Source organism: Ranitomeya imitator, chromosome 7 (assembly GCF_032444005.1).
Source record: "Ranitomeya imitator isolate aRanImi1 chromosome 7, aRanImi1.pri, whole genome shotgun sequence".
Classification (NCBI taxonomy): Eukaryota; Metazoa; Chordata; class Amphibia; order Anura; family Dendrobatidae; genus Ranitomeya; species Ranitomeya imitator.
The window spans coordinates 183102845-183227261 of record NC_091288.1 but is presented as its reverse complement, the minus strand read 5'-3'; the positions used below and the strand labels follow the sequence as shown (position 1 = coordinate 183227261).

Sequence of the window (124417 nt, the reverse complement as noted above, 5' to 3'; positions counted from 1 at the left end):
TCCTGTCCTGGCAATGTGTGAAAGCGAGGCGACAGGCGAAGTACGGGGTGACGCTGGGAAGGAAATGTAGCCATATAGTAACGATAAAAATGAGACGCCTCCCTTCAGCTGCCTCACCAGCCCTCCCCTGACTGCACCTAACTGGGGGTCATGCTGCCCCCTCTATTACCCCAGACCCATGTGCAGCTGCTCAGCCAGGACCACCATAGAATGGGTCCGCTTTCTGAAGATAATACTGCCATAGTGTCCTCACATAATACAGCCATGTGGATCACACATAATACCGCCATATAGATCACACATAATACCGCCATATAGATCACACACAATACTATCAAATAGATCACACAATACTGTCATACAGTTCTCACATAATACCACCATATAGATCACACATAATACCGCCAGTGTTCTGACATACTGCCATATAAATCACACATAATACCGCCATATAGATCACACAATACTGCCACATACTTCTCACAATGCCGCCACATAGATCTCACATAATACCGCCATATAGATCACACAATACCACCATATAATTCTCACAATACTGATCAAGCATAATACCACCATACATATAGATCTCACATAATGCCATAATACAGCATGACCCCTGCAGCTCCTGTTATTGCACGCATTGAGTTGTGTGTGCAGTGAGGAAAGACATGCAGGGGGGGAGAGGAGTGCATTGGAGAGGATTAGATACACGGTTCACCAGACAATATCACACAGGATAGGATTAGATACACGGCTCAGCAGTCAGTATCACACAGGAGAGGATTATTAGATACACGTCTCAGCAGACAGTATCACACAGGAGTGGATTAGATACACGGCTCAGCAGACAATATCACACAGAAGAGGAATAGATACATGGCTCAGCACAGTATCACACAGGATAGGATTAGATACACAGCTCAGCACAGTATCACACAGGATAGGATTAGATACACGGCTCAGCACAGTTTCACACAGGATAGGATTAGATACACAGCTCAGCACAGTATCACACAGGATAGGATTAGATACACAGCTCAGTACAGTATCACACAGGAGAGGATTAGATACACGGCTCAACAGACAATATCACACAGAAGAGGAATAGATACATGGCTCAGCACAGTATCACACAGGATAGGATTAGATACACGGCTCAGCAGTTTCACACAGGAGAGGATTAGATACACGGCTCAGCACAGTATAGTGATAGATACACGGTCTGATGTCCTGATGAGGAGCTGCAGTGAGATGCAGGGTCGGAGCAGCACTGAGAGCCTCCCCCACCCCCCCTCTGTTACCTCTCTGCAGCTCCTGATAAGAGGACATCAGACCACAGCACTTCATCCTCTCTAGCGATTCTAGAGACTAGAGCCAGGGCACCAGACAGCATAGAAGAGGACAGGGAATGGCCGCTGCTGACAATGTGAAAAGGGAGACAGATCGAGCTGCCCCTCCTATAACAGCGCAGCTCTCAAGTCATAGTGGAGCTCACAGATACACTGTGGGCTGAAGAAAGATGGCGCCGACCTCCTGCTTCTGCTGTGATGTGGAGACAGCCCAGGGGGCGTGGCCAGATCACAGCAGGGAGCAGCTCAATGATAGGTATGGGGTCGGACGCCGACTGCAGTCTCTTATGCCCCGGTCTGCCGTATTTGCAGAGTGTAAGTGCTGGGACTCTTACACTCCTGCAAAGGAAAATGGCAGCGCCCAGTGGCTGCAAAAATAATTAATAATAAAAAAAATATTAAAGTTAAAAAAATAAATTTCTATTAAAAATGATTGTTTATATAAACAATCATTTTTAATACAAAAACAAAATTGCGGCACCTTCCCTTTAAATCTGAAATGATATAAAATGTTAAAGATGAAAAAACATATTTTTCCTTAAAAACAAAGGAAATGTGTTATCTGTGTACCCTGTATGTACATGTCTGCTTGTGTGTGCATGTCTGTGGAGCGCCCCCACATAAGGGCAATGGGGTACTCGGTACCGCGTCCTTCGGTTCTCAGCGGGGATGTCACGGTGGCCTGACCCGGTCCATGGCCCTAGAAGCATCCGTTAATAATTGGGGGAAAGGTCTTTAAAGGGATAATGTTCGTGACCCCCACCTGTGGTATTCGGTCAGGGTGACACGCTGCTTAGGGGTCCGCTGGGGTGATGTTATGGCAGCTAGATGGTATACCTTCCCACAGGTGAAGTGTATCCCCAGCAGAGGCGTAGCTAGGGGTTTGATCCAGGGGGGGCGAAGCTTCTGAGTGGGCCCCTAACCAGGTAACCTTGATTACAACTGGGTGACGCCCCCTAATAGTGTAGGAGAACCTCAGCAGATGACCGCGCTGTTACTGAAGATAATCTCTATATAACGACCAACAAGGATATTACCGCCATATGGTCAGTGGTAGATACCAGCCCTACAGAACATATAACAAATCACAGCACAATTACATATAATGTCTAACCGCTGACGTTCTTTATGATGGAATCGTCACTTTTCCCGTCTTTTCCATCTGGCCCAGACCGACATGACGACTTCTTCCAGCTACAACTTGTCTGCAGAGAAAACAACAAAGACACATTTCACTTCTCACATTCCAGCCACATCAGCATCTATTCCCAACCTGCACAAACCCCTAATCCTGCTGATACCCCAATACTGAGCCGCTGCTGCCGTATGTGTCCCTATTACTGCCCCTGATACCCTATTACTGAGCCGCTGCTGCCGTATGTGTCCCTATTACTGCACCTGATACCCCAATACTGAGCCACTGCTGCCGTATGTGTCCCTATTACTGCACCTGATACCCCATTACTGAGCCGCTGCTGCCATATGTGTCCCTATTACTGCACCTGATACCCCAATACTGAGCCACTGCTGCCGTATGTGTCCCTATTACTGCACCTGATACCCCAATACTGAGCCACTGCTGCCGTATGTGTCCCTATTACTGCACCTGATACCCCAATACTGAGCCTCTGCTGCCGTATGTGTCCCTATTACTGCCCCTGATACCCCATTACTGAGCCTCTGCTGCCGTATGTGTCCCTATTACTGCACCTGATACCCCAATACTGAGCCACTGCTGCCGTATGTGTCCCTATTACTGCCCCTGATACCCCATTACTGAGCCTCTGCTGCCGTATGTGTCCCTATTACTGCCCCTGACACCCCATTACTGAGCCACTGCTGCTGTATGTGTCCCTATTACTGCACCTGATACCCCAATACTGAGCCGCTGCTGCCGTATGTGTCCCTATTACTGCCCCTGATACCCCATTACTGAGCCACTGCTGCCGTATGTGTCCCTATTACTGCACCTGATACCCCAATACTGAGCCGCTGCTGCTGTATGTGACAGAGCCCACATTTTGCCCCCTAGAAATAATGCCCTCTGTGTGCCCCTTTGATAGTCACAGTAACCTGATTTCCCCTATTTCAATAAGTGCCCACTTTACACTTAATAATGTCCCGAGTCTCCACCCCGTACAGCTCCCCTGTACACAGTATAATGCCCCCTAACTGTATAGTACCACCCACACAGTATACTGACCCCTTAGTAGCCTTCAAACTGTTTGATGGCTCCAACACTGTAATCCCCATACTGTATAATGGCCCCATAGATAAACGCCATATAGTATAATGTGCCAGATAGTCCTCAATATAGCACAAGGCAGCACCCCTATAGGCAGACCCTGTAGTATAAGGCAGCACCACCCCATAGGCAGATCCTGTAGAATAAGGCAGCACACCCCCCTAATAGGCAGATCCTGTAAATAAGGCAGCACACACCCCCGCCCCCCAATAGACAGATCCTGTAAATAAGGCAGCACCCCCCCCCAATAGGCAGATCAGATCTTATAAATAAAGCAGCACCCCCCCAATAGGCAGATCATGTAAATAATGCAGCACCCCCCCCCAATAGGCAGATCATGTAAATAATGCAGCACCCCCCCCCAATAGGCAGATCATGTAAATAATGCAGCACCCCCCCCCCAATAGGCAGATCATGTAAATAATGCAGCACCCCCCCCAATAGGCAGATCATGTAAATAATGCAGCACCCCCCCAATAGGCAGTTCATGTAAATAATGCAGAACACCCCCCCCCCTCCCAATAGGCAGATCATGTAAATAATGCAGCACCCCCCCTCCCAATAGGCAGATCATGTAAATAATGCAGCACCCCCCCCCAATAGGCAGATCATGTAAATAATGCAGCACCCCCCCCCAATAGGCAGATCATGTAAATAATGCAGCCCGCCCCCCCCAATAGGCAGATCATGTAAATAATGCAGCACCCCCCCAATAGGCAGATCATGTAAATAATGCAGAACCCCCCAATAGGCAGATCATGTAAATAATGCAGCACCCCCCCCCCCAATAGGCAGATCATGTAAATAATGCAGCACCCCCCCAATAGGCAGATCATGTAAATAATGCAGCACCCCCCCAATAGGCAGATCGTATAAATAAACTAAACAAATACTCACCTCTCTTCCTCCCTGTTCCAGCGGCGCTCCCTGCTCCCGCTCATCTACACTGACTGCGGGCGCCGGACAGTGACGTCATCGCGCCCGCTGTCAGTGTGGGGGATGATGGGAGAAGGAGCGCAGCGCAGCGCTCCTTCCCTCATCACTGCGGTGAGCTGTATCGGCTAGATGCCGGTACAGCTCACCTTGCGATAACGGGCGGGGGGGGCCCACTGCTGGCACCGGCCCCCCCCCAGCCTGCAGTGCTCAGGGGCCCTATAGCGGCAGAGCAGGGAGATCGATTCTCCCTGCCCTGTCGCAGAATGTAACTGCATCGGCGCGCTGCGCGCGCCGATGCAGTTACAGTAGCGTAGCTCCGGGTGGGCCCCCTCAGAGCACGGGGCCCGGGGCGATGGCCCCCTCTGCCCCCCCGGTAGCTACGCTACTGATCCCCAGGGCTTCCCAGAGTGAAGATGGTGAGTGGTGTGAGGCACAGTGAATACACCAGGTTGCAGTCTCTTTACCTTTACTGAAGTCTTCAGCATCCACAGTCCATGGTACAGACCACAGGGTAGGCAGAGTCCGGCCGGTCTGAAGGCAAAACCAGAGTCCCCCTTATCCAGGTGGAATTCAATAGCCTTCCTCTAGCGCCTGTGTGTTGTAGTACCTCCCTGCTGAGCTTCTTGGTAAGGTTCTCACAACTATTCTGGATGTTAAGTCTCTTTCTCTCTGTCCCCCTGATGGAGAGGATAGGACAAAATCCATATGACTGGTGGCCTGAGGCTTTTTACAGGGACACTACCACGCCCGGCCCCCAAAAGTTGCCACCATGCCTCCTGGGTATAAGGTCGGGCAGCTAACGTTGAATTAACTGTCCTGCCAGTCTCTGAAGTAAAGCGTAGAGATCCTTACTCCCTCGGTATTCTGGCTACCGGATTACCGCGCCTCAGAAGGAGGCAGCCTTTCACAGGGCAGAACTCCTTCTGGTTTCCTCTCCTTTTGCTATGACTTCGTTTCTCACTCACTGCAACACAAATCCCTTCAATGTCTCTTTCTTTAGATGCTGCCGCACGTGGGGCAGGCGCAGCTCCGTGGACCCTTGTCTTCCTCAGACCGCAGTCTGGATCTGACTGGAGCTCACTCCAACCAGCTTCTCTCTGCTGGTGACTTCTGACTCTGAGAGAAGTATAGCTGATAACCCAAATTAGTATTAAACAAGAAAAACCAAAAAACTAATTATTCATATAACTTTATTTCAAACTGCTAGGATTAAAAACTAACACAACGCCCAAACCCCATGTGGTGGGAGTGGGTCAATAAAAACCTGGCCCGATAAATAAATGAAGGGCAACGGGTGGGAGTAAATAAAGTATAAATCCTACGCATCCCTAAGATCCTCCCTGTCTATCTGCGGAGGTTGGCACCCTCTTGGACGCAATATGGCGCCCCCGCTCCTCGACGGCTGACCCTGACCAAAAAACAAATAAAAGACCCGATACACTTATCTGTGTTCAGATTTCGCCTCTACGAGTTTCCCCCCCATGATGTGGTTCCTCAGGAGGCATATGGGAAAATAGGATTCCGTGTGTCTAAATCACATCGGAAATGCGTGCTGTGCCTGGTTGTAGGTACAAGGGATCTGCTGGCCAAAACACCATTAAATAGCCCCCCCTTGACTTCTGACTCTGACTAACTTCCTATCCAAACCACGAGTTTTACCCAACTGTGAGGAGTGCCCTAATATATAGGAGCATAGCTCCCCCTGGCGGCCTGGAGTGTGAAGTGCCTTCAGACGTAATATCACTCCCCCTGGTGGAAGAATAACATTACTGCAACGACCAGGACTCTGGGGTGCTGCATCTGCATACCACATGAGAGCAGTATCTAGAGTATGTCTGGATATGCGTACATGTCTGCATATTGTGTGTGCATGTCTGTGAGTGCATGTTTGTGTGTACATATCTGCATATTTAATGTGTACATGTCTGTTTTCTGTGTGTGTGCAAGTCTGCGAGCCATGTGTTGCGTATGTCAGCGTACTTTATGTGTATATGTCTGCGTACTGTATGTGCATATGTCTGTGGACTTTATATATTCATGTGTGCTGTGAGACAGCGACTGGTGTGATTTGCGAGGGCCGCTATGTGTCTCTGCAGGATGCGCTCAGAAGCGTATTAGATCCGCTGGAGGGCCTTGTGGTCACAGCAGGTTGACTGTGAGTCACAGGGCAGAATAAAAGTGTGAACTTGGTCAAGTTATTTGATCAAGGAATTGTTCAGGAAAATCAGGTATTGGCTTTTATTTTTGAAGTGGAAGTTGGTGGGGGCCAGCCCAGATCTTATAAGCGACTCATAGCCACAGAGTCGGGTGATGAGAAAAAAAAACCTGCAGGAAAAGTTTGGGTGTGTCAGTTTTGGTCTTGCAAGCAGACAGAGCAGTCGGTCTGTAGAGCGCTCCCTGTGTGAGGAAACACAAGGCCAAGTGGAGCCAAAAGGTCTGGCACCCCCTGCATACAAGGCGGTGCAGTTTCTCACAGCAACCGATCCTGGACTGTCTTTGATTTCCCGGCTGCAATCCGGAGGATACAGCGTGCTGTGCACTGTGTGAGTTTTTTTAGACACTAAAAACGTTTTGCTTTGAACTTGCTTGGGTCACTGCCTTATCACTGCACAGCGTGGCATATATACAGTTACAGTACGTCCATATATATTTGGACAGAGACAACATTTTTCTAATTTTGGTTATAGACATTACCACAATGAATTTTAAACAAAACAATTCAGATGCAGTTGAAGTACAGACTTTCAGCTTTCATTTGAGGGTATCCACATTAAAATTGGATGAAGGGTTTAGGAGTTTCAGCTCCTTAACATGTGCCACCCATGTTTTTAAAGGGACCAAAAGTAATTGGACAGATTCAATAATTTTAAATAAAATGTTCATTTTTAGTACTTGGTTGAAAACCCTTTGTTGGCAATGACTGCCTGAAGTCTTGAACTCATGGACATCACCAGACGCTGTGTTTCCTCCTTTTTGATGTTCTGCCCGGCCTACACTACAGTGGTTTTCAGTTGCTGTTTGTTTGTGGGCCTTTCTGGCTGAAGTTTAGTCTTTAACAAGTGAAATGCATGCTCAATTGGGTTGAGATCAGATGACTAACTTGGCCATTCAAGAATATTCCACTTCTTTGCTTTAATAAACTCCTGGGTTGCTTTGGCTTTATGTTTTGGGTCATTGTCCATCTGTAGTATGAAGCGACGACCGATCAGTTTGGCTGCATTTGGCTGGATCTGAGCACACAGTATGTCTCTGAATACCTCAGAATTCATTTGGCTGCTTCTGTCCTGTGTCACATCATCAATAAACACTAGTGACCCAGTGCCACTGGCAGCCATGCATGCCCAAGCCATCACACTGCCTCCGCCGTGTTTTACAGATGATGTGGTATGCTATGGATCATGAGCTGTACCACGCCTTCGCCATACTTTTCTCTTTCCATCATTCTGGTACAGGTTGATCTTGGTTTCATCTGGCCAAAAAATGTTATTCCAGAACTGCGCTGGCTTTTTTAGATGTTTTTTAGCAAAGTCCAGTCTAGAGTTTTTATTCTTGATGCTTATGAGTGGCCTTGCACCATGCAGTGAACCCTCTGTATTTACTTTCATGCAGTCTTCTTTTATGGTAGATTTGGATATTGATACGCCGACCTCCTGGAGAGTGTTGTTCACTTGGTTGGCTGTTGTGAAGGGGTTTCTCTTCACCATGGAGATTATTCTGCGATCATCCACCACTGTTGTCTTCCGTGGGCGCCCAGGTCTTTTTGCATTGATGAGTTCACCAGTGCTTTCTTTCTTTCTCAGGATGTACCAAATTGTAGATTTTGCCACTCCTAATATTGTAGCAATTTCTCGGATGGGTTTTTTCTGTTTTCAAAGCTTAAGGATGGCTTGTTTCACCTGCATGGAGAGCTCCTTTGACCGCATGTTTACTAAACAGCAAAACCTTCCAAATGCAAGCACCACACCTCAAATCAACTCCAAACCTTTTATCTGCTTAATTGAGAATGACATAACGAAGGGATGGCCCACACCTTTCCATGAAATAGCCTTGGAGTCAATTGTCCAATTACTTGTGGTCCCTTTAAAGACAGGGTGGCACATGTTAAGGAGCTGAAACTCCTAAACCCCTCATCCAATTTTAATGTGGATACCCTTAAATGAAAGCTAAAAGTCTCAACTTCAACTGCATCTAAATTGTTTTGTTTAAAATTCATTGTGGTAATGTCTATAACCAAAATTTGAAAAATGTTGTCTCTGTCCAAATATATATGGACCTAACTGTATGCGTACTGTGTATGTCTGACTATGTATGTGCATGTCTGCATGTGTCTATGTCTGTGTATCTGGAAGTATTTGTATTTTTGTAAGATGTGTGTATGTAATTGTCTATTGTAATGTATAAAACATTCATATGTTTGGTGGACACTTACTACATTTATAAGGACTCGTTCACATCTGGACGAGGAAGTTCCATTTGTCTTTTATGAACAGACGAGTGAATTTAACCTCATCATTCACCTTGATGTAACTATCTCACTAGAAGGATGTGCTTGTATGGAGCAAGTTCAGGAGATGAGCCCAGGGGTGTACATATAAATCATGGACCCCATGGCAGAACTTCTCATTGGACCTCTCTCAAAAAAAGGGAAAAATGTTTTAAAAGCCTCAAAATAAGCACATGATTTAGAGCAGCCTATAAGAATTCAACATAATCCGGGATGTATTGGCAGGAGGCAGAATACAGAGTCAACATTCACCTATGCCAATAAAGCACCCTGACCCGCCTGCTGGACCAGTTTTACTGCCTCAACAAGTGATGTGTAAGAAACACTTGACAAGGATTCATCAGTATAATCATTTATCGATACCCCTTTATGATATGACAAATAGTGGATCAAATAAAATTTTCTGACCTCCTGACTTCCTTTTTGGGTACCAAATCTAGTGGCGAGACCCTCAAATTATCCATTTATAATAATATGGGCCCAACATTCTACCCAAGGTAACCTCTTTAATAATTTTTTTCTAAGCTAATTTCATATGATCTACTGAAAAAGTTTCTTAGGTCCCTTTTGTTGCAGAGTGCGTCTTCTTGCAGTCACCGCTGTACTTGGGAAAGCTTCAATCAGCAAGATATCTTGAGTAAACAGTATTTACTTCATACTGGATAAACATGAGATACAATTCAGTGTCACACAGTCCGTGCACTGAAGACAACACATTCATGAAGAAAAGCAAAACCAAAAGTAAGAAAACAACCAACCACTGAGAGCTTCCCTCCCCACATTACAGCAAGTATATGACTTTACACACTATCGCCATCTGCTGTCTGGTTAGTATAAAGTCCTCCTTTCACTTATAATAAGTCCTAATCTGTTGCATATGCCAACACCCTTTCTCAACAGTAAGGACTTATTCACTCAAACCCAACTTTTTTATTAGTCTCTGATGTTTATCAGCATTCAACGCCTTCGTGAAAATGTCTGCTGTCATTTCTTCAGTAGGACAGTACTCTAACTTCAAGACTCCTTGTTCCTGATGATCTCTCAAGAAATGATATTTCACATCAATATGTTTGGTTCTTGGATTGACTCTTTCCATCTGAGCAAGAACAAGACATCCTTGATTGTCCTCTTTTAGTTTTGTTGGTGCCAACTGTGGTTGTCCTAATTCTGTCAACAATTGTCTTAACCACAGTACTTCTTGACTCGCGTGTGCTGCGGCAACATATTCTGCTTCTGTTGAAGATAGTGTCACAATTGACTGTTTCTTACTTGTCCAACTTATTGGTCCACCTGAGAGGAAAAAAATATGTCCACTGGTAGATCTTCTGTCAGTTGGATCTCCAGCCCAATCTGCATCAACATATCCTGTTAAAATGCAATCATCGCTTGTGGGTAATTTCAGCTTAACATTGCTAGTTCCTTTCAAATAACGTATTACTCTCTTCACGGCATTCCAATCAGCTTTATATGGTTTTGATACCTTTCTACTCAGGATTCCTACTGCTGCTGCGATGTCTGGTCTTGTAACGGTCGCTAGATACAGTAGTTTTCCTATTGCTGTTCTGTATTCTTCATTATTTGGTAGCATATTTTGTTCACTGTTCATCTCTTTGAGATAATTAGTTTCCATTGGAGACTTCACTGTTTTTGCATCTTTTAATCCAAATTTTTCTGTTATGTCTTGAATCATGTGATTTTGATTCAGTAGGAAACTTCCATCTTCTTCTCTTTCTACTTGTATTCCTAGATATTGTTTTACATTTCCCAAGTCTTTGATTTCGAAATGTTGCTTCAGGATTTTTAGAATGTTTTCGTTATCCCTTTCTTGTTCAAAACAAATCAAAATGTCGTCTACATATATGAGTATATAAATCCATCTATTAATCAGCCTTTTTGTGTATAAGCATGGATCAGCTTTGCTTCTTTGAAATTTTTCATTTGTAAGTACTTCCGTGATTTTGTCATTCCACGCTTTAGCTGCTTGCTTTAAACCATATATGCTTTTCTGTAGTTTACAAACTTTGTTTGGATTTCTTTCATCTTTGAATCCTGGAGGTTGTTCCATATAAATGTCTTCTGTTAAATCTCCATTCAGAAAAGCTGTCTTTACATCCAGATGTCTCAGTTGCATCTGTTTCCTTGCTGCAACTGTAAGTAAAGTTCTTATTGTAGTGTGTTTGACAACTGGAGCAAATGTCTCATCATAGTCTTCTCCATATTTTTGAGAATACCCTTTAGCTACGAGTCTTGCTCGGTATCTTTCAGCTGTGCCATCTGTTTGGTATTTAACTTTAAAAATCCATTTACATCCTATGGTTTTTCTTCCTTCTGGTAAATCTGTCAGTGTCCATGTATTTGAATCTTGCATGGATTTAATTTCTGTTTCTGTTGCTTCTATCCATTTATTAGCTTCTTCCACTGGAAGTTTAGATATTTCCTCCCAAGAAGTAGGCTCATAGATTTTTCTTGTGCTTGTCTTGTATGAGAGATGTTTTGGTGGTTTTCCTTTGTTCTCTCTCATTGAACGTCTTGGTTATGTGTCTGTTTGTAGTTGTGATTCTTCACTTTCAGTATTTTGTTCTTCATTAATTTCTACTTCTTTCTCATCAGATATTTCTTCAGTTGTGTCATTATTGGTTTTCTCATTTTTTGTTTCAACTGAAATCATAATGTCTTCATTTAAATCTTCAATGAATGTCACACTCTTACTCACTGTAACTCTGTCTGTTTTTGGATCTAGGATTCTGTATCCTTTGCAATTTTCACTATATCCAACAAATATTCCTTCCATGGATCTGTTTTGAAGTTTGGAACGTTTTTCTGTTGGAATGAATATGAAAACTTTACATCCAAAAACTTTTAAATGATTGACACTTGGTTTCATACCTTGCCACAGTTCATATGGAGTTTTCGTCAGTTTTCTAGAAAAAAATCTGTTCTGTAGATAAGTAGCTGTCATTGCTGCCTCACCCCAATATTTCTCTGGTAGTTTGGAATCCGTCAGCATACATCTTATCATCTCTGTTAGAGTTCTGTTTTTCCTTTCTGCTACTCCATTTTGTTCAGGTGTGTATGGAACCGTTTTTTGGTGTTCTATCCCATTTTGTCTTAAGTAGTCTTCTATTCTGTGACTTGTAAATTCACCTCCATTATCACTTCTGATGACAATTGGCTTCCTTTGAAATTTGTTATTTGATCTTGTTACATAGTCTACAAGTTTATCAAAAACTTCACTTTTGTTTTTAATTAAGTATGTGACTGTGTATCTTGAGTAATCGTCTATAAAAGTCAACATGTATCTATTGCCTCCTGATGTAGTCACTTTGATGGGTCCACATACGTCAGTATGCACCAAATCAAGTGGTCTTTCGCTTTTCATCTCACTTTCTTTTGGAATAGATATCCTTGTGGCTTTGGATTTTATACAACAATCACATCTTATGGTAATTGAGCAATCTGATATCTTTAAATCTTTTGTCAATTCTTTTCTCTGTAGTTCCCTTATACTGTCAGGGTGTCTATGTCCTAGACGTCTATGCCACATGTGAATACAGTTTTTGTGATCATGTGTACATACCTTCATCTGTTCCTTTGGTGTGTCAAAATGATATAATTGTTCATCTGCCTTGACTTTGGTTATCACCTTGTTTCCTGCAATAATTGCACACTCATTGTCTTTGAATATCACTGTAAGTCCTTTTGCTGTTAAACGTTTCACAGATAATAATCCGCCTTCCAATTTTGGAACATACAACACATCTTGTACAAGTATCTTTGAATCTTGTCCGAACTTGTTTGAACAATTTAGCATACCTTGTCCGATACCTTCTGCGGTTATTTTGCTTCCATCTGCGAGATAAATGGCTTCTTTCTTATCTAAATCAAGATCAGTAAAGAAATTCTTGACACTTGTCATATGACTCGTTGCTCCTGAATCAATAAACCAACCAAGTGATGATTTCTTGTCTGTTACTTTAAATGTGCCATTCCAATTATTCTCACATGAATCGGAAATTATGTTTTTTACTTTCTCTGTATGCTTTTTATGTTGTAATTTTTGTTGTTCTGCTTTCCATATGGTACAGTCTTTCTTTAAATGACCTTTTTTCTTACATCTGAAGCATTCTCTTGTCTCTTTATTATAGGGTTTTTGGAATTCTGTAGCTTTAAGAGCGTTTTCACTGTCCTTTTCAGTAGAAGAATCATTTCTTTGTTCTTTTCTTCTCTGATATTCATCTATTAGTCTTGTTTTCACAAAATCTAATGTAATGTCAGTTTCTGGTCTCGTCTCAAGGGCATTTATCAAGGCTGTATATGAATCTGGTAAACTGCACAACAATATAGCTGCTACATGACTTTCTTTAATATCTTCACCAATAGATCTTAGCTGTGATATCACTTCCATCATTGAGAATATGTGCTTCTGCATATCGTCATTTGCACTCAATCTCATACTGTACAGCTTTCTTAATAAAAACAACTTGTGATTCAAGCTAGGTCTTTCATACAGTTTTCTTAATGTTTCCAACATTCCCTTAGCTGTTTCTTCATTTCTTATATGTATTAATTGAGCATCATCCACTAATAAGCTAATGGTGGGTCTAGCTTTTATATCCTTCTTATCCCATGTCTGATTATCTTGATCTGGTCTTGCTGTAACAATTACTTCCCATAGATCATACTTAGATAACAACATCTCTACTTTGAATTTCCATAACTGATAATTTTCACTATTCAGTTTAGCTACTGTAAATTTCAGTTCTGTGGTACTCATCATCTTTATATAGTCTTACTTGTTTAGAGAGTTGTACTGAAGATATTCTCCCGTATGTCCTGTGAATTCTCTGCAATTATATCCAGCTCCAGGGATGCTGAATTCCTCTGTCACTCTGTATCTGGATTTAGTTCCTTCTGTTTACAGAGCTTATCTGTGTGCTCCGTCAGGGCCGGCTCCAGGTTTTTGAGGGCCCCGGGCGAAAGAGTCTCAGTGGGCCCTCCCCCCCCCCCCTTTAACACATACCCGATTTATGATGCACAGATATGGCAGAGAAATGTATAGTACAATGCCAGATTTCACTTCTTACATGAGTGACAGCTATTGTAAATTCTGCAGTGTATATATACAGGACAGGAGGAGTGGTACTGTGCAGTGTATATATACAGGAGGAAAGGTGCTGTGCAGTGTATATATACAGGAGAGGTGCTGTGCAATGTATACATACAGGAGGAAAGGTGCTGTGCAGTGTATATATACAGGAGAGGTGCTGTGCAGTGTCGTGAGCAGGGCGTTGTTGTATCAGAAAATCTTTTCTGTTTTGAGTTTTTCTATGAAACAAAGACTTTTCTACATAAACAACGTTGTTTGGTTTTGCGGCCCTAACAGATCTGTGCTACAAAGTAACATCGCTCGGGCATTAATGAGGGACCTGATGCTGAATCCTTTCCACAAACCCTAATGACCCAATTAGTGCCCCGTCATTAGAAGCTCATTAAACCCCTCCCTGTCCCGAGCAATCATGTACAGTATGGGGGGATCCTGCAGCCCACCCCCTGACTGCTCCATACCATACACTGCCCTCTGTCACGCTCACTATTATCCTGTGCATTTCTCCTTCATCGTTACCCCATGTTACACTTGTCACCCCCCACTACAGAGTAGCAGGGCAGCCAATGTCACCCCCTCCCGGACCCTAATGGCAGCAGGAAATGTCTGCTCCTCTATTGGGTTGGAACCTGATTTAATCAAGGAATAATGTGGATTTGTTGCCGGTGGCTGCAGGGGAAGGGTTAAGTGATGCCATGTCCTTGGTGGGAGCAGTGACAGCACAGTGTGACCTGGAGGAGAGAAGCTGAGATGCAGAAATCACCCACATGCCAGCACTGGGCAGAGTCCCTCCAGTCACCAGCCTGGGGCCACGGGGCCCCAACCTACAGCCCACAGCTCAGATTTATCCATGGCAGCAGCTCCCCTTCCTCCTGGCATCTGGTTAACCCCATTTATGCGGGTCGGATTGTTATCTTTAAGGTTTAGCAATAACCTTCATACAGATGGGAAGGGGTTAAGCTTCTTCCTACCCCACTGGTGCAGGTTTGGTGCAGCATGCATGTATTCTGGGAGAGCTGGGCGGCTACAGGCTGCACCCCACCAGCTGCTCCTCCAGACATCACCCACATTTTTAGGCAGCAGAGACAGACAGCAGCAAACTGAGCCACAGGACCAACTGCAATTATTGCTGGATACCTTTGCACTCTGGTAGGACTGAGCTCCTCCGGAATCTTCCTGATAAGTATGATGCTGAAGTTGGTTTCTTATTCAGCAGTTTCTTATTCGGCTATTTTTATTTTCTGTTTTTTTCAGGTTTTGGTATAAAAATAAACCATTCTGAGTATATAATAATATGCGGTCATGTGTCCTTTTGTGAATACACTTAAAAACAGATAGAAAATGTAGAAGGCTGGCACAAAAATGGGCATCAAAGTGGGCACTGAGGTATGGTATTGAAGGGGTTAAATGCCTTTGTGCCACTGATTTAACACCTGATTTACATATTTACTGATGCCCTACATGAAATGCATGTCACTCCAGCCTGGCACAAATGGGTTCTGGGCATCAAAACTGGCATCAAAGTGGGCAGAGAACCAATTTTCACACATGCGAATAAGTAACAGCTATTTTTAAGGGGTTAAATAGCTTTGTGCCACTGATCTAACACCTGATTTACATACCTACTGATGCCCCACATGAAATACATGTCACTGCAGCCTGGCACAAATGGGTTCTGGGCATCAGAACTGGCATCAAAATGGTCAAATCGCCCATTTTCACAGATTTGAATAAGTAACAGCTATTTTTGAGGGGTTAAATGCCTTTGTGCCACGGATCTAACACCTGATTTACATACCTACTGATGCCCCACATGAAATCCATGTCACTCCAGCCTGGCACAAATGGGTTCTGGGCATCAGAACTGGCATCAAAGTGGGCAAATTGCACATTTTCACAGATTTGAATAAGTAACAGCTATTTTTAAGGGGTTAAATGCCTTTGTGCCACTAATCTAACACCTGATTTACATACCTACTGATGCCCCACATGAAATCCATGTCACTCCAGCCTGGCACAAATGGGTTCTGGGCATCAGAACTGGCATCAAAGGGGGCAAATTGCACATTTTCACAGATTTGAATAAGTAACAGCTATTTTGAGGGGGTTAGATGCCTTTGTGCCACTGATATAACACCTGATTTACATACCTACTGATGCCCCACATGAAATCCATGTCACTCCAGCCTGGCACAAATGGGTTCTGGGCATCAAAACTGGCATCAAAGTACTCAAATCACCAATTTTCATAGATTTGAATAAGTAACAGCTATTTTTGAGGGGTTAAATGCCTTTGTGCCACTGATATAACACCTGATTTACATACCTACTGATGCCCCACATGAAATCCATGTCACTGCAGCCTGGCACAAATGGGTTCTGGGCATCAGAACTGGCATCAAAGGGGGCAATTTGCACATTTTCACAGATTTGAATAAGTAACAGCTATTGTAGGTATGTAAATCAGGTGTTAAATCAGTGGCACAAAGGCATTTAACCCCTTAAAAATAGCTGTTACTTATTCAAATCTGTGAAAATGGGTGATTTGCCCACTTTGATGCCAGTTCTGATGCCCAGAACCCATTTGTGCCAGGCTGGAGTGACATGGATTTCATGTGGGGCATCAGTAGGTATGTAAATCAGGTGTTAGATCCGTGGCACAAAGGCATTTAACCCCTCAAAAATAGCTGTTACTTATTCAAATCTGTGAAAATGGGCGATTTGACCATTTTGATGCCAGTTCTGATGCCCAGAACCCATTTGTGCCAGGCTGGAGTGACATGGATTTCATGTGGGGCATCAGTAGGTATGTAAGTCAGGTGTTATATCAGTGGCACAAAAGCATTTAACCCCTCAAAATAGCTGTTACTTATTCAAATCTGTGAAAATGTGCAATTTGCCCCCTTTGATGCCAGTTCTGTTGCCCAGAACCCATTTGTGCCAGGCTGGAGTGACATGGATTTCATGTGGGGCATCAGTAGGTATGTAAATCAGGTGTTAGATCCGTGGCACAAAGGCATTTAACCCCTTAAAAATAGCTGTTACTTATTCGCATGTGTGAAAATTGGTTCTCTGCCCACTTTGATGCCAGTTTTGATGCCCAGAACCCATTTGTGCCAGGCTGGAGTGACATGGATTTCATGTGGGGCATCAGTAGGTATGTAAATCAGGTGTTATATCAGTGGCACAAAGGCATTTAACCCCTTAAAAATAGCTGTTACTTATTCAAATCTGTGAAAATGGGTGATTTGCCCACTTTGATGCCAGTTCTGATGTCCAGAACCCATTTGTGCCAGGCTGGAGTGACATGGAATTCATGTGGGGCATCAGTAGGTATGTAAATCAGGTGTTAGATTAGTGGCACAAAGGCATTTAACCCCTTAAAAATAGCTGTTACTTATTCAAATCTGTGAAAATGTGCAATTTGCCCACTTTGATGCCAGTTCTGATGCCCAGAACCCATTTGTGCCAGGCTGGAGTGACATGGATTTCATGTGGGGCATCAGTAGGTATGTAAATCAGGTGTTATATCAGTGGCACAAAGGCATTTAACCCCTTAAAAATAGCTGTTACTTATTCAAATCTGTGAAAATGGGCGATTTGCCCCCTTTGATGCCAGTTCTGATGCCCAGAACCCATTTGTGCCAGGCTGGAGTGACATGGATTTCATGTGGGGCATCAGTAGGTATGTAAATCAGGTGTTAGATTAGTGGCACAAAGCTATTTATCCCCTTAAAAATAGCTGTTACTTATTCGCATGTGTGAAAATTGGTTCTCTGCCCACTTTGATGCCAGTTTTGATGCCCAGAACCCATTTGTGCCAGGCTGGAGTGACATGGATTTCATGTGGGGCATCAGTAGGTATGTAAATCAGGTGTTAGATTAGTGGCACAAAGGCATTTAACCCCTTAAAAATAGCTGTTACTTATTCAAATCTGTGAAAATGTGCAATTTGCCCACTTTGATGCCAGTTCTGTTGCCCAGAACCCATTTGTGCCAGGCTGGAGTGACATGGATTTCATGTGGGGTATCAGTAGGTATGTAAATCAGGTGTTATATCAGTGGCACAAAGGCATTTAACCCCTTAAAAATAGCTGTTACTTATTCAAATCTGTGAAAATGTGCAATTTGCCCACTTTGATGCCAGTTCTGATGCCCAGAACCCATTTGTGCCAGGCTGGAGTGACATGGATTTCATGTGGGGCATTAGTAGGTATGTTAATCAGGTGTTAGATCCGTGGCACAAAGGCATTTAACCCCTCAAAAATAGCTGTTACTTATTCAAATCTGTGAAAATGGGCGATTTGACCATTTTGATGCCAGTTCTGATGCCCAGAACCCATTTGTGCCAGGCTGGAGTGACATGGATTTCATGTGGGGCATCAGTAGGTATGTAAATCAGGTGTTATATCAGTGGCACAAAGGCATCTAACCCCCTCAAAATAGCTGTTACTTATTCAAATCTGTGAAAATGTGCAATTTGCCCCCTTTGATGCCAGTTCTGATGCCCAGAACCCATTTGTGCCAGGCTGGAGTGACATGGATTTCATGTGGGGCATCAGTAGGTATGTAAATCAGGTGTTAGATTAGTGGCACAAAGGCATTTAACCCCTTAAAAATAGCTGTTACTTATTCAAATCTGTGAAAATGTGCAATTTGCCCACTTTGATGCCAGTTCTGATGCCCAGAACCCATTTGTGCCAGGCTGGAGGGACATGGATTTCATGTGGGGCATCAGTAGGTATGTAAATCAGGTGTTATATCAGTGGCACAAAGGCATTTAACCCCTTAAAAATAGCTGTTACTTATTCAAATCTGTGAAAATGGGCGATTTGCCCCCTTTGATGCCAGTTTTGATGCCCAGAACCCATTTGTGCCAGGCTGCAGTGACATGGATTTCATGTGGGGCATCAGTAGGTATGTAAATCAGGTGTTATATCAGTGGCACAAAGGCATTTAACCCCTCAAAAATAGCTGTTACTTATTCAAATCTATGAAAATTGGTGATTTGAGTACTTTGATGCCAGTTTTGATGCCCAGAACCCATTTGTGCCAGGCTGCAGTGACATGGATTTCATGTGGGGCATCAGTAGGTATGTAAATCAGGTGTTATATCAGTGGCACAAAGGCATTTAACCCCTCAAAAATAGCTGTTACTTATTCAAATCTATGAAAATTGGTGATTTGAGTACTTTGATGCCAGTTTTGATGCCCAGAACCCATTTGTGCCAGGCTGGAGTGACATGGATTTCATGTGGGGCATCAGTAGGTATGTAAATCAGGTGTTAGATTAGTGGCACAAAGGCATTTAACCCCTTAAAAATAGCTGTTGCTTATTCAAATCTGTGAAAATGTGCAATTTGCCCACTTTGATGCCAGTTCTGTTGCCCAGAACCCATTTGTGCCAGGCTGGAGTGACATGGATTTCATGTGGGGCATCAGTAGGTATGTAAATCAGGTGTTATATCAGTGGCACAAAGGCATCTAACCCCCTCAAAATAGCTGTTACTTATTCAAATCTGTGAAAATGTGCAATTTGCCCCCTTTGATGCCAGTTCTGATGCCCAGAACCCATTTGTGCCAGGCTGGAGTGACATGGATTTCATGTGGGGCATCAGTAGGTATGTAAATCAGGTGTTAGATTAGTGGCACAAAGGCATTTAACCCCTTAAAAATAGCTGTTACTTATTCGCATGTGTGAAAATTGGTTCTCTGCCCACTTTGATGCCAGTTTTGATGCCCAGAACCCATTTGTGCCAGGCTGGAGTGACATGGATTTCATGTGGGGCATCAGTAGGTATGTAAATCAGGTGTTATATCAGTGGCACAAAGGCATTTAACCCCTTAAAAATAGCTGTTACTTATTCAAATCTGTGAAAATGGGTGATTTGCCCACTTTGATGCCAGTTCTGATGTCCAGAACCCATTTGTGCCAGGCTGGAGTGACATGGATTTCATGTGGGGCATCAGTAGGTATGTAAATCAGGTGTTAGATTAGTGGCACAAAGGCATTTAACCCCTTAAAAATAGCTGTTACTTATTCAAATCTGTGAAAATGTGCAATTTGCCCACTTTGATGCCAGTTCTGATGCCCAGAACCCATTTGTGCCAGGCTGGAGTGACATGGATTTCATGTGGGGCATCAGTAGGTATGTAAATCAGGTGTTATATCAGTGGCACAAAGGCATTTAACCCCTTAAAAATAGCTGTTACTTATTCAAATCTGTGAAAATGGGCGATTTGCCCACTTTGATGCCAGTTCTGATGCCCAGAACCCATTTGTGCCAGGCTGGAGTGACATGGATTTCATGTGGGGCATCAGTAGGTATGTAAATCAGGTGTTATATCAGTGGCACAAAGGCATTTAACCCCTTAAAAATAGCTGTTACTTATTCAAATCTGTGAAAATGGGTGATTTGCCCACTTTGATGCCAGTTCTGTTGCCCAGAACCCATTTGTGCCAGGCTGGAGTGACATGGATTTCATGTGGGGCATCAGTAGGTATGTAAATCAGGTGTTATATCAGTGGCACAAAGGCATTTAACCCCTTAAAAATAGCTGTTACTTATTCAAATCTGTGAAAATGTGCAATTTGCCCACTTTGATGCCAGTTCTGTTGCCCAGAACCCATTTGTGCCAGGCTGGAGTGACATGGATTTCATGTGGGGCATCAGTAGGTATGTAAATCAGGTGTTATATCAGTGGCACAAAGGCATTTAACCCCTTAAAAATAGCTGTTACTTATTCGCATGTGTGAAAATTGGTTCTCTGCCCACTTTGATGCCAGTTTTGATGCCCAGAACCCATTTGTGCCAGGCTGGAGTGACATGCATTTCATGTGGGGCATCAGTAAATATGTAAATCAGGTGTTAAATCAGTGGCACAAAGGCATTTAACCCCTTCAATACCATACCTCAGTGCCCACTTTGATGCCCATTTTTGTGCCAGCCTTCTACATTTTCTATCTGTTTTTAAGTGTATTCACAAAAGGACACATGACCGCATATTATTATATACTCAGAATGGTTTATTTTTATACCAAAACCTGAAAAAAACAGAAAATAAAAAATAGCCGAATAAGAAACTGCTGAATAAGAAACCAACTTCAGCCCGAATAAGAAACTGAACGAATAAGAAACCAACTTCAGCATCGCCTGATAAGTTCAGTTCAGCAGCACAGCAGCCAGCCAGGGGCCAGAGCAGAGAACGTGCTCTCTCCGCCCACAAACAGTCACACTGGCTGCCTTCTGTTAACCCCTATGTGTGCCTGCCTGGCTGCACTGACTGAGTGAGAAGATGCTTGTGTCAGAGCTGGCACATAGGGGTTAAGAGAACGCAGCCAGCAGTGACTTTGTGGGCGGAGTGAGCATGTTATCTCCTGCTCTGCTCTCCCAGCTGCTAGTGGGCCCCCCTTTCTTCCCAAGGCCCCGGCATTTGCCCGCTGTGCCGGGTGCTGACGCCGGCCCTGCCAGAGGGGCCCGCAGATCCGGGGCCCCACTGTTATGCTTCTACTGATCGGGCCCCATCATGCACTAAAATACTGTGCACTGCTGCGCACACATCGGCGCTGGGACCCGGGAGCCGTTTTGGAGCTGTGCACGGCCGTCCTAGTCAGCTGCGCAGCTCCTGCTCGGCTGTAGCTAGAATGTATGGGCTCCTTGCAGGTCCTGACTACAGCCCATACATTCTAGCCGTCTCAGTAGTGCATGTGCTAGAATGTGTGGGTTCCTGTCAGGTCCTCTCAGCAGCCCATACATTCTAGCTGCTGCTGGAAACACTAGACGGCTCGGAACAACTGAGGTAAGTATATAAAACATTTTTATTTTTGTTTTTTTAAATGGGTGAGGTGGGGGGAGTGAGACTGCAGATGATGAAGTGTGTTTGAGGGGGCACTGCACATGATGAAATGATAGGGGGCTGCAGATGATGAAGTGTGTTTGAGGGGGCACTGCACATGATGAAATGATAGGGGGCTGCAGATGATGAAGTGTGAGGGGGCACTGCACATGATGAAATGATAGGGGGCTGCAGATGATGAAGTGTGAGGGGGCACTGCACATGATGAAATGATAGGGGGCTGCAGATGATGAAGTGTGTTTGAGGGGGCACTGCGCATGATGAAATGATAGGGGGCTGCAGATGATGAAGTGTGAGGGGGCACTGCGCATGATGAAATGATAGGGGGCTGCAGATGATGAAGTGTGAGGGGGCACTGCGCATGATGAAATGATAGGGGGCTGCAGATGATGAAGTGTGTTTGAGGGGGCACTGCACATGATGAAATGATAGGGGGCTGCAGATGATGAAGTGTGTTTGAGGGGGCACTGCGCATGATGAAATGATAGGGGGCTGCAGATGATGAAGTGTGTTTGAGGGGGCACTGCGCATGATGAAATGATAGGGGGCTGCAGATGATGAAGTGTGTTTGAGGGGGCACTGCGCATGATGAAATGATAGGGGGCTGCAGATGATGAAGTGTGTTTGAGGGGGCACTGCGCATGATGGAATGATAGGGGGCTGCAGATGATGAAGTGTGTTTGAGGGGGCACTGCGCATGATGAAATGATAGGGGGCTGCAGATGATGAAGTGTGTTTGAGGGGGCACTGCGCATGATGAAATGATAGGGGGCTGCAGATGATGAAGTGTGTTTGAGGGGGCACTGCGCATGATGAAATGATAGGGGGCTGCAGATGATGAAGTGTGTTTGAGGGGGCACTGCGCATGATGAAATGATAGGGGGCTGCAGATGATGAAGTGTGTTTGAGGGGGCACTGCGCATGATGAAATGATAGGAGGCTGCAGATGATGAAGTGTGTTTGAGGGGGCACTGCGCATGATGAAATGATAGGGGGCTGCAGATGATGAAGTGTGTTTGAGGGGGCACTGCGCATGATGAAATGATAGGGGGCTGCAGATGATGAAGTGTGTTTGAGGGGGCACTGCACATGATGAAATGATAGGGGGCTGCAGATGATGAAGTGTGTTTGAGGGGGGACTGCACATGATGAAATGATAGGGGACTGCAAATGATGAAGTGGGGGTGATGGGGACTGCAAATGATTATGTGGGAGTGATGGAGACTTCAAATGATGAATTGTGTTTGAGGGGGTACTGCACATGATGAAATGATAGGGGGCTGCAAAAGATAAAGTAAGGGGGACTGAAGATAAAGTGAAGGGGGATAGGTGATTAAATGATGAAGTAAGGTGGACTGCAAATGACGAAGTGGGGGTGATGGGGACTGCACATCAAGTGAGTGTGAGGGACAGTGGACAGCAATTGAATTGAAGGTGGGGAGAGCCAATGGTGTATTGAAGGTAGGGAGAGCAAATAATGAATTTTGAGGGTGGGGAAGAGCAGTTGATAAAGAATAGAGAGTGGGAGAGAGAGAAGACATGACAATGAAATGAGGCAGAAGGGACATGTAACTATAATGAATCGGAGTTAGGGTTAGAGCGGGAGGTACATAGTAGGATCGTTGAGGATAAAGTGACTGGAAATAAATTGGGGGAAAGAATACAGGTGCTAATTAATTTATATATTAAATGGGGAAAGTGGCTATGTATGGCTAGAAGGGGCTCAGTGGCGTATTATAATTTATATTTGGAATGGTGGGTTGCATAATAACCAATTACAGTATATATTAATGGTGGGTGAATGTCTGTATTCAGATATGTAGTGTAGAAGAAATGGAAAAAGTGGGGAATGTGCTCTGGAAGCGGTGCTCTAGATAACTGTGTTATTTTATGTAGAGACGAGTCCTGGCTGAAAGAAGTGATGGCGGTCTGCACCGGATTAAAAAGAAACGCAAAGATGAAGGACTTCAGCTAGAGACGTCACTGGTGAATCAGTGTGTTACCTGTACACTGACACCATGCACTGTATACTGTATACAGAGCTCCTGTGTATAATGTCACTGGTGATCACTGTATTACCTGTAAACTGACACTATACACAGAGCTCCTGTGTATAATGTCACTAGTAATCACTGTATTACATGTACACTGACACTATACATAGAGCTCCTGTGTATAATGTCACTGGTGATCCCTGTATTACCTGTACACTGACACTATATATAGAGCTCCTGTGTATAATGGCACCGGTGACCACTGTATTACCTGTACACAGACACTGCATACTAAGTACAGATCTCCTATGTATAATGGCACTTATGGTGATAGTATTTTTTTTTTTATTAATGATCAGTATTGTACTATTCAGTCACAATGTGGTGGTAACATGTTGTCCAGCCATGGTGTGGCGGTATTTGTTCCTTGTATGTGCTATTATTTGGTCACTATGTGGTAGTAATACGTGGTCTGGTCATGGTGTGGTGGTATTTGTTCCTTGTACGTGCTATTATTCGGTCACCGTGTGGTGGTAATATGTGGTCTGGTCATGTTGTGTTGATATTTGTTCCTTGTATGTAGTTGGTCACCATGTGGTGGTAATATGTGGTCTGTACATGCTGCGGTGGTATTTGTCCCTTGTATGCGATATTGTTCAGTCACTGTGGTGGTAATATGTGGTCTGCACATGGTGTGGCAGTATTTATTCCATGTAGATTTTATTACAGGTCACTATGTGATGATAATGTGATGTGTGGTCATGGTGTTGTGGTATTTGTCCCTTGTATGTGGTATTATTGGTCATTTGAAAAATTGAAAAATAAATAAACATATACCTAAATTGTATTGCATATTTTAACAAATGTTTAATAAGTTAGAGTAGAGTAGGGCCTGGCCAAAAGAGTCTACCTTGTCATCATGGCAGATTAAAAAAACCTTTTGGCCAAAACAAAATCTGCTGGCTATGTGTGTGATCTGCTGATGGGAACTGTTAATGTGTGATTGGTGAGAAGTGGAGTTTTTCCAAGAGACAATGGTGGTGCTGTGGACAGTTGGAGGCGGGGCTGGGGTGGAGCCTGGGCGGAGTCTTAAGGGGGCCGGGACATGTCAGCTGTTTTGAACAGCTGACATGTGCCCGCAATAGCGGCGTGTGAAATCGCGATTCACCCGCCGCTATTAACTAGTTAAATGCCGCTGTCAAACGCAGACAGCGGCATTTAACTACCGCATCCGGCCGGGCGGCCGGATATGAGCGCATCGCCGACCCCCGTCACATGATCGGAGGTCGGCGATGCTTCTCCATTGTAACCATAGAGGTCCTTGAGACCTCTAAGGTTACTGATCCCCGGCAGCTGTGAGCGCCACCCTGTGGTCGGCGCTCACAGCACACCTGATTTTCTACTACATAGCAGCGAACAGCAGATCGCTGCTATGTAGCAGAGGTGATCGTGCTGTGCCTGCTTCTAGCCTCCCATGGAGGCTATTGAAGCATGGAAAAAGTAAAAAAAATGTGAAAAAAATATAAAAGTTTAAATCACCCCCCTTTCGCCCCAATCAAAATAAATCAATAAAAAAAAATCAAACCTACACATATTTGGTATTGCCACGTTCAGAATCGCCCGATCTATCAATAAAAAAAAGCATTAACCTGATCGCTAAACGGCGTAATGAGAAAAAAATCAAAATGCCAGAATTACGTTTTTTTGGTCGCCGCGACATTGCATTAAAATGCAATAACGGGCGATCAAAAGAACGTATCTGCACCGAATCGGAATCGTTAAAAACGCCAGCTCAGCATGCAAAAAATAAGCCCTCAACCAACCCCAGATCAGGAAAAATGGAAACGCTGCGAGTATCGGAAAATGGCGCAATTTTTTTTTTTTTAGCAAAGTTTGGAATTTTTTTTCACCACTTAGGTAAAAAATAACCTAGACATGTTAGGTGTCTATGAACTCGTACTGACCTGGAGAATATTGGCAGGTCAGTTTTAGCATGTAGTGAAGCTAGCAAAAAAGCCAAACAAAAAACAAGTGTGGGACTGCACTTTTTTTGCAATTTCACCGCACTTGGAATTTTTTCCCCGTTTTCTAGTACAAGACATGCTAAGACCAATGATGTAGTTCAAAAGTACAACTCGTCCCACAAAAAATAAGCCCTCACATGGCCAAATTGACGGAGAAATAAAAAAGTTATGGCTCTGGGAAGGGGGGGGGGAGCGAAAAACGAACACGGAAAAATGGAAAATCCCAAGGTCATGAAGGGGTTCTAGGTCAATTTTTTGTAACAGACGGCGTTGCTTAATTGCCGGTAGGCCTCTTTCTCATGCATTACTTTGGGCCAAATGACCACATTACCTCCCTTGTCGGCTGGTTTCAGAACAATGTCTTGGATATTTTTCAAATACTGGAGACTCGACCTTTCCTCTCGACTGAGATTATCCCTCCCAAAATGTTGTGGTATCTTAAGGAGATCCTGGGTAACCACCTGAACAAACAGATCAATATTGGTACTTGTGGAAAGGGGAGGAAACTTTCTTGAACGTGGTCTGATTGAAGGTGGAATCTTACCTCCATCAGGAATATTTTCACTGGAGAGCTCCTCAAGGGTCCTCAGCGCATCCTGTTCTTCCTCTGTGGGGAATAATTGATAAAGGTTATCGTCAAAAAAATGACGTTTAAACAGTAGGGATTGTGCGAAGAGATGTAAATCCTTGATCACTAAAAAGGCATCAAAGCCCGCCATAGGGGAAAAAGACAAACCTCTACTTAAAAGAGAAATATCCGCTGTAGAGAGAACATGATTACTTAAGTTGATCACCTTATTATCTTTCCCTGGATGGTCTGGTGAACGAGAAGTGTGCCTCTTATACGGATGGTAACCACGTTCTATTCATGGTTGCACCAGATCTAGTTGTCATCGATCGAGAGGAAACGTCAGATTGTCCGCTCAGGGAAGAGATAGATGTCACTGATGCTGCATGTTTAAGATGTTGATATACTGGTTTACTCTTCCTCCAATGGTATACCGCATGCTGTTGATAGTCCCTCTGGTCCCTATTGAATTTACTGGTTTGTGATTCATGAATCTTCTTATCTAGTGAGTCAAGTACTTTCTCTAAATTGGAGTCAAATGTCTGTATTGTTTCAGGAGGGCAGTTCAACCGTAGCTCATTTTGAGCTGTATCAATCAATATGTCAAGTTCACTAATATTGGTTGTATTAAAACCAATTACGGTAGTAATTCCATCATTGATGATGAACAGGTGTTACAAACTTCCTCCCAATTAGAAATAAATTGAGTATCCTCGATTGGAAAGGTGTGGACCACACGGACTCTCAGCCCCCTCGAGATCATACTGCATGTAACATATTTCTCCAGGAACACTCTGTTCCACCATAACTTAGTTCACTTCACCAATAAATCCTGTATAGAGGAACAAAGCTCATCCCACTTGTGATCGTCTGACCGTGAGACACCAACACCACCTCCAAACACCTGGTCCACTTGGCCTAGCCAGGCCTTTTCTTTGGCTCTAAAGTCCATAGGGTCACCAACCGGATCTGTGCAAAACACAGCAAACATACAGAAATAAATAACTAGAGTGGTGACATGAGGCAACAAAGTATAAATCATGATCAGGACAATTGTATTAAAAATTAAAAAAAAGAAATGTTAATAATTAATTGTCCAGTAAGGATTCTTGCCATGAATTCCAGAAAATAAGACCAGTTATCAAATAACTAACATAACAGGGGGGGGGGGGGGGGGAGAGAAACACTCCAAAAGATAACCAAAAGGTCTATAAAAATGCTTTATTGTGCAGGGCATAAAGGTGGTGACAGCAACAGATCATCACCAAACATAGTAAAAGCAGGGGCACTGAGAGCCCACACGTGCCATAAAAGTATAACAGCGTAACAATTGTATACATTACCGGGCGAAAAATGCATAACAGCGTCTATACAGTGCACCTATGTACATGTCATGTAGAGTTACATACAAATGAATATCGTCCCAGTTCCATGAAAAATGCCTGGACACATCTGAAGACACAGTCAGCATATACAGTACATATAGGAAAAATGGTCAATACATCACCTAGAACGTGGCAGCAAGTGCAGGCAGATAGGGGATCCCAGCGCCCGCCCCAACGCGCGTTTCGGGAAACCTTCGTCAGGGGGCACATTACACAATGAACAAACAGGGGTTTAAAAGGCCGCGCACCGGAAGTGCTCTGAGTGGATGCACCGGAAGTATTACGGTAATTCTACTAGAGCATCCCCTTATGTCATTTAGAAGGGCGAGAAACTTGAAAGATCATTTGACGCGGAGCCACTATGAAGGAATACTGAGAACCACTTTCCTGGATGGCTTTACTCCGCGTTGTGGTTCTTTCCCGTGTGGCCACTGTGTGGCGTGCCCTAATATGGACCGTATCGATACGTTCTCTGACTCTGGTGGGAGTAAGATCTTTATAATCAAAAAAGAGATTACCTGTAATACACGCTACGTAATCTACTATGCCACATGCCCATGTGGCCTTATTTACGTCGGTCTTACAACCCGCCAATTCAAAGTTCGTATACGTGAACACGTATTGGGAATTGAATCTGCAGCGGGCTGTACGGATCCTTCCACTTTAAAAACACTCCCAAGACATTTTAGGTCTTTTCATGGGAGTAATGGGAGACTTATTCGGTTTCGTGGGATAGATGCATTAAATGTGGGTATACGGGGCGGTAAACTAACTTCCAAATTAGCAAGCCTCGAGTCGAGGTGGATTTGGACGCTGCGGACTGTACACCCCCTTGGGCTCAACGAGAATCTTAGTTTCGCTCCTTTCTTGTGATCCCCTGACCGTGCGGTTCCCTCAGCTATGAGGTATTACCCGACATGTTTTAATACATTTTTTATACTTTTAGGTTTCTATTCCCTGCTTTTTTGGCCGCGTTAATGGAGCTCTGCTTCCCTTATGGATCAAGAATTGGAAATACTGGATTACGTGCTATCTGTTGGGACATGACATCTTGGAGCAAGACCTATTAATAAATTATGCATTATGATGTAACCATGTATTTACGTGTTTTATCTCTATATAACTAATAATGACTACAGATTGATGTTTATATCTGGTTATTTTTTATTTTGGCTTAATATGCCGGAGGGTCATTATGATTGCGGATTATCTTGCTTGAAGCTTTGTAATATTATTAGTTCGCTCCTGTTTGCAGAAACACCTTGTATCCACTTATACATTAATGTTTGTTCTTGTATCCGTATATGTTTATTTTTCTGCCGTATGTTGCTTTATGGGTGATATTTGCCCTTACATTACCATGCCACTGCCCTTAGAATACATGGCGGCTTTTGTCATCTTCTTAATTACTGCACATGTGTCCACTTACCATCCTTGGCAGACGGCGCCGCCCATGGTTTTGTTGTGCGCGGATCACGTGGGGCCCCGTGTGGTTTCCGTACACACATCCTGGATTGCGCTGTTGTGGCTATGCGTATGGTTGCTAGGGAGCGCCACAATACTTCCGATGCATCCACTCAGAGCACTTCCGGTGCGCGGCCCTTTAAACCCCTGTTTGTTCATTGTCTAATGTGCCCCCTGACAAAGGTTTCCCGAAACGCGCGTTGGGGCGGGCGCTGGGATCCCCTATCTGCCTGCACTTGCTGCCACGTTCTGGGTGATGTATTGACCATTTTTCCTATATGTACTGTATATGCTGACTGTATCTTCAGATGTGTCCAGGCTCTTTTCATGGAACTGGGACGATATTCATTTGTATGTAACTCTACATGGGACACCAGTCTGGAGGAGGTTTTAAATACATTTACTAGCTCAGGAGAGGGAGGCCACACCCTGGTTTGCAAGAATGCAAAATATAAAGAAAAAACATAAAAATTGAGCTTGGTCTAGTTGGTATGCATGTAGTACATAAACACATGTTCATATTGGCCATAAGACATGCAAAACCTAAAGGTTAAACATGTTATCCTGTTGTAAAATAGGCTGAACCCCAGCAACCCCATAACTTCTGCCAGGTATTGTTAAATGTGCATGTGTTGGTCTGAAAGCTGATGACTCATTGAAAGGGCACTGGCTGAAAGACAATGGTGGAGCCATTTCTTTAGCATCCCCTGAAGAAACAACAAATTCCACCACTTTTGACCGCAGCACCTAGTCCACCACCAATAACTTGATTGGACTATCTTCTGATTGTCCTAGTGTCTGCCATAAATCCTCTTCTGGCTACGTACCTCTAGAACAGGCACCTGTAAAGAAAAGAAAACAGAATACTAGTATGTTGCTCAACTCCACTAGCAGGTGGCGCATTCACATCTCCTGGAAGGCTGATATTCTCAAATAGACCAGCAGATGGTGGTGGAACCTCACTTCTGCCACTACTAACAGCTGGAGGTCCCTCTTTTGAAGACCCAGCCTCTAAAGAGGGAAAACTTTTCAATCCAACAGCTGCAGCAGCTTGAAATAGCTGTGTCCACCATTACTTGTCTCCTAGCTGAATGGTTCAACATCTTTTGACTGTTGTACTGAAAGTGCTGACCAGCATTCAGTAAAGGGCTCCTGCTCGTTCTGCTTGGAGAATCTGCCTCAACTCCTGTCTGTCCGGACTTTGGCTCCTGCAGACTTCTTTCTCCCTTCGCTCTGCTGTGCCCTGGAAACAGGTAGGTAAGGAAGCACTGTGCCTGTTCTGACAAAAGATAGGTGAGGCCAGGGGTTGGCTGGCAAATATTAGCCTGGGGGGCAAGCACACAGCAGTGGCCCATGAGTAGAGGCTCATCCTTAACATGTTTTCCTCCCACTGCTGCATAGGCTGTATTCACATAAGTACCGGATACTGTTTGTCTGAGTGCTGCCTATGAAAAAAATTGGCAACCCTGACAAGTTCTGACACACAGACAGCTTGGGGCTCCTGTGCAGGAAATGTGTCTGTGCCCCCCTCCCTTTAAGGCGACAAAGCTACATATATTCATATGTGTGTGTGTATATATATATATATACATATATATATATATATACACACATATATATATATAGCCACACACACATACATGTATATATTACATGGTCTCCTTTATTATGTATATTGCTGTCCCTGATATAGTGCCCCCTCTTGTTATGTACAGCACTGTCCCTTACATATTGGATTTTATAGAGCCGTGTTTTTTATTACATACTGTCCTGTCTTGTTAGCTGTATAATGCAATGACGGCTGATGGAGCATGGGAAAGCTTCTTTTCTAAAGGAGTAGCTGATGGACTGGTCGTCTGGTCACCGGCTCCTCCATCAGCAGTCATTCTATATAAAAAAAGAGAGGGGACTATGTAATAAAAGAGGGTATTGTGAATAACAAAATTAACAAGAATACACTATGTAAGAGACAGCACTGTACATAACAGCAGAAGAAGTTATATAATAAGGGATGGCACAATATAACTAGAGAGGATGGTATGCAATAAGGGAGAATGTTATACATGATAAAAAAGGAAACTATGTAACTAAGGATGGTGTTATACATAATAAATGAGTACACTATACACTAAGAAACTGTTCTATACATAAGTGAGTACACTATATACTAAGGGACTATATACTAAGGGACTGTGCTATACATAATAAGTGAGTACACTTTATACTAAGGGGACTGTGTTAGACATAATAATCGATAATAACATCTTCCTCCACCTCCCCCTGTTCCTAAATCCATTAAAAATTCCCCTTCCTCCCATTCCAATCCTCCGCACCCCTCATTGTCCTCCTCCCCCGCATCCCATTATTGCCCTCTCCCCCACTCCCATGATTGCCCTCTTCATCCTCCTCCCCCGCATCCCATTATTGCCCTCTCCCCCACTCCCATGATTGCCCTCTTCACCACCTCCATCATTGCTTTCTCCCCACCACCCCATCATTGTCCTTTCCACTGCCATCATCATTGCCTTCTCCCCCACCACCCCATCATTACTCATTCCACCACCTCCATCATTTCCTCCTTTCCCACCACCCCCATTATTGTCCTTTCCACTGCCATCATCGTCTTCTCCCCCCATCTTCCCCCACCATTACCCATTCCACAACCTCCATCATTTCCTTGATAATTAAACATGTCACTCCGTAGTCCACAATCGGGGTGCACAAAAAAAAGGCTACCAATCCTACCAATATGTAGAAGAAAAATCTGGCACTCCCATTCAGCTTCAAAAATAAATATGTATTCAGAAAATAAATGCCCAAAAGGTTATATGTAACATTTTGGTCTTTACTCAGACCTTCTTCAGACAATATATAAACCTTTGGAGGGACCTCGTATGCTTGCATTAAGGGAGATGAGGAAAAGGTTGCTTATTAAAGCAGTGCATGTATTAAAAGTGGTGTGGGGTTTCAGTGGTAATAGTGCTATACACCTAGCAATGCAGTCTGTGCAGTCTGTGCTCAGAGAAAAGAGCACTCTTTAATACAAACATACGGGGTCCCTCCAAAGGTTTATATATTGGACCACACTCAAACCTTCACTCTGTATCATTGACTGCATACAGTATAATGGCCCCTACATAGCCTACGAGTGAGTCACTCTGCAGAACAACACCACTTCACCACCAATGAGTAGGCCTCCATGCGGGATGTGTGTGCCATGTTGCGCTGCTTTGAATATTCCACCAATTTGGCCAGCGATGATGACATCATCATCAGCGTTGCTATATCACTTATATGCTTGCTGGAAAAAACAATTCAGGTGATGATGGATGAGGTGGTGGAAGAGGAGCAGGGCCAATTCACACTGTTATCAGGCCTGTTCACACATGGATCGGAGGGTGGGTTACTGTCCAAACATTGGGCAGGCACCAGAGGTGTAGCTAGGGTTTTTGTTCAGGGGGCGTAACTTCTGAGTGGGCCCCTAACAAGGTAACATTGATTATAACTCGGTGACATACCCTAATAGTGGAGGAGAACCTCAGCAGATGACCGCACTGTTGCTGAAAATAATCTCTATGTAAAGTCCGATATTGATATTACCGCCATATGGTCAGTGGTAGATACCAGTCCTACAGAACATATAAGATAACAACACAGTTACAGATAGTGACTTAATGCCGACATTCTTTCTCATGGAATCCTTTACTTTTCCCGTGGATCCCCACTACAAGAACGTTGTACCATCAATACGTCCGTCACTAGAACAGGATGAAAAAATATGTGACTACAAGAACACATTGGTAGAGAAACTACTGATGGCTTTCCCACCTGACAGCAGGGGCTCGGGAAGAACAAGGCAGAGGTGGAGGAAGAAGTCGCAACGCAGCTAGGGCACCGCTAGCACCTCAAAGGCAGAGTTAGCATGGCCAAAATGTGGCAAATCTTTGAGTGCGCCACAACATACGGCACAGCATTTGATACGGTCCGTATTAGCGTGGGGCAGCGTTATAACAACATGATGGAAGAGTACCTGTCCACACATCTCCACAAACTAAAAGATGGGTCTGCCCCATTTACCTTCTGGGTGTCCAATTTTGACACATGGCCTGAGCTTGCCCTTTATGCCTTCATGGTGCTGTCCTGCCCTGCGGCAAGTGTACTATCAGAAAATGTGTTTAGCACTGCAGGGGGTGTAATCACAGACAGGCGCATCCACTTGTCCACTTCCAGCGTGGGTAAGCTAAAATTTCTTAAAATGAACCAGGCGTGGATCTCAAAGGATTTGTCCATACCTTTGGATATCTAGACAACTATACTAGCTGCACCCAGCCAGTTTTCAACTCTATTTGCCATTGGTATGATTTACGTACCCCCTCCCTAACTAAAAAAACCCAAAAAACTATGTTGGCTTCCTGTTATGGCTGGCAATCAGGCAACACAGCATGCAGTAATCAGCGCACATACAGAGATCTGGCAATAACCCAAAACAATAGGATGAGCTCTGAGACGTGGAATCTCTGTAGACTGCAGTACCTGATCTATCCTCACACAACTGGAAGCAGCAGTGGATTGCGCCTATCAACTACCTATGCAACTCGGCACTGCCTGAGGAGCTGACTAGCCTGAAGATAGAAATACAAGCCTGACTTACCTCAGAGAAATACCCCAAAGGAATAGGCAGCCCCCACATATAATGACTGTTAGCAAGATGAAAAGACAAACGTAGGAATGAAATAGATTCAGCAAAGTGAGGCCCGATATTCTAGACAGAGCGAGGATAGCAAAGAGAACTATGCAGTCTACAAAAAACCCTAAAACGAAAACCACGCAAAGGGGCAAAAAAGACCCACCGTGCCGAACTAACAGCACGGCGGTGCACCCCTTTGCTTCTCAGAGCTTCCAGCAAAAGTTAATAGCAAGCTGGACAGAAAAAACAGAAAACAAACTAGAAGCACTTATCTAGCAGAGCAGCAGGCCCAAGGAAAGATGCAGTAGCTCAGATCCAACACTGGAACATTGACAAGGAGCAAGGAAGACAGACTCAGGTGGAGCTAAATAGCAAGGCAGCCAACGAGCTCACCAAAACACCTGAGGGAGGAAGCCCAGAGACTGCAATACCACTTGTGACCACAGAAGTGAACTCAGCCACAGAATTCACAACAGTACCCCCCCCTTGAGGAGGGGTCACCGAACCCTCACCAGAACCCCCAGGCCGACCAGGATGAGCCACATGAAAGGCACGAACAAGATCTGGGGCATGGACATCAGAGGCAAAAACCCAGGAATTATCTTCCTGAGCATAACCCTTCCATTTGACCAGATACTGGAGTTTCCGTCTAGAGACACGAGAATCCAAAATCTTCTCCACAATATACTCCAATTCCCCCTCCACCAAAACAGGGGCAGGAGGCTCCACAGATGGAACCATAGGTGCCACGTATCTCCTCAACAACGACCTATGGAATACATTATGTATGGAAAAGGAGTCTGGGAGGGTCAGACGAAAAGACACCGGATTGAGAATCTCAGAAATCCTATACGGACCAATAAAACGAGGTTTAAATTTAGGAGAGGAAACCTTCATAGGTATATGACGAGAAGATAACCAAACCAGATCCCCAACACGAAGTCGGGGTCCCACACGGCGTCTGCGATTAGCGAAAAGCTGAGCCTTCTCCTGGGACAAGGTCAAATTGTCCACTACCTGAGTCCAGATCTGCTGCAACCTGTCCACCACAGAATCCACACCAGGACAGTCCGAAGACTCAACCTGTCCTGAAGAGAAACGAGGATGGAACCCAGAATTGCAGAAAAATGGAGAGACCAAGGTAGCCGAGCTGGCCCGATTATTAAGGGCGAACTCAGCCAACGGCAAAAATGACACCCAATCATCCTGGTCAGCGGAAACAAAACATCTCAGATATGTTTCCAAGGTCTGATTGGTTCGTTCGGTCTGGCCATTAGTCTGAGGATGGAAGGCCGAGGAAAAAGATAGGTCAATGCCCATCCTACCACAAAAGGCTCGCCAGAACCTCGAGACAAACTGGGAACCTCTGTCAGAAACAATATTCTCAGGAATGCCATGTAAACGAACCACATGCTGGAAGAACAAAGGCACCAAATCAGAGGAGGAAGGCAATTTAACCAAGGGCACCAGATGGACCATTTTAGAAAAGCGATCACAGACCACCCAAATGACAGACATCTTTTGAGAAACGGGAAGGTCAGAAATGAAATCCATCGAAATATGTGTCCAAGGCCTCTTCGGGACCGGCAAGGGCAAAAGCAACCCACTGGCACGTGAACAGCAGGGCTTAGCCCTAGCACAAATTCCACAGGACTGCACAAAAGCACGCACATCCCGTGACAGAGATGGCCACCAGAAGGATCTAGCAACCAACTCCCTGGTACCAAAGATTCCTGGATGACCGGCCAGCACCGAACAATGAAGTTCAGAGATAACTTTACTAGTCCACCTATCAGGGACGAACAGTTTCTCGGCCGGACAATGATCAGGTTTATTAGCCTGAAATTTCTGCAACTCTCTCCGCAAATCAGGGGAGATGGCAGACACAATGACTCCTTCCTTGAGGATACTCGCCGGCTCAGATAACCCCGGAGAGTCGGGCACAAAACTCCTAGACAGAGCATCCGCCTTCACATTTTTAGAGCCCGGAAGGTATGAAATCACAAAATCAAAACGAGCAAAAAATAACGACCAACGGGCCTGTCTAGGATTCAAGCGCTTGGCAGACTCAAGATAAGTAAGGTTCTTATGATCAGTCAAAACCACCACGCGATGCTTAGCACCCTCAAGCCAATGACGCCACTCCTCGAATGCCCACTTCATGGCCAGCAACTCTCGGTTGCCCACATCATAATTACGCTCAGCAGCAGAAAATTTCCTGGAAAAGAAAGCACATGGTTTGAACACTGAGCAACCAGAACCTCTCTGTGACAAAACCGCCCCTGCACCAATCTCAGAAGCATCAACCTCGACCTGGAACGGAAGAGAAACATCAGGTTGACACAACACAGGGGCACAGCAAAAACGACGCTTCAACTCCTGAAAAGCTTCCACGGCAGCAGAAGACCAATTAACCAAATCAGCACCCTTCTTGGTCAAATCGGTCAATGGTCTGGCAATGCTAGAAAAATTACAGATGAAGCGACGATAAAAATTAGCAAAGCCCAGGAATTTCTGCAAACTTTTTAGAGATGTCGGCTGAGTCCAATCCTGGATGGCCTGAACCTTAACCGGATCCATCTCGATAGTAGAAGGGGAAAAGATGAACCCCAAAAATGAAACTTTCTGCACACCGAAGAGACACTTTGATCCCTTCACGAACAAGGAATTAGCACGCAGTACCTGGAAAACCATTCTGACTTGCTTCACATGAGACTCCCAATCATCTGAGAAGATCAAAATGTCATCCAAGTAAACAATCAAGAATTTATCCAGATACTCACGGAAAATGTCATGCATAAAAGACTGAAAAACAGATGGAGCATTGGCAAGTCCGAACGGCATCACCAGATACTCAAAATGACCCTCGGGCGTATTAAATGCCGTTTTCCATTCATCTCCCTGCCTGATTCTCACCAGATTATACGCACCACGAAGATCAATCTTAGTAAACCAACTAGCCCCCTTAATCCGAGCAAACAAGTCAGAAATCAATGGCAAGGGATACTGAAACTTAACAGTGATCTTATTAAGAAGGCGGTAATCAATACACGGTCTTAGCGAACCATCCTTCTTGGCTACAAAAAAGAACCCTGCTCCCAATGGTGACGACGATGGGCGAATATGTCCCTTCTCCAGGGACTCCTTCACATAACTGCGCATAGCGGTGTGTTCAGGTACGGACAAATTAAATAAACGACCCTTAGGGAATTTACTACCAGGAATCAAATCGATAGCACAATCACAATTCCTATGCGGAGGAAGGGCATCAGACTTGGACTCTTCAAATACATCCTGAAAGTCCGACAAGAACTCTGGGATGTCAGAAGGAATGGATGACGAAATAGACAAAAATGGAACATCACCATGTACTCCCTGACAACCCCAGCTGGTTACCGACATAGAGTTCCAATCCAATACTGGATTATGGGTTTGTAGCCATGGCAACCCCAACACGACCACATCATGCAAATTATGCAGTACCAAAAAGCGAATAACTTCCTGATGTGCAGGAGCCATGCACATGGTCAGCTGGGCCCAGTACTGAGGCTTATTCTTGGCCAGAGGTGTAGCATCAATTCCTCTCAACGGAATAGGACACCGCAAAGGCTCCAAGAAAAATCCACAACGTTTAGCATAATCCAAATCCATCAGATTCAGGGCAGCGCCTGAATCCACAAACGCCATGACAGAATATGATGACAAAGAGCACATTAAGGTAATGGACAAAAGGAATTTGGACTGTACAGTACCAATAACGGCAGAGCTATCGAACCGCCTAGTGCGTTTAGGACAATTAGAAATAGCATGAGTAGAATCACCACAATAGAAACACAGTCTGTTCAGACGTCTGTGTTTGTGCCGCTCTACTTTAGTCATAGTCCTGTCGCACTGCATAGGCTCAGGCTTACTCTCAGACAATACCGCCAGATGGTGCACAGATTTACGCTCGCGCAAGCGACGACCGATCTGAATGGCCAAGGACATAGACTCATTCAAACCAGCAGGCATAGGAAATCCCACCATTACATCCTTAAGAGCTTCAGAGAGACCCTTTCTGAACAAAGCCGCTAGTGCAGATTCATTCCACAGAGTGAGTACTGACCATTTTCTAAATTTCTGACAATATACTTCTACATCATCCTGACCCTGGCATAAAGCCAGCAGATTTTTCTCAGCTTGATCCACTGAATTAGGCTCATCGTAAAGCAATCCCAGCGCCTGGAAAAATGCATCAACATTACTCAATGCAGAATCTCCTGGTGCAAGAGAAAACGCCCAGTCCTGTGGGTCGCCGCGCAAAAAAGAAATAATAATCAAAACCTGTTGAATAGGATTACCAGAAGAATGAGGTTTCAAGGCCAAAAATAGCTTACAATTATTTCTGAAGCTCAGGAACTTAGTTCTGTCACCAAAAAACAAATCAGGAATCGGAATTCTTGGTTCTAGCATCGATTTCTGATCAATAGTATCTTGAATCTTTTGTACATTTACAACGAGATTATCCATTGAGGAGCACAGAGCCTGAATATCCATGTCCACAGCTGTGTCCTGAAGCACTCTAATGTCTAGGGGAAAAAAAAGACTGAAGACAGAGCTAAGAAAAAAAAATGATGTCAGGATTTCTTTTTTCCCTCTATTGGAAATCATTGAAAGGCTCCTTGTACTGTTATGGCTGGCAATCAGGCAACACAGCGTGCAGTAATCAGCGCACATACAGAGATCTGGCAATAACCCAAAACAATAGGATGAGCTCTGAGACGTGGAATCTCTGTAGACTGCAGTACCTGATCTATCCTCACACAACTGGAAGCAGCAGTGGATTGCGCCTATCAACTACCTATGCAACTCGGCACTGCCTGAGGAGCTGACTAGCCTGAAGATAGAAATACAAGCCTGACTTACCTCAGAGAAATACCCCAAAGGAATAGGCAGCCCCCACATATAATGACTGTTAGCAAGATGAAAAGACAAACGTAGGAATGAAATAGATTCAGCAAAGTGAGGCCCGATATTCTAGACAGAGCGAGGATAGCAAAGAGAACTATGCAGTCTACAAAAAACCCTAAAACGAAAACCACGCAAAGGGGCAAAAAAGACCCACCGTGCCGAACTAACAGCACGGCGGTGCACCCCTTTGCTTCTCAGAGCTTCCAGCAAAAGTTAATAGCAAGCTGGACAGAAAAAACAGAAAACAAACTAGAAGCACTTATCTAGCAGAGCAGCAGGCCCAAGGAAAGATGCAGTAGCTCAGATCCAACACTGGAACATTGACAAGGAGCAAGGAAGACAGACTCAGGTGGAGCTAAATAGCAAGGCAGCCAACGAGCTCACCAAAACACCTGAGGGAGGAAGCCCAGAGACTGCAATACCACTTGTGACCACAGAAGTGAACTCAGCCACAGAATTCACAACAGCTTCCTCCTCCTCCACCTCTTCCACCTACACCGACACATCCACCTCATCCTCCAGTGGGGATCTCTCCTCACTCAGGTACAATGAATCAGCTTAGACACCTTTAACCCCTAAAGGACTACGCCACTTTGTAGGTTAATAACCGGGCCTCATTTTTTAAATCTGACCACTGTCACTTTGAGGTAATAACTCTGGAACTCTTCAGCGGAGCCTGCTGATTCTGATCCTGTTTTTGTGACACATTGTCCTTCATGGTAGTGCTAACATTTCTTCAAAATGACTTGCGTTTATTTGTGAAAAAATGTGAAATTTGGCAAAAATTTTGAAAATTTCACAATTTGACGAAGGATTAAGATCCGAAACGCGCGTCGGGGTGCGCTCTTTCGGGACGTCGCTGACCCTGACATTAAGGTAGATTGCGCGTATCTCTCTATTATTTGCACTGTGCACTTTAGTTTGGTGGTTTTTTGTGGGACTCCTACTGTATTCTTACGGCGGGCAGCACTCTGCACTTTGCACTTCACATTGTTGCATATGTGGACACACAGATATGCTGTGCTGAACTACACATAGGCTGACATATAAGGCATTTCTCGGCACTTGCCACTTTGCACATTATATATTGCAGTTTGCACACATACCATTGCACTTTATATCCATACGAGGGTTATGATTATTATCAATTATTCTTATTGATTATAGCAATAAACACTAATATATGTTACACTGCATATGTGATAAAAATATCATCTCATGGTTATTATTTATTATTTTGATATTTTTTTTGTGGTTGTTTTATTTTTACACCCTATGAGAGGGACGCACTACCTTTGTGTAGATATATATAAACATAAACTGGGCCAGCCTCTACCATTTATTTTTAATATTTATTTCAATCAATTGGAAAAAATTATTTTTGTCCTGTTGTGCGCACAATTTGTTATACTTAATTTGCCAATCATATATAATAAAGGCATTTGATATCTATTTCTTGCTTGGTGGTTTTCCTGGATATTTCTGTATATTGGTTGTGGTTGCCCTTTTCCCCTTATACAAGTGGTCTTCCCACACCTTTTCTCCATAGAGCACCAATCACTGGCATATGATATTTAATACAATTACTCCAATATTGTTGGTTCTACTGAGTTATCACTGGTGAAAGTGGTTGGTACATCTGTGGTTGCGTTTAAAGCTCAAAAGGGAAGGAGCGCCATATTATTGTGCAGATTTTATTGTTATGGTTTGAGGGTGCCATGACCCACTGGGAAAGCCGATGAGGTGCAGGAACAGCAGAACCCCATCATAAGTGACGCCATTTTACAAATGAAACTTCTCGATTAATTCATTTAAAGGTGAAGAGATCATATTAAACCAATAGGTGGGTCACATAGTTTTATACCATTGGGCAATGAAGAAAAAATAATTACATTTTTACCACAAAAAATTTGTTATAGCCCTAGATTTTACATTTTCACATGGGTAAAAGGGTACAAATATCACCAAAATGCGTCCCACGATTTCTGCGAAATGTAGAAATACCCCATATGTGGCTGTGCAGTACTGCTTAGACACATTGCGAGACTCGAGAGGGACAGAGCACTATTTGCCTCCTGGAACGCAGATTTCCCTAAATAGTTTGCTGACTCCATATACAGATCTCTTAAGTTCTAGAGGGGCAGAATTCCCCCCTCAAGTGATCCCATTTTGAAAATTATATTCCTGCCAAACATCTGGATACTAAGGCTATGTGCAGACGTTACGAATTTTGCTACGGATCCGCAGCGAATCGGCCGCTGCGGATTTGCAGCAGTTTTCCATGTGTTGCACAGTATCATGGAAACCTATGGAAAACCAAATCTGCAGTGTCCATGCTGCGGAAAATATTGCACGGAAACACTGTAATGTATTTTCCGCAGCATGTCAATTCTTTGTGCGGATTCCGCAGCATTTTACACCTGCTCCTCAATAGGAATCCACAGGTGTAAAACCGCAGGTGAAATCGGCACAAAAACCGCAGGAAATCCGCAGTAAATCCGTGGGTAATCCGCAGGTAAAACGCAGTACGTTTTCAAAAACGGTGCGAAAATTTCTTCGCACACGAATCCGCAACGCGGGCACATAGCCTAAATGTGGTTTACGCACAATGTAGGGCTCATTTGGATTCGAAAGCACAGAATTCGCCAAATTTCTTATGGGGGAGTGAGGAGCCATTTTGCTTTCCCAGAACCTTTGTGCTACTGGTAACGTGGAAGCCCCCTATAATTCCATTGACAGATGACGGACCTGAGTGGTGACTTGCTTTTTTTGTGGATTGAGTTGAAACTTTATTGGGAACATTTTACATAACTTTTGGGATCACATTTATCCGGGGCTCTACGCTGAGTTCTTTTTTGCACGCCTAAAAAGATGGACACTGCCAGATCATAGGCCAAACAGCGTCCACAATGTCTCCATCTGCCTCATTATAGAGAACTAGATGGTGCCCCAATACGCATCAGGTATTCTAGAATATATAAAGTAGTATATAGCACAGCCCACGCAGTATATAACACAGCCCACGTAGTATATAACACAGCCACGTAGTATATAGCACAGCCATGTAGTATATTGCCCAGCAACGTAGTATATAGCACAGCCACGTAGTATATAGCACAGCCACATAGTATATAACACAGCCACGTAGTATATAACACAGCCACATAGTATATAACACAGCCCACGTAGTATATAATACAGGCCACGCAGTATATAACACAGCCACGTAGTATATAGCACAGCCCATGCAGTATATTGCACAGCCACGTAGTATATTGCACAGCCACGTAGTATATAGCACAGCCATGTAGTATATAGCACAGTGACGAAGTATATAGCACAGCCCACGCAGGATATAACACAGCCCACGCAGTATATAACACAGCCCACACAGTACATAACACAGCCCATGCAGTATATAACACAGCCCACGTAGTATATAGCAATGTGGGCAACATATCTCTGTTAAATAAAGAATTAAAATAAAAAATAGTTATATACTCACCTTCCAGCGGCTCCCGGATCCAGCCCAGGTGTTTAGCGATGCTCCTCACGACGCTCCGGTCCCAAGAATGCATTGCGGCAATAACACGTGATGATATAGTGGTCTTACGAGACCGCTACGTCATTGCCGCAATGCATTCTTGGGACCTGAGTGTCGCGAGGAGCGGCAAAGGCGTCGGAAGGTGAGAATATAATGATTTTTTTAAAATCATTTTTAACATTAGATCTGTTTACTATTGATGCTGCATAGGCAGCATCAATAGTAAAAAGTTGGTCACACAGGGTTAATAGCAGCATTGATAGACTGCGTTACACCGCGTTATGCCGTGGTGTAATGCAGTCCGTTTAACGGACTGCTAAACCGCTATGGGGGCACTGACTGGGGAGTAGGGAGGAGGCAGTGACTGGAGGGGAGTAGGGAAGGGCGAATTTGTGCCCAGACTGTGCCCGTCGCTGATTGGTCGCGGCCATCTGGCCGCAACCAATCAGCAACACTGGATTTCCGTTACAGACAGACAGACAAACAGACGGAAGTACCCTTTAGACAATTATGCATATAGATCTTCTGTTGGGGATTCCAACTTAATTGCATATTTCAGAGGATAAACACGGAAACCCTGGTGTATGCGCTCAGCGCAGAGGATAAATATGAGCCGAGCCTTACTGTGATCTTTGGGAGGCAGAATAAACAAATCATCAACAGGTGAAGAACTGGTTTTATTTATTTTTAACGCCATTCCTCATGCAGTATAAGTGATAAGAAGACTTTATTCTTTAGGTCGGTGTGATTATTATTATTGTTATTAATATTATTTATATAGCACCATTTATTTCATGGTGTTGTACATGAGAAGGGGTTACATACAAATTACAGATATCACTTGCAGTAAACAAACTAACAATAACAGACTGATACAGAGGGAAGAGGACCCTGCCCTTAAGGGCTTACATTCTACAGGATGATGATGTGATGACAGCTATGCCAGATTTATATCAGGTTTTTATGTTTGGCTGATGTCATGCACTAAAAGGTGCTTTTTATTGCAAAAACTATGCATCGCCATATTTTGATAGCTATTTTTTTTCCACATTTCAGCAGACAACAATCATGTGGGGGTTTGTTTTTTACAGGATGAATTGACATTTTTATTGGTATTTTCAGTCAAATTATAGTTTTTGATCGCTTTCTATTCTGATTTTTGTGGAGGCAGAATGAACAAATCTCAGCAATTCAAGAATAGTTTTTTGGCCTTTTTTATGCAATTTACAATATGGTAAAATTGCTAAGTCAACTGTATTATTTGGGTCAGTACAATTACAGCTGTTAAGGATATGAAATCGATATTTAGTTATGAAGATATACTAATCATAGATTCATAGACGCTTACATATATTCATATGTAAGCATCTATGCATCTATGATTTGTATATCTTCATAACTTGGACACTGACATACAATATGGACGCTTTTAGTATGTATTAAAATGGAATGCTGATGTGTCTCTTAAATTATGTCTGCCAAAGCAGTAATCTTCAGTAGACTTTGCTGTGCCTGTCAATGCATTAACCTTTGTTAACACAACTAATCTAAGCTTATCAAGAACAAATGGAAAACTTTCCTATGCCAGAAAGTTATCAACACCCACACCTAGAATCAATCTCTGGCTATAAGGGTATGTGCACACGTATCTGTGAGGGCTGCGGATTTTTCCGCAGCGGATTTTGGAAAACGGCAGTGCAAAACTGCTGCGGTTTTAATGCGGATTTATCGCGGTTTCTATTGCGGATTCCGCTGCGGGTTTACACCTGCAGTTTTCTATTGGAGCAGGTGTAAACCCGCAGCGGAATCCGCACAAAGAATTGACATGCTGCGGAATGTAAACCGCTGCGTTTCCACAAGTTTTTTTCCGCAGCATGTGCACTGCGGATTTCGTTTCCCATAGGTTTACATTATACTGTAAACGCATGGGAAACTTCTGCGGATCCGCAGCTGCGGAAACGCTGCGTATCCGAAAGCAAAATCCGCAGCGTGTGCACATAAACTAAGGCTATGAAATAATATGCTGAAATGCACCTTGCTTTCTCTAGAAGTACCCTGTATTTCCAGCAATAAAGCAGAAATCCTTTTAAACACAACCTAGCTGTCTGGTGTATTTCTCCTTGCACGTAAAACCTCTCCCTAAAATTTGCCCTCAGACAATTAAGAGTCATACCTTAGGCTAGTTTCACATTTGCGTTAGAATGCGCAGCGTTTAATCTGCAACCGCAAATGCAGGAAAAAGCGCATGGAAACGCGTACAAGCGCAGCGGTTTTTTAGACGCATACGTTAATGCATGCGTTTAAAAAACGCGGCGTTTTCACACTTTTCCATGCGTTTTGCATGCGTTTGCGTTTTCTGTACGCATGGTGGAAAATTTAACAGGAGAAAAATCTAGATAAACAGACACCACCAATGGGACTACAGTGGGCGTGTATTATGGGATATCTTTATATAGACCCATGGACTTCTGAAATCTTCACAGTTTGCTACTGTATCCTGTGTCATGATGGATCTTCGCATGGAGAGCTTTTATTTCAACCTGGATTTAAGCATCAAGCTGTTTCTTGCCTGTGCGTTTGCTTGGGAGCAACAAAGAAATAGAGAACGACAAAGAAGGACACGGCCTAGGTGTTTTTGGAGACACCCCATTATTGAACTCCTGGAGAGCCGTCGAGCCTATCACATTCTATATGGCGAGCTTAATATCAACCCGGACAAATTCCCGGAATATACCAGGATGTCTCAAGACTCTTTTCGGGATTTGCTTGGTCATGTACAAGTAGCTATCTGGATACAGGACACCCAGCTCCATAGAGCGATTCCTGCAGAGGAACGTCTCCTGGTTACATTAAGGTACGTAATAATTCTAAACAAATGCCATTCATAATTATTGTTGGTCTGCCATGTATTCTTTGTATTTTCCTTTACAGGTCCTTCTCAAAAAATTAGCATATAGTGTTAAATTTCATTATTTACCATAATGTAATGATTACAATTAAACTTTCATATATTATAGATTCATTATCCACCAACTGAAATTTGTCAGGTCTTTTATTGTTTTAATACTGATGATTTTGGCATACAACTCCTGATAACCCAAAAAACCTGTCTCAATAAATTAGCATATTTCACCCATCCAATCAAATAAAAGTGTTTTTTAATAACAAACAAAAAAACCATCAAACAATAATGTTCAGTTATGCACTCAATACTTGGTCGGGAATCCTTTGGCAGAAATGACTGCTTCAATGCGGCGTGGCATGGAGGCAATCAGCCTGTGACACTGCTGAGATGTTATGGAGGCCCAGGATGCTTCAATAGCGGCCTTAAGCTCAACCAGAGTGTTGGGTCTTGCGTCTCTCAACTTTCTCTTCACAATAGCCCACAGATTCTCTATGGGGTTCAGGTCAGGAGAGTTGGCAGGCCAATTGAGCACAGTAATACCATGGTCAGTAAACCATTTACCAGTGGTTTTGGCACTGTGAGCAGGTGCCAGGTCGTGCTGAAAAAATGAAATCTTCATCACCATAAAGCATTGACCCTGCCCTTGATGAAACACAGTGGGCCAACACCAGCAGCTGACATGGAACCCCACACCATCACTGACTGTGGGTACTTGACACTGGACTTCAGGCATTTTGGCATTTCCTTCTCCCCAGTCTTCCTCCAGACTCTGGCACCTTGATTTCCGAATGACATGCAAAATTTGCTTTAATCAGAAAAAAGTACTTGGGACCACTTAGCAACAGTCCAGTGCTGCTTCTCTGTAGCCCAGGTCAGGCGCTTCTGCCGCTGTTTATGGTTCAAAAGTGGCTTTACCTGGGGAATGTGGCACCTGTAGCCCATTTCCTGCACACGCCTGTGCACGGTGGCTCTGGATGTTTCCACACCAGACTCAGTCCACTGCTTCCTCAGGTTCCCCAAGGTCTGGAATCGGTCCTTCTCCACAATCTTCCTCAGGGTCCGGTCTCCTCTTCTCGTTGTACAGCGTTTTCTGCCACATTGTTTCCTTCCAACAGACTTACCATTGAGGTGCCTTGATACAGCACTCTGGGAACAGCCTATTTGTTGAGAAATTTCTTTCTGGGTCTTACCCTCTTGCTTGAGGGTGTCAATGATGGCCTTCTTGACATCTGTCAGGTCGCTAGTCTTACCCATGATGGAGGTTTTGAGTAATGAACCCGGCAGGGAGTTTATATAAGCCTCAGGTATCTTTTGCATGTGTTTAGAGTTAATTAGTTGATTCAGAAGATTAGGGTAATAGGTCGTTTAGAGAACCTTTTCTTGATATGCTAATTTATTGAGACAGGTTTTTTGGGTTATCAGGAGTTGTATGCCAAAATCATCAGTATTAAAACAATAAAAGACCTGACAAATTTCAGTTGGTGGATAATGAATCTATAATATATGAAAGTTTAATTGTAATCATTACATTATGGTAAATAATGAAATTTAACACTATATGCTAATTTTTTGAGAAGGACCTGTATGTATTTAGCAGAACACCACCATAAATAGAATTGATTGTAATTTTATTTTTTTATTTTATTTCAGATTTCTGGCAACCGGAGAGAGCTTATCATCCCTCCACTTCCGGTACCAGCTTGAAATTTCCACCCTGTCTGGAATAGTTTTGGACACCTGCCGGCTTTGTTGAACATTCTCCGGGATGAATTTATACCCCTACCCACCAAGGACATGTGGATGGAAATTGCAGAGAAATTCTGGAGTGTGTGTGAGTTCCCTAACTGTTTGGCCGGCGTCACACACAGCGTAAAACAATACGGTCCGTATATTACGGCCGTAATACGCTGAAAAGTCCCGAAAATAGTGGTCCGTAGCTCCTCCGTAGGCAGGGTGTGTCAGCGTTTTTTGCGCATGGCATCCTCCGTATGTAATCCGTATGGCATCCGTACTGCGTGGTTTTCTCGCAGGCTTGCAAAACCAACATACCGCTATAGAAGTGATCCATGTGTCCCAAAAAGAAAAGAAAATATATATATACTGTCTATATATATATATAAAGTCTGGGAGCTTTCTAGGTAAGTTCCCACGATCTATGAACATCCAGCAGAGGGCGCCTCACCGCAAATGAAGCTAAATATAGATCATTGATCTATATTTAGACTCATTCCCCGGGGTTTTGCAGCGAGGAGTAGCATTGCATTAGCAAAGCTCCTTGCGGCAAAATGTTTTAACCCCTTCAGAAGGATTTACATCGTTGGACGTTACAGATCTGCGGAGGGTAAGTATATTGTTGGTTTATTATGTTTTTTCTTTCACAGAACGAGGGTCTTCAGTGACTGGATTGGGCGTAGAATAAAATACTCCAACAACCATTGTTTTTATTTCATTAAAATAATTTTAAATAATGTGTTTGTGTTTTATTTAACCCTTTACTACAATTGGATTAATAATGGATAGGTGTCATAATTGACGCCTCTCCATTATTAATTAGGCTTAATGTCACCTTACAATAGCAAGGTGGCATTAACCCTTCATTACCCCATATCCCACTGCTACACGGGAATGGGAAGAGAGTGGCCAAGTGCCAGAATAGGCGCATCTTCCAGATGTGCCTGTTCTGGGGTGGCTGGGGGCAGATATTTTTAGCCAGGGGGGGCCAATAACCGTGGACCCTCTCCAGGCTATTAATATCTGCCCTCAGTCACTGGCTTTACTACTCTGGCGGAGAAAATTGCGCGGGAGCCCACGCCAATTTTTTCCGCCATTTAACCCTTTATTTTAAGAGCTAGAACGGCCAAATTTTGCAGATACACACTACTGACATTAGTAGTGTGGAATCTGCAAAAAAATGGAGAGAAGACATGGTTTACTGTATGTAAACCATGTCTCAAATCATGTCGGGTTTTAGGAAGGAGAAAGAAAAAGCCGGTAATTGAATTACCGGCTTTCAAGCTGTATAGCGCTGGAATAAATATTAATATATATACATATATGTGTCTCACTGACATATATATATATATATATATATATATATACCTATTCTATGTGTACACATTTATTCTACCTATTCTACTGTAAGCTGTCAGTGTGATTTTACTGTACACCGCACTGAATTACCGGCTTTTCTCTCTAACAGCGCTGCGTATTTCTCGCAAGTCACACTGCTTGTCCGTGTGTAATCCGTATTTTTCACGCTTCCATAGACTTTCATTGGTGTATTTCTTGCGCAGTACGGTGACAAACGCAGCATGCTGCGATTTTGTACGGCCGTAGAAAGCCGTATAATACTGATCAGTAAAATACGGCAGATAGGAGCAGGGGCATAGAGAATAATTGTGCCGTATTTTTTGCGAGTTTTACGGATGTAGTTTCTGCGCTCTTACGTCCGTAAAACTCGCAAGTGTGACGCCGGCCTTTGGGTGCGGTGGATGGAAAGCACATACAAATTATCAAACCTGCCAGAACGGGATCAGAGTACTTTAACTACAAAAAATATTTTTCTGTTGTGCTTATGGCAATAGCAGATGCGGACTGTCGCTTCATCGCCTTGGACATTGGAGCTTTTTTGGCCGTGGCAATGACTCCCAGACTTACAAGAACTCTGATATCGGCCGACGTGTATGGCAAAAATGTTAATTTTCCACTGCCATGACCTCTCCCCAATACTCAATGGTTGGGGATGAGGCCTTTCAGATGTGTGAAAACCTACTGAAGCCATATTCCAGTCGGGACTTGAACCACATTAAAAGGATTTATAACTACAGACTGACCAGAGCCCGAAAAACAGTAGAGTGTACCTTTGGGATTCTTGTCTCAAAATGACGCATACTTGGGACAGCAATTAATCTAAAAAATGGAGACAGTCGATGAGGTGGTCAAAGCCTGTGTGGTTCTCCATAATTTCATAATGGCTAAGGAGTGACCCAACATTGAACTTGATGAACCAGTTGCAAACCCATTGCCAGATTACCAGCATCACCCGCTGCGGTCAACTGTTGAAGTTGGCGACATGTGGGACCAATTTGCTGCCCAGTTTGATTCTGATATTGGACGTGTGGCATGGCAAGACAATATTGTGTAAAATGTGCTGTTGGGTTTGGGTCTGTAGAGGTTATGTTTTAAATGTTCCTAATATTTTTGTTAATAAACTACGTGTTTTGATATCTTTACCTAGTCTCCTATGTATTTCCTCAAAAAAACCACTTAGGTTGCTAGTGGAACCTCATTACATCCTGATTCTGTTCTGCAGTATCTATTGGACGCAGACTGAAGACACGATGGAGGTATAATACAAAGCAGATCTATACTTATCAAGTCATGTGTAAAAAATAATGACTTCATGAGCACAAAACCCAGCCTCATGAATTCACAATTTCTGACACCTGTCCAGGTGAGTATATATATTCATTGTATGACCTCCATTGTCTATTCAGTTTGTTTGAAAAAATTACGTAGACTGAAGCGAAAATGGAGATTATACTAGGCACCAGGTCAGGTGTCATAACTAATGAGTTTTTTGACACATGACCTGTTGAGTATTGTTCTGCTTTGTATTACCGCCATTGTTTGTTCAGTCTGCGACACAGATTAAGCAGACTGAATAGATTATGGAGAAAATACAAGTAGTAATATTTTTTGACAACTCATAGCTCCATACCAAACACACAAAGATGCAGTTTTGTACTTAATAATTACTGGAGCTATGAGGTGGCAAAAAAAACAAAGTGTACGGCACAGTGTGTTTATTAAGCGCACGATGTGTGCTGCTGGCGGCAAAATACACAAATAATCAAACATTTTTGGGGGCAAAAAACATTAACATTTATTTTTAACAAAAAATTAACTGCACCTGCTTGGGGTAGAGTGACGGAACTGTGGGGTTTGTAGCTGTGAGGCCTGACTAAGGCCAGTTTCACACGTCCAGATAATTCTGGTACCGGAGAAAACGGTACTGGAGTTATCCGTGTCCATTTTTTTTTGTTTAAAATAAAGTTTGGGAGGTCACCTCCCGCCTCCCATTCCCCGTGCGCCCTCCCGCTTGCCGAGAAATACTCACCCAGCTCCTGCGATGTCTCCTATGCGCATATTCAGCACTGTAATGAGTGGTACCACGTGACCGCTCACACAGGACAGGCTGCCAGTGCCGGCGCTGAGAGGAGACATCGCAGGAGCTGGGTGAGTATTTCTCGGCAAGCTGGCGGGCGCACGGGGGATGGGAGGCAGGAGGTGACCCCCCAAACTTTATTTTTTTTTAAAAAAAAACTTGATTTTTCATCCCTTCTCTCCAGCATGCAGCGCTGCAGGGAGAAGGGATGAATGCCGCCTTCAGCACCACACGCAGGGGGGACAGCGCTTACTGTAGCACTGTCTCTGCTGCGGGCGGTACGTGAACATGGAGGAGAGTGCACACTATTCTCCGTGTGCACGTGTGCGGGACGTATTGCAGTACGTGCTGCCAGAGATAAGCGGACATGTCTCCGTGTTTTCAACACGGACACACGGTCCGTGAAAACACGGAGACCTGTACATAGACCCATTCATTTGAATGAGTCTACGTGTGTCAGTGTCTCCGGTACGTGAGAAAACTGTCAGTACACATACCGGAGACACTGACATGTGAAAGAGGCCTAACTTGGTGGGCTCATTTGTTGCGACATGGTCGTGGTGGCTGACCTGTCAGGGTCCATGTGCCACTGCATGGTTGTGGTGGTGGGGAAGGCCATGCCAGGGTCCGAGTGCTGCAGCTGCATCCTGCTGGTGGTGAAAGCCATTCCAGGGTCCGGGTGCTGCTGCATGCTGGTTCTGAAAAGCATACCAGGATCTGGGTGCTGCTGCTGCAGGTGGGACCTGGTGATGGTGATCGACCTGTCCTGATCCGTGTGCTGCTGCTGCTGCATGGTGGTGGCAGTGGAGGATGTCTAAGCAGGAGCAGCTGTTGTCATGGTGGTGGCGGTGGCTGTTCAACAGCACTTGGCATGGTGGTGGTGCTGTAGTGTTGTCCGGCAGTGCTTGGAATGGAGGTGGCCATTAAGTGGTATGCAGCAGAGCTCGGCATTGAGGTCAAGCGTGACATTGTAGGCACAGGTGGATATGCCGCCACTGTCTGCTGAAAATACTGACTCTGCTGCATAGCCTGCACGTAAGCAGCATTGCAGGCCTGCATGACACTAAGCTGGAGAACAGGAGTAAGGTGTTCCGACATGCCCTTTTCTATTTGATTACAAAAAAATGATGTGCTGGCCTCTGGAGGTCGGCTTTCACTTGGTCAAGGCTTTTGGTACCCTCCTGGATAAGTGTATTCATATGGTTTATGGCACTATCCAGTCGGTCACCCATTGCCTTGAGTCCTTCATGAAAGACCAAGCTCAAGTGCAAAAACTCGGGCATGAGTGCCGTGTCTGAGGCCCTCTGCCGCTGCCGGGAAGACTGGGAAAGGGGAACACCTGATGGACCAGCTTCCTGGTCTCCAGTCTGTGTGGCAGGCCCATTTGCTGCAGCGCTGCTGGATGGCTGGAACGGGTCCGTGGCTGTCTGATGAAGGACCGCTCCAGAACCAGGTTCAAGAGTGCTGCTCCACGTGCTGTGAAAAAAGAAGAAAAAAAAACATTAGTACCAAACATTTACAATAGTAAAGCGCCAACTCCTGTGGAAAAATACAGATTAGGCAATACAAGACAACCCAATACACCACAAAAAATACTTCCGTTCTCTGGGCAAGGACCGGTGTCAAAAATGCAAGGATGCGGTGGTATTTATATTTGCAGATCTTTGCTCCAGAACCACTGGGAACTCGGCTCTCTTGACGAAGGTCCTTGTTGAAGCGATCCTTCATCGAATGCGAACGTGTTTTGACTTTGAGCACTGTTGAAAAAACAAAAAAGAATGGTTAGACAATGGACTTTTGGCTGGGATCACACAACTGTGTGTGATGAGAGAAACTCCTGAGAGTTATGTGATCCCGGCCAAGGTCACTGCTGCAGCACACTGCATTGCAATACTTACAAAATGCATTTCGGACCTGAGTCGGGGCATTCTCCCAGCCATCCCACATCGCTTTGGCCACCTCATTCCATAGCCGCCGGATTGTCACGTTGTCCGAGTTCTGCGGAACCCGGGTGTCCCACAACGGGACCCGCTCATGGACCAGGGAGATTAGGAGGTCATTTTCAATGAGGTCCTCATCCCGTTCTGGAACCTTAAAAATAAGTAAAGACATTAATGTAGGAGACATTAACATAAGGAAAAGAAAGAAAACAGAGACAGAAAACTGGCATGAATATTGAAAGTCAAGAAAAAAAGGTAAAGAAGGCGGAAAGTAAAGAAAGGAACATTCAAGAATAGTAAAGTGAGGATACAATAAACAGTCAGCCACGTATACGTACATGCTGCCACCTTGCCACCCGACCGTGAACCCGCTGCTCCTGCTCAGCCTCTGCCGCAGTGGAAGAAGTGCTCTAAAAAAAGGGGGGAAAAAATTGTCATATGTGTGTAGATGTGACAGTGAATACTTGCCAATCAGAGGAGGTGAGTACTCACTTCACTGACATGTTCGGCTTGTGCAGGCCCAGGACGTTGCTCCTCCTCAGAAGAAGATGACATTCTGATGCATGCAGAAAGAAATATTCTCGAAATTAGGACATATAGAGACAGAAAATAGAAAATAAAGACATTGGCTAGGATATACTCACATTGTTCAGTGTCTTGTTTCCTCCAAGGTTCTTGCCTGCGTCTGCTCTGCTTCTCTGTCTGCTGGGTAGTGATCTGCAAATGCCCACTCCTTCCTTTTATCAGTTTGTATGTGGGGGATGGCTAAACAGTGTCTAGACATGTTTTCCTGTGGTGCAACGCATGCGTTCGCAAACGCATGTGCTTGAGAAAGCATGCGTTCACATAGACTGTAATGTGTTTTTTTGCCGCATTCCTGCCGCTAACAACCGCATACGTTTCTAGGCGGCAAATTGACACCTCTAAAATTACTACATGTAGCGTTTACCGTGCCAAACCGCAGACGACGAAACGACGCATGCATCGTCTAACGCGGCAAAATGCGCAGACACATGCGTCCCTAATGTTTAAGATAGGAATACATGACGCATGCGGAAAATTGCGGCACAAATGCAAATGTAAAACCAGCCTTAGTGGAACAATATCAACACAGCGATACCACATTTACATAGATTTTTTTAATGTTTTGACACTTTTACACACTTTTATAGAGAAAATTATTATTTTTGCATCGCTTTATTCTGAGAGCTATAACTTTTTTCTTTATCTGCTGATGAAGCTGTTGATGGCTTGTTTTTAGCAGTACCAGTTGACATTTTGAGCTATACCATTTTTATTTATATTTCTCTTTCTGATCACGTTTTATTCAACTTTTTTCCTGCAGTATGATTATAAGGCCGGCGTCACACTCAGCGTATGTAAATACGGTCCGTTTTTTTTACGGCCGTAATACGCAGAAAAGTTCCCAAAATAGTGATCCGTATGTCATCCGTAGGCAGGGTGTGTCAGCGTATTTTGCGCATGGCATCCTCCGTATGTAATCCGTATGGCATGCGTACTGCAATATTTTCTCGCAGGCTTGCAGCTCCTATCAGCCGTATTTAACGGATCCATATTATACGGTCTTCTACGGCCTTAGAAAATCGCAGCATGCTGCGTTTGTCACTGTATTGCGCAAAAAAATCGCCAATGAAAGTCTATGGGGGCGAGAAAAATATGGATTACACACGGACCAGCAGTGTGACTTGCGAGAAATACGCAGCGGTGTTAGAGAGAAAAGCCGGTAATTCAATTGCCGACTTTTTATTTTTCCTTCACAAACCCGACAGGATATGAAACATGGTTTACATACAGTAAACCATCTCATATCCCCCTTTTTTTTGCATATTCCACACTACTAATGTTAGTAGTGTGTATGTGCAAAATTTGGCCGCTGTAGCTGCTAAAATTAAGGGTTAAATCGCGGAAAAAATTGGCGTGGACTCCCGCGCAATTTTCTCCGCCAGAGCGGTAAAGCCAGTGACTGAGAGCAGATATTAATAGCCTAGAGAGGGTCCATGGTTATTTTTGTTTTTTTATTTTTCCTTTGTTACAGAACGAGGGTCTTCAGGTGGATTGCCAGTATAATAAAATATTACAACAACCTGTGTATTTATTTCATTAAAGGACTTTGTAATAATGTGTGTGTGTGTGTGTGTGTGTGTTTTCTTAACCATTTCGTACTATTGGATTAATAATGGATAGTTGTCATAATTGACGCCTCTCCATTATTAACCTGGCTTAATGTCATCTAACAATAGCAAAGTGACATTAACCCTTCATTACCCCATATCCCACCGCTACAGGGGAATGGGAAGAGAGAGGGCAAGTGCCAGAATAGGCGCATCTTCCAGATGTGCCTTTTCTGGGGTGGCTGGGGGCAGATGTTTGTAGCCAGGGGGGCCAATAACCATGGAGCCTCTCCAGGCTATTAACCCCTTTCTGCCATTAGACGTACTATTCCGTCCATGTGGGGTGGGCTTTACTTCCCAAGGACGGAATAGTACGTCATAGGCGATCGGCCGCGCTCACGGGGGGAGCGGGGCCGATCGCGGCCGGGTGTCAGCTGCTTATCGCAGCTGACATCCGGCACTATGTGCCAGGAGCGGTTACAGACCGCCCCCGGCACATTAACCCCCGGCACACCGCGATCAAACATGATCGCGATGTGCCGGCGGTGCAGGGAAGCATCACGCAGGGAGGGGGCTCCCTGCGTGCTTCCCTGAGACCCCCGCAGCAACGCGATGTGATTGCGTTGCTCCGGGGGTCTCCTACCTTCCTCCCTGCAGCAAATCCCGGATCCAAGATGGCCGCGGATCCGGGTCCTGCAGGGAGGGAGGTGGCTTACCAAGTGCCTGCTTAGAGCAGGCACTTGGTAACGCTGCAGCGCTGTTTGACAGATCGGTGATCTGTCAGAGTGCTGTGCAAACTGGCAGATCACCGATCTGTATTGTCCCCCCCTGGGACAAAGTAAAAAAGTCATAAAATTTTTTTACAAGTGTGTAAAAAAAAAAAAAAAAAAAATCCTAAATAATGAAAAAATATATATATTATTCCCATAAATACATTTCTTTATCTAAATAATAAAAAAAAAACAATAAAAGTACACATATTTAGTATCGCCGTGTCCGTAACGACCCGACCTATAAAACTGGCCCACTAGTTAACCCCTTCAGTAAACACCGTAAGAAAAAAAAAAAAAACGAGGCAAAAAACAACGCTTTATTATCATACCGCCGAACAAAAAGTGGAATAACACGCGATCAAAAAGACAGATATAAATAACCATGGTACCGCTGAAAGCGTCATCTTGTCCCGCAAAAAACGAGCCGCCATACAGCAACATCAGCAAAAAAATAAAACAGTTATAGTCCTCAGAATAAAGCGATGCAAAAATAATTATTTTTTCTATAAAATAGTTTTTATCGTATAAAAGCGGCAAAACATAAAAAAAATATAAATGAGGTGTCGCTGTAATCGTACTGACCCGAAGAATAAAACTGCTTTATCAATTTTACCAAACGCGGAACGGTATAAACGCCTCCCCCAAAAGAAATTCATGAATAGCTGGTTTTTGCTAATTCTGCCTCACAAAAATCGGAATAAAAAGCGATCAAAAAATGTCACGTGCCGAAAGTGTTACCAATAAAAACGTCAACTCGTCCCGCAAAAAACAAGACCTCACATGACTCTGTGGACTCAAATGTGGAAAAATTATAGCTCTCAAAATGTGGTAACGCAAAAAATATTTTTTGCAATAAAAAGCGTCTTTCAGTGAGTGACGGCTGCCAATCCTAAAAATCCGCTAAAAAACCCGCTATAAAAGTAAATCAAACCCCCCTTCATTACCCCCTTCGTTATGGAAAAATAAAAAAAATTAAAAAATGTATTTATTTCCATTTTCCCATTAGGGTTAGGGCTAGGGTTAGGGCTAGGGTTATGATTAGGGCTAGGGTTAAGGCTACAGTTAGGATAAAGGCTACAGTTAGGGTTAAGGCTACAGTTAGGGTTAAGGCTACAGTTAGGGTTGGGGCTAAAGTTAGGGTTAGGGTTTGGATTACATTTGCGGTTGGGAATAGGGTTGGGATTAGGGTTAGGGGTGTGTCTGGGTTAGAGGTGTGGTTAGGGTTACCGTTGGAATTAGGGTTAGGGGTGTGTTTGGATTAGGGTTTCAATTATAATTGGGGGGTTTCCACTGTTTAGACCAGTGATGGGCAACCTTTTGAGCTTGGTGTGTCAAAATTCGCCAAAAAACCGAACATAACTTGGGTGGTGTGTCACCTTGAGAAAAAAAAACCATAATTTTGCGACATGTATAGTTTAAATAACAAATATGTATAATTATTTAACTTACCTGCTTAGTGACTTTGTTCATCTGTCAGTTGGTTTCTTTTGTTGGTCTTGCTATTATTTAACTTGTGTGGGGTGCCGTGAACTAAGATAAGTGAGGGGGAGGGGGAATTCTTCCAGTGATGGCGAACCTGTGGCACTCCAGCTGTTGCAAAACTACAATTCCCATCATGTCTTCACAGCCAAAGCTTTTGCTTTGAATGGCCAGGCATGATGGGAATTGTAGTTGTGCAACAGCTGGACTGCCACAGGTTCGCCATCACTGATTTTTAGTGACTTTTTTGTTGCTGAATTTCATTAGCTAAATGTTCAATTGAAGGTTGGTATTTTGTACACTTCAAGCCCAAGCAAGCGCTACTAAGTTCATCTGTCAATCTGTTTCTTTTGTTGGTTTTGATATTATTTAATGCTGAGAATAAGGTCTCACAAAAGTAGGTAGAGGGAAAAATAGTGAGTAAAGCCATTGCTATATTTTTCAGGGTGATAAAAGTGTCTGGTAACCTATTCCAGGCGCTCCAAATTTCCTGTTCATAGTGGCACTCCTCTTGATTCTCCAAGCGGCACCTTTCTAGATTCTCAAGCTTTGACCTCAAGTCAACAAACACCTGAGCCCAGATGCTGTCCTGAAATTCTGCAAGTTGCATCTCCAAATCATCAATTTGTATCCAGAGGAAACCATTTAATTCCAAACTACTGTAGACTACTACATCAGGATACTTAATTATTTTCATGGTCTGTTCTAGGCTTCTAAATTGATTAAATCTATCACTGAACTGGTCAAGTAACGAGTCTAAAACATGCTGGTACTTTATATGCAAGGGTTCCATTTTATTTTGTACAGCTGCACTGGCCTTCTCAAAATACTTTGTTACTCGAGGAAAATACTTATAAGTTTTAGTTTCTACATCTCGCTTGAAAATTTTAAGTTTACTTTCAAAAGCTTTTATGTATCCAAACATAACGTCAATACTTTTGCCAAAACCTTGTAGCTTTAAGTTCAGTTCATTAATATGAACAGAGAGATCTGTAAAAAACATCAGGTTGTTGACCCACTTAGAATCATAGAGCTGAGGAAAGTTTCCCAGATCCTTATCCTCAAGAAATACCTTAATTTCTTCAAAGCACTCCACAAAGCGCTCAAGAACTTTGCCTCGGCTCAGCCATCTTACATTATTGTACATCAGCAGTCCACTGTAGGTGGAATCAACCTCCAGTAAAAGTGCAGAAAATTCTCGCTTGTGAAGGGGGCGAGCAGCTATTAAATTAACTATTTTTGTAACAACTGACATTAAGTCGTTTAAGTCAGTGAATCCTGCTTTGGCACATAAAGCCTCCTGATGGATAATGCAATGAAAAGGCACAATCGGATGTCCAATACCTTCCGTAAACAATTTAACAAATCCGACTTTTTTCCCCACCATGTTTGGTGCCCCATCTGTCGTCACTGACACAACTTTAGAGATATCAATGCTTAGGTCACAGAATGTTTGCATAACAACCTTACATATTTCACTTCCTGATGTACTTGTTGGCACTGATACTAACTTTATCAACTCTTCTCTCATTGTGAGACCATCAGAATATCGACCAATAATGGCCAACTGAGCATGTGATGTGACATCAGTAGTTTCATCAAGAGAGATCGAAAAATATTTACAATTACTTATGTCTCTCTTTAATTGATGTTGTACGCTTGTGTTCAGCCTCATTATTCGGTCTTTTATGATATTTCTACTGAGTGGTAACTCAGATATTCTCTTAATAATTGCATCTTTATTCTGCATATCATGAAATAGAACTGGTGCACATCTTAAGAGAGTTTCTTTAATAAATTCTCCCTCACTGAGTGCTTTTCCATGCTGAGCTATGGAGTGAGCAATGCTCAGACTTGCAGACGTTAAATTTGTAGAGCTTTTTACAAATTTAAGGATGGAATTAGATTGGCTCTTATGAAGGTGTAGCTGCCTGGAAATGTATTCCTTCCTTTCATCCTCACTTTTTTTCAAGAGCTGGGAATGATTAGTTTCAAAATGTCTATTTACATTCCACGTTCTGCTTACTACCGTTTCACTACATAGAACGCAAAATGATCTGCCATTTTTTTCTATAATGCCATACATCTCAGTCCATGTCTCTTGAAAGGGTCGGCTACTGCTACTACCACTCCCTTTACTTAACTTTGTTTTTTTATTTTGTGGCTTCTCCATGAGAGGGGCAGTGAGAGAAGATTTATAGTTAGCCCTGCAGGTAATTAGGGGTTAACTAACCTAACTGACCATATGATGGCACATGTAACTGTCTTTTAGGAAAGGGCAGAGTTAATAAGCAGAAATAGGGGTTAATAAGGATGCACAACAGTAATGGTGGTGAAATGGAGTCTGTACTATGCTGCAAGATGGCGTTCCTAATGGCGGGAAACGGCACCCATAGCACAGGCCTCTTCCAGCCTCCCCCTCACTTATCTCAATAATGGCCAATGACACCCCACAGTTCACTGGATGATGGTTGCTGTAGTAGTCACAGGGCCTGCAGACAGCAATCACAGGGCCTCAAGACAGCGATCACCTCAGACCTCAAAAGTGCGTCCCCCGCGGCATTGCACAGAGCGTTTAGGCCTGTCACAACAGAGCTCCGGCACAGAGCGTCTAGGCCTGGGACTTCCGGTAGGCCCGAACTTCCGGCCGGCGAAGCAGGGAGCAGTGCAATGCCGCCCAAACAACAGAGCTCCGGCGCAGAGCGTCTAGGCCTGGGACTTCCGGGAGCTGCGCCGGCCTACCGGAAGTCCCAGGCCTAGACGCTCTGTGCCGGAGCTCTGTTGTTTGGGCCTACAGACCTCCTGCATGGCATCCGATCCGAATCGGAACGGCTTGCCATGCAATTTAAGGATGCAATTTCTATGGGGCTGCGGCCGGCGGCCGCGTGTCACTGAAAATGGCTACGCGTGTCAGCACTGACACGCGTGTCATAGGTTCGCCATCACTGTCATAGATGTTTTATATAAATATCTACTTTATTGAGATAAAAGAGGTTAAAAAAAATTACAGGACAACACATTTCGACTCCTACACCCTGGAGTCTTCTTCAGGTCATTAAAAAATAAATATGAAAAGATCAGCCACACTCTCTTTTTATACATTCAGCTTCCAAAGGATCAAATAGAGCGGAGTACTGGAGGAGCTCTAAAGCCCCATCCAGATAAATGAAAATAACCACACTATACCAAAGGGACAGATCCTCCCAGGACATGTTCTCATTAATGTACTAATTTGTTTGCTGTGAATAAGGAAATGCCAAATAAAATACCATAATAAAAAGCCAAAAAAAGTTTAACCCCTTTCTAATTGGATGTACTATTCCGTCCATGTGGGGTGGGCTCTACTTCCCAAGGACGGAATAGTACGTCCAACGTGATCAGCCGCGCTCATGGGGGGACTATCGCAGCTGACATCTGGCACTATGTGCCAGGAGCAGTCACGGACCGCCCCCGGCACATTAACCCCCGGCACACTGCGATCAAACATGATTGCAGTATTCCGGCGGTATAAGGAAGCATCGCGCAGGGAGGGGGCTCCCTGCGTGCTTCCCTGAGACCCTGGGAGCAACGTGATGTGATCGTGTTGCTCCAAGGGTCTCTTACCTCCTCCTCCCTGCAGGCCCGGATCCAAAATGGCCGTGGGGCTGCATCCGGGTCCTGCAGGGAGGTGACTTACCAGAGCCTGCTCAGAGCAGGCGTCGGGAAGCCTCCTGTTGTGAATTCTGTGGCTGAATTCACTCCTGTGGTCACAAGTGGTACTGCAGCTTCTGAGCTTCCTCCCTCAGGTGTTCTGGTGAGCTCGTTAACTGCTTCATTACTTAACTCCGCCTGATGCTGCTATCCTGGCTCCTTGTCAATGTTCCAGTGTTGGATCTGAGCTTCTCCTGACTGTTCCTGTGACCTGCTGCTCTGTATAGCTAAGTGCTTTTTTGATATTTTGTTGCTTTTTTTCTGTCCAGCTTGTCTTTTGTTTTGCTGGAAGCTCTGAGAAGCAAAGGGTGTACCGCCGTGCCGTTAGTTCGGCACGGTGGGTCTTTTTTGCCCCCTTTGCGTGGTTTTTGCTTTAGGGTTTTTTGTAGACTGCAAAGTTCGCTTTACTGTCCTCGCTCTGTCTAGAATATCGGGCCCCACTTTGCTGAATCTATTTCATCCCTACGTTTTGTCTTTTCACCTTACTCACAGTCATTATATGTGGGGGGCTGCCTTTTCCTTTGGGGTATTTCTCTGGGGGCAAGTCAGGCCTATTTTTCTATCTTCAGGCTAGCTAGTTTCTTAGGCTGTGCCGAGTTGCATAGGTAGTTGTTAGGCGCAATCCACAGCCGCTTTTAGTTGTGCTTAGGATAGGATCAGGTGTGCAGTCTACAGAGTTTCCACGTCTCAGAGCTCGTTCTTTTGTTTTTGGGTATTTGTCAGATCACTGTGTGCGCTCTGATCGCTAGGCACACTGTGTCTCTGGATTGCCTTCATAACACCTCTCATTAGCAGACATAACAGCCTCCCTGCTGTGCATGTCAGATCACTGATCTGACACAATGCACACCAAAGTGTCAGATCAGCGATCTGTCACTTTACTGTGAAGTTGTCCTGCCCTCCCCCCGGGGCAAAGTAAAAAAGTAAAAAAAAATGTGTGTGAAAAAAAAACTCCTAAATTAATAATAATAAAAAAATACTGTTCCAATAAATACATTCCTTTATCTAAATAAAAAAAAACAATAAAAGAACACATATTTAGTATCGCCGCGTCCGTAACTATCCGACCTATAAAACTGTCAACGGGGTCACCCTGGGTCTGATTTGGTGGGCGGGGTCACTCTGGGTCAGATTTGGTGGGCGGGGTCACTCTGGGTCTGATTTGGTGGGCGGGGTCACTCTGGGTCCGATTTGGTGGGCAGAGCCACTCTGGGTCCGATTTGGTGGGTGGGGCACCTCAGGGTCCGATTTGGTGGGAGGGGTCCCTCTGGGTCCGATTTGGTGGATGGGGTCACTCTGGTTCCTATTTGGTGGGCGGGACACCTCAGGGACCGATTTGGTGGGCGGGGTCACTCAGGGTCCGATTTGGTGGGCGGGGCCACTCTGGGTCATAATTTGGTGGGCGGGGCCACTCTGGGTCATAATTGGTGGGCGGGGCCACTCGGGGTCCGAATTAGTGGGCGGGGTCACCCGGGGTCCGATTTGGTGGATGGGGTCACTCTGGTTCCTATTTGGTGGGCGGGGCACCTCAGGGACCGATTTGGTGGGCGGGGTCACTCAGGGTCCGATTTGGTGGGCGGGGTCACTTGTTAGGGCACACGGGATGCGTGTGTTCTCATCTTAGTTGTCTGCTGCCAAATTGGATGTGAGGTATTACGGCCGGAGAAATCAGGACACAAATGCAAGCAATTGTCTCTCAAAGACTTCTGGATCTTTATTCGTCGGACCGCTATTTTTATGGAAAAATTGGGCAGTCTCAGCACATTACATCATGGGTAGTGTTGAGCGATACCGTCCGATACTTGAAAGTATCGGTATCGGATAGTATCGGCCGATACCCGAAAAATATCGGATATCGCCGATACCGATATCCGATACCAATACAAGTCAATGGGACATCAAGTATCGGAAGGTATTCTCATGGTTCCCAGGGTCTGAAGGAGAGGAAACTCTCCTTCAGGCCCTGGGATCCATAGGGAGGTGTAAAATAAAGAATAAAAATAAAAAATATTGATATATTTACCTCTCCGGCGGCCCCTGAACTCAGCGCGGGTAACCGGCAGGCTTCGTTGTTCAAAATCAGCGCTTTTAGGACCTGAGAATCACGTCCCGGCTTCTGATTGGTCGCGGGCCGCCCATGTGACCGCCACGCGACCAATCACAAGCCGCGACGTCACCGCAAGCTATTGACGCGCTCATTTTAAAAAAAAAAGCTTGCGGTGACGTCGGGGCTTGTGATTGGTCGCGGCCACGCGACCAATCACAAGCCGCTATGTCTTTCAAAGCCATTAACGCGCTCATTTTTAAAAATGAGCGCGTCACTAGCTTGCGGGGACGTCGCGGCTTGTGATTGGTCGCAGCCACGCGACCAATCACAAGCCGCTATGTCTTTCAAAGCCATTAACGCGCTCATTTTTAAAAATGAGCGCGTCACTAGCTTGCGGTGACGTCGCGGCTTGTGATTGGTCGCGGCCACGCGACCAATCACAAGCCGCTATGTCTTTCAAAGCCATTAACGCGCTCATTTTTAAAAATGAGCGCGTCAATAGCTTGCGGTGACGTCGCGGCTTGTGATTGGTCGCGGCCACGCGACCAATCACAAGCCGCTATGTCTTTCAAAGCCATTAACGCGCTCATTTTTTAAAATGAGCGCGTCAATAGCTTGCGGTGACGTCGCGGCTTGTGATTGGTCGCGTGGCGGTCACATGGGCGGCCCGCGACCAATCAGAAGCCGGGACGTGATTCTCAGGTCCTAAAAGCGCTGATTTTGAACAACGAAGCCTGCCGGTTACCCGCGCTGAGTCCAGGGGCCGCCGGAGAGGTAAATATATCAATATTTTTTATTTTAATTCTTTATTTTACAGATCCCTATGTATCCGATACCGATACCCGATACCACAAAAGTATCGGATCTCGGTATCGGAATTCCGATACCGCAAGTATCGGCCGATACCCGATACTTGCGGTATCGGAATGCTCAACACTAATCATGGGTTTTTCCAACTTAACACTTATCAGAAAACTCTTTTGATCTTCATGTTCTATGTTATTATCTTTATTATTATTGGACCATTATTCTAATGATTATTGCTTTTAATCCATTTCTGTACCGTTATTGCCCTAATGGTGCCTTTGGGTCAAGCTGACATCTGTCTATGCACATATTCTCCTTATCTTTGGTTTATTGGGGATCAATTCACCTTCGTGCAGATACATTTACTCTCGATAAGACTAGGGGATTTACACGGATCTTGGTACATCCTGGTACAGAGCAATCAACAGAGTTTAGTCTTATGACAGTGAATCAGAAAACCTTAAAGCTACACGAGTCTAATGTTAAGCAAAGCGTCCATCTTGGTTTGATTTAAGTATATCTTCATATGCCATATATTCTCCCATTAACAGTCCCCCCTTTGGAGATATGCAAAATCAAACTCTGATCTCGTCGAACCTATCGATCTGTCCTCCTGGGCCTAATCTGGAGCCTATCTAACTAACTAACCTTCACCGTATAAACAAGACGGTCCATCTCTAGTAGATGGACCCCCTCCAAACGGACTTTGCACAGGAGGAAGTCAGATCCTGGTCTTTCCCTATTGGTGTGCTTCAGGCAGACATATTCCGGGGAATGTGGATCCTCTCATGGTTTTCACAGCAGCTTCTTTCATCTAGGGGATCTTTGAAATCAACATGTATGGTCGTCATCACTTTGGTTTCCATGGTCCTCATCATCATTTTCTTAAGGCATGAAGCTATGCAGGTAGAGAATTAAGGCTTAATACAGTTAAAACAGATAGAATAGCTATTGCAAACTTAATGGGTCAATAAGTGCCTTTATGGTATCCCTAGTGTATTTTATAAACCGTTGTTGATTATAGTATAGGTAGTTTATCTACTGTATGTTCTTATTTATGGGAATGGTGGGTTTAAGCCCAACTGCTGTCTTGTTCCTGGCTTTGAATCTATCAGGTACCCCCTGTGTGCCCCCACTGGTAACTATGCTTCTTAGCCAAAATTTACCTTTTGTGCCACCATTCTGCCTCCCAAGTTTAGTACTGGAGCCTAGTACATATAACCCTTGGTCATTCTCTGAGGGGCTGTCAATGGTAAGGTACTGGCTATGCATCCCTCCTTGGGGCAATGAGTGGCAGAGATGTGGAGTATTGAATCTGGAAGGCCCCTCTGGCCCTTAAATGGGGCTTTGGACAGGGTAATGCGGGTTAATAGGCTGATTCCCCATTAGTCTCTGCTTTGCAGGGCCTGGACTGGTTGATGTCCCCAGTCACTTTCACCAGTGTGCCACCCAACAAGTGACCAATCCTCACAGTTTGAACCTTCCCCTGTTTCAGCAGTGGTGACACAGATGAATTGTGTGTTTAGCCAGATGTCAAACTGTGCCATGGGGCCTGGGCATTCTACTATGAGGCAATAGTCAAATTGATATGTTACTCTTGGGGTGGAGATATTATACCAAAATGTCACTATACCCTCCTCATGAGTGACTACCCCTTGGTGACTGGATACCCCTTGGACTAGGTGAAGGATAAGTGTCAGACGGATGAAGAGTGGCAGCCGCCACTGGATTCTGGATCTGGCATCTCCTTGCAGTGGGAAGCGTGGACCCATGGACTGCTGTGGTAGTAGACAGGACTTGGAACAGGCTGTCATCTCTAGGTTTGAACCTCTTGATGATGAGGAGTCAGTCATCGGGCAGGATCTGGTGGGCACCTTCTAGGTCCTCAGGATCTGGGATGGATGGAACTTGAGAACAAATTTAGTCACATGCCTTATTTTACAATAAACTTAGTCTGCATATAGACAACTGTAGTTAGAAAAGGTATAACCCTAAACTTGGAATATTAGTAGGATCCTATAGTGCTGAGTTTGTAGGACCTGCTAGTGTGTGTTTGTGTGTGCATGCATATGTGAGACCTAAGGGAAAGACTAAAACTCCTTATGCTATAGCTCCACTGTTTCATGTCTAGCATTAAGTATGTAGGGTCATTTGTTCGAGGCCTTCAATTTCCCTTGTTCATCCTTAGGCGTGTTTCATCGGTGTGGCTCCATCTCGGTTCCTCTTCTTCACTTCTTTGGATGCTTGCTTCTGGGATGTTAAGACATCTTTTTCCAGGGATAGCCATTTTCCCTCCGTTTCTGGATCCATATTAGAGTACAGATGAGATGTTTCTGTGTCAAGTAGTATCATTGCTGCTTCTTTTGCTGTTGCTTCAGTTAGTGTGCTGCCCACTGCTTCCCTTGAGGTGTCTCCAGTGTGTGTGCGTCTTCACCTTTTACCACCGCAACTCTTCCAGGCATCAATGAGGACTCCATTCATTCTTGTATGGCTTTGGCTGTCTCTGATCGGTGTTCCATTAGCCATGATGAAGTCTCTTTCCCTCCAGATTGGTCGTGGCTGTGTGTTGAATGGACCTGTTGCATGCTTCTATCAAGGCCCGCGGTCCTGCCTTTGGGTGGAGGCAGCAATTTTGCTGGCAGCAGGTATCTTCTGTAACTACTGCTATACCAGTGTGCAAACGGCCTTCTTGGTCTGCATACCTTGGTCAAACCACAAAGAGCATCAGTCTTCCAGAGGTCTTGTCTCATGACAGCGAGACAATCGCGTTGAGCCATTTCAGAGTCGACTACCTCTTCCACTGATGTGTCAGAGATGTGATCTTCACCCTCTCCCCCCTTGGCAGAGGTAAGAGAGTAGCTGGGTTATGGACAGCACATCTGGAGATGGTGACATTGACGGAAGCAGAATAGGGCATTGCAGACATAGGACAGCAGAATAGGGCTTTGGGCCAGGATCTTCAACTGGTGACCCATAATGATGTCAGAAGCCTTGTCCAGTACAGGTGGGTTGCAACGCGGTTCTCATGCAGGTTGGGACTCCACGGGCCACTTGGTTAAGAGTAGTACCCAGGAGGGCGTTGTCTCCTTCCGGGAAGCTGTGTCAGGACTCCAGTTGCATGGCTTGCTTCTCCATGACAGAACAGGCAGAACAGTTTGTTATAGTCTGGCAGTCCTAGAGCAGGAGAGGATGTGAGTGCAAATTAGCATGTCAAACCCATCGATGGCTTCCTTGGTTGAACTGAAAGGAGTGTCCTTGAGGCATGTGTAGAGGCATCAAGGCTCCAGGGATGGCAGGAAACTAGTCCAATGAAGGACTGTAGCTGTGTTGGCTTGGCTGCCAGAGGTATGTGCTGAACAGCTGCTTTCCTGTCTTCAGTGGGATGTGTCATCTTCCAGGGCTCCAGGTATATTTCCAGTTGTTGCATAATGGTGGCAGATTACGAAATGGAAGGTGGGCATTGCAGTTTCCATGGCAGCAGGGCTCCTGACTCCAGTTCCGTCTTCATAGGCTGGACTTTGAGCCTGCCAATTTCTTCTGGGCCTCGTGTCCGCAATGAGTCTGGGATCAATGCCATCAGTTCAATGTCCACATGATCTACAGGTGTGTCCTGTAAAGAGAAGAGACCGTACACTTCTGCAGACTGCTCCTGTGAAACGTGACAGTTTCGTCCTTATGAAACAGAATGCTGGCTTGGAGTTTTGGTAGTAGATCTGATCCTAGTAAAACTGACAGGGTAGGTGGACACCAGGTGGATGAGACAACCAATTGAGACAGCATACTCTGCAGGTTGTAGGCCTTTGTGTAGGGGCCTGATCCTTGGAGTGTACCGTGTGTTACCATCCACCCCCACAAAAGGCACTACTGCATCCGTGAGAAAGTCTGGGTCTGGTAAGTCAATGTTCCTGATTACGCTTCTCTCGGGTATTTTTGTGGACTGTAAGGGTATACATACTTTCATGGATTGCGGATTCAGTATGCCAATACCCTATTAGAGTTTGGAGCTCGGTAGTGGTGGGTATCACAGTTCCTTCTAATTGATTAACTTGCATTTCAAATCTGAGATCCTGAAACTTTTGATTACATCGATGGAAGAAACTATCCACAGGTTCTGCTTTCCCCTGCATGACATCCTGGAGAGTGGGGGTCTGGGCTGGCAGGCGGTTTCTCAGTCCAGACGTAAAGCTTATGGAGGAAATATTCTCCGGATACACGTGACTCAAGCCATTCTACATGGAGGTTGTCAGGCTCAAGGGCTAGTCGCATCCTTGGCCAAAGGGAACATCCTGCCGCAATTTGAGTGAGCCTTTCTAAATCTGTCCATGAGGCAGAGTGTGCCTTTTGTATTTGATGCATCCTTTTATAAAATGGCATCAGATGTTGCACTGGGTCTGGCAAGCTGCTCACTAGAGTGTCTGTCTCCTGGTATTTCCAGGGGTCCTTGTGTGGAGTAGGTTGTGTGCGAGAGTGTAAGCTTTGAGGTTTAGAAGATGATGATGATGATGTACTCCCACCATATAGTGGTGGATACTGTGGATTATCAGTCTGAGCTGTTGATTCCTGTCTTCCCTCTTCTGCTTGATCATGTACCTCCATGTCATGTTCATCTTCTCCTTCATTATTCTTTTTACGGACTGCATTAATTAATGGAGCTATAGTGGATTCCGGACAAGATGTAGCATAAGGTATTCCGTCTACATATATAGTTGGATAGAAAGTAGGGCTATTTGGGTTGGTCATCTGACAGTCAGAACAAGTGTCACGATATTCTGCATTTGTCAGCTGGTACATGTCCAGTCGTCGGGAATGTACAGTATATGGGCGGTATCAATGAATGTAATGCAGATGTTGCAACTGACACATTTTCTGTAGGCGCCTGTTTGGCATAAAATTCAGTATCCTTGTCGTATTCCTCTCTCCATGCCTGTCTTCTGACTTCCTCTACCATCTTATCTAATCCTCCCCCCTTTGGGGTCGGAGGATTCTTCTTAACATGCGTTTTCTTTCCTTGCTCCCCTATGGGTCATGTCTGTCTTATGTGTATTGACTGACTACTCCCACCCATTCTATCATCTGAATTCTTAGTGCGTCTGAGGGACATGTGTGTCTATCTCTTGAGACAAGTTCCCACGTGGTTTTGAACAGTTAGCTATGTGACTGTGAAAGCTGTATGTACTCCTTATGTCAAAGGAAAGGGGTCTTCAGTGATATTGTGATGTCTAGTATTTTAAACACAGTGATATAGGAAGTTGGCTAACAATTACCACCAGGGTATTTAACAATTCTTCTATACCCAGAAAATGCGTAGTCTAAAAATGCCAGATAAATTGCTAGAATATCTGCTTCCACAACACTTTCACTTCAACAACAACCATTTCAAAAACCGTCTCACAAAAAAAATGCAGTGACGTTAGTCAAACATTAACTAAAGAGTAACAATGGACTTTGGATCTCACACTACCAGAGATATCTGTACAAGTAAAAGCAATTACCATTCAAGGAATTCTCTTCCTTCATGAACACATTTAACAACTAACTTTCCAATTCTAAAGTATGCAAAACAAATCCGGTTAACTAATTCTCTAATCTCACAACATATATATACAGAATGAATTCAAAACTTTAACCATATGTTAGTACGCCTCCTGCCGGCAAACCATATACCATACAAACAGACAAAAGACAGCTTAAACTAGCATTGATGTCAGATACTGTGAATCCCTGACAACGAAACACTTCACAATTTATCAATCTATATGCCAGCCTGATCTGTAGAGATAAAAAGTCTATACCTGGGCAGAACACACTTTAGGTAGACAGGGAGAGAGCAATCACTCAGTCACATCAATACGGTAATTGTTATTACCCTTCCACCCTTATAGAATAAAACCTATGAACTTACGCTGCAGCCAAAACATCATCACCATAGCCAGGTGATCTCCGGTGGGCATCCGCAAGAAGTCACCAACCACTTAGAGGTTGTAAAATCACTCAGAGTAATCAAGCCACTACTCCCACTTGCCCACTGGGAGAGACACAGTTCAGATTTCTGCGACCATCGGTCAAGCTGAGAGCAGGACCGGAACCAGAGTGACAGTGAAATTGCTCTGTACGTCTCCCTATATTTTTCAGGCTGGCTGAGGTAGTACCACATATGCAAACAAACAAAACAGCAAAGCAGAGAGGCAAAAGCAAAAACAGATAATGCAGACAATTAAGGAAATCGTGACCAGGGTGGGTTTTTGGTGCTAGGACTTGTCAGAACGGTCACTATGTCCGAGTCTGACAGCCGACTGACCTTTATCTCGGCACGGAAACACTGGAGGGTTATAGGTAAGATGAATGATTTTCTTACCTAATAGGAGGTGCACTTTTCCACCCTCGAGTGGTCCAGTCCAAGATTGGAGGCCTTCTTTGCGGCTGGTCAGGTTCGAACTTTCGTCCTAGCCCCACGTTCGGATGCCAAATGTTAGGGCACACGGGATGCGTGTGTTCTCATCTTAGTTGTCTGCTGCCAAATTGGATGTGAGGTATTATGGCCGGAGAAATCAGGACACAAATGCAAGCAATTGTCTCTCAAAGACTTCTGGATCTTTATTGGTCGGACCGCTCTTTTTATGGAAAAATTGGGCAGTCTCCGCACATTACATCATGGGTTTTTACAACTTAACACTTATCGGAAAACTCTTTTGATCTTACATGTTCTATGTTATTATCTTTATTGCTATAGTCCCATAATTCTAATGATTATTTCTTTTAATCCATTTCTGTACCGCTATCGCCCTAATGGCGCCTTTGGGTCAAGCTGACATCTGTCTATGCACATATTCTACTTATCTTTGGTTTATTGGGGATCAATTCACCTTCGTGCAGATACATTTACTCTCGATAAGACTAGGGGATTTACACGGATCTTGGTACATCCTGGTACAGAGTAATCAACAGAATTTAGTCCTATGACAGTCAATCAAAAAACCTTAAAGCTACATGAGTCTAATGTTAAGCAAAGCGTCCATATAGGTTTGATTTAAGTATATCTTCATATACCATACATTCTCCCCTTAACACCTGGACCATGTGGTGAGTGCTGAAGGAGTAGCCCCAGACCCCGACAAGGTTACGGTGATCAAGGACTGGCCGAAGCCCGGTAACCTCCATGAAGTCCGGCAGTTCCTTGGGTTGGTAGGCTACTACCGGAGATTTATCAAAGACTTCACCAAGAAGGCCGCGCCATTGCAAGACCTGTTGGTGGGCCAACCCAAGAAGCCCCAGGGGAAGAGTGCCCCATTCGATTGGAATGGACTGGAAGAATCGTTCACCTGCTTGAAATTTGCGCTGACGGGGGAAGAGGTACTGGCCTACCCTGAATATGACCAACCATTTGTATTGTATACAGATGCCAGCAACGTGGGGCTGGGAGCTGTGCTGTCCCAGGTCCAGAAAGGCAAGGAAAGAGTAATCGCTTACGCCAGCAGGAAACTTCGCCCCACTGAAAGGAACCCTGACAACTACAGTTCCTTTAAGCTGGAATTCCTCGCCGTCGTTTGGGCCGTGACAGAGAGGTTTAAGCACTACCTAGCCTCAGCAAAATTCACTGTCTTCACGGATAATAATCCACTAACGCACTTGGACACAGCAAAACTCGGGGCCTTGGAGCAGCAGTGGATGGCCCGGTTGTCCAATTACGACTTCACCATCAAGTACCGGGCCGGGCACAAGAATGCGAATGCCGATGCATTGTCCCGGATGCCCCACTTACCTGAAACAGAGGAAGATTCAGAAGCATATGAAGAGGTAGAGCTGCCCGCTTTCCATCGCCCCAAGGCTACCCAGTGTTCCCATCAGGTGGAGAACAGGCGCAAGAATAAGCCGGGTACCCCGTTGAATCCCTTGCCCCCCGGTGAGCAAGTACTCAAATGGAAGAGGATACTACACAAGCTTGATGACCAATGGGAAGCGGAACCATATACCATCCTACCATCCGATTTCGACAATACAAAGGTCTGTCTCATCAGCAAAGATGGAGGGGAAACCTCAACGGCCATATCCAGAGACCATCTTAAAATATGCCCTGATAAGCTGAGAAATGGGGAAACAGACCCCGAGACGTCTCCGCCCATGGAAGAGAAAAAGATGATACACACTGTTCTTGGCGATTTTCTCCAGTCGTGGACTCAAATAAACCAGGCCATCGTGGTACCTGTCTTAACGTTTCGTCAACCGAAACCGCCAGAATTAGATGTGATGCCGGATCATCCGGACCCTCAATCACAGCGGACCCCACCTGAGGATGCCACGCTAATCGTTGGGCCAGCACGTCCTCCCTCTGCTATCGGTGAATCTGCCATACCCACTATCAGTAGTAGCAGCTCTGAGAACTCCAGCATGCCAGTGCTACCCAGACTCACTAGAAGTGTAGCTAGAAGACTACACCAGCGGTAGCAAGCATAGTGGGCCCTGTTAGACCAATAGCAACCCCTGCACTGCGGAGGTCTACACGTAGCACCAAGAATCAAACTCCCCTTCGCTACAAAACTTGGAGATACTAAGTTGCTGAAAGTGTTTGTGTAAATATCTTTGTTGCAGGATTAAGAATGGACAATGGAGTGATGGACAGTGAATTGCTCCAAAACTTTCACAGGGACCCCTTTGTTTACCCGGGGTCCCTGCTGTTTTCAAAGTTGCACTCAATGAACTGGGAGTCATGAACTATGCATGACCAAACTTTTTGCAACGTTCAAGCGTCCTAACCTCCCATAAAGGGAAGCATTGTTATATTTACTTGTTCATAGTATTTACGTGTTCATTGTATTTCAAATTTTTGTATGTTTTGCATTAAGATGTATTGTTGTTCTTCTTTCCCCAGTCCGGGAGTACTGGATTTAACCGGGGGGGAGTGCAGCGCCCCAGAGTCCTGATCGTTGCAGTAATGTTGCTCTGCCGCTAAGGGGAGTGATGTTACGTCTGATTGCACCAAAGGAGTTCACCTGACCAGGTATCACAGACACACATTACACTTCACACTCCGGCCACCAGGGGGAGTGGTTCTATCAATTAGGCCACTCCTCACGCTCTGGTAAAACTGGGGGTTGGACGGGAAGTTAGGCAGAAAGAGCCCGGGAGAGTTTGGGAGAGGACCTGTCAGAGGTGGGATCCTGACAGCGGCCTAGAAAGAGGACAGATCGTTACGGAGCCGCTCCTGCACTACTTGCGGCGGCATCTTAATAAAGTACACAAAGCGAAGTTTATTGTGGAGAAGTGAGAAGCATGATCACAGCACAAAGGAGATAGAACCAGAAGGAGTCATGCCCCTGAGATCGTGGCAACATCCTTCTGAGGCGTGTAGCCGGTGGCCGGAGCACCGAGAAAGTAAGAGACTCTACGCATTACTTTGAACACGGCAGGACAGTTAATTATAGGTTGGCTGTCTCACCTAAATCACCTAAGCAGACAAAGGAGGCAATCATGGGAGAGGGGCGTCTCTAGGGTCCCAGAATAACTCCAGGCCTACCCGTCATACGGGTGCGTCCTAGCCATATCATCTGGGGGACGGAGAGAGAAAGAACATCAGAAACAGACACGACAGTTGTGAGGACTATCCCGTGGTGCATAGCAGGGAAGGACTACAACACACAGGCGCCAGTAGGTAGGCACTGATTTCCACCTGCAAAGGAACTCTGGATGTGCCATCGGACCGACCGGTCTCAGCCAGCCCTGTTAGCAGTGCTCTGGATTGTGGATCCCTAAGTCTTCAGTAAAGAGGTAAAGAGACTGCAAAGCTGTGTCCTTGTTATTCATTGTGCCTTGCACCACGCACCACACCATCACCTTTAATGGGACGCACCTTAGCAGGGTCACGGACCGGGTCTAGCCACCGTGACATCCTTAGAACAGAAGAAGAAGAGGCCCGGTACTGAGTACCCCGCGACCCTGCATCTGGGGGCGCTCCACTGGCATTAACCCTGTGTGAGCGCTCAGCGCTGACTGCAGGGCAGTAAAGCAGTGGCCATTTCGCTGCCAGACTATGGCCATCACTGATTGGTCATGGCAATGGTCATGCACGTTTTGCCATGACCAATCAGCGACTTGGATATCCATGACAGACAGAGGCCACGGTCAATGAATATCCATGACAGACAGACAGAAGGACAGACAGAATGATGGAAGTGACCCTTAAGGTACCTTCACACTGAGCGACTTTAGAATGATAACGATAGCGATCCGTGATGTTGCAGCGTCCTGGATAGCGATATCGTTGTGTTTGACATGCAGCAGCGATCAGGATCCTGCTGTGAGATCGCTGGTCGGAGCTTGAAGGCCAGCACTTTATTTCGTTGCTGGATCACCCGCTGACATCGCTGAATCGGCGTGTGTGACGCCGATCCAGCGATGTCTTCACTTGTAACCAGGGTAAACATCGGGTTACTAAGCGCAGGGCCGCGCTTAGTAACCCGATATTTACCCTGGTTACCATTGTAAATGTAAAAAAAAAAAACACTACATACTTACATTCCGGTGTCTGTCGCGTCCCCCGGCGTCCGCTTCCCTGCACTCCTCCTGCATCCTGTGTCAGCGCCAGCCGGCCGTAACAGCACAGCACAGCGGTGATGTCACCGCTCTGCTTTACGGCTGGCGCTTACACAGGATGCTGGAGGAGTGCAGGGAAGCGGACGCCGGGGGACGTGACAGGCACCGGAATGTGAGTATGTTGTTTTTTTTTTACATTTGCAATGGTAACCAGGGTAAACATCGGGTTACTAAGAGCGGCCCTGCGCTTAGTAACCCGATGTTTACCCTGGTTACCCGGGGACTTCGGCATCGTTGGTCGCTGGAGAGCTGTCTGTGTGACAGCTCCCCAGCGACCACACAGCGACGCGGCAGCGATCGGCATCATTGTCTATATCGCAGCAGTGTCGCTAAATGTGACGGTACCTTTAGACAATTATGTAATAGATGGGGCAAAAGGGGGTGATATGAACTTTTATATCATTTTACTTTTCACTTGCTTCAATAGTCTCCATGTGGGACCTGAAGCTGTGATCTTCTGATCGATTGTATTTGTATATGTGTAGCAGAAATGCTCATCTGCTATGAATGCCAGTCCCTGGACAGCGCTCATAGCAAATCAGCTATGACAACCGTCATCAGTCTTCTGCAGACGCCAGGTTGTAATGCCAACCCATCGGCGCCCCGCGATCATGTGTCGGACACGCCGATAGACAGGCCTTATGGCGCACTTCTGGCACAGATTGACAGCAGTATTTAACATGTTAACAGCCTGGGGTTATCGTGATTCCACCTGCGGCTCTTAGGGGCACATGACTATTGATTAAATCAGCTGTCATGTACCTGAAACGATGCGGGCTAAACACTGGAGCCTGCATCAAAGAGGAAGAGGCGACCTATAACGTATATATAAAGGGGATAAAATTAACTTTTGCTCATGAGAAAACCCCTACAAGGCTTCCTGAAGATTGCCAGCCCTTGACCCAAACTTTAGCAGTTTTGAGTGATTATTTATACGTTTGAGATGTACAATTGGGAGGGTTGTAATCATTTTAGACAGACACAGCGGTCTTGTAGTGGATACCCCCAGCCATGACCACTCTCGCTGGAGCTGGTGTGATATGTGAATGTGACAATAACCTTGCATATTAGAGAAGAAAACTGGGACATCAGTAGATGAACGTTTTATTTCTTTAAATAATGCTGGGTTTCATGTAAATATTAAAAAAGGAGTGAATGACTCCTGTAACATGACATTTATATCAGAAGTGAATGCCATTAAAATGGAAAAACTCCTGAATTGCTTCTAACCCCACAAAAAAATAGCATGTACCCCAAAAATACATTTCCAGACAAAACATTCCATAAAATGCTGGAAAATGCTAAAAATGCTAGTGTATACAAAGTGTGAAGACAAATCACTTAGCCATAATGCAGTTACCGTTTATACTCGAGTATAAGCCGTGAATTTCAGCCCATTTTTTTGGGCTGAAATTGCCTCTCTCGGCTTATACTCGAGTCATACCCAGGGGTCGGGAGGGGATGGAGAGCAACAGCTGTGTAATAATACTCACCTGCTCCTGGCGCGGTGTCCCTGGTTCTCCGGCAGCTTCTTCCTGTATTGAGCGGTCACATTGTACTGCTCATTACAGTAATTAATATGGACCCGGCTCCACTCCCATAGGGGTGGAGCCACATATTCATTACTGTAATGGGCAGTATCATGTTACCGCTCAATACAGGAAGAAGCTGCAGTGCATGATATTCACCTGCTACCCGTTCCACCGCCGGCCGCCGCTGCGTCTTCCTCGTCCTCTGCACTGATGCTCAGGTCAGAGGGTGCGGTGACGCAATTAGTGTGCGCGCCGCCCTCTGCCTGAACAGTCAGTGCAGAGGACGAGGAAGACACAGCGGCACCCGTCGGTGGAACGCGGAGCAGGTGAATATAGCAAGTGCCGGGGGCCTGAGAGGTGAGTATGTCTTTTTTTTTTTAATCGCAGCAACAGCATATGGGGCAAATGTCTGTATGGAGCATCTTATGGGGCCATGTGCAGCATTATATGGGGCAAATATCTGTATGGGTGTTTTGGGGTTTTTTTTAATATACATTGTTTTTGTGTGTATTCTATGATAGATTTGGCTTGAGAAAGGCATCTTGTTGCTGAAACATCGCGGCTGAAGTATATCTGTGCATACCAAAGTTTTTGCTTTCTCCTTTGCATTTGGCGGATGTTTTGCCTCTTTGTTTCATTTTGAACACTAAACAATAAATTGTTCTTATTTGAGTGCTGAAGGTTCTTGCTTAAAGTCTACATTATATGGGGCAAACATCTGTATGGGGCCATGTGTAGCATTATCTGGGGCAAATATCTGTATGGAGCATCTTATGGGGCCATAATCAGCATTATTGGATCATTATACGGGGCAAATGTGTCTATGGAGCATCTTATGGGGCCATAATCAGCATTTGTGGAGCATTATATGGGGCAAATGTCTGTATGGAGCATCTTATGGGGGCATAATCAATATTTGTGCAGCATTATATGGGGCATATTTTAATATGGAGCATCTTATGGGGTCCATCATGAACTGTATGGAGCATTATATGGGGCTCCTGATTCAATATGGATATTCAAAAACACTTAAACTAATAATGTCTCAATTAATTTTACTTTTATTGGTATCTATTTTTATTTTTGAAATTTTCCAATAGCTGCTGCATTTTCCACCCTAGGCTTATACTCGAGTCATTAAGTTTTCAAAGTTTTTTGTGGCAAAATTAGGAGTCTCGGCTTATACTCGGGTAGGCTTATACTCGAGTATATACGGTACTTACAGTGACGCCTGCTTCTATCACTACACACCACAGTACTGACTAAGGGCAGCCCCAGTGATATAGGAGGCGGAGAGGACAGCATCTTTTAATGGCTCAGGTGCCCCATGAGCTTGTAGTAAAAGCCTCCTTTCTAGAACATTCCATGTGAGTTTTCCTTCTGTCAGTGACTTTTACATTATTACTTTCACAGCTTTGACATCCAGGAAAATATCTGAAGAATATCAAAGCTGAAGCCATAATGGAGAAAGGAAAACGCGATGTGCGGGATGATGAGTGGTGCAAAGACGACGTTGCTACAGGTAACTGCCCCAGTGAGGAGTCACCACTAAATAAAGCATTCTTCTTGTTCACTGGACTGGACTATTTTAAGCTTGCAGTTTTATGTTATGTGTTTTTTCAGCTTTTCTGGCCATAAATTCCCCCAATTCAGATAAAATACAGATTATGTATGGCTGACAATGTCATGGTGCAATATGTAACAAGACCGGTTGTGTATCTATAATAAGGTTTAAAGAATAGACTGGGATGATGGATCATCAAAAACACATAACGCCTCATGGAAAAAGTATCTAGTTTAGTGTTTTATATGATATCCATCATGGCTTTGGTTCCTTGGTTAATATATAATACTAGCTGAAGAGCCCGGCGTTGCCTGGGCATAGTAAATATCTGTGGTTAGTTATAGCACCTCACTTCTCTTATTTTCCCCTGACGCCTCTCATATTCCCCCTCACATCTCTCATTTTCCCCCTCACACCTCTTATTTTCCCCCTGACTCCTCTCATTCCCCCCTAACACTTGTCATTTTGACCTCACATCTGTCATTTTCCGATCACTACACTATTTTCCCTCACTCCTCTCATTTTGCACTCACACCTTTTCATTTTCACCTCACACCCCTCATTTCCACCTCACACCTCTCATTTTCCCCTCAGTATATCCATGTTTGTCATCTCCCTTATATAAAGTATACACCTGTATGTCATCTCCTGTATATAGTATATACCTGCTGTATGTCATCTCTTCCTGTATATTGTATATATCTGTGTCATCTCCTCCTGTATATAGTATATACCTGTATGTCATCACTTCTGCATATACTATACCTGTATGTCATCTCCTCCTATATATAGTATATACCTGCTGTATGTCATCTCCTGTATATAGTATATACCTGTATGTCATCTCCCTTGTATATAGTATATAACTGCTGTATGTCATCTCCATATACCTATGTGTCATCTCCTCTTTTATATAGTATATACCTGTATGTCATCTCCTCCTGTATATAGTATATACGTGTGTCATCTCCTCCTGTATATAATATATACCTGTAAGTCATCTCCTCCTGTATATAGTATATACCTGTGTGTCATCTGCTCCTGTATATAGTATATACCTGTGTGTCATCTCCTCCTGTATATAGTATGTACCTGTATGTCATCTCCTCCTGTATATAGTATATACCTGTGTGTCATCTCCTCCTGTATATAGTATATACCTGTGTGTCATCTGCTCCTGTATATAGCATATATCTGTGTCATCTCCTCATGTATATAGTATATACGTTTGTCATCTCCCCTGTATATAGTATATACCTGTGTGTCATCTCCTCCTGTATATAGTATATACCTGTGTGTCATCTCCTCCTGTATATAGTATATACCTGTATGTCATCTCCTCCTGTATATAGTATATACCTGTGTGTTATCTCCTCCTGTATATAGTATATACCTGTGTGTCAGAAGTTTGACAAAAATGTAAAAAAAATTGCAATTTTCAAACCTTGAATGATTATCCCTTTAAGGCTGGGGTCAAACTTGCAAGTGTGATGCGAGAAACTCGCGCATCAATACCCAGCACTCGAACCAGAGTGTTCGACTGCATGTATATCTATGCAGCCGCACACTCCGATCCCGACTGACAGCGGCAGTGCCGGGTATTGATGCGAGAGACTCACGCGAGTTTCTCGCATCACACTCGCAAGTGTGACCCCGGCCTAATCCAGATAGTCATACCACAGAAAAACATTAATAAATAACATTTCCCTCATGTCTGCTTTACATCAGCACCATTTGTAAAATGTTATTTTATTTTGTTATCCTTTTAGGAGGTTTAGAAATGTTGCAGCAATTTTTCATTTTTCAAGGAAATTTACAAAATGTATTTGTTTGAGGGACCTATCCAGGCTTGAAGTGACTTTGTGGGTCCTATATATTGGAAAACCTCGAAACGTGATACCATTTTGAAAACAGCACCCCCCGGTATAAAACTGCTGTCAGGTAGTTTATTAATAGTGATGAGTGAACGTGCTCGCCGCTACTCGTTACTCACCCGAGTATCGGGGTACTCGGGGGAACTCGCCGAGCAGCGAGCATTTCCGGGATTATTTGGCGGTAACTGCAGTCTTCACCCCGCGTTTTTGGCGAACTTTAGAGACCCAATCACGGTGCAGGGATTGTCTGCCAGGCCATGAAACGCCTCAGCCATCTTTGTTGTGGTCGTGCAGTGATTGGCTGGGCCACACAGCATCATCCCGAGTATAAGAGACCTTGCACCACCCTGCTCGCCGCATTCTGTTCCTGTTTCAGAGAGAGTAAGGAGAGCTGCTGCCGAGATAGGGTCAGTGGTTTTAGAGTTAGTGTACGTCTGCAACTCTTACATCCACAACTCCTCAACAACCAAAAGTCCTTTTTAGGGCTAATTCGTGGGTCCCGATATTGCGGCGCTAGGCAGGCAGGGCACAACATATCCACATCAGTGCAAGGCCTGCAGGCACTGTATGTGCGTCCATTGGTCCCACTGCATCCTTCCCAAAGCCCCATAACTGCCTGCTGCTGCAGCTTATTTACTGTCTATATACCTTTTTTTTCCAGGACGTCCATCCTGACAGCACCCTGGAGGACGTCCTCCTCCCCTTGCTGGGACAGGAAACACACGAGAGTTCAAAAGGTCCGGTCCCACCCCCAAACCTCAGTGTTTTTCCTGTCCCCTGTCTCCCGAGAGAAGCTGCGCAGCTTACTGGAGCTCAGGGGGATCGTGCGGCTTGCCAATATCCTTCCCCCTGTCAAGAGGCTCAGGGCAGAAACCCTCCAGAGGGGGGTCCCTCTGCTCCAAAGACCAGGAGTGGACGAGGCTCCTGGTGGCAGCCGCTTCTCCTGGTGGGAGGCTCTCGACTGCGGACGCGGTTCCACGGAGTTTGCGGCATCCTGAGCGGCATGGCGCCCGGCACGGCGTCTTCAGGCGGAAGTTCCCAGGGACCGCGTCACTTCCGGTTTCGTGGCATCTGTTACCGTCACTTCCGGTAACGCTGTATGTACGGGGGAAGGTGTGCGCTCCAGCGTGGATCACACACGGCTGAGGCGTTTCTGTCCGGCGCTCTGAGCTGCGGGGACCTGTTACCTCGGGAAGCATGGAAGGAAGCATGCCAGCCGAGGAGGGGGTAAGTGCGCATAGCGTAAACTTCCCCATCTGCACGCACGAGCAGGGTTGCCCTTTACTTTTCCCTATCTTATGTCGTTTAAGGATAAGGGAACCCCCGCTGCCCCACCTGGTCCATCTAAGAAATCCAGCAAGGCCTCTGGAAAATCCAGTAGATGCCCCATATGTAGCGTAAAGCTTCCGGACACTCATGGGAAAACCTTATGTGCAGATTGCACATCCAAGGTTATGAGAGACGAGCAGCCCTCACTATTGTCTGAAATGAGGTCCCTAATACGAGAGGAAGTCCAGGCTTCTCTGTCTAGCATGGTGGAAAAGTCCAGCCCCATTCCCAGCCGCAAAAGGGCCAGACGGGAACAAGACTTAAAAGATCTGGGGTTTACCTCGGAGGACAAGTCTGACTCTGAAGACTTCGTCTCAGAAGAAGAGGGGGAGCGTCCTTCAGGGAGCCAGGACCACCAAAGGAAATACCTCTTCCAGGCGGAGGATACGAATGATCTTGTGCAGGCTGTGCGGTGCACAATGCAGATAGAAGAAACTTCTAAGCCACAATCCAGGCAGGACCTGATGTTTGGGGGACTTATGTCACGTCGGCAGACAGTCTTCCCAGTTAGTGAGCATATTAAAGCCATGGTACTCGAGGAGTGGAAAGAGGCAGAACGTCGGCTGGTATTATCTAAGGACTTCATTCAAGCCGGAGGATGTAAAACTATGGGATACCCAAAGTTGATGTTCCGGTGGCAAAGGTTGCCAAAAAGACAGCTATGCCATTCGAGGACTCATCAAACTTGCGCAATCCCATGGATCGGAAAGCCGACATACTGCTAAAGAGGGCCTGGGAATCCTCTGCGGCTCTAATTAAGACCAACATTGCAGCTACCTCGGTAGCCCGGTCTATGTACCTTTGGATGGGTCAATTGGAAGAGGATCTCTCTAATAAGACCCCGAGATCCGAAATCCTAAATTCTCTCCCTATAATGAGATCTGCCACGGCCTTTCTGTCCGACATCACGGCTGAATCAGTCAGATTTTCAGCTAGAAATGGTTCATTATCCAATGCGGCTAGAAGGGCGGTCTGGCTAAGATCATGGTCTGGGGATAATGCTTCCAAGACCAAATTATGTTCAATTCCCTTTTCAGGAGCAAGGGTATTTGGTCCTTCCCTAGATACTATCCTAGAGTCGGCCTCTGACAAGAAAAAGGGGTTTCCGGAGGACAAGCCTAAGAGGTCTCAGTCCTTTCGGAGAGGGTTTCCCTTCAGGAGACAGTCCGATTTCAGAGGGGGTAGATCCAATAGAGGATTTAATCGGGGTTTCCGTACCCAGGGTAACAAGAACAAAAGTTTCTTCTTCAGCCCCTCCTCTAAATCTAAGACACAATGACGCCACCCTTATAGGGGGAAGGCTTCGTCACTTTGCGAACAATTGGGCCCGAATCAATGAAAATCAGTGGGTCCTTCGGACTGTGTCAGAGGGCTACAGTATTGAGCTCTACTCCCCTCCACCAGACAGATACATCATACCTACGGTGGTTTCGCGAGACTCTCCCATGATGATAGACTTAATGGGGATGCTTTCCTCAAAAGTCATAGTTCCAGTACCGCCACTAGAAGTAGGCCAGGGTCACTACTCTTCCCTATTTTCCATAACGAAACCATCCGGCGATTCCCGCACAATAGTAAATCTGAAACACCTGAATTCCTGGGTCAGGTACAAGAGGTTTCGTATGGAGTCCATTCGTTCAGCAATCCTCCTGATAGATCAGGACGCTGTAATGTGCACTCTCGACCTGAAGAGTGCCTATTATCAGGTCCCCGTCCACCCTCTTTCTCAGAGTCTTCTGAGGTTTGCAGTAGTTCTGCCATCTGGGACCTGTCACTACCAGTTTCAGTGCCTTCCGTTCGGACTTGCCTCAGCACCTCAGATATTTACAAAGCTGGTGTCAGAGATCGTTGCTTTCCTGGGGAACCAAGGGATCATAATAGTCCCATATCTCGACGACTTCCTCCTGGTGGCAAGAACTCCAGAGATTCTGTCGGATCACAGGAACCGAACTATATCTGTGATTGAACAATTAGGATGTGTCATAAACTGGCAGAAATCCAACCTAACTCCGGAACACAAAAAGATCTTCCTGGGAGTGTGTCTGGACTCAGCAAACAGAATATCTCTACTACCCGAATCCAAGCTGGAGGCAATACAAATCCAGATGAGACTCCCATTAGAACGCAGAGTTTCAATAAGGACGGCCATGAGAGTGCTAGGCCTAATGATGGCTTGCATACTGTGTGTAAGATGGGCACAGTTCCATTCAAGACCACTGCAAAGATTAATTCTTTCCAAGTGGGACCGTCGTCAGTCTTCTCTGGACAGTATTTTAAGGCTATCAGATCCAGTACGAAGGTCTCTCCTCTGGTGGACAGACCCAGAGAAGCTAAGGAACGGAGTGCTATGGTCTACCGATCCCTACGTGGTAGTTACAACAGACGCCAGCGCCTGGGGCTGGGCGGGAGCTCATTTAAAAGGCAGGATCCTACAAGGGAGATGGCCTCCAGACGTCATTCACAACTCCTCCAACTTCAAAGAGTTGTATGCTGTTTGGGAAGCCTTGAGAAGGAAGCATCACACTCTGGAGAATTGCCATGTCAGGATACTGTCCGACAATGTGACAATGGTTTCTTTTCTGAAGCATCAAGGAGGCTCAAGACACCATCTGCTTCAGGAGCTTGCGGGAAGAATATTTCGCTGGGCAGAAAGATCGGTCCTTTCCATCTCAGCAATTCACCTAGAGGGCTCCCAGAACGTCATAGCAGACTACTTGAGCAGGAGAAGAGTGTCTGCAACAGAGTGGGAACTCAACCAGGATATCTTCCGGGATTTATGTCTTCGCTGGGGAATCCCCAGTATAGACCTATTTGCAAACAGGAGAAATTCGAAGGTCTCAAGATTCTTCTCGCTGAACCCTCAGGATGTTCCGTAAGGGATAGATGGTCTGAGCCAGGAATGGACGGAACCTCTCTCATATGCATTCCCTCCTCTGGCACTAATTCCGGCTGTTCTCAGGAAGATCAAGGAGGATCGAGCTCGAGTTATTCTGGTTGTTCCATACTGGCCAAGAAGGAGTTGGTTCTCTCTTCTAGTAGACCTGGCAATCGAGAACCCAGTAGAGCTTCCTCGCAGGGCAGATATAATCCACCAGGGTCCTGTGTATCACCCGTACCCAGAGAAGCTCCATCTCTCAGCCTGGATCCTGAAGGGAAGATCCTGAAGGCCAGAGGTCTGTCGAACCAAGTAATAGCCACGATCAAGGCCAGTAGGAAGCCCGTCACATCGGCAATTTCTCTGAAGATCTGGAGACGGTTCTGTCTGGAGGGTGGCAGGTCTGAGATAGCGGCGGCCACTCCCGACTTACCTAGAATTCTAGATTTCCTGCAGGTCGGGTTTGACAAAGGTCTTAAACCAAGCACCTTGTAAGTGCAGATCTCGGCACTCAGCTCCTTTTTTGACTATCCCCTAGCATCTCACCCGTGGATAGTTAGATTTATCAGAGCCACCCAGAGGTTGCGTCCCACCATTAGACAATTATCGCCTTCCTGGGACCTTAATTTGGTCCTCAGATTCTTCTGTAAAGATAATTACGCTTCGGCTGATAACATGTCCATTTCAGTCCTAACACGTAAAACAGCATTCTTAGTAGCTATTACCACAGCTAAGAAGGTGGGGGAAATTCAGGCCCTGTGCACTAGGGACCCGTACCTCCAGATTAGAGATGAAAGCTTAATCCTTAAACTCGATCCCTCGTTTATTCCAAAAGTAGGAACGCTTAAAAATAGGAATCAGGAAATCGTGTTACCATCCTTTTGCAGTAACCCTACTAATGCTAAAGAGAGAGCTCTGCATTCTCTTGATGTCAGACAGGCGGTCCTTGACTACCTGTCAGCCACCAACTCATGGCGCATTGATCCAAATTTGTTTATTTTGTTTGGTGGAAAGAATAAAGGTAAAAAGTCCTCTATCGCTCGTTGGATCACGTCTGTGATCTCTGAGGCCTACCAGTCAGAGGGGATTCCTCCTCCAAAGGGTCTCCATGCACACTCTACTCGAGGGATAGCTACTTCTTGGGCTGAGAGGGCAGGCGCCTCTCTAGAGCAAATTTGTAAGGCCGCAACATGGGCTATTTTTGTAAACACTATAAACTTGATGTTTTGTCTGGTCAACATACTGCATTTGGGAGAAAAGTTCTCCAAGCGGTAATCCCACCCTAAGGAGGTGCTTTGGTACTCTCCAGGGTGCTGTCAGGAGGGACGTCCTGGAAAATAGGTATTAAGCTTACCGTTAATGATGTTTCCAGGAGTCCATCCTGACAGCACGGGTAGTTCCCTCCCTGGTAATATTTATATGCATGATGTAATATAACTCTAGCATATTTGTAATACGTTCCTAGCATATGATGTAATATGTTCCTGGTATTTGATGTAATATGTTCTATTGAACATTAAAGAATCTTTTCTGCATTTCCTTGAGGCAGTTCTTGTTACAACACTGAGGTTTGGGGGTGGGACCGGACCTTTTGAATTCTCGTGTGTTTCCTGTCCCAGCAAGGGGAGGAGGACGTCCTCCAGGGTGCTGTCAGGATGGACTCCTGGAAACATCATTAACGGTAAGCTTAATACCTATTTTTCCAAAAATTCCCCCCCCAAAAAAAATAAATAAATATATATATATATATATATATATATATATATATACAGTCTGTTCTGTAAAACTGAGGTCTGTTGAAAAGTGATAGTTTGTCAGGCATACGTAGCATAGTTGTGTGTGCTACCCTTGTGCCCCTTTTTTCTTCTTTTTCCGGTGTTTTAAATTCACCAGAAAAGGCCTCATATATCTCATATATCTCTGTGCTCCAAGTTTGGGCATTGGAGACTGGTGTACTTACTTTGTGTCTGTGTGATACTCAAATTCTATACAGCGCTATTCAGCCTACAAAATTTTTTAAAGGCCGCAGATTTGCCAGTGTTGTATTTCTGTGAGAGCCCTCATATACAGTATCTCTGCTCAAAGATTGGGCATTGGAGGCCGGTGTACTTACTTTGTGTCTGTGTGATACTCAAATTCCATACAGCGCTATTCAGCCTACAAAATTTTTTAAAGGCCACAGATTTGCCAGTGTTGTATTTCTGTTACAGGCGTCATATATCTCTGCTCCAAGTTTTAGCATTGGGGGCCGGTGTACTTATTTTTTGGCTGTGTGATACTCAAATTCTATACAGCACTATTTAACATAAATTATCTTTAACCCCTTCATGACCCAGCCTATTTTGACCTTAAAGACCTTGCCATTTTTTGCAATTCTGACCAGTGTCCCTTTATGAGGTAATAACTCGGGAACGCTTCAACGGATCCAAGCGATTCTGAGATTTTTTTCTCGTGACATATTGGGCTTCATGTTAGTGGTAAATTTAGGTTGATAATTTTTGCGTTTATGTGTGAAAAAATCGGAAATTTGGCGAAAATTTTGAAAATTTCGCAATTTTCAAATTTTTAATTTTTATTCTGTTAAACCAGAAAGATATGTGACACAAAATAGTTAATAAATAACATTTCCCACATGTCTACTTTACATCAGCACAATTTTGGAAACAATTTTTTTTTTTGCTAGGAAGTTATAAGGGTTAAAAGTTGATCAGCGATTTCTCATTTTTACAACAAAATTTACAAAACCATTTTTTTTAGGGACCACCTCACATTTGAAGTCAGTTTGAGGGGTCTATATGGCTGAATATACCCAAAACTGACACCATTCTAAAAACTGCACCCCTCAAGGTGCTCAAAACCACATTCAAGAAGTTTATTAACCCTTCAGGTGTTTCACAGCAGCAGAAGCAACATAGAAGGAAAAAATGAACATTTCACTTTTTAGTCACAAAAATGATCTTTCAGCAACAATTTTTTTATTTTCCCAAGGGTAAAAGGAGAAACTGGACCACAAAACTTGTTGTGCAACTTGTCCTGAGTACACTGATACCCCATATGTGGGGGGGAACCACTGTTTGGGCGCATGGCAGGGCTCGGAAGGGAAGGAGCGCCATTTGACTTTTTGAATGAAAAATTAGCTCCAATCTTTAGTGGACACCATGTCGCGTCTGGAGAGCCTCTGTGTGCCTAAACATTGGAGCACCCCCACAAGTGACCCCATTTTGGAAACTAGACACCCCAAGGAACTTATCTAGATCCATAGTGAGCATTTTGTACCCCCAGGTGCTTCACAAATTGATCCGTAAAAATGAAAAAGTACTTTTTTTCACAAAAATTTTCTTTAAGCCTCAATTTTTTTCATTTTCACATGGCCAACAGGATAAAGTGGATCCTAAAATGTGTTGAGCAATTTCTCCTGAGTACACTGATACCTCATATGTGGGGGTAAACCACTGTTTGGGCGCACGGCAGAGCTCAGAAGGGAAGGAGCACCATTTGACTTTTTGAATGAAAAATTAGCTCCAATCTTTAGTGGACACCATGTCGCGTTTGGAGAGCCTCTGTGTGCCTAAACATTGGAGCACCCCCACAAGTGACCCCATTTTGGAAACTAGACCCCCCAAGGAACTTATCTAGACGCATAGTGAGCATTTTGTACCCCCAGGTGCTTCACAAATTGATCCGTAAAAATGAAAAAGTACTTTTTTTTCACAAAAATTTTCTTAAAGCCTCAATTTTTTTCATTTTCACATGGGCAACAGGATAAAGTGGATCCTAAAATGTGTTGAGCAATTTCTCCTGAGTACACTGATACCTCATATGTGGGGGTAAACCACTGTTTGGGCGCACGGCAAAGCTCAGAATGGAAGGAGCACCATTTGACTTTTTGAATGAAAAATTAGCTCCAATCTTTAGTGGACACCATGTCGTGTTTGGAGAGCCTCTGTGTGCCTAAACATTGGAGCACCCCCACAAGTGACCCCATTTTGGAAACTAGACCCCCCAAGGAACTTATCTAGATGCATAGTGAGCATTTTGTACCCCCAGGTGCTTCACAAATTGATCAGTAAAAATGAAAAAGTACTTTTTTTTCACAAAAATTTTCTTTTAGCCTCAATGTTTTTCATTTTCACATGGGCAACAGGATAAAGTGGATCCTAAAATGTGTTTAGCAATTTCTCCTGAGTACACTGATACCTCATATGTGGGGGTAAACCACTGTTTGGGCGCACGGCAGAGCTCAGAAGGGAAGGAGCACCATTTGACTTTTTGAATGAAAAATTAGCTCCAATCTTTAGTGGACACCATGTCGCGTTTGGAGAGCCTCTGTGTGCCTAAACATTGGAGCACCCCCACAAGTGACCCCATTTTGGAAACTAGACCCCCCAAGGAACTTATCTAGATGCATAGTGAGCATTTTGTACCCCCAGGTGCTTCATAAATTGATCCGTAAAAATGAAAAAGTGAAAAAGTACTTTTTTTTCACAAAAATTTTCTTTTAGCCTCAATTGTTTTCATTTTCACATGGGCAACAGGATAAAGTGGATCCTAAAATGTGTTGAGCAATTTCTCCTGAGTACACTGATACCTCATATGTGGGGGTAAACCACTGTTTTGGCGCACGGCAGAGCTCAGAAGGGAAGGAGCGCCATTTGACTTTTTGACATACATAGTGTACATCAGGTTGGTGTGTGTGTGTTGTAGTGTACGTCAGGTTGGTGTGTGTGGTGTATACTGCACCACACACACCAACCTGATGTACACCACACCACACACCAACCTGATATACACTACAACACACACACCAACCTGACGTAGGGTCAGGTTGGCGAGTGTGGAGTAGTGTACATCAGGTTGGTGGATAGTGTACATGTGGAGTAGTGTACGTCAGGTTGGTGTGTTGTGTGTATACTACACCACACACACCAACCTGACGTACACTACACCACACCACACACCAACCTGACATACACTACAACACACACACACACCAACTTGACGTAGGGTCAGGTTGGCGAGTGTGGAGTAGTGTACATCAGGTTGGTGGGTAGTGTACATGTGGTGTAGTGTATGTCTGGTTGGTGTGTGTGTGGTGTATACTACACCACACACACACCAACCTGACATACATTACAACACACACACCAACCTGACGTAGGGTCAGGTTGGCGAGTGTGGAGTAGTGTACATCAGGTTGGTGGGTAGTGTACATGTGGTGTAGTGTACGTCAGGTTGGTGTGTTGTTTGTATACTACACCACACACACCAACCTGACGTACACTACACCACACCACACACCAACCTGACATACACTACAACACACACACACACCAACTTGACGTAGGGTCAGGTTGGCGAGTGTGGAGTAGTGTACATCAGGTTGGTGGGTAGTGTACATGTGGTGTAGTGTATGTCTGGTTGGTGTGTGTGTGTGGTGTATACTACACCACACACACACCAACCTGACATACATTACAACACACACACCAACCTGACGTAGGGTCAGGTTGGCGAGTGTGGAGTAGTGTACATCAGGTTGGTGGGTAGTGTACATGTGGTGTAGTGTACGTCAGGTTGGTGTGTTGTGTGTATACTACACCACACACACCAACCTGACGTACACTACACCACACACCAACCTGACATACACTACAGCACACACACACCAACCTGACGTAGGGTCAGGTTGGCGAGTGTGGAGTAGTGCACATCAGGTTGGTGGGTAGTGTACATGTGGTGTAGTGTACGTCCGGTTGGTGTGTGTGTGGTGTATATTACACCACACACACCAACCTGACGTACACCACACACCAACCTGACATACACTACACCACACATACCAACCTGACGTAGGGTCAGGTTGGTGTGTGTGGTGTAGTGTATGTCAGGTTGGTGTGTGGTGTAGTGTACGTCAGGTTGGTGTGTGTGTGGTGTTGTGTATATCAGCCTGGTGTGGGTGAGTGCTGTAGTCGAATATCAGGATGTGGCTAGTCCACGGACGTGTGATGAATTCTGAAGCATTCATCCAAACACAGTCCAGGTTTGTCGGGACACGTTTCACATTGGAAACGAGTTTCCCTTCTTATCCCCCTTTTATAACATACCCGGCACCTTTTTCTTTTTTGCCCCTCACCGGGAAAATGTTGCCCTGGTACCATACGGGATCCTTGAGTTCCAGCAGTGCTGGGGCCCGCTCCTTCCTCGTCTCCAAACATCAGGGCCTTTATCACCGCCTCCTGGAACTGAAGGAAGGTGTTGTTGGTCTGACCTGCACATCGTGATAGCACGTATGCGTTATACAATGCCATTTGTACGATGTGCACAGCCAGTTTTTTATACCACACCTTCGTCTTCCGCATGGCACTATAGGGCTGGAGGACTTGATCAGAAAGATCAACTCCCCCCATGTGTTTGTTGTACCCCAGCGCACAGTCCGGTTTGTGGACCTGTGCTGTGGTACCTCGAACAGTGCTGGCCATGGTGCCGGGACCATGGATTGTTGTCAAGAAAAAGACGTCCCTTTTGTCTTTGAACTTGACCACAAGCATGTTGCCACTACATTGGGCCCGGCTCTCACCCTTTGGGAGAACCTGCTCAATTAGTGACAAAGGGAGACCCCTCTGGTTTCTGCGCACGGTACCGCAAGCAACGGTAGCTCTGGCAGAGAGGGATTGAAAGAGTGGGATGCTTGTATAAAAGTTATCAACGTACAGATGGTAACCTTTATCAAGCAGTGGGTGGACCAAATCCCACACTATTTTCCCACTCACCCCCAGAGCAGGTGGACATTCTGGGGGCTGGATCCTGGTGTCCTTTCCTTGATAAACTCTAAAGCTGAGAGCGTACCCTGAGGTACTCTCGCAGATCTTATAGAGCTTAATCCCGTACCTCGCCCTCTTGCTGGGCAGGTACTGACGGAACTGAAGCCTCCCTTTGAAGTGGATGAGGGATTCATCCACACAAATTTCCCTTTGGGGAATGTACACTTCAGCAAACTTGTTGCTGAAGTGTTCGATGACCGGCCGAATTTTGAACAGTCTATCAAAATTCGGGTCATCGTGGGGAAGGATGTCCGTGTTGTCCCTAAAGTGGAGAAATTTATGAATCGCCTCAAAACGTTTGCGATTCATAACCATGCCAAATACTGGAGTTTGATATAAAATATCAGTACTCCAGTATTGGCGAAGTTCTGGTTTCTTCACAATCCCCATGTGAAGGACCAGTCCCCAATATTTCAACATTTCTGCAGAGTCAACGGGACTCCAAGCAGAAAATGATGAAACTGGGTTTTGGGAAAAAAATTGCAGAGCATATAAGTTTGTTTGCTCCACCATGAGACTGACGATTGACTCCGAGAAATAGACTTTGAAAAAGTCTATTTCCCTGAGGTTGGCAGTCTCAAATTGGATTCCTGATTGGGGAATGAAATCAGGAATCCGTGGAGCAAAATTTTCAGGGACGGGGGTCCAGGTGGGGGCACTAGTGCTAGGTTGGGCGTGACTAGCACTAGGTTGGGGGTTACTCGCACTTGGTTGTGGGTCTTCTCTCCCGGCCTCCGACTCTTCTTCCCTGGGCTCCGGCTCTTCTTCCCTGGGCTCCGGACGATTTCTCGTCCTGCGACTTCTTGGTGGTGGCGAGTCCATGTCACTGGAGGAGGAAGAGTGGGAGGAATAGAGAAAGGTAGGGTCCTCTCCCTCACTATCAGCTTCGGAGGCAATAAAAGAATATGCCTCCTCTGCCGAGTACAGCCTTTGTGACTGGGACGAGCGGGACATTGTGTGTGCGTGCGTGTAAAAAAACTAAGCTTTATTAGTGTGCGTGTGTGTATGTGTGAGTGTTTAGTGAAACTTTCTACTGCAGGAGGGGGCTTTCAGGCGTGGGGGGCTGAGGATATGCAGGAGCCGGCAGCAGCAGTAAGGGGAGCAATCAGCAGGGCGTGGGAGCGATCACGCGGGAGCGATCAGCAGGGCGTGGGAGCGATCACGCGGGAGCAATCAGCAGGGCGCGGGAGCGATTACGCGGGAGCGATAAGTGGGGCGCGGGACGATCATGCGAAAGCGAACAGCAGGGCAGGCGGGAGCTGTCAGGCGAAGGGGCCTGAGGAGACGCAGGAGCCGGCAGCAGCAGCGCGGGGGGGGTTAACAAGGTGATCACTGGGGCGGGTGATCACCAGGGGGCAGGAGGTGGCTGTCAGGTGCGGAGGAAATGTGGGGGCAGGGGAGATGTAGGAGCCGGCAGCAGGGAAGGGTGATCACTGGGCAGGGGGCTGATTTCTGGGGTGTGGGAGGGAGTGGAGGGGTTAACGGATGGCAGGGGGGGATCGGACGGTTGGGGGGAGCGGGAGGCAGAGGGGGGAGTACCGGAAGGCGGACAGGCGGCGATCAGCGGACCGGAAGGAGGACAGGCGACGATCAGCGGGGCACGGGGGAGCTGTCAGGCGAAGGGGCCTGAGGAGATGCAGGAGGCGGCAGCAGCAGTGGGGGGGTGATCAGGGGGGCAGGGGGTGATCAGAGTGATCACTGGGGCGGGTGATCACGGGGGGAACAGAAGGTGGATGTCAGGAGCGGGGGGAAGGAGGGGGCAGGGGAGATGTAGGAGCCTGCAGCAAGGAAGGGTGATCACTGGGCAGGGGGCTGATTTCTGGGGTGTGGGAGGGAGTGGAGGGGTTAACGGATGGCAGGGGGGGGGATCGGACGGTTGGGGGGAGCGGGAGGCAGAGGGGGGAGTACCGGAAGGCGGACAGGCGGCTATCAGTGGACGGGAAGGCGGACAGGTGGCGATCAGTGGGGCACAGGGGAGCAGTCAAGTGAAGGGGCCTGAGGTAATGCAGGAGCCAGCAGCAGCAGGGGGGGTGATCAGGGGGTGATCAGAGCGATCACTGGGGTGGTTGATCACTGGGGGGGGGGCGGGGGGAGTCAGAAGGTGGCTGTCAGGAGCAGGGGGGGGAGGAGGGGGCAGGGGAGATGTAGGAGCCTGGGTGATCACTGGGCAGGGGGCTGATTTCTTGGGCGTGAGAGGGAGTGCAGGGGTTAACGGACGGCGGGGGGGGATCGGATGGTGGGGGGAGAGGGAGGCAGAGGGGGGGAGTACCGGATGGCGGCAGCAGCGGCGATCACGCAGCAGGGGCGATCAAGCGGCGGTCAGGCAGCGGCGGCGGCGATCAGGCAGCGGGCGGCGGCGATCAGGCAGTGGCGGCGGCAGGTGCGGCACGTAGGGACCTCACTCTCCAGCTTCCACGAAAGGGATGAAGCTGGAGAGTGATGTCAGACATGTTTCACTCCGCCCCTCCACCGCTGATTGGAGTGAAAGCGTCACATGGACGCTTTCTCCAATCAGAGCTGGAGGGGGGTGAAACAGAGGACACAGGAGCGATCGTGACCACGGGGGGGCAAAGCCACCCCCCCTGGGGTCAACTAGAGGTCCTCACGTACCTGCGGGTCGGGTGACATTTCATTGACCCCGGTCACCCGACCCGCAGGAACGCGATCAATCCATGACGCATATGCTGCGTCATGGGTCGGAATGGCACCGACTTTCATGACGCAGCGTATGCGTCAAAGGTCGGGAAGGGGTTAAAAAAAAAAAAGCCCCCAAGAATTGACTACAGTCTGTTAGGTCAGGCTGAGGCCTGCCTGGTGTTTGGGTTTGAAAAATCGTAGATTTGCAGTCATACTGATCACAGATTATTTCGCTACTAATAAAGACATTTCTGTTGAGCATTTGAAATAGTGCAGTAGTCCATTTAAAATGGTTAAGGCAAGTGACAAGGGACAGGGAAGTGGACGTGATGCTGATGGTTCATCCAAAGGACGAGGCCGTGGGCAAGATGAAAGTGGCAACAACAAAGACCCACATCTTCTCGCTCGACCTTCCTGTCTCAGTTTCTAGGGACCTGCAGCACACCACTATTGAAGCCAGAGTAGTGTGAAACTGTTGTTGGTTGGATAGTGGATAATGCTTCCAGTCACTTAGCCACCACCACCACCTTGTCTTCCACACGGTCATGTCTGAGTAGCCGTGAGTGTGGCCAGGATATTCCTCACCCTGATCCTCTTTCCTCCCACCATGCCGAGTGCCCTGAGACAACTGATCCCACACTTAGACACTCTGAAGAGCTGTTCAGTTTTCCATTTCAAGATTCAGAAATCTCTGCCAGTAAACTTGAAGTGGGGAACGATGAGATCGCATGTAGAGCTGCCCAAAGCTTTCACCAGCCCCGGTCACATGAAGACGTTGGTGGGAAAGTGTTCCAAGAGGTGGACGATGATGAGACACAATTGCCAGAAAGTCAGGAGGAGGAGCAGGGTGCGGATGTGGAAGACGAGGTGTTGGATGACAGTGACTGACCCAACCTGGCCGGAGGACATGCATAGTGAGGACAGCAGCACAAATGGGGAAGGAGTCATATCCCCCCAACAGGCAGGAAGAAGCAATGTGGTGGCCACAGACAGAAGGCATGCATCCATTCCCAGTAACACTAACATGAGGGAAGTTGCCATTCCAACTGTTACATCTTCCTGAGTCTGGTTATTTTTTAAAGACTCTGCCGATAACCCCAAACAGGCCATGTGCAGTACCTGCCATGCCCGCATCAGCAGGGGTAGCAAAACAACCAGCCTGACCACCACAAGCATGATCAGGCACATGCAAGCAAAGCACCCAACTTTGTGGGCCGAACCCCAGGCTCCAGGACCACTGCCTGCTAGTCACACCACTGCTTCTTCCACTGTTTTGCATAGAAGCCAATCCCCAGTACACCATGCATGTGAATATGCCTCTAGCCCTGCACCTGTTGTGGCCCACAGTCAAGCAGCACCATCAGCAAGCCAGTCCTTGTCCCAGCACAGCGTTCAGTTGTCTATAAGCCAGTCTTTGGAACGCAAGCGGAAATACCCAGCCAACTCCGCACAGGCAACAGTCCTCAATTCTAATATTTATCTTCTGCTTGCCCTAGAAATGCTGCCTTTTCGGCTTGTTGAGATGGAAGCTTTCCACAACCTGATAGTGGCGGCGGTCCCAAGGTACTCGGTCCCCAGTCACCACTATTTCTCCCGTGTGCCGTGCTGGCATTACACCAGCATATGTCCAACAACATTACCCGTGCCCTCAACAATGCTGTTACAGGGAAAGTCCACCTAACCACGGACACGTGGCTAAGTGCTCGTGGGCAGGGACGATACATCTCAATGACAGCACACTGGGTTAACATAGTGGAAGCCGGGACCCAGTCAGACCTTGGGATGGAACACATCCTCCCCACGCCGAGGATTGCTGGCCCTACATCAATCAGGGTTGCCCCACAGTCTACAGCTCCTGCACCTCCTTCTCCTCCTCCTCTTCATCCTCCATCTCTGTAATCAGCACATCAGTCAGAAGCTGGAAGCACTGCAGCACTGCCTCAACCAAGCGGCAACAGGCTTTGCTGAAGCTAATCTGCATAGTTGACAAACTGCACAATGCAGAAGAGTTGTGGACAGCGCTGAAAGAGCAGTCAGATGTTTGGATGGCACCACTGAACCTACAGCCAGGCATGGTCATGTGTGACAATGGCCATAACCTGGTGGTGGCTCTGAGGCAAGGTGAACTCACACATGTACCTTGCTTGGCCCATGTGCTTAACCTCGTGGTTCAATGTTTTCTGAAAAGCTACCTGGAGCTGCCGGATCTGCTAGTGAAATTACGCCATCTGTCTGCCCATTTTAGAAAGTCAGCTACAGCTTCAGCCGCCCTTGCCGTGCTTCAGCAGCGTTTTCAGATTCTAGCTCACCGACTCTTGTGTGATGTCCCCACGCACTGGAACTCTACGCTGCATATGTTGGAAAGGATTTGTGAGCAGAAGAGAGCCGTTGTTGACTACCAACATCAACAAGGCCGTCGAATTTCAGGTCAGACTCCACACATAAGACCTCAGGAGTGGACATGGATGTCAGACATATGTAACATCCGCCAAAACTTTGAGGACTGCACCAAGGTGGTGAGCGACAATGACGCCATAATTAGCATCACCATCCCGCTTCTCAGCATTCTGAAAAACTCTGCTCACAATCAAAGAGGACGCACTGCAGGCGGAGCACGAGGACATGGAGCAAGGAAACATACAGGCGGATTACACTCAGCCCAGCCTCATGTCTTCTCAAGGTGGATTGGTAGGCAATGAGGAGGAGGAAGAACAGGAGCTACTTTCATGCGCTATAGACAGTACTGTTGTGAATTCTGTGGCAGAGCTCCCTCCTGTGGTCACAAGTGGTATTTCAGCTGGTTCTCTCTGTGAGCTTCCGTTGGTGGAGGAAAGTGGTACTGCGGCTTCTGAGTTTCCTTCATCAGGTGATGTGGTGAAGTCGTTAGGTGCTGCTCTATTTAACTCCACCTAGTGCTTTGATCCTGGCCTCCAGTCAATGTTCTAGTATTGGACCTGTTTCCTCCTGGATCGTTCCTGTGGCCTGCTGCTCTGCATAGCTAAGTTCCTCTTTGCTATTTTGTTGCTGTTTTTTTCTGTCCAGCTTGTCAATTTGTTTTTTTTCTGCTTGCTGGAAGCTCTGGGACGCAGAGGGTGTACCTCCGTGCCGTTAGTTCGGTACGGAGGGTCTTTTTGCCCCCTTTGCGTGGTTTTTGTAGGGTTTTGTGTTGACCGCAAAGTTACCTTTCCTATCCTCGCTCTGTTCAGAAAGTTGGGCCTCACTTTGCTAAGTCTATTTCATCTCTACGTTTGTCTTTTCATCTTAACTCACAGTCATTATATGTGGGGGCTGCCTTTTCCTTTGGGGTATTTCTCTGAGGCAAGGTAGGCTTATTTTCTATCTTCAGGCTAGCTAGTTTCTCAGGCCGTGCCGAGTTGCATAGAGAGCGTTAGGCGCAATCCACGGCTGCCTTTAGTGTGGTTTGGAGAGGATTAGGGATTGCGGTCAACAGAGTTCCCACGTCTCAGAGCTCGTTCTTGTTTTTTGGGTTATTGCCAGGTCACTGTATGTGCGCTGACCTCTATGTTCATTGTGGTACTGAATTACCTTTCATAACAGTACTGGAGGCCCAAAGTACTAATGATTCTCAATAGAGGGAAAAAAGAAGTTCTGAGACCATTTTTTTTTCTTTGCACTGTGTTTTGCCTTTTTTTTCCCCTAGACATTTGGGTGGTTCAGGACACAGGTGTAGCAATGGACATTAAAGGTCTGTCTTCATGTGTGGATCAGCTCACGGCAAGAGTACAAAGTATTCAAGACTTTGTGGTTCAGAATTCTATGTTAGAACCGAGAATCCCTATTCCTGATTTGTTTTTTGGAGATAGAACTAAATTTCTGAGTTTCAAAAATAATTGTAAACTATTTCTGGCTTTGAAACCTCGCTCCTCTGGTGACCCAGTTCAACAAGTTAGGATCGTTATTTCTTTTTTGCGTGGCGATCCTCAGGACTGGGCATTTTCCCTTGCGCTAGGGGATCCAGCATTAAGTAATATCGTTGCATTTTTCCTGGCGCTCGGATTGCTGTACGATGAGCCTAATTCTGTGGATCAGGCAGAGAAGAATTTGCTGGCTCTGTGTCAGGGTCAGGATGAAATAGAGGTATATTGTCAGAAATTTAGAAAGTGGTCCGTACTCACTCAGTGGAATGAAGGTGCGCTCGCAGCTATTTTCAGAAAAGGTCTCTCTGAAGCCCTTAAGGATGTCATGGTGGGATTTCCTATGCCTGCTGGTCTGAATGAGTCTATGTCTTTGGCCATTCAGATCGGTCGACGCTTGCGCGAGCGTAAATCTGTGCACCATTTGGCGGTATTACCTGAGCTTAAACCTGAGCCTATGCAGTGCGATAGGACTCTGACCAGAGTTGAACGGCAAGAACACAGACGTCTGAATGGGCTGTGTTTCTACTGTGGTGATTCCACTCATGCTATCTCTGATTGTCCTAAGCGCACTAAGCGGTTCGCTAGGTCTGCCACCATTGGTATGGTACAGTCAAAATTTCTTCTGTCTGTTACCTTGATCTGCTCTTTGTCATCATATTCTGTCATGGCATTTGTGGACTCAGGCGCTGCTCTGAATTTGATGGACTTAGAGTATGCTAGGCGTTGTGGGTTTTTCTTGGAGCCCTTGCAGTGTCCTATTCCATTGAGAGGAATTGATGCTACGCCTTTGGCCAAGAATAAGCCTCAGTACTGGACCCAGCTGACCATGTGCATGGCTCCTGCACATCAGGAGGTTATTCGTTTTCTGGTGTTGCATAATCTGCATGATGTGGTCGTGTTGGGGTTGCCATGGCTACAAGTCCATAATCCAGTTTTAGATTGGAAATCCATGTCTGTGTCCAGCTGGGGTTGTCAGGGGGTACATGGTGATGTCCCATTTCTGACTATTTCGTCATCCACCCCTTCTGAGGTTCCTGAGTTCTTGTATGATTACCGGGATTTATTTGATGAGCCCAAGTCCAATACCCTACCTCCGCATAGGGATTGTGATTGTGCTATCGATTGGATTCCTGGTAGTAAATTCCCAAAAGGTCGACTGTTTAATTTATCTGTGCCTGAGCACGCCGCTATGCGGAGTTATGTGAAGGAGTCTTTGGAGAAGGGGCATATTCGCCCGTCATTGTCGCCATTGGGAGCAGGGTTCTTTTTTGTAGCCAAGAAGGATGGTTCACTGAGACCTTGTATAGATTACCGCCTTCTAAATAAGATCACGGTTAAATTTCAGTACCCCTTGCCATTGTTATCTGATTTGTTTGCTCGGATTAAGGGGGCTAGTTGGTTCACCAAGATAGATCTTCGTGGTGCGTATAATCTTGTGCGTATTAAGCGAGGCGATGAGTGGAAAACTGCATTTAATACGCCCGAGGGCCATTTTGAGTATCTAGTATCGCCATTCGGACTTGCCAATGCTCCATCAGTGTTTCAGTCCTTTATGCATGACATCTTCCGAGAGTACTTGGATAAATTCCTGATTGTGTACTTAGATGACATTTTGATCTTCTCGGATGATTGGGAGTCTCATGTGAAGCAGGTCAGAACGGTGTTTCAGGTCCTGCGTGCTAAGTCTTTGTTTGTGAAGGGATCAAAGTGTCTCTTTGGTGTTCATAAGGTTTCATTTTTGGGGTTCATCTTTTCCACTTCTACTATCGAGATGGATCCTGTTAAGGTCCAAGCCATCCATAATTGGACTCAGCCGATATCTCTGAAAAGTCTGCAAAAGTTCCTGGGCTTTACTAATTTTTATCGTCGCTTCATCTGCAATTTTTCTAGTATTGCTAAACCATTGACCGATTTGACCAAGACAGGTGCTGATTTGGTCAATTGGTCTTCTGCTGCGGTGGAAGCTTTTCAAGAGTTGAAGCATCGTTTTTCTTCTGCCCCTGTGTTGTGCCAACCAGATGTTTCGCTTCCGTTCCAGGTCGAGGTTGATGCTTCTAAGATTGGAGCAGGGGCTGTTTTGTCGCAGAGAAGTTCTGATTGCTCGGTGATGAAACCATGCGCCTTCTTTTCCAGGAAGTTTTCGCCTGCTGAGCGAAATTATGATGTGGGCAATCGAGAGTTGCTGGCCATGAAGTGGGCATTCGAGGAGTGGCGTCATTGGCTTGAAGGAGCTAAGCATCGCGTGGTGGTCTTGACTGATCATAAGAACTTGACTTATCTCGAGTCCGCCAAGCGGTTGAATCCTAGACAAGCTCGTTGGTCGTTGTTTTTTGCCCGTTTTGACTTTGTGATTTCATACCTTCCGGGCTCTAAAAATGTGAAGGCGGATGCTCTGTCTAGGAGTTTTGTCCCCGACTCTCCGGGTGTATCTGAGCCGGCGTGTATCCTCAAAGAGGGAGTAATTGTGTCTGCCATCTCCCCTGATTTGCGGCAGGTGCTGCAAAAATTTCAGGCTAATAAACCTGATCGTTGCCCAGCGGAGAAACTGTTTGTCCCTGATAGGTGGACGAATAAAGTTATCTCTGAGGTTCATTGTTCGGTGTTGGCTGGTCATCCTGGAATCTTTGGTACCAGAGAGTTAGTGGCTAGATCCTTTTGGTGGCCATCTCTGTCGCGGGATGTGCGTACTTTTGTGCAGTCCTGTGGGATTTGTGCTCGGGCTAAGCCCTGCTGTTCTCGTGCCACTGGGTTGCTTTTGCCCTTGCCGGTCCCGAAGAGGCCTTGGACACATATCTCTATGGATTTTATTTCAGATCTTCCCGTCTCTCAAAAGATGTCAGTCATTTGGGTGGTCTGTGATTGCTTCTCTAAGATGGTCCATTTGGTACCCGTGTCTAAATTGCCTTCCTCCTCTGATTTGGTGCCATTGTTTTTCCAGCATGTGGTTCGTTTACATGGCATTCCAGAGAATATCGTTTCTGACAGAGGTTCCCAGTTTGTTTCGAGGTTTTGGCGAGCCTTTTGTGGTAGGATGGGCATTGACTTGTCTTTTTCCTCGGCTTTCCATCCTCAGACTAATGGCCAGACCGAACGAACCAATCAGACCTTGGAAACATATCTGAGATGCTTTGTTTCTGCTGATCAGGATGATTGGGTGTCCTTTTTGCCTTTGGCTGAGTTCGCCCTTAATAATCGGGCCAGCTCGGCTACCTTGGTTTCACTGTTTTTCTGCAACTCTGGGTTCCATCCTCGTTTCTCTTCAGGGCAGGTTGAGTCTTCGGACTGTCCTGATGTGGATACTGTGGTGGACAGGTTGCAGCAGATTTGGACTCATGTAGTGGACAATTTGACTTTGTCCCAGGAGAAGGCTCAACGTTTCGCTAATCGCAGACGCTGTGTGGGTCCCCGACTTCGGGTTGGGGACTTGGTTTGGTTATCTTCTCGTCATATTCCTATAAAGGTTTCCTCTCCTAAGTTTAAACCTCGTTTTATTGGTCCGTATAGGATTTCTGAGGTTCTTAATCCTGTGTCTTTTCGTCTGACCATTCCAGATTCTTTTTCCATACATAACGTATTCCATAGGTCATTGTTGTGGAGATACGTGGCACCTATGGTTCCATCTGTTGATCCTCCTGCCCCGGTTTTGGTGGAGGGGGAGTTGGAGTATATTGTGGAGAAGATTTTGGATTCTCGTGTTTCAAGGTGGAAACTCCAGTATCTGGTTAAGTGGAAGGGTTATGCTCAGGAAGATAATTCCTGGGTCTTTGCCTCTGATGTCCATGCTCCCGATCTTGTTCGTGCCTTTCATATGGCTCATCCTGGTCGTCCTGGGAGCTCTGGTGAGGGTTCGGTGACCCCTCCTCAAGGGGGGGGGTACTGTTGTGAATTCTGTGGCAGAGCTCCCTCCTGTGGTCACAAGTGGTACTTCGGCTGGTTCTCTCTGTGAGCTTCCGTTGGTGGAGGAAAGTGGTACTGCGGCTTCTGAGTTTCCTTCATCAGGTGATGTGGTGAAGTCGTTAGGTGCTGCTCTATTTAACTCCACCTAGTGCTTTGATCCTGGCCTCCAGTCAATGTTCTAGTATTGGACCTGTTTCCTCCTGGATCGTTCCTGTGGCCTGCTGCTCTGCATAGCTAAGTTCCTCTTTGCTATTTTGTTGCTGTTTTTTTCTGTCCAGCTTGTCAATTTGTTTTTTTCTGCTTGCTGGAAGCTCTGGGACGCAGAGGGTGTACCTCCGTGCCGTTAGTTCGGTACGGAGGGTCTTTTTGCCCCCTTTGCGTGGTTTTTGTAGGGTTTTGTGTTGACCGCAAAGTTACCTTTCCTATCCTCGCTCTGTTCAGAAAGTTGGGCCTCACTTTGCTAAATCTATTTCATCTCTACGTTTGTCTTTTCATCTTAACTCACAGTCATTATATGTGGGGGCTGCCTTTTCCTTTGGGGTATTTCTCTGAGGCAAGGTAGGCTTATTTTCTATCTTTAGGCTAGCTACTTTCTCAGGCCGTGCCGTGTTGCATAGGGAGCGTTAGGCGCAATCCACGGCTGCCTTTAGTGTGGTTTGGAGAGGATTAGGGATTGCGGTCAACAGAGTTCCCACGTCTCAGAGCTCGTTCTTGTTTTTTGGGTTATTGCCAGGTCACTGTATGTGCGCTGACCTCTATGTTCATTGTGGTACTGAATTACCTTTCATAACACAGTACTACAAACACATCTGTATTAGCTTCTGCTCAGCGGGGATGGCCTGAGGACAGGGAGGAAGAGGATGAGGATGAGGAGGACAGCATGGTCAGTTGTCCTGTTGGTGAGGACACGGAAGTCTTGCCTGTTAGCAGTTTGGCACGCATGGCTGACTTTACGTTGCGCTGCATTTCACATGACCCTCGGATTATCAAAATTTTGGGTGACACTCATTACTGGTTGGTGACACTTCTAGACCCAAGCTACAAGGAGAACTTTCAATCTCTTCTGCTTGAGGCAGAGAGGTGTACTAAAATGTTGCAGTACCACAGGGCCCTTGTAGCGGAATTACTCAGAAAATTCCCATGTGAGAACATTGGCAGCAGACGTCAGAGTTTGTTGTACAACCAAGGACTCCAAGTGAGAGAGACAGAAGTACAATCCAGCTCAGGCAGGGGAACAATGGCCAAGTTCTGGGACAGTTTTCTCAGACCCTCCCATCGTGGCGGCACAGAAGCAAGGGGTGCTGTCACAAGAAGTGCAATGTTTGGCAAGATGGTGAAGGAGTACCTTGCAGATTGTACAAACGTCCTCCGCGATTCCTCTGTGCCTTTTAATTATTGGGTGTCCAAGCTGGACACGTGGCATGAATTGCCTCTCTACGCCTTGGAGATCCTGGCCTGCTCTGCTGCTAGTGTTCTGTCAGAGAGGGTTTTTATTGCCGCTGGTGGAATTATAACAACAATATAGCAACTGAAAATGCAGGCTGACTCTTATAAAAATGAACAAGGCCTGGATTGGGAAAGACTTCTGTACACCACCAAGTGAAAACAGCGAAACAACCTCAGATACATTCTCTCTTTTGGGGAGGTGTATTATCATGCACCTCTTCACAACCACACATGGGTATATGCTTACACATTTGGTCTGTTTGTTGTTATCCTCCTCCTTATCCTCATCCTCATCATCCAGAACCACTAGATGACCATGGTGAACGTGCTCTGTACTGTTATAGGCCGGTGATTTTTGGGCACGGAGGATGTGAAAACACTGTTGTATTTTTTTTTTTAAAAAGAACCCCACATTGGGGAATTGGGCATGACATAACTTTGGGCCTACTTCTTAACTCTGTCTCCTGCAATCTGTCCAGTACCTGCCAGTCGATCACCAGGGTGAATGTGGTCTGTACGGGGCATTTAGGTCTAGGGGGCTGTGATGTCCTTTTTTAAAAAAATAAAAGAGTGCCAACACATTTGGGAATTGGGCATGGCATTACATTGGGTCTACTTTTTAACTCGGTCTCCTGCAATCTAAAATGTACATGCCACTAGATCACCAGGGTGAATGTGCTCTGTATGCCATCACAGCCCACTTGGCCAAAATGCACCATACAGAGCACGTTCACCCTGGTGATCTAGTGGCATGTACATTTTAGATTGCAGGAGACCGAGTTAAGAAGTAGGCCCAATGTAATGCCATGCCCAATTCCCCAATGTGTTGTTCTTTTTAAAAAAATAAGAGTGCCATCACAGTTAACCCTGGTGATCTAGTGGCAGTTAAAGGACACATTGCAGGAGACTGAGTTAAGAAGTAGGCCCAATGTAATGTCATGTCAAATTCCCCAATGTGTTGTCCTTTTTTTTTAAATTAAATCGTGCCATCACAGCCCCCTTGCCCAAAAATCAGTGGCCTATAACAATACAGAGCATGATCACCAGGGTGAACGTGCTCTGTACGGTGCATTTTGGGCAAGGGGGCTGTGATGACACTCTTATTTTTTTTAAAAATGGACCCCACATTGGGGAATTGGGCATGACATTCCATTTGGCCGTCTTCTTAACTCGGTCTCCTACAATCTAAAATGTACCTGCCACTAGATCACCAGGGTGAACGTGCTCAGTACTGTTATAGGCCGGTGAAGTTTGGTCAAGGGGGGCTGTGATGGCACTAGTCTATTTGTACAAAAGGTACCCCCCATTGGCGAAACCACATCCTTGTTGGAAAACACTTCATAACATTTGTGTACCTTAAAGAGCTCACTTGAAAAGCTCTTTTTTGTGCTGCCTGGTTGCTAACATTAGACACAATACACTTCATATAAATTTGATAAAGCAATGCTGTTACTTTGCCTCAGTAGTTCATTAAAAATATAGCTTTGTCCACGATATTTGTTTCTCTCCTTGCGAGCCTTAACTTTGTCTGCCTCAAATGTACAAATGGCAAATATACAAATAGCGATTTGTAACCAAGATTTAAAGACTATATACATAATGCATTCAGACAATCACATAGCTGCATTTCTTTTAAAACATTTACAGATGTGACAGACAATGCTCATAGTGACACAATCTTGATACATGTTTGTTTATTCACTTCACCAACAGTTCTAAGCCTCTATATGTTTGTTGTTTGTCATTGTAAAACATTAAGGTTTACTGAAACTATGCCTGTGGTGGTTTGACCTAAATCCTTGTGGCTTTTATTTTCTAGGGGTTTATGGCCCCTCGTCTGACTCCATGATATCTCAGTTTCATCCAACTTTGAAAAGTGGCCACTTGAAGGTGTGGGTGAAACTAGAGTTACTACATAGTGTTATTCACTATATAAGACCAGAGAAACATGACTAAGACAGATTCCAAAACTGGGGTACCTGTACGTGTACAGTGTGCTGATACCTGCATAATTGGGGACGCCCATGCAGTGTAGGTAATCTCCCAGGGGTTCTCTGTCTTGGTGTTGCTTCTCTGATATTCCAGACGGATGATATTTAAAAGCCTTTTGGTGATGATCTAACTATACTTTATGTAGTTAATCTTCATATATTTGTAATCAGTATATTTATGTAATCCTTATATGTACTTATTAACCTTTGTATGTTATTGTTAACATATACAAAACTGTACGCACTCAAACTATTCAATCTTAGGATTCCTTGAATTTTGTAGTTTGCAATGAAATTGCTTTGTATGGCAAGTATTAGCCTTATTTAAAGCCGTATCTGAACCTTAGTGTTAAAAACATGGCAAACACAATTGCCAAATTCTCCTGTAAATGATTGTGCAAAGAGGGAACCATCATACATTAAAAAATACGAGTCAATTTTCCTGGGCCCATCCAGTATGTGGGTTCCAAGGCCTAATGGGGTGCATATGACTGCAGCAGGGCTCGCCTTCCTGCCAATATTTAACACAAAGGAGTATGGAGCACAAAATGCATATTGTGAAGTGGATTTTCATGGGCACATCCAATATGTGGGTTCCAAGGCCTAATGGGCTGCATATGACTGACTATGCAGCAGGGCTGGCCTTGCCGCCAATGTATAAAACAAAGGAGTATGGAGCACAAAATGCATATTGTGAAGTGGATTTTCCTGGGCCCATCCAGTATGTGGGTTCCAAGGCCTAATGGGGTGCATATGACTGACTATGCAGCAGGGCTGGCCTTGCCGCCAATGTGTAAAACAAAGGAGTATGATATAGGAAGGTGATTGGGAGTTATTAGCTTTGAGATGTAACAATGATTATTTGTATCCTCATCTCGTGTCTGTTTTATTATTGCAGAACATCCTGAACTTACACATGTGATGCGCTGTCAATAACAATTGTTTTTTGCTCATATAAAATATGTGACTAATGACAAATGTTTTGTTGTTTGTCATTTGATGTTTGCATTGGCTAATGATCAGAATGAACATTAGTACAATTGATTCTTTGTGAAATCATCTCATCATATAAATTACACTTTAGTCAGTTAATAATAGAACTTTGCTACACACCTTGTAATCTTGCATTATAAGAGGAAAATGAGTCGATGCTAATTATCAAACATATGAAACACTTTATTTAAATTAATTAATCACACATAAAATATTTGAAATTTTGTTAAAACGAGCAATTTACAGAGCAACCGATATATAAACATGTAAACTATGGGTTAGGGACAAATAATCCAAATAGATAAATACAGGTCACAATACCAAAGCACAGAGGGCAGACATTAAGTCATAGTTGCTCTGTAAATTGGTCCTGTTTTAACAAAATTTATTCGGAATCCCATGACAGCACTACGAGAGAGGGGATCCGCCCATTAGGAACAGGAAACGTACAGATACAAAAAGGGTGGCACATCTCCCATGCATCAGTTGGTTTCCTGATCCTAAGGGGACTGGATCCTACAGAAGTTTCTTCCACATGGATTCCAGGACGGACGGCCAACTCAGGTAGCGAGGGGGTCTCCTACCTCGGCCGGTGTGGGGTACCTGAGGCAGTCACGGTGTTCCCGGGGGGCTGCACGGCGGTGACTGAAGCAGCATGGAGCGGTCGCCAGGGGGTGTCCTGTCTCCGGAGCCAACGTGCGGTAAGTATAGCGGGTCCACTCTCCCTCGAGTGCTGTGAGGATGTGTTGGGGGCGGCGGCATCTAGGTAGCGCCGACCGGAGCGCAGCTGGCTAGCCTCGATGTCCCACGATGCTTGCAGCTCTGACAGGGAAGCGCTGTGAGTTGTGGTGACGTCGGAAGGCGGAGCCGGCGATGACTTCCGGGTCGCGGTGCTCCTGCACATGCGCAGGGGCACCAAGATGGCTGCGCCCACTGAAGATTGCACGCCGCTCTCCTTCAGGGCCTCGGTGATTCCCTACAGCTGCGGGGAGGTGGGAGATCCAAACAGACACTGAGCAGAGACGTGCTGACCGAAGGAGGGGCTATATAAGAGAGATCCACCTGCGTGTTCCCTGCTTCTGGTCTCCATATCGTTCAGGATGGAGTCTGATCATGATCAGCAGGTTTTGCTCCTGGCTGAAGCATCCCAGAAGCCTACGGAGAAGGAACACGTGAAAAGGAGTGATGGATCTGGCCGCAGAAGCTCCTCCAGACAGGGGTCTGGATCATCGGCCAAGAAAGATCCCCCTCGTACTTCGGTATCTCTCTGGGTGTGGGCAACCACTGGTAAGTGATCTTCGAGAAAGTTCACTCACTGACTAGTCTTCCCTCATGTGTTTTTTGCTACAGGGAAGAAAAAATGTCAGTAAAACGAAGCATAGGGAATGTGCCATCTGCGTAGCTCCCTTGCCTGACTCACACCCTAAAAAACCATGTGACCCCTGTATCCAACAGACGGTGATGTCTTGGAAAAGGGGGGGATACGGCATTTAGTTCTTTAGACTAGACTAGTCTGCCTTACTTGCCCCCTCAGGTAGTGGAAGAATCCTCTTCTATTGCGGCCAGTCTGAAGGAGATGGTTAAAATGGAGGTCAGGCAGTCCATTATAAACCTTTCACAAGCGGAAGGCTCTAAGCGGAAAGCTCAGTGGACGTCTGATTCATCTGAGGATAAGGACAAGAGCGGAGCCTCAGACGATTCAGCAGCATCATCCTCCTCTTCGGAAGAAGACGCTGCTCGTTTTTGTTTACCCATAGAGAGGGTGGATAAATTAATAAAGGCAGTCAGAGGTACTATGGGTATAACGGAACCCAAGCCTCAGCTATCCAAAGAACAAATGATGTTCAGTGGTCTAGAGCAGAAGAGGCGTAGAGTTTTTCCTCTGAATGAGAAAATACTCATTAACTCATTAACAAAGAGTGGAAAAAACAGAGAAAAAGGGGTCTTTACCACCAGCGCAGAAGCGCAGATATCCTGTTGATGACCCAGCAGTCAACAATTGGGAGAAAGCCCCTAAGTTGGACGCAGCAATTGCCAAGGTGGCGAAGCGATCCTCTCTCCCATTTGAGGATATGGGAACTCTTAGAGACCCCCTGGATAGGAAGGTGGACACCTTTCTAAAAGGTACTTGGGAGATGGCTGCCGGCTCCTTAAGACCTGCGGTGGCGTCGACCTGTACGGCAAGGTCAATGATGGTCTGGCTGGACCAGTTGGAGGAACAGCTAAAACATTGAGCCTCTAGAGACTCTATACTCGCAGCATTACCAGTGATTCAGGAGGGGGCGGCTTTTTAATCAGACGCCTCCATTTATTCTGTAAAATTGGCAGCCAGACCAGCAGGACTCTCGAATGCTGCTAGAAGAGCCTTATAGTTAAAATGCTGGCCTGGGGATATGGAAGCGATAGCAAAGCTCTGTACTATCCCTTGTAAGGGTGAATATTTATTCAGACCCACATCAGGATGAACTATTAGAGAAAGCGGGAGAAGACAAGAAGAAATTTCCGAACCTATTTGGTTCATATCGTCGTCCCTTCAACAGAAAGAAGTTTAGTCGAGGAAGGAAGCGTACCTTCTCGCCAGTGAGAGATAGACCCAGATGGGATGATAAAAAAAAAATGAGGTACAGGATTCATGTTTCATCGTTCTTCGGCAGAAAGAAAGAAACAGGATCAATGACTAGTAATCCCCGTGGGGGGGAGATTGTTGCATTTCTCTGCAGAATGGTCAACAATCACAAACAGTGTGTGGATAAAAAAACACTATATCTCAAGGACTTAAACTCGAGTTTACTCATTTTCCACGAAACAAATTTAAGTTAACCCCCTTGCGTTCATCTCCTGCTGACCAATCTGCGTTGGAAGAGGAAGTAATAACTCTGTGCTCTAAAAACGTCCTAGTAGACGTTCCGCATTTTCAGGAAGGGAAAGGTTTTTATTCTCCCCTATTCCTAATTCAAAAACCTGATAAGACTTATAGCACTATTATAAATCTTAAAGGTCTCAATAAATTTTTGGTGAAACACACCTTTAAAATGGAATCCATTAATTCTGCAGTAAAAATGCTTTTTGACAACTGTTTCATGATAGTAGTGGATTTGAAGGATGCCTACTATCATGTGCCTATTCATGCAGATTACCAACAGTACCTGAGGGTGGCCGTGTTAATGGGTGGAACAATTCAACACTTTCAATTTAGAGCACTTCATTTGGGAATCAACCATCCTTATAATCCCCTACTTAGATTACTTCCTCATTGTAGGAAATTCGGTAGATCACTGCCTATCACAATGGGAAATTACTAAAACTAAATTAGAACACCTAGGTTGGGTCATAAATTTCAAAAAATCTAAATTACAGCCCCTTAATGTTCACAAATTCCTGGGGTTACTGCTGAATTCAAAAACACAACAGTGTCTTCTCCCTATGGAGAAATTAGAACACATCCAGAATCAGGTGTCAAGAGCAATTAATACACCTGCCATGACACTTCAACAGGCAATGTCCCTGCTAGGCTTACTCACATCATGCATACCAGCAGTTAAATGGGCTCAGTTCCATTTAAAGGGCACTTTAAATGAAAGATTAACGTTGGGATCAATAACAATAGGGTCCCTTAGATGGTGGCTAGGTAAACAAAATTTATCAGCAGGGGTACCCTGGATAATAAATGTTACCCGAGTAATAACTACGGATACCAGCTCTTCGGGGTGGGGAGCTTATATGGGAGACATGGTGGTCCAGGGTCAATGGGAACCCTTCACAACATTCTCGTCCAACCAAAGAGAATTGTTGGCGGTTGAATTAGCTGTTAAAAACTTCCTCATGTATCTGCAGGGCCAGCACATCAGAATCTTATCAGACAACAGAGTCGCAGTTGCTTATATAAACCGCCAAGGGGGAACACGTTCCGAAACGTTAATGCAGATCACGGATCGCTTGTTCCAGATAGCCGAGTCAAATTTTCGATCTTTGACGGCTCTTCACATCAGAGGAAAGGAAAATGTGACAGCAGATTTCCGCAGCCGAAATATTCTGAAGCAAGGAGAATGGTGTCTCAACGAGGACGTGTTCAATCACATTGTCCACAGATGGGGTCAGCCAGTGGTGGATCTGTTTGCCACTAAGAGCAACAAAAAAGTAAAAAATTTTTGCTCTCTAAATCCCAGGGAGAATCCTCTGCCAGTGGATGCCTTCCTGATAAAATTGGATTTCCCACTGGCCTATGCGTTCCCATCGTTGAACCTGTTACCTCTAGTGGTGAGGAAAATCAGGGAAGATCAAGCAAAGGTCATCCTGATTGCCCCCTTTTGGCCCAGAAGAACATGGTTTGCCTCCCTCAGGACGTTGTCAGTATCTCCTCCCTGGGTACTACCAGAGATCCCGAACTTACTTTTTCAAGGGCCGATCTTCCATCCACAAGTGGCACCGCTTCATTTAACGGCTTGGAGTTTGAACGGTCACTGTTGGTAGACAGAGGGTTTTCTCCAAACTTGGTAGAAACACTCCTAAAGAGTAGAAAGCAAATAACTACAAGAATCTACTCTAGAACCTGGAGGAAATTCTTAGCCTGTTCAAAATTTAATGTCCAGGAAGGGGTACCAATACATCAGATTTTAGAGTTTCTGCAGAAGGGGTTTGAATTAAAACTCTCTACTAGTACCCTAAGAGTGCAGGTTTCAGCCCTGGGTGCCCTATTTTCCTGCAATATAGCTAACAACTATTGGATAGCGAGATTTATTAAAGCAGTTAATAGATCTAGACCAATACATAAAGATAGAACGGTTCCGTGGGATCTAAACTTAGTTCTGTCATCTTTAACAAAACCCCCCTTTGAACCACTTCAGGATGCGTCAATTAAAATGTTGACCCTTAAGACAGCTTTTTTAGTTGCCATAACCTCAGCTCGCAGGATAGGGGATATCCAGGCGCTTTCTAGACTTCCTCCATACATAGAATTCTTATTAGATAGAGTGGTACTTAAACCTGACCCAGCATACCTACCGAAGGTAGCGACACGATTTCATAGGTCACAGGAGATAGTCTTGCCAGCCTTTATTCCTAATCCTTCTAATCCTAAAGAACATGAGCTCCATACGTTATATGTTAGGAGATCTCTTTTGCAGTATATCTCAGTTACCGATATTTGGAGAAGGATAATGCACTGCTTCTTTCCTTCCAAGGTCCGAGGAAAGGGTGTAGAGTATCCAAGTATTTACTAGCTAAATGGATTAGGGAGGTTATCTCTCTGGCTTATACAGCAGGTGGGGGGCCGGCTCCACAGAATCTGGAGGCACATTCCACCCGGGCCATGGCGTCATCCTGGGCAGAAAGATCTGGAGTATCAGTGGAACAAATATGTAAGGCGGCCACATGGTCATCCCCTTCCACCTTTTTTAAGCACTATAGATTGGATTTGGGGTACTCTTCTGATCTCACCTTCGGGTTAAGGGTGCTGCAAACTATAATCCCTCCCTAAGGTAGTTTACGTCTCTGTAAATCTCTCGTAGTGCTGTCATAGGAGTCCGAATAAAGCATTAAGCTACTTACGGGTAGCGGCATTTTTCGGAGGCCCATGACAGCACCCTTAGTTCCCTCCCTATTCACGTGGGGGTTGCACTTCCTAAAACTGTATATATGTATTTAAAGGGATGTGTAGATCTCATGTGTAGTATCTAGCTACATTGTAATAAAATATTTTTTTCTGGTATAAACTGTATATATTGTATATTTGTATGCTACTAACCGCGGTAGTCCTCTCAGGCTCTGAAATACAACTGATGCATGGGAGTGGTGCTGCCCTTTTTGTATCTGTAGGTTTCCTGTTCCTAATGGGCGGATCCCCTCTCTCGTAGTGCTGTCATGGGCCTCCGAAAAATGCCGCTACCCGTAAGTAGCTTAATGCTTTCAAATATTTTATGTGTGATTAATTGATTCAAATAAAGTGTTTCATATGTTTGATAATTAGCATCGACTCGTTTTCCTCTTATAATGCAATATATTGTTGAGTCGCTTTTTTCTCACAATATGCAATTAGCATATATATGCAAATTTATGCAATGCAATATATTTTGATAAAATACTTTGGGGACTATATATACACCTTGTAATCTGTATGTAGTTTTTAATTTTCCCTTTTTTTCATTATATTTATCTAAACATAAAAAATTTAGGTTATTTTGTTCACAAATCCAATAAGATTTATTCTTGGCAGATGGACGTACCAGGAGCTCCGAAAGACATCGCATATCTTCACATTTTAAAGCGAATGATTGCAGCATTGCACCAGATCCATATGAAGAACATGCCAACATCTCAGACATGGATCCATTTAAAATACAATGTCCTAGTTCATCGCAGACTGGTAAACAAAATAAAATTTACAGAAGAAGTGTGGAAAATAAAAAAGCTCCCACAAGGAAGAAGCCGTTTTCATGTTCAGAATGTCAGAAATGTTTTACTATTAAATCAAAGCTTGTTAGACATGAGAGAATTCACACAGGAGAGAAGCCATTTTCATGTTCAGAATGTGGGAAATGTTTTTCTGTAAAATCATCTCTTGTTGCACATGAGAGAATTCACACAGGAGAGAAGGCATTTTCATGTTCAGAATGTGGAAAATGTTTTTCTCGAAAATCACATCTTGTTGCACATGAGAGAATTCACACAGGAGAGAAGCCATTTTCATGTACAGAATGTGGGAAATTTTTTACTAGAAAATCAAGTCATGTTGCACATGAGATATATCACACAGGAGAGAAACCATTTTCATGTTCAGAATGTGGGAAATCCTTTACTACTAAATCATCTCTTGTTGCACATGAGATAATTCACACAGGAGAGAAGCTATTTCCATGTTCAGAATGTGAGAAATATTTTGCTAAGAAAATTTGGCTTACTATACATGAGAGAATTCACACAGGAGAGAAGCCATTTTCATGTTCAGAATGTGGAAAATGTTTTACAGAGAAATCATCTCTTCTTACACATGAAAGAATTCACACAGGAGAGAAGCCATTTTCATGTTCAGAATGTGGAAAATGTTTTACAGATAAATCATCTCTTCTTACACATGAAAGAATTCACACAGGAGAGAAGCCATTTTCATGTTCAGAATGTGGAAAATGTTTTACTCTAAAATCATATCTTGTTAAACATGAGAGAAATCATACAGGAGAGAAGCCATTTTCATGTTCAGAATGTGGAAAATGTTTTTCTAGAAAGTCGTCTTTTGTTGCACATGAGAGAATTCACACAGGACAGAAGCCATTTTTATGCTCCAAATGCGGAACATGTTTTACATATAAATCACAACTGGTTTACCATGAGACAGTTCACACAGGAGAGAAGCCATTTTCATGTTCAGAATGTGGGAAATGTTTTACTTATAAATCTTGTCTAATTAAACATGAGAGAATTCACACAGGAGAGAAGCCATTTTCATGTTCAGAATGTGGAAAATGTTTTACTGTAAAATCACATCTTGTTAAACATGAGAGAATTCACACAGGAGAGAAGCCATTTTTATGCTCCAAATGCGGAACATGTTTTGCATATAAATCACAACTGGTTATCCATGAGACAGTTCACACAGGAGAGAAGCCATTTTCATGTTCAGAATGTGGGAAATATTTTACTACTAAATCAAGTCTTGTTGCACATGAAAGAATTCACACAGGCGAGAAGCCATTTTCATGTTCAGAATGTGGGAAATATTTTTCAACTAAAACAAAACTTTTTAGACATCAGAAATCTCACATTTAACCCTTTAGTGACCAAGCACAATTTTTCAAATGTGACATGCATCACTTTATGGTAATATGTCACATATCCCAGTAATTCTGAGAATATTTTTTGCTCTGATATGTTTACTTTTGTAGTAATTAATTTAATAACTAAAAATTAGCAATATTCAAACTTTGAATGTTTAAGCCTATAAACCATATATTGTACCTATACTACATAAAAAGGTTAATAAATAATATTTACCTTATGTCTTCTACGTCAGCATAATTTTTCAATTTTCTTTTCATTTGTTAGAAGGGTTAAAAGTTTAGCAGCAGTTTTTCATTACTGTATATACTCGAGTATAAGCCGACCCGAGTATAAGCCGACCCGAGTATAAGCCGACCCCCTAATTTTGCCACAAAAAACTGGGAAAACTTATTCACTCGAGTATAAGCCTAGGGTGGAAAATGCAGCAGCTACCGGTGAATTTCAAAAATAAAAATAGATGCTCCATACCGTTCATTATGACCCCATAGCTGTGCCATATAGTGCTCTGCGCCGTTCATTATTGCCCCATAGCTGTACCATAGAAAGCTGTGCCATATAATGCTCTGCACCGTTCATTATTGCCCCATAGCTGTGCCATATAGTGCTCTGCACCGTTCATTATTGCCCCATAGCTGTGCCATATAGTGCTCTGCACCGTTAATTATTGCCCCATAGCTGTGCCATATAGTGCTCTGCACCATTCATTATTGCCCCATAGCTGTGCCATATAGTGCTCTGCACCGTTCATTATTGCCCCATAGATGTACCATAGAAAGCTGTGCCATTTCTGCTGCTGCAATAAAAAAAAATGCCATACTCACCTCTCTTGCTTGCAGCTCCTCAGCGTCCCGTCCCGGCGTCTCTCTGCACTGACTGTTCAGGCAGAGGGCGGCGCGCACACTATATGCGTCATCGCGCCCTCTGACCTGAACAGTCAGTGCAGAGAGACGCCGGGAAGATGGAGCGGCGCCCGGCGTGTGGAACGCGGACAGGTGAATATGAAATACTTACCTGCTCCCGGCGTCCCGCTGCTTCCCCCGGACAGCTGGTCTTCGGTGCCGCAGCCTCTTCCTCTATCAGCGGTCACCGTTACCGCTCATTAGAGAAATGAATATGCGGCTCCACCCCTATGGGAGTGGAGTCCATATTCATTTCTCTAATGAGCGGTCCCACGTGACCGCTGAACAGGGGAAGAGCTGCGGCACCCTGAGTGTTGTGAATTCTGCTCTCGGACTCCCTCCGGTGGTTATAAGTGGTAGTGCTGCTGTCTGTGGACAGGTTGAGCCTTCTGATTGTCCTGGGGTTGACTCTGTGGTTGACAGGATGCAGCAAATTTGGGCTCATGTTGTTGACAATTTGGTGTTGTCTCAGGAGGAGGCTCAGCGTTTTGCTAACCGTCGCCGGTGTGTTGGTTCCCAGCTTCGGGTTGGGGATTTGGTCTGGTTTCTTCCCCTAAATTTAAGCCTCGGTTTATTGGTCCTTATAGGATTTCTGAGATTATGAATCCAGTGTCTTTTCGTTTTTCCCTTCCGGCCTCTTTCTCTATCCATAATGTTTTTCATAGATCTTTGTTGCGGAAATATGTGGTGCCCGTTGTTCCCTCTGCTGATCCTCCGGCCCCGGTGTTGATTGATGGGGAGTTGGAGTATGTGGTTGAAAAGATTTTGGATTCTCGTTTTTCGAGGCGGAAGCTTCAGTATCTTGTCAAATGGAAGGGTTATGGCCAGGAGGATAATTCTTGGGTTGTTGCCTCCGATGTTCATGCTGACGATTTGGTTCGTGCCTTTCATTTGGCTCATCCTGATCGGCCTGGGGGCTCTGGTGAGGGTTCAGTGACTCCTCCTCAAGGGGGGAATACTGTTGTGAATTCTGCTCTCGGGCTCCCTCCGGTGGTTATAAGTGGTAGTGCTGCTGTCTGTGGCTCACAGCAGCTGTCAGGTGTGTCCACTGATTGCAATTCCAACTGGGCTATTTAGTCTTCCTTCACCCTTTAGTTAATGCCAGTTGTCCATTGTTCATGAAGGATTCACATCTCTGCCTGGTCTCTGCTGCTTGGCTGTTCATTTCTTCCAAGATAAGTTCTGGCCTTGTTTTTTGCAGTCCACATGCTGTGGGCCTTATTGTACGTGCTTTCTCATGTTTGTTTAGTCCAGCTTGGTCTGTATAAGGATTTGTTTATCCAAGCTGGTATCTCTGGAGATGCAGAAATATACCCTCCATGCCTTTAGTTAGTTGTGGAGATTTTTGTATCTTCTGTGGTGGATATTTTCTAGTGTTTTAATGCTGACCGCACAGTACTCTGTCCTATCCTTTCTATCTAGCTAGAATGGCCTCCTTTGCTAAATCCTGATTTCAGTCTGCGTGTGTTATTTCCCTCTTCTCTCACAGTCAATATTTGTGGGGGGCTGTCTATACTTTGGGGATTTTCTCTGAGGCAAGATAGTTTTCCCTTTTCTATCTTTAGGGGTAATTAGTCTTCTGGCTGTGTCGAGATGTCTAGGGAGCGCTAGGTACATTCCACGGCTACTGCTAGTTGCGGCGTTAGGTTCAGGGTTGCGGTCAGTACAGGTACCACCTACTCCAGAGATCGTCTCATGTTGCTCCTGGGCCACCAGATCATAACACCGGATACCGTGGGACTGCAGGGACAGCGCCAGGAGCCCCGGAAGCAGGTAAGTATGCCGCAGCGCCCTCTCTCCCTCACCCGCCGACCCTGCCGCCGACCGTGACTCGAGTATAAGCTGAGAGGGGCACTTTCAGCCCAAACATTTGGGCTGAAAATCTTGGCTTATACTCGAGTATATACGGTATTTTAGTGTAATGTACAAAACATATTGTTTTGGGGGACCTATTCAGTTTTGAATTGAATTTGCTGTGTCAATATATTGGAGATTCCCCTAAAGGGATACCCTCAAAGCATACAACACAGCTGTCAGAATGTTTGATTACCTTTCAGGGCCCTCATGAGAAATAATGCAAATCAGAATTTATTGAAAGAAAAATTTGTTGGCGTCTCATACAATTTACATGTGTGGGGGGATGGCAGCAGTGTGGGCCCATCATAATTTGAAGGGACTATGGGGTCCATCATACTATGTTGTAGGGCTGTAGGGAACACCATCATAATGTGATAATGTGCGGGGCAACCCTTATGATGTGTGCAATCATATTGCGTGAGATGGAGATTTAGGGGCTATAATAAAATTGTGTGGAGGGACTGTGATGACCACAATCAACTGTGTGGGTGTCATTACCAGTATCATAGTGTTTGACAGCATCATATTGTGTGTAGGGGGCTGTGGAGCTTATATCTGGCTTTTTTATTGATACCATGTTGGGGTAGATAAAATATTTTTATTGATTGAATCTTTATGTCACGGCAGCTGAAAAATCTAAATTCTAGCATTAGATATTTTTTTTCTCTGTATGGAATTTAAAAATGTAATAGCTTTGTTCCTCTTGCTCTATAAGCCACACCCCTGAAGCAATATGCTATCTGTAACACGTGTCCAATAGGCCTGTATAAACCATTGTTGGTGGCAGCTAGTTCTTTTCGTTATTGTGGCGTTATACAGGGACTGTGTAGAAATCGCAGGAACGCGGGATGTTCTGGTGACATCGGTAAGTCTCTAGCACCTTCCGCTGCCCCTAGTCCATATACCACTGTGGCCGGAGAAGTGTAGGTCATGGTACTGTCTGAGGCCATTGTGGCTCCACATCTATTCTTCACTGGTGAAGTCAGGTCACAAGTGTCAGGGCAAGTACTCACTGCCAACATCAGGATGCAAATGTCAGACTCATGTGTGGTCCCTCATGGGCAGCGCGTGTGCGGTACTCACGGTCTCGTAGTGTACAGTACCCGATTTTCTGGCCATCACTGGACACACATGGCACGTCCCGCTCTCTCCGGGGCAGCTGGGGCATGTGCCCCGGGCACAGCCAGCTGGGGGGCGAGGTCAGGCCGTCTAATGCGGCGGTCTGCAGTGTCTCCCCCCAGCCGCTGCATTCTGCCGCCCCCGGACTGAGAGTCGGGTGTTCTCTGTGCCGACTGTCAAGCTGACAGCAAGCACAGAGAAGCTGCAGCGCGACGGCTCTGTCCTGCTTCCTGCCGTGTTTTCTCTCACACAGCAGCGCTGCTGGATGGTGTCATCATTCAGTGGCCAGCTGTGCCAAAGAGAGGAAGGTGATAGAGATGCTGCGGAAGAGCGGAGAGTGAGTGTGTAGTGTGAGTGTGTGTGTAGCGCAGAGAGGTAAATGGTGTTGTGTGTGTGTGTAGGGGGAGGAGAGGGCAATGATGGTGGGGGAGGAGGAAATGATGGAAGTGGTGGAATGGGCAAAAATAGGGATGATGGGGAGGAGGAAATGATGGATGTGGTGAAATGGACAATAATGGGGGTGGTGGGGGAGGAGGGAATGATGGAGGTGGTAGAATGGGCAATGATGGTGGGGGAGAAGGCAATGATGGAGGTGGTGGAATGGGCAATGATGGTGGTGGGGGAGAATGCAATGATGGTGGGGGAGGAGGAAATTATGGAAGTAGTGGAATGGGCAAGGAGGGTGGTGGAGGAAAGGACAATGATGATGGTGGGTGGGAGAAAATAATGGAGGTGGTGGTGGAAAGGACAATGATGGTGGTGGTGGAAAAGGCAATAATAGGATGGTGGGGAGGAGGAAATGATGGCTGTGGTGGAAAGGGCAATGAGGGGATGTTGGAGGAGGAATAAACTATGGAGGTGGGGGAGAAGGCAATGATGGTGGTAGTGGAAAAGACAATGATGAGTGGTGGGGAAGGAGGCAATGATAGGGGGGTGGAGGAGAAGGCTGTGATGGAGGTGGTGGAAAGAACAATGATGGGGGTGATGGAGAGGGTGGTCATTGGGTGGTAAGGAAGAAAGCAATGATGGAGTTGGTGGAAAGGGCAATAATGGGGTGGTGGGGAAAAAAGCAATGATGGGGTTGTGGAGGAGGAGGAAATTATGGAGGTGGTGGAATGGGCAATGATGGGAGTAGTAGTAGAATGGGTAATGATGGGAGTGGTGGGGAAAAAGGCAATGATGCGAGTGGTGGAGGAGGAAATGATGGAGGTGGTAGAATGGGCAATGATATGGGGTGGTGGGAGAGAAAACAATAATGGAGGTGGTGAAGAGGGCAATGATGGGGTGGGGTAGAGGATAATAATGGAATGCGGGGGGAGGACAATGAGAGGTGTTGAGGATTGGGATGGGAGGAAGGGGGACTTATAACAGACTTAGGAACAGGGGGAGGTGGAGGAAGACATTATTATCACTTATGTCTAACACAGTCCCTTAGTATAGAGTGTACGTACTTATTATGTATAACACCATCCTCTCTAGTTATATATGGTGCCGTCCCTTATTATATAGCTTTCTCTGCTGTTATGTACAGTACAATCTCTTACATAGTGTATTCTTGGTAATTTTGTTATTCACAGAACCCTCTTTTATTCCATAGTCCCCTCTCTATTTAGATATAAAATGACTGCGGATGGAGGAGTCGGTGACCAGACAACCAGCCCATCAGCTCCTCCATTAGAAAAGAAGCTTTCCCATGCTGCATCAGCCATCATTGCATTTTACAGCCAACAAGAGAGGACAGTATGTAATAAAAAAGCAGGGCTCTATATAATCCAATATGTAAGAGACGGTACTGTACATAGCGAGAGGGCACTGAATAATAAGGGATTGCAATATACATTATAAGGGGGTTTATGTAATATACATGTGTGTGTGTGTGTGTGTGTGTGTGTGTGTGTGTGTGTGTGTGTGTGTGTGTGTGTGTGTGTGTGTGGCTATATGTATATACATCTTTTTTGCCATAAAAGGATGGAGTCCCAGACACATTTCTTGCACAGGGGCCCCAAGCTGCCCCTGCCCAGGATCAATTGTGCTCGCATCTTACAGAAGCGAGTACAATTGAGGTTCTGACTGCCGGAATGGGGGGCATATATGAGGAAACAGTATGGTGGATGGGTTTAGACAGTATGGAGAGCGAATGGGGGAATGTATGAGTAGCGATGTGAAAAATTATGTGGACAGAGTACGGGGAGTGAGGGTGATGGGATGTGTGCAGACACTGTATGGGGAGTCAGGTGAGCAGGCAGTATAGAAAGTGAGGGGGTAAATATATGAGGAGACAGTATGGTGAACAGGGGGGATGTGAGAGGAGACAGTATGAGGAGGGAGGGGAATAGTGTGAGGAGACAGTATGGGGGAGAAAAGTGAGTGGGCACAGAATAGAAACTGAGTAGTGGGGCCGTAGCATGGAGGGACAGTGTAAGAGCACAGCCAGGAGGGGACAGTATACCAAGGAGGGGGGGTGTGATGTGTACAGTATAAATACTGGGCCCTATAGGGGGGACACAGTATGAGAGGACAATGTGAAGAGGGGGCCGGTATGGAAAGGTCAGTGTGAAGAGCATGTACCATAAGAGGGACAATGTGGAGGTCATATTTTGTACAGACAATATAGTGAGGGACAATTTTTTATTCAATAGCATTATAATAACACTTCTATCTTTAAGGGCATCATGTGAAGATTTTATGCAAAAGAGCGGAGAATATGGAAGTCTAGAGAGATGAGCTGTGGATGAGAAAACTCATCATGGGGTCTTGACAAGATGAAGAAAAAAAGAACGACTCCAGAGACGACGTCCTCTATCAGGTACCTGTAAAGATTATAAGGGATAACTCAGGAGACTCTTTGCATGGAACAACTACAGGACACAGTTTTATAAATGGTAAAGTCTATATTATCACACGGTGATTCAAACAGGTGCAGCGAGAAACTCAAGTCCACAACACTTGGTGTAAATATTAAACGCAGCTTAACAGTCTATAGGAAACTTCAGAGGAAAATGCAATCACGCAGAAAGTCTATGAAGCACAATTATTCTTGAGGATACTTGACACGAATAAGTCCTTGTCTTACTCCAAACACAGATAGATATACTTATAAGGCAGTTCAAATAATATCTTAGCACAACCAGGGAGGCCTGGTTAATAGTCTCAGGTTTTTGCAGAGCAGCAAAGCTTACATGTCCAGCAAATGCAGATGGAAACAAACACAAGCAGCCAGATGGAGGATTACTGGAAACCGATGTATGCAGCAGAAACTCAGAGCTGAGTAGCAGGATCTCCACACAGGTTCGCAGGTGCAAGTGCAAAGCCAGGGAGCCATTAGGAGCTGGATGCAAGGCAGAATACTCTAGCACAGATTGAAGGCTTGGGTGGAGTTTTATAGCAGGAAAACACAGTGCACATGAGACCAAAGACGCCATCTTGGAAAAGGACAATAATGCACAAAAGGTAATAAAAATGTTCAGAGTCCTGACATCACTCCCTCCTTAGAAGCGGCCTCAGGATGATCCTGGACCTGGTTTCTCAGGGAATCTTTGATGAAAACGAGAGATCTTCTGTTGGGCATTGATGTTTTCCACAGGTTCCCAAGAGTCTTCCTCAGGGGGATATCCCTGCCATCTTATAAGATATTGGAGCCGATTCCTGCGAATCCTGGAATAAATAATTTCCTCCACCACAAATTGTTCTTGCCCATCAATCACCACAGGCTGCGGAGGTGGCACAACACATCCCTGGAAGGTATTAGGAGATACAGGCTTTAGTAAAGATACATGAAAAACTGGGTGTACCTTCATAGTCCTAGGCAGCTTCAGACGGCAGGCCACAGAGATCACAATACCGTTGATCTTGAAAGGGCCAATGAATTTCTGTCCAAGTTTTTGTGAAGGAACGTTTAACTTCAGATTCTTAGTTGATGACCACACAGAATCTCCTACCTTGAACATGGGTGCAGGTTTACGGAATCTATCAGCCGATCTCTTATAACGTTCTTGAGCCGTGGTCAGGGATTCCTTCAGAACCTCCAGATTTTGCCTCATCTCAGTCAGCATTTCCTCAACTGCTGGAACCGGAGAATTAATCGGAGACCTAGGTAAGATACATGGATGATAACCCAGATTGGCAAAGAAAGGAGTGAACTTAGTGGAGGCGCTCTGAGAATTGTTGTATGAAACGGCAGTAATTCCAACCAATCATCTTGGAGATGGCTAACATAGCATTTTAGATATTGTTCCAACGTCTGGTTGGTACGCTCGGTCTGACCATTTGTCTGGGGATGGTAAGCGGAAGAGAGACAGACATTAATATTGAGTGCAGAGCAAAACCCCTTCCAGAATCTTGAAGTAAACTGTACGCCACGGTGAGGGATGATCTCATCCGGGACCCCATGCAGCCGGAAGACATTCTGTATAACCAAGTTCACTGTATCTTTAGCTGAGGGGAGGCCGGTGCATGGAACAAAATGGGCGGCTTTAGTCAGGCGATCAACTACTACCATGATCGTATTCATGCCCCCCGATGTAGGCAGCTCCACAATAAAGTCCATTGATATAGACCCCCAAGGTCGGGACAGAACAGGTAATGGTTGCAGGAGACCCGTAGGTGTCACACGAGGAGTCTTGTAACGAGCACATACCTCGCAAGAGAGAACATAGTCCTTAGTATCCTTCAGGCAAGTTGGCCACCAGAAAAATCGGCTTAGGAACTCTTGTGCCTTCTGTACCCCCTGTGACCAGCCAACTTGGAGTCATGTACCAACTTTAGGATCTGCAGACTGGACGGCCTCAGGGACGTAGATACCTCAATCTCTGAACCACATGCCACCCTTAAAGACAAGATTAATATCAACAGGTGGGTTGGCCAGAAATACATCACCGTCATAAGCCTCCCTGCACTTCTTCCACAAGTCTTGATCATGGATAACTCCGATGAAATTGGCATCAGATAGAATTGTCTTGGACGGGGCTCCAGGTTCGGAATCCGCAGCATGGATTTGGGATAAAACATCAGCCTTCCCATTACGAGAACCTGGACGGTATGAGATAACAAAATTAAATTGATTTAAAAATAAATTCCAACGAGCATGAAGAGGAGAAAGACATCTAGCGGATCTGAGGAACTCTAAATTGCGATGGTCAGTAAGCACTACGATCTGTTGTGCAGCTCCTTGCAGATCCATTCATTGAAAGCTGCAATAATAGCCAGCAATTCCTTGTCTCCCACATCGTAATTCTTCTCTGCTGAGGTTAGTCTACGGGAAACGAAAGCACAAGGATGTAGCAGACCCTTCTCTCCAGTAATTTGGGAGAGAATAGCCCCGAAGGCATTATCGGAAGCGTCCACCTCCACAATGAAAGAAAGTGTTGGATCTGGGTGTATCAACAGCGGTGCTGAGGTGAAACAGATCTTAAGGCAATCAAAAGCTTCTTGAGCCTGTGATGACCACCTAAAGGGCTTTTCCATCTTTGTCAAGGAAGTAATGGGATGGACAATGTCAGAAAAATTTCGAATAAAACGTCTGTAGAAATTTGCAAAACCAATAAAATGTTGCACCTCCTTAACCACTTAAGCCCCGAGGGTGGTTTGCACGTTAATGACCGGGCCAATTTTTACAATTCTGACCACTGTCTCTTTATGAGGTTATAACTCTAAAACGCTTCAACAGATCTTGGCGTTTCTGACATTGTTTTCTCGTGACATATTGTACTTCATGATAGTGGTAAAATTTATTCGATATAACTTGCGATTATTTGTGAAAAAAATGGAAATTTGGTGAAAATGTTGAAAATTTCGCAATTTTCCAACTTTGAATTTTTATGCCCTTAAATCACAGAGATATGTCACACAAAATACTTAATAAGTAACATTTCCCACATGTCTGCTTCACATCAGCACAATTTTGGAACCAAATTTTTTTTTTTTGCTAGGGAGTTATAAGTAGGGTTGAGCGACCTTGACTTTTTTAGAGTCGAGTTGTGTTTTGCAAAACCCGACTATCTCAAAAGTCGAGTCGAGTGGAATCGGCCGATTATCGCGAAAAGTCGGGGATCGACCGAAACACGAAACCCAATGCAAGTCAATGGGGAAGCATAGTCGGCAGTGAGTGGAGGCCAGGAAAACACCTAGAGTGCCCATTTTAATGGCAAAAACATCCATTCTTCTTAATGAAGCTTGTCAATCTTAATTTCCCTTATAATAATAGTTAGGCATTGGAAATTGGGGGTCATTTGGCTAAAGTTGTTGGGGGTAGGGCTGGTTCAAGTATTTTGTGGGCCCAGGAAATCTGGATCACGTCACGGCAGTGGAGCAGGGCGAGGTAAGTATTTCAACTTTGCAAGTGCTGTGATCCTGAGCAAGCAGGGGGGGCCCACTGTTTGGCATTGGCACTGGCACAGGGCCCCTCAAAGTACGGTGGTGTGTTTGCACGGCGGGGGCGCCTCCCACCGGCAGCGACACTTTTGCGTACTAGGAGGGGCCCTGTGCCAGCGACGTCGCCAATGAGTATTCCCCCCCCACACCTGATGAAGGAACCTGCACTTTCATCTGCACCTTCCTCTTTGTCCCCGTGTAAGGTGGTATGGTATGCGGGAAGGGGAACCTGACTTTCAGCAGGGTCACATTCTGGCTGTGTAGCGTGCAAGGGGAATGTAGCGTTCTGGGTCAATGTACCAGCAGACTCATCTATCACTGGCTGGGCAATGGGCAGGATGAGGAGGAAACACAGATATAGGCCCAAATAATAAAGTGGGCTAAATGCAGTTCAAAATTGGCATCAAGGAGCGGCAGACACTGTTAGTAAGGCCAACAAAACAAGTAGGCCAAATGCAGTGTTATATTAAAAACAATTTAACAAGAGCCTGAAGATAGAATTTAGGGAGAGGCAACCTGGAGAACACCTTGGAGCGGCAGACACCGTCTCTACAACCCAGACCCAACTTGTAGGCCTAATGCAGTGTTGTTTCAACAACTACTTAACGAGAGCTTCAAGATAGAATTTAGGGAGAGGCAACCTGGAGAACACCTTGGAGCGGCAGACACTGGTAGTAGGCCCCAACCCAAGTACTAGCCCCACTGCAGTTTGATAAAAAAAACTATTTAACTAGAGCCTCAAGGTTGAAGCTCACGAAAGGCAACCAGGAGAACACCTTGGAGCAGCAGACACTGGTAGTAGGCCCCAACCCAAGTACTAGCCCCACTGCAGTTTGATTTAAAAACTATTTAACAAGAGCCTCAAGGTTAAAGCTCAGGAAAGGCAACCAGGAGAACACCTTAGAGCAGCAGACACTGGTAGTAGGCCCCAACCCAAGTACTAGCCCCACTGCAGTTTGATTAAAAAACTATATAACAAGAGCCTCAAGGTTGAAGCTAAGGAAAGGCAACCAGGAGAACACCTTGGAGCGGCAGACACTGGTAGTAGGCCCCAACCCAAGTACTAGCCCCACTGCAGTTTGATTTAAAAACTATTTAACAAGAGCCTCAAGGTTGAAGCTCAGGAAATGCTACCAGGAGAACACCTTGGAGCGGCAGACACCGTTAGTAGGACCTACCGAAATAGTAGCCCCAATGCAGTTTTCAAATTCCTATAGGCTGAAAACCAGACAATTGACGCTCAGCTTTTTTCAGAGGAGGACAGCTGTATTGAGTGGCACAGACAGACACAGGTAGTAGGCCTTAAACAAAAAATTGGGCTCAATGCAGTTTAAAAAAGGTTCCAGGGGTACACAGGCAGCATTGGTGTGGTAAGCTGAGGACAATTTCAATTAGGGACTGCAGACAGACTTAGTAGGCTGT

At 45.2% G+C, this 124417-nt stretch overlaps 2 protein-coding genes across 3 annotated transcripts; one reads left to right on the top strand and one right to left on the bottom strand.

Moving 5' to 3' along the window:
* Positions 1–30444: 30444 nt before the first annotated feature.
* LOC138645807 (zinc finger protein 84-like) lies at positions 30445–112967 on the top strand. 2 transcript variants are annotated; one of them, XM_069735322.1, is made up of 3 exons: positions 30445–30686; positions 77087–77195; positions 111190–112967. In XM_069735322.1, exons 2-3 carry the CDS (start codon positions 77135–77137, stop codon positions 112737–112739), a joined length of 1611 nt encoding a protein of 536 aa, XP_069591423.1. In that variant the 5' UTR covers positions 30445–30686; positions 77087–77134; the 3' UTR covers positions 112740–112967. The 2 variants fall into 2 exon arrangements, with proteins under 2 accessions (XP_069591423.1, XP_069591422.1); XM_069735321.1 differs by lacking the exon at positions 30445–30686 and adding an exon at positions 67087–67445.
* On the bottom strand, positions 57246–58541 carry LOC138646126 (general transcription factor II-I repeat domain-containing protein 2A-like). Its single transcript, XM_069735590.1, has one exon. It carries the CDS (start codon positions 58539–58541, stop codon positions 57246–57248), a length of 1296 nt encoding a protein of 431 aa, XP_069591691.1.
* Positions 112968–124417: the final 11450 nt, after the last annotated feature.

Coding starts and splice junctions, on each gene's coding strand:
- LOC138645807 (XM_069735322.1), top strand. CDS start 77,135: ATGGAGAAAGGAAAACGCGATGTGCGGGATGATGAGTGGTGCAAAGAC. Junction 77,196..111,189: donor CAAAGACGACGTTGCTACAG/GTAACTGCCCCA, acceptor TATTCTTGGCAG/ATGGACGTACCAGGAGCTCC.
- LOC138646126 (XM_069735590.1), bottom strand. CDS start 58,541: ATGAGAGAAGAGTTGATAAAGTTAGTATCAGTGCCAACAAGTACATCA.